This window comes from Ornithorhynchus anatinus, chromosome 11 (assembly GCF_004115215.2).
Source record: "Ornithorhynchus anatinus isolate Pmale09 chromosome 11, mOrnAna1.pri.v4, whole genome shotgun sequence".
Taxonomy (NCBI): Eukaryota; Metazoa; Chordata; class Mammalia; order Monotremata; family Ornithorhynchidae; genus Ornithorhynchus; species Ornithorhynchus anatinus.
In genome coordinates, this window is record NC_041738.1 from 19,779,966 (window position 1) to 19,921,002 (window position 141,037).

The 141,037-nt window shown below is 52.8% G+C and overlaps 2 protein-coding genes across 5 annotated transcripts in view; both read left to right on the forward strand.

Annotated features, from left to right (window-relative positions):
- Positions 1-42,139: 42,139 nt before the first annotated feature.
- On the forward strand, positions 42,140-112,153 carry IGSF9B (immunoglobulin superfamily member 9B). Its single transcript, XM_029075414.2, has 21 exons — positions 42,140-42,356; positions 60,801-60,998; positions 64,285-64,431; positions 68,794-68,945; positions 69,406-69,523; positions 71,403-71,544; positions 71,977-72,122; positions 75,357-75,499; positions 76,047-76,187; positions 77,218-77,334; positions 79,491-79,641; positions 81,074-81,185; positions 84,588-84,763; positions 85,657-85,883; positions 86,551-86,635; positions 90,952-91,113; positions 92,196-92,241; positions 96,062-97,480; positions 97,547-97,849; positions 107,667-107,788; positions 111,889-112,153. The coding sequence occupies exons 1-21, from the start codon at positions 42,293-42,295 to the stop codon at positions 112,095-112,097; spliced, it is 4,380 nt and encodes a 1,459-aa protein (XP_028931247.1). The 5' UTR covers positions 42,140-42,292; the 3' UTR covers positions 112,098-112,153.
- Positions 112,154-132,257: 20,104 nt separating this feature from the next.
- The window catches only part of SPATA19 (spermatogenesis associated 19), a 10,241-nt gene continuing 1,461 nt past the window's right edge, over positions 132,258-141,037 (forward strand). Inside the window, exons 1-7 of one of the 4 annotated variants that reach the window (XR_003762785.2) lie at positions 132,258-132,409; positions 132,533-132,589; positions 135,217-135,339; positions 135,778-135,869; positions 136,492-136,545; positions 139,196-139,262; positions 140,163-140,247. Coding sequence is in view for 2 of the 4 variants with exons in the window: in XM_029074658.2 (XP_028930491.1) it covers positions 132,332-132,409; positions 132,533-132,589; positions 135,217-135,339; positions 135,778-135,869; positions 136,492-136,545; positions 139,196-139,273; positions 140,163-140,238 (558 nt within the window). In the remaining 2 variants the exon portion in view is untranslated. Of the gene's footprint in view, positions 132,410-132,532; positions 132,590-135,216; positions 135,340-135,777; positions 135,870-136,491; positions 136,546-139,195; positions 139,274-140,162; positions 140,248-141,037 lie in introns of all 4 variants that reach the window. The other 3 variants (XM_029074658.2, XR_003762786.2, XM_029074659.2) reach the window with 3 other exon arrangements.

The following is a 141,037-nucleotide window of genomic DNA, read 5'->3' on the forward strand; positions in this document are numbered from 1 at the left end:
GCAGGATGTGGGAGAGAGGTAGGGAGTGAGATAGATGAGATCAAGGTACAGTGAGAAGGTTAGCATTAGAGGTGGACTCAAAGTGTATGGACTGGGTTATAGTAGAAGAGTAGCGAGGTGAGGTAAGAGGGGTTGAGGTGATTAAGTGCTTTGAAGCCAATGGTGAAGAGTTTTAGTTTGATGTGGAGGTGCATAAGCAACTATTGGAAGTTCTTAAGGAGTGGGGAAACATGGCCTGAACATATTTACAGAAAAATGATCCAGGCGGCAGAGTAAAGTATGGACTTCAGTGGCAGGAAACAGGAGCCTGGGAGGTCAGCAAGTAATCAAGGAGGGATAGGATAAATGCTTGAATTAATTTGTAGCAGTTTGGATGGAGAGGAAAAGGTGGATTTTAGTGATGTTGTGAAGGTGGAATCAACAGGATTTAGTGATGAACTGAATATGTTGGTTGAATGGGAGAGAGGAGTCAAGGATAATGCTGAGATCATGGGCTTGTGAGACAGGAAGGATGGTGGTGCCATCTACAATGATGGGAAAGTTGGGAGAGGACAGGGTTTGGGTGGGAAGACAAGAAATTCTGTTTTAGACATGTTACGTTTGAGGTGACAGCCGGACATCCAAGTAGAGATGTCTTGAAGGCAGGAGGAAATGCGAGACTGCAAAGAAATGCGAGACTGCAGAGTGGGAGAGAGATCAGGGCTGGAGTTGTACATTTGGGAATCATCCACATAAAAGTGGTAGTTGAAGTCATTTGAGCGAATGAGTTCTCCAAGGGAGTGGGTGTAGATAGAGGATAGAAGGGAACCCAGAACTGAACCTTGAGGAACACCCACAGTTAGGTGGTGGGAGGCAGAGGAGGAGCCCATGAAGGAGACTGAGAATGAATGGCCAGAGAGATAGGAGGAGAACCAGCAGAGGACAGTGTCAGTGAAGCCAGTGTTATCTAATGTTTCCAGGAGAACAGGGTGGTTGACAGTATTGAAGGCAGCTGAGCGATCGAGGAAAATTAGGATGGAGTAGAGGCCGTTGAATTTTACAAGAAGGGGATCATTGGTGACCTTTGAGAGGACAGTTTCTTTGGCATAAAGGGGATGGAAGCTAGATTAGAGGGGGTCAGTGAGAGAATTGGAGGAGAGAAACTTGAGGCAGCTGGTGTAGACAACTCACTCAAGGAGTTTGGAGAGGAACGGTAGAAGGGAAAAGGGGAGATAACTGGAAGAAGCTGCAAGGTCAAGGAAGAATTTTTTCAGGATAGGGGAGATGTGGGCATGTTTGAAAGCAATGGGGAGGAAGCCATTGGAGAGAGAACAGTTGAAGATGGCCATTAGGGAGGGAAAAAGGGAGGGGGCAAATATTTTGATAAGGGCAAAGGAATAGGTCAGACATCTAGCTCACAGTTGACACGGCTTGAAAAAGACACTTTAGGTAAATCCTACACGCAAGAGTAGTTGTCAGATGATGCTTCTATGAACAAGGAATTTGAAAACCACACAAAAGAGTCAGAATATCTAAATGCAGAGTCGAGGTAAAGAATAATTGGGGGATTCCAGAATGGGCCTGATAAATTAAGAGGGCTGGCCACTGAATCTACCCACAGCTTCTGGACAAATGTAATCACTGCCCCATATTTGAAATACTTAACACCAAGGGGCTGGATAAATGAGGTCAGGGGACACTGCCACTGCCACTGACAGCCAGTCCACAGTGAGTTTAACTCCAGGCCCTCTGGGCTGGCTATTGGAGGAGAATGTCTGGCAACAGAACACCAGAGCAATTGCTTGATGATGAACTGGAGGCAGACAGGAGACACATTTCAAGGACACAGCAGAGCCCAGCCTGAAGTGATGAAATGGGGGTGTCACTTGCTGGGAAGTGACAGCAGCAGACATACTACACTGGCATGTAGCAATCAGGGGCAGGGTGACTCAGTCTGGTGCTGCCCAGGAAACAGAGGCATTCTGTCATTAAGCAAAGGGCAAGTAGGCAATCCAGTGTCTCCAGAGGAGCAATTGCATGGTAAAGGCACTGGTTGTTCCCAGCCACTTCCCAGAGATGTCATCATCTTTAAGTAAGGATAGTAAAATTAGCAGCCAGCCCCTGGCTGGCCTAAGCCTGGAAGAGTCACCAAATTATCAGACTGAAGGACTCTCATTGAATAATAGGAAGTTTTTGTTCTGGAATCTGCTGCAAGCTGGAAACAAGAAGTCAAGACAAGTCAAAATGACCATATGCTCACTGCTTGGATTCCAGCAGAACTGAGGTGGTCTCAGTTCATCTGGAGACCCTAGGACTGGTACTCAAATTTCTTGTCTATAGGTGCATCTATCCCGGATCTCTCTGTATACCTTCTTCTCTTTCAACCCCAGTATTTGGTCTTTCACCAAATCCTGTCCAAAATCTACCCCCATCCATTCCTGTCCATTCAAATTGTGATTCTGGTGGGCTAGGCACTGGTCATTTCTTGACTTGTCTTGTTTCAATCAGCCTTCTGTCTGATCTTTCTGCCATCGGCTTCCCTATCCTCCAACCTGCACTTCATTCTGCCACTTAATCAATCAGTGGTATTTATTGAGCACTTGCTGAGTGCAGAGCAATGTACTAAACTTTTGGGAGAGTGCAGAACAATGTGTTGGTAGACATGTATCCTGCCCACTAGGAGTTTACAGTCTAGAGATGAGATCATTTTTTCTAAAATGTTGTTCTGTGCACAACTCCTCACTTCTCAAAGACCTCCAGTGGTTCCTTATTCCTCTCCGTGACAACCAGAAACTCCTCATCATTGCTTTTAAGGCAAACAATCAGATCTTTTCCTCCTACTTATCCTCTCTCTTTTCCCACTACACCCCAGCTTGCACTTTCATTCTTCTAAAGTCAACCTGATCACTGTGACCAAGCAAGCACTCAGTAAATATAAATACTATTACTGTGTCTTGTTCTTTTCTCTTCCTGCACTGATATCTTGCCCACAAACTCCCTCCTGCCTGGAACTCCTTTCCTCTTAATATTTGGCAGTCGCATGCTTTCCCCATCTTCAAATCCCTCTTGAAAGCATATCTCTTCCAGGAAGCCTTCCCTAATTAATCTCTCCTCTCTCTACCCTGTATCCCTCTCAACTGACACTTCAGCACTTCTGTGTCACTTAAATAGTTGGATTGTTGCTCTCACACCTTCCCTGAAACATGTATATGCATATCTCTATATTCTATTATTCCTTCCTACTTGTTTTTTTAAATATTTGTCTCGTGGATACTGATTCTACTGGTAACTGATTCTACTGTACTATCCCAAGTGCTTATTACAGTGTTTGGAACACAACAGATGCTCAATAAATGCAGCTGATGGGTTGCCGGGTTGCTAGATGTGTTTCTGCTGAGACACTTTAGTAAATGGGAATAAAAGTAACTGAGCGCTGACAGGTCTTGGGGAAAGGCTTGCTGTGCTAGTCAGGGGTCCACAGATTACTGTTTGTCTATTTTCCTTCTCAGGGGAAAAATCTGCAGCTTCTTCTTTTTAGAAACACCCCCTCCAAGGGACTCCTAGGGAGGATGATGCAGCTACCCTTCCTGGAAGGGCTGAAGATCCTGTGCTGTTTCATAACTCTTCACTCCATTACTCCCTGCACTCTGACCCCACAGGACTCTCCCCTCCAGGAGGTACTGCAACACTGAGGGAATCTGCTGAAGCCCCCTTCCTTCCAGCTTGCCCTCGGATTTCCTTGTTACATTGTAATTTTGGAAATAAAATTGCTAATTGCTTCCCTACCGAGAATTTGAGAGCTTCCTCAGCCAATTCCTTTTACATCTCTTTTTAGAAAAAATCTGACTGTAAGGTCAGCCATCAGTGTTACAGACTAGTCCCAGGCCCCATGGCATCTTCCATGGGACAGGAGTCCATGAGAGAAAATAAATACAGTCCGTGACCTCAAGGAGCTCATTCATTCAATTGTATTTATTCAACACTTACTGTGGGCAAAGCACTGTACTAAGCGCTTGGAAGAGTACAATACAATAATCAGAAAGACAGGACGGACTAGTAGCAGGCAATGAAATAATGTTTCAGCAAAATACAGACTCCACATCACCCATTTCACACTAGAATAAATTATTTTCTCACACCAAAGATGCAGATACTGAGGAAGGATCACTTGCATGCCGTTTAGGGGGAAACATTCATTGGTAGAATGGAAAGAAAAGTAGAAAATCATGAAGAATGGAGGTATTGTGATCATGCTGGTCACTACAAAGCGAGAGACTGTGAGACATGTCAATGCCTCAAGAAGCGTGTGAGTGAATGTTTTTGAGTAAATTGTTTCAGCATTTCAGTATTTCAGCAACAAGCACCCCTAAAAACAGCACCATGGCACCCAAATGCCTGCATTCACTCCACCAACAGATGGCTCTGGAGGACTGAGAGAAAGCAGTGTTGCCTAGTGGATAGATCATAGGACTGGGAATCAGGAGACCTGTGTTCTAATCCCAACTTTGCCACTTGCCTGCTGTGTGACCTCGGGCAAGTCACCTAACTTCTCTGAGCCTCAGTTTCTTCATCTGTAAAATGGGTATTCAACATCTGCTGTCCCTCCTCCTTGGCTTGTGTTCTGTCTGATATCCTGGACCCACCCCAGCTCTTGGCACATAGTAAGTGCTTAGCAAATACAATTATTATTATTTTATGTAAGGAGAGATTAAAAAATGAAAACTAAGAGGGGCCATGATTGAAACCTACAGTGAAGGGCATGGACTGGGCAAACATATTAGGGAAGCAGCGTGGCTCAGTGGAAAGAGCACGGGCTTGGGAGTCAGAGGTCATGGGTTCGAATCCCGACTCTGCCACTTGTCAGCTCTGTGACTGTGGGCAAGTCACTTAACTTCTCTGGGCCTCAGTTACCTCATCTGTAAGAAGGGGATGAAGACTGTGAGCCTCATGTGGGACAACCTGATTACTCTGTATCGACCCCAGCACTTAGAACAGGGCTCTGCACATAGTAAGTGCTTAACGAATACCAACATTATTATTATTATTATATTATTCACTAAATCCCACAACCCCAGGACAAAGGGGCATCCAGGAAATCCTGAGGGAGGTAGATTCACCCAAACCACTGAGATAGTTTCTTCAACCAGTATGAGTACCAAAAGAATCGGAATCCATTCCCACAAGAAGATGTGCAGTCAAAAATATCAGTAGATTCATGAGGAGTTTGGCTTGATACATAGACCAGAGATTCATATGTGTCTCACAAAGGAAAGCTGGGGATGCTAGATGGTCCTTCTCTAAATTTTTGGATGATTTTCCAGAAGCCACCATCACACCGATATTCCAAGCATCCTGTTGACACTGTCAAAGCTAGAGAACTGGGCTGGGTGGATCATTGGTCATACCCAGGAATGGTATTTCTTGTGCTATGCTGTTCTTATCCCCTTATTTCCCATTGAAACAGCAGTTTCACAAATGCCATTTCAGGAATAATGAATTATTTTATAAGCCTCCTACCCCTACCCTATCAGCACTTATGGCCATATCCTTACACTCTTGTTGCTACCTGACCTGTAATTTAATTTACTTTTTGTCTCCCTGACTAGATTATAAACTCTTTGAGGACCATGTCTACTAACTAGTATGTTCTCCCAAGTTCTTCTTACAGTTAATACCAGTAAGTGCTCAGTTAATACGACTGATCAATACCACTGTGGGAAGCACAGCCCTGGGAGTTAGAAAAGCTGGGTTCTAATCTTGGGTCCACTACTGATCTGCTGCTTGACCTACCTGTGATTAGTCACTTAATTTCTCTGTGTCTCGGTTTCCTCATCTGTAAAATGGGGATTAAATCTTACTCTCTCCTCTTAAGCTGTGAGCCTCATGTGGGACCAGGGACTGTGTCCAGCCTGATTATCTTGAATCCACCCCAGTGCTTAGAATGGTACTTCACATCTAGCGAGCCAGTTGTCTAGACTGAGAGCCAGTTGTTGGGTAGGGATTGTCTCTATCTGTTGCCAAACTGTACTTTCCAAGTGCTTAGTAGAGTGCTCTGCACACAGTAAGCGCTCAATAAATACAAATGAATGAATGAACAAGTGCCATAATTTTACTATTAAGGATTGATTAATTGATAAGACCCCGGATATTGATATTAGAATGGATCATTAGACATTAGAGTGGCATTAGAGATGGAGGCTTGGGTAAAGGCTTGAAAATGAGAAAGGGAGGAGAAATGAAGGGAGGGGAAAAATGAAGAGAGGGGATCTTTATGTTTTTGGGTCGGGGGCTGTGTTCCTTGGGACAGACTAGGTCTCCCTGCCAGCCCAGGTTGGTGAGTAGATTGGGATGGTTGTGGGGGAAGGACAAGTAATGACAGGTGCCTGGGACACACTCTTGATTTAGAGAAGCGGCATGACCTAATGGATAGAGCTTGGTCCTGAGAGTCAGAAGGACCAGGGTTCTAATCCCAGCTCTGCTGCATGTCTGCTGTGAGACCTTGGCAAGTCACTTAACTTTTCTGTGCCTCAGTTACCTTAACTGTAAAATGGGGATTAAGACTGTGAGTCGCATGTGGGATAGGGACTGTGTCCAACCCAGCTTGCTAGTATCCACCCCAATGCTTACTTCAGTTGTTGGCACAGAGTAAAGTGCTTAACAAATACCACAGTTATTATTATTATTATTATTGTTATCATCATCACCATCATCATCATCATCTCCGAGACCTGGACATTGGCTCCAGGACTCAGAAATGGCTCTCCACTCCAGCCCATTAGTTCTACAAGGCAGGAATCCAGCCCTGAAGACATCCTGCTGTTTCTTAGGAAGGACCGGTCTGCTTTACCCCCCAGGCAGCCTCCCATCTCCTGGACTGGTATTAATCAAATGAGGCTCCCTTCCCCCACTCATCATGCATTAATGGCTGCCCCTTCTGCCGGCAATGGCAGCCTTTATTCTCTGGCAGACTTGGGATGAAGGCCAATCCCCTTCCGGATTCCAGAAATAGAAAGGGGCAATTCTATGCTCAGCGGGGGCTCTGATGAGGACCCTCTCAGATCAGGAAGACACATGAGGGAAGGAGTTGGCTGGCTTTAGTTGCGGGACAGGAAATCAGGGTCATTTGGTCTTGACTTGGGCAGCACTTCATGGCCAGGTGACAGGCAGGGCAGGCATCCTTCCTAGCCTCCTCCAGGAGAGTAGTTGGCAGAGGTTTTCCAGGATCTGTCCCTGAGGCCACATTTCCTGTACATGTGTTGTGCCTTCCTCTGGCTGGCCAACGGTCATTCTGCAGGTTTGCAACAATCCAAGTCCTGAACTAGCTACTGAGAGTCTATGTGAAAGAATAGACCCCATCCCTGCCATCAAGAGGCTAACCATCTAGTTGACAAGCAGAACATTTCCATAACTATTCCCCTTTGGAGACTGAACCCTGTCTTTTTTTATTTCTCTAAAGTCCCCTCTCATTAATTATCTAATTCTGTCCCCATAACACCCCTGTGAATTTTGGAGAGGCAGGTATTATTATTGCCGTTTTATATCTGAGGAAACTGAGCCTCAAGGTTATATAAGGCTACACCCAGGTCTCCTGATATCTAGCCCTTTGCTCTTTCCACTAGTTCCTGCTGCCTAAAATGCTTTGATGGGGTCCCAGATACTGCTAACAGTTTGTAGGATGGGTGGGATACATCTTAGGAAGACACTTCCTGAAGAAAGTGCCTGGACCTGTGATTTATGCCATCCCATCCCCCGTGAAAGAGAAGAACAATGTGGCCCAACCAGCTGGGGTGAGGGGAGCACAGAGCCTGAAAGAGGAAAAGAGGGGCAGAGGGAGTTATTCCATGACTGATGAAAGGCACTGCTCTTCCATCAGGTGTCACAAACAGGTGCCTCAGACTCAATTCATTATTCTTACCCACAGGGTCAGAGGAGTTACTAGTCCCAAATCTACCACTGTGTGAACTAGGGCTAGCTACTTGGCATCTCTGGTTGCAAGTTCTTCCACCTGTAAAAATGTGGTAGGGGTCTTGGATTTTTTTCTGCCTCCCCCAGAATATCTTCCTCTGCCTGGAACTCTTCACTTGGCTGGTAATTGGCACACAACATCCTTCCACCCTTTTATGATCTGGTCACAGATCCAATGCCTCCATGATTTCTTCTCATGATTCCTTGAGCAGCATGGCATAGTGGATAAAGCACAGGCCTGGGAGTCAGAAGGTCATGGGTTCTAATCGCGGCTTCACCTCTTATCTGCTGTGTGACCTTGGGCATGTCACTTCACTTCTCTGTGCCTCAGTTACCTCATGTGTTAAATGGGGATTGAGATTGTGAGTCCCACGTGGGACAGGGACTGTGCCCAACCTGACTTGCTTGTATCCACCCCAGCACTTAGTACAGTGCCTGGCACATAGTAAGGGCTTAACAATACCGTTATTATTATTATTATTATTCCCAGACTCCTCCTTGCTGACCAGCTTTCCTCATCTTTGCTGACCTATGTAAATTATGTCTCTGGTCCTCACACTTTACTATTTCTTGCCCTTTGCCATTAGGGGCACTTTGTATCTATATAATAATAATAATAATCGTGGTATTTGTTAAGCACTTACTCTGTGTCAAGCACTGTTCCAAGGACTGGGGTAGATTAAAGGTAATCAGGTTGGACACAGCCCCCATCCCACATGGGTCTCACAGTCTTAATCCCCATTTTACAAAACAGGGAACTCAGGTCGAGAAAAGTGAAGTGAGTTGCCCAAGGTCACATAGCAGACAAGTGGCAAGGGTAGTATTAGAACCCAGGTCCTTCTGACTTCCAGGCCCATGCTCTATCCACTAAGCCATGCTGCTTCTCACACTTCCTAAACTCCCTAACACTCTCCCTAACACTCATGTCTATTCAATTTATTTATTTTGCCTACTTTAGTGATACATATTTGTATGTTTATCTTACCCCTTATTGCTGCTATTACTATTACATGGTGTAGTGAATAGAGCACAGGCCTGGAAGTCAGCAGGTCATGAGTTCTAATCTCAGCTCTGCCAGTTGTCTGCTGTGTGATCTTGGGCAAGCCACTTCACTTCTCTGGACCTCAGTTACCTCATCTGTAAAATGGGGATTGAGACTGTGAACCCCATGTGGACAGGGACTGGATCCAACCTGATTTGCTTATATCCACCCCAGCAGTTAGTAATGCTAATAATGATGATGGTGTTTGTTAAGCGCTTACATTGTGCCAGGGACTGTTCTAAGCCCCGGGGTGGATCCAAGCAAATCAGGTTGGAGACAGTCTCTTGTCCAATGTGGGGCTCACAGTCTCGATCTCCATTTTCCAGATGAGGTCACTGAGGCCCAGAGAAGTGAAGTCACTTACCCAAGGTCACACAGCAGACAAGTGGCAGAGCTGGGATGAGAACCTATGAGCAGTGCCAGGCACCTAGAAAGCACTTAAGAGATACCACTCCAATTACTACAACTACCACTTCTGCTAGTACTTTGCCTGCTACATGGTAGCCTGATGGAAAGAGCATAATATCATTGTGTCTATTAAAGCACTTACTGTATATCAAACATGATTCTAAGCACTGGATAAGATAATTATAAAGATAACTAATTGGGTTGGACACAGTCCCTGTCCCACATGGGGCTCAAGGTCTACGTAGGAGGAAGAACAGGGATTGAATCCCCATTTGACCGATGAGGAAACTGTGGGACAGAGAAGCAAAGTGACTTGCTCAAGGTCGCATGGCAGGGAACTGGCAGAGCCAGGATTAGAACCCAGTTCCTCTGACTTCAAGGCCGGGGTTCTTTCCATTAGGCCATGAGGCTACTCACTGGACTGGGCAAAGGACTGGGAATCAGGACTGGGAATCAGGGAACCCCATTTCTAATCTTTGTACTGCCACTTGCCTGCATGTGTGACCTTGGGAAGGTCACTTAACTTGTCTGTGCCTCAGTTTCCTCATCTATAAAAAGGAGATGTTGTCTGTCCTCCTTCCTTACACTGTGAAACCCATGTGGGACAGGAATTTTGTCCAATTTGGTTATCTTGTCTACCCCCCCAACCCAGTGTTTAATACATACTAAGTGCTTAAAAATGCTACAGTTATTACTATTATTACTACTTTATTATACTGTACTGCCCAATTACCTAGTACAGTGCACTGCACAACATGGGCACTTAATAAAGGCTACTAAAACTCCTACTCCTACTACTATTTGAAATTTCCACTTCCGTGCTAATTCTGTTTCCCCCATTGGATTGTGAACTCTTGAACTCAGGAATGTATCTTGTTCCTCCCTGGAGTTTTCTCTAGGCACACATCGTCGGTGTGCTGTCCACAGAGAATGCTCAATCAGTGTTCGGAATGCCTGGATGAACAGGGATCTCCAGAGGATGAAAGAGCTAACAGATGTGACATGTTCTGAGCTCTTTGGAAGACCATCGTATTACAAAGTTAAGATACACTATTGATCATCTCCTTCCTCCCCCATGCACAGGAGATGTATTGTTCCATTATGGAATAATAAAGTGCTTGAGTGTGTTAAAGCTGGATGGAGCATCTGGGAAACCACAGCTCTGTCCTCAAACAGTTACCCCCTCAGAAGATGCAGGGAGATGGACACCAGTCTATAATGGTGAGCTCTCAAACATCTGACTGATTTTCCGACTGATTTTCCTTTCCCCAGTTTGATCCTCCATTCCTGAGGAGTCACACACATTTTCAAGGATGAATTTCGCCATCAGTGGTGTCTTCTTTGAAGGACAAGTGTGTGTGTGTGTGTGTGTGTTTGTGTGTGTGTGTGTAGTAGGAAGTTCTTCCTTGGTAAGTGTTTCCTCTCCCAGGATCCTGGGGCAGGCAGGAATGGGAGTCCCCGTGTTCCCACCCTGGCTCTCATTGGGTTCTTCCTGGCCTCATGCGATAGCTCCCTCTCACCCAAACCAGGGCCGGCTAGCACTTGCCCATTAGCTAACCTGGGAGAGCAAACCTGGCTCTGGAAAGTGCCCAAAGCATCTGTTACATTATTTTTCTGATGTCAATGTGGGCACGGCGCAACTCTACAAATCTGAGGTCTTAATAAAATCCAACATTTTCTAATTAGCCGTGGCTTAATTAGCTTCATGAATATTCAGAGCCCTAGCACCCTCTCAGCCCTCTCCCACTCCTTGAAATCTTGACACTTGACTCCTACGGTCTTGCTCCATCAGATTTCATTAGTAACACCCAGCTAGATGGGGATGAGAGGGCCCAGGCATTCCCACCCCCTTTCCCTCTTCCATATCCCCCCTTCTCCACTTCCTTGTCCCGTGGGTGTCCAAACGATTCTCTTCCCCTTCTGATCTCCTGAGTTCCCCTCCTATTTTCTAGCATAGCAGGGGTGGTAGGGGGAGATCACCCAGATGGGAAACAGCTTTCTGGAATACACCATTCTGGCCCAAAGGAATGAGGCGGGCATACCTCTGGTAGGGGTGGCAATATTGGACTAGCCACAGGCCCTGCCCTGGGAAGAGGATGGGGCAGGCACAGCACCTTGCTCCTCACCCCTATTTGGCCACTGGCCCTGGAAAGGCAGCCTAAGCTGGGAAGGTTTTGCCACAGATACAGGTGGGGTCCCACTCTTTGGTAATCAGGGAGATCTCTAGGCAGGATGATGTAAACTCCTAGCCCAAGATCCCCTCCTGCTGACCCCTCCCCCCTGGCTCCAGTCCTCCCCCCCCCTCCCCCCCGGACAGCCTGGCTCTGGGAGCCATCCCACCTCATGCTGGGAACACACTGAATTGATTGCAATTTCGGTTTAACTTGGAGGTAATTTCCCCAAGGTGCCTCCGGCTCCTTAATGTGAGCTGTCAAAATGATGTAAAATTGCGCCCTACAAGCCGCACCGCTTACTTTATTCAGATACATCTAATGTGACAATTTTGTCAAAGCTCGATTTAAAAAGCTGTTTTGACTGGTGTTAATGCCTCTTTCCTAATCAACCAATTGCTCCAACTGATCTCCTCCCATCCAGACACCCAGAAAGTCATCCTGCTGGGAATAAATATTCTCTCGGTCAAGAGGTCAGACAACTCCAAACTGGGGCGAGGGAGAGCATTGAGCAATGTGAGACCAAATGCCCTCTGGTTGCTTGTGGCCTGGATTAGAAGGCTAGAGGGAGAGGGAGCAGGGAGCACTGGGAGGACTGGGTCTTGGAACAAGAGGGAGTTTGGGCTAAGGAAGGGAAAATGGTGGGGCCATAATAGAACCTGAAAGGTGGCAAAAAACTCTTCTGGGAAGGGCTTGGCAGCAAGGGGTATGGCATACATTGATTTCATTCTGCCAGGAGTCATCTGGTCCATACCCCTGCCTCACCCTTGATGTCACTCTTCACTTTCCCCAGGCTGCCCTCCAGTCCTCCAGGACTAGGGTGCTGGATCTGGGGGATCTGAGAGCTGGAGAGACAAGGAGAAAAGTAGAAGATGCACAGAGAAGTGCCTCTGTGGAAAGGCTATGGGACCTGGAGAGTTCTGTATGGAGAGGAGAAGGATTAGGGGAGGCTTGTTAAATTGTCAATGAGTAAATGAAGAGATGGTCTATAAGCAATGGGAAACACCTGTTCTCTCTGCCCTCTAGTTAGAGAGTAAGATGGAATGAGCTTACAGTGCAGCAGGAGGGATTTAGGATAGTTTTGGAAGAACTCTGTGTCTAGGTAGGTTGCAATGCCAGGCCTGCCATCAAAGATTGTGGAATCTCCTTTTCTGGAGATTCTTAATAGGAGGTGCTCAGCTAATAATAATAACTGTAGTACTTTCTAAGGACATATTAGGTGCCAAGTACTGTGCCAAGAACTGGGATAGGTACAGGATAATCAGGTCAAAAACAGCCACTGTCCCACCTGGGGCTCACAGCCTAAGGGGGAAGAACAGGCACTGAAACCCTATTTTACAGATGAGGAAACTGAGACACAGAGAAATTTAGTGATGTCCCAGGTCACACCAGCAGGCAAGTAGCAGAATCAGGATTCCCAATCCTCTGAACCCCAGGCCCGTGCTCCACTCAACCACTGGGTCTCAACTGCTTCTCTGGGGTAGTTTGCTCCCCCTTCCATGAGTCAGGCACCATACTGGAATGAATGCCCTTGTATTTCTCCCCTGCACTCAGTACAAAGTTTTGCACCATGAAAGTGCTCAATCAGTGGTACTCTCGTACTATTACTCCTGAAGAATGTTGTCCTGTTGGAGGCAGGGGGATGGACTAGAGAACTTAAAGATGGTCCTTCCATCCTGAGTCAAGGATTTGCTTCATCAATTTGGGCACAGCTTCCATTATTCTCCCTATCTTATGGTTTTCCCATGCACTTGCATGCACACCCCTAAGCACTTGGATATCCTCCCCTCACCCACCCCTACAATACTTATGGCCATATCCTTGTACTCTGTTGCTTTACCTATCTATAATTTATTTTACTGTTGTCTTCCCTGCTAAAATGTAAGCTTCTTGTGGGCAGGGATTGTGTCTCCCAACTCTATTATATTGAACTCTCCCAAGTGTTCAATACAGTTCTCTGTACCCAAGAAGTGTTCAATAAGATTGATTAATTGATTGAGAATGCACTGAGTCACTTTAGGGGAAACAGAATGAAGGAACAGGGGGTACCTACAAGTAGGGGTCAGTGGCTGTTAGCCAGCATGACTCTCAAAGATGGGAGGGAGTGCCATGAACAGAATCCCCTGAGGGAGAGAAGGGAGGGAAAAGATGGCTGAGCCTATGCCAATAGTTGTGGCCACAGGATAACTGGCACCAGAGGTTTCTGGGACAGTGAGGAACCGCATGATAGGGCAGACAAGGAGTCTGCCTTGGGAAAGTTCCAGCAAGGGAACTGCAACCTTAGCACATCCCCCATAGGATACATGGCAACAATGGGCTACCTGTTCTCTTGGGATTCACTTACTCCAGAGTCCTCCCTACAGGAAACCTGATGGCTGCATGTCATGAGTCACTGTGAATGGCTCAGGAAGAAGTCCTGGGGGGCTACTGATTTCCTGGGGATTGCTGCTGCCCTCCACTAATAATTAGGGTACTTGTTAAGCACTTACTATGTGCCAAGCTCCTTCTAAACTTTGGGGCAGATATGAGATTATCAGGTCGGGCACAGTCCCCACCCCTCATGGAGCCCATGGTCTAAGTAGGAGGGACATTATTGAGCTCCCTGCAGCCAGCCAGCCAGCCATATGTCTCCACTGAGTTCCCACTGAGAAAACAGTGCCATCATAGAGGCTTGAATGTTGGCCCCATAGAGCTTGCAGTCTGGTAGGGGAGGCAAAAAGGCACATGCACTCCTTTTCCATGTGCTCTCAAGGAGGCCATACTGACAGGATGAGCTGAGTGGGGAGTTCTGAGAACTGCTGAGGAGGAGGTGAGGAAAGTTAGGGAAAGCATAAGCAAAAGGGGTGGGAGGCAGGATGGCAGACAGTTAGGGCCATCCTGCACACAAGGTCGTCCTGGGCAGGGTGAAAAGGAGACAAGTGGGGAGTCGGAGCACTCTCATGGAGGCCACACTGGCAGGATGAGCTGAGTGGGAGCTCTGAGGATTGCTGAGGAGGAGGTGAGGAAAGTTAGGGAAAGCATAGGCAAAAGGGGTGGGAGGCAGGATGGCAGACAGTTAGGGCCATCCCACACACAAGGTGGTCCCGGGCAGGGTGAAAAGGAGACGAGTGGGGAGTCGGAGCCAAGCCCGCAAGATGGAGATGAGTGGGAGAAGAGAAGAATCAGGGAGTGGGAGGAGGCGCAGCAGGCCCTGAATTCAGACCTACCTCGGAAGTCTCAGCTCCTGCCTCCTCCTCCTCCTCCTCCTCCTCCTCCTCCTCCTCCTCCCCAGTCTTTGTGGTTCCCTATCTCCATAACCTGTAAGTGCTTGTTTTTCCCCATTTCTCTGTGATCCACTCTGGTTATTGTTGTTCACTTTTAGCTTGAATAAGATCAAGTGGACTCAGACCTGTCTCTCTGCTTCAGGGGATTCTGGGAGGCAGGGGAAATCAGCCACGGGTGGAGGGTCTCCATCTCAATAGTTTGAGGGTTCCCTCTGCCTGGCCCCTGTTTGATCTCCCACCAAATTCCTCTTATAGACCCTCTTCCTGCAGACTCAGCTCAGGACCCTCCCAGAGTCCTCTCTGCCACGCCCAACCCCTGGGAGTCCCTGGGTGACTCTTCAGTCTCTGTTTATCTTAACAAAAGCCAAAGTTAAAAATAAAAATCAATAACTGTCAGATTATCAAGAGAGGATTAATTCAACCTTTGTCCGTAATAATGAGATTGGGAGGCCCAGCCACCAAGGAGGCGGATTAGAGTTCTTGGCATAATCCGGACACAGGAGCCTCACCCAGGGCCTCCCCAGAGATGAATTGCCTTGCCTCTGCTGCTTCAGTTCAGTGACCCGGGGTGTCCCTTGCCTCCACCCTGAGTGCCCTGGGAAAAGAGGGGAGGGGAAAAGGTAGGCGGTCAAGCGTCTGCCCTGCCGGTGGTTCTGGCCCCATGGTCAGTGGGACAGCTGGGAGCCATGTGATCGGCCGGTTAAGAAGTCTGCCCTGAGTTCATCTGGCTGGCCCTCAGGGGATGGGAGGCAGAGACTGTAAGGGCATGGGGCTTCTCCTAGCAGAAAAATATGTACCTATGTACACTGAGGCAAATGTTTAAATTTATGTATATGGCTGTACACTCAGCTATAGTATTTTTCAGCAGTTGCATCTTAATTTGTTAGTGCTGCTTCCTATTTTATACTTCTTCTTCCTCTGGTTTTCTCTAGCTATAAATATGTCGTCTGCCTCCACCATTAGGCAGGGTGTGTGTGTCTGGTTTCTATTTTACCTACCAATAATAACTACAGAGGTATTTCTTAAGTGCTTACTATGTGCTAGGCACTGTACTAGACAAAATGTTAAATGAGCAGACAGACTCTTTGTCTTCCACTGGGCTCACAGCAACCCCATCCCTTCGTAACATATCAAAACACTAAGGCCCCTCCCTTTTTCCCTTTCTGACCACACTCTTCAACCACTCACTCTCCAGTAGCTTCTTCCCCTCTGCTTTCAAACATACCCATACATCCCCTATCATTAAGAAAACATCTCTTGATCCCCCACTTCCTCCAGCTATCACCCTATCTCCCTGTTACCATTCTCCTTCACACTTATGTAAGTTGTCTACACCTGGGCCTCTACTTCCTCTCCTCCAATTCTCTTCTTGACCTCCTGCGATCTGGCTTCCTCCCCCCTCACTCCACAGGAGGGGTCCTCTCTAAGGTGACCAAAGATGTTTTTCTTGCCAAATTCAAAGGGTTCTACTTCATTCCAATCCTCCTTGACCTCTCAGCTGCCTCCAACAATATGGACCACCCCTTTCTCCTAGAAACATTATCTAACCTTTGTTTTCCTCTCCTGGTTCTCCTCTTATCTCTCTGGCAGCTCCTTTTCAGTCTCTTTCACAGACCTCTCCTCTGCCTCCCACCCTCTAACTGTGGGAGACCCTCAAGGCTCAGTTCTGGATCTCTGCCTACTCTCCATCTATACTCACTCCCTTGGAGAACTCATTCAATCCCATGGCTTTAACTATCACCTCTATGTAGATGATTTCCAAATCTATCTCTCCAGCCTTTACCTCTCTCCTTTTCTGCAGTCTCACATTTCCTCTTGCCTTCAGTACATCTCTTTTCACCAACTCCTCAAGCTTAACACATCCAAAACATCTCCCCAACCAAAACCAGTCCTCCTCATGGCTTTCCCTTTAGTATGGACTACACCACCTTCCCCCTGTATGAAAGCCCTGTAACCATGACATTATCCTTGAATCATCTCTCTCATTGAACTTGTATACTCAGACTGTCACCAAATCCTATCGGTTCTACCTTCACATCATCTCTAATTTTTGCCCCTTCCTCTCCAACAAAACAGCCACCATGTTGGCCCAAGAACTTATTCTATCCCATTTTGACTATCCCATCAGCCTCCTAACTGACCTCCCTGCCTCCTCTCTCTCTTCACTCCAGTCCATACTTCACTCTGCTGCCTGGATCATTTTTTTAAATGACCATTCAGTCTCTGTCTCCCACTCCTCAAAAACCTCCAAATATTGCCCATCCACCAGGCATCAAACAGAAACCTCTTACCATTGGCTTTAAGGCACTCAATCAGCTCCACTCCTATCTCACCTGGCTGGTCTGCTACAACAAGCCAACCTGCACACTTTGTTCCTATTGTAACTTGATCTTGTCTATCTCATCTCTAACCCCGTGCCTATGTCCACCCTCTCGCCTGGAATTCCCTCTCCCTTTATAGTTGACAGACCACCACTTTCCCTTGCTTCAAGGCCCGCCTAAAATCACATCTTCAAGAGGTTTTCCCCAATTAAGCTCTCATCTGCCCTTCTTGCCTTTCCTTCTATATCACCTTTGCACTCTGATCTGTACTTCTTAAGTGCTTGCTATTAGACCCACAGCACTTATGTACTTATCCTTATACTATGCCACTTCTCCTATCTAAAGTTTAATACTTATTTCCCCCTCTAGACTGTAAGCTCCTTGTGGTCAGGGATCATGTCTACCAACTCTATTGTATTGCATTCGCCTAAGCACTAAGTACAGGGCTCTGGACACAGTAATATGCATTGATGAATAGACATTTTATAAATGAGGCAACTGAGGCACAGAGAAGCTAAATGACTTTTCAAAGTTCACCCAGCAGGCACGTGATGGATCTGAGGAAGCAGCGTGACCTAGCAGAAAGAGAACAGGCCTTGGACTTAGAAGACCTGGAATCTAATCCTGGATCCACTACATAATAATAATGGTGGTATTGGTTAAACGCTTACTATGTGCAAAGCACTGTTCTAAGCGCTGGGGGGGATACAAAGTGATCAGGTTGTCCCATGTGGGCTCACAGTTTTAATCCCCATTTTACAAATGAGAAGTGAAGTGAAGTGACTTGCCCAAAGTCACACAGGTGGTGAGTGGCAGAGCCGGGATTAGAACCCATGACCTCTGACTCCCAAGCCCGGGCTCTTTCCACTGAGCCACGTACATACCTGCTGTGTGACCTAGGGCAAGTCACTTAACTTCTCTGTGCCTCAGTTACCTCATCTGTAAAATGGGGATTAATACTGTGAGCCTCATATGGGACATGGACTATGTCTAACCTGATTACATTGTACCTACCCCAGCTTTTTGTTCACATGACTGGCACATCAAGGATAGCAAGCACTTACAAATACCTTTTTGAAAAAGCTAAAGTTAGAACCCAGGTCCCTGACTTCCATACTGCTGGTCTTTCCACAAGGCCTTGATGTTTCTGGTTTGTGTTCTACTCACCCTCAGCCCCACAGCACTTATGTATATATCAAAAATATTTATTTATATTAATGGCCGTTTCCCCCTCTACACTATGAGATCGTTGTGGGAAGGGAGCATGCCTACTAACTCTGTTATACTGTACTCTCCCAAGCACTGTGAGCACTCAATAAATACAATTGATTGATCTATAGATTGATACTCTCCCAAGTGAGATCCAGGATTGAGCAGCAGCAGGACAGTGAGCAGGGTTAACCTCCTGTCTGTTCTTTTTGTTTTGAGCTCTAGCTTCCTTCCCTGACTTAACTCAGGAAAGTAGTGCTCCTGGGGGAAGAGGACTGACCTGCCCCGGCCTTCTGGCTGACACAGCAGTACAGGAGCTCCACAAATCTCACATTGAATTTTTGTGTTTCCTGCTTTCACTGTCTGTAACAGGAACCTCCATTATGGAACCACAAGAAGTTTGACCACAAGAGATGGTCAATATTTTTACTCTAAAAGCAAGAGTCTCGCTTGACCATAGTGTGCAACCTGGACAGGCAACAGGAAGGCAGAGGGCCAACCCTCGAATTATGGAAGAGAAACTGTTGGGTCCAGCAGGAAGAGCTCGTGACTGGGAGTTGGGAGATGAAAGTTCTGGTCTCGGTTCCACCACTTGCTTCCTGAGTGATCATGGACAAATCACTTCTCTCTGCATCAGTTTCCTCACCTATAACACAGAGATTATGTATCACCCCTCTTAAATTGTGAGCCCAAAATGGGTTAGGGACTGTGCCAATCTGATCAACTGGCATCTACCCCAGTACTTAGCAAATAGTAAGTACTTAATAAATACTAGAAGAATTATCATTATTATGAGGGTGACGCTTATAGATGATGAAGGGGCAAGGTGGGAAGAGTTCAGACCCCACATTCCTTCTCTTGTTCATACCCTGGCTATCCTCCTTTTTTCCTCTTCCCCTTCTTTCTCTTCCTCCTCCTCCTCCTCCTCCTCCTCCTCCTCCTCCTCCTCCTCCTCTTCCTCCTCCTCCTCCTTCTCCTCCTCGTCCTTCTCCTCCTCCCTATCATCCTCATCCTTGTCTTCCTCCTCCTCCTTCTCCTCCTTCTTTCCTCTTCCTTTTTCCCCCTTTGCCTCTTCCTCCTACTATTCCTTTTCCTCCTCCTCTTCCCTTCCAACTGAGGCAGTCATCCCTTTAACTGGACCAGGCCGGCTTCTCACATGGCTACCCTAATCCCTTCAGGCCTCGGGCCCTGTTTAACAGTGAAATATTTCTTAGCCCCTCCTCCACCCTCAGATACCAAATGTGCCTGGCAGATTACTTTGCTCTAGTCTTTAGGTTAGTCACTCCAACTGCAGTGATCTCTCAACAGGCTGTGGACACTGCTGCTAGCTGTCCCCAAGTGCATCTTGAGGTTGATGGAGTTGGGGTGCCCATCTGCAGATTCCTTCTGGAGTGCTGCCTGGAAGAGCTATGGAGATTTTTGTGAATGGCTGGCAGAAGTTTTATCACTTTCCAGCCCCTCCCTCTCGCTTCCCACAACCCTGCTCCCCATTTCTTCTTTGGGTTTGATCGCTGTAGGGTGAGCACTTAGTCTCCAGATGTGGTGCCTCAGTTTTGCCAAAAGAGGCATGACAATAGGACATGCCACCTGTGGGAGCTCAGGAATAAGTGCATTTGTCCAACACTTACCATGTGTCAAGCACTGTACTGAGCACTGGGGTAGATACAAGGTAATCACATTAGACACTGTCCCTGTTCTACATGAGGCTCATGGTCTAAATAGGAGGGTAAGTAGATAATAATAATGATTATGGTATTTGTTAAGCGCTCGCTCTGTGCCAGGTACCGTACTAAGCACTAGGTTGGATATAAGCAAATCGGGTTGGACACAGTCCCTGTCCCATTCGGGGCTCACAGTCTTCAACCCCATTTTACAGGTGAGAGAACTGAGGCAGAGAGGAAGTGAAATGACTCACCCAAGGTCACACAGTAGACAAGTGGTGGAGCTAGTATTAAAACCTATGACCTTCTGACTCTCAGGCCTATGCTCTATGCACTATGCCATGTTGCTTCACTGAATATTGAATCCCTATTTTTACAGATGAGATAGCTGAGGTCCTCTGACACCCAGGCTTTATCACTATGCCACACTGTACCTCAAGGGAGGAACTTGGGTCTTTCCCTTACTTTGCGTAGATTTCTCCTTGCTAGGGAGAGACGAAGTGGGAAGCAACTTGGGAAAGTTGGAGATGGGGGGATGAAATGACCCCATGGAGGGTCCATCCAGCCTGAGGAGATGGGAAGGACATGGCTTGTGGAAGTGAGCAGCCTAAATCTCAGCATGGCTGCAAACTACAGCTGCCCATCCTGCGTTTTCAAAGGACTGTCATCTCCTTTGGCTCATTTTACTTCCATCAGAGATAGGAGGGGCTGGGAATGATCATCTCCCTTGTCCAGGTGGTGAGGTAGAGACCCAGAGGAGGGGAAATGACTTGCCCAAGGTCACACAGCTAATGACTACAAGACAAATGTATTTGGAAGGGAGCTCAGGATAGAACTGGCTCTGGATCAATTACCAAAGATTTGAGATCTGTGTTGGTCCGGGAGGAGATGTTCCTCAGTTTCCCTTTATGGTGGCCTGCTGTCCTCCACCTATGGGAGCCAATGACCCCATTCCCTGACTTTTCCCCATGGTCACAGACAGGACCTGTCTTGGCCCACACAGGCATTTACACCCGGGATTCTCCCAGAATCCTTGGGGTCGTGACAGGAGTAGTCTGCTCAAATGGGAAAAGTAGTGAGATTAGGGGAAAGAGGGAAGGAAATTATTTCCCATGGGAGGTCTTACTAGCAGTTCCAGGTGTGAGAGGAATTTCTCACCTATTTCTATACCCATATTTATACACTCCATTAGACAGTCAGCTCCTTGTGCGCAGGGGATGGGTCGCTTCTCAGCTTTGAACTTCCCAAGTGCTTAGTACAGTGCACAGTTCCCAGGAGGCTCTCAATAAATGCTATTATTACTACTACCACCGCAGCTGACTTGCTAAAGCTGCATCTCCTTGAGACTGTAAACTCCTTGAGGGAAGGGATTATACCAACTGAATTGTCCTCCTCCAAGTGCTTAGTACAGTGCTCTGTACAAAGTAAGTGTTCAATAAGTTCTCTGATCTCCTCTTTGCAGGCTTCCTGTCCCAGGCCTTTCCCACCAGGTGCAAGTTTCCTGGTCAGAGCTGGAGGCAAGCTCGAGGGGGAGAATTCCCGGGTGAGCATTCCAGCTTTGGTTCATTTCATTTCTGGGGTGGGAGCTGTCTGGTTTACTGGTTCTTGAACCCTCCCACCCCGCCCATACACACATACACACGCACACCCCTGGCCCCTCACCCCCATCACCCAGCTAGAATGAGAGACAAGGCTCAGGGAGCCAAGCCCAGGTAGCAGCGGCTGGGATGGGAGTTGAAGCTCATCCCTGAGAGATGTGGGGAGAAACCGCACATCATTATCCCGTGATTAATATATAATAATAGTGTAATCAGCAGACAGAGCTGTGTTAATACAACATTAAGCTGCAGATAATACCCAAAGGTAACACCAACTCAAATCCTCCCCCAGCATTGGCCTGATTTGGTCTCTTGTGTGTCTCAGTTCTGGGAGAGGAGGAGAATTCCGTGGGCTCTAAATCCCCAGAGTGCAGCAGAGGTTGTGGGGCATGGGAACAGCCCTTTCATGCATCCTAGCTCTTCTGTTTCTCAGCAGTGCTTGTCGATGCATGAAGGAGAGAGATGAACAGGAGAATCCTCTACCACCCTCTCCTTGTGAGGCTACCTGGAGGTAGGGGGATAGATGGAATGATCTCTGGAGGACCAAAGGACCCTGGAGCCTTTATCACCTACTTTGGGTGGAGTTGTGACTTGGGCCTTAATGAGAATCAAAGAAAAAGACATAGAGGTTCAAATCCCCGAGAAGCTGGCAGTCTACAGAGGAGATGGTTGAAGGTGGACAGCTTCATTCTGTTTCTCATAAGGCTGCAAATAAACTCAGTGCCGGGAGCCAGTGTTCCTCTAGCTGTGAGTTCAGAAGCATAGGGATTCTCTTCTGGGCAGAAGGGGGACTTGAGTGAGGGAAGACTGCAGAGGCCTCAGCATTTCCTGGGAGATATCTGGATCAGTGAGAGCAGCGATTCTGGGCAGGAGGTTTCAACAGGGTTTACATAGGAAGACAAGAAAGGGGCTTGGGTAGGCAGCCAGGGGAGACTCTCCCTGCTCTGAAACCTGAGTTAGGGGATGAAGACTTGGCCTCCCTGGGAGAAAATCGAATGGAGCAGCCATAATTCTTAAGGAGCTCCAACTGTGGACAGAGAGAATATTGAACTAGATCTTGGACCAGAAAGATGCACATCCTGGGGGAAAGAGTGTGGGCTGTAGGCCAGGGACACCTGGGTTCAGTCCCTATTGTGCCTATTCCTGCTGAAGTATGACTGGCTGGGTGACCTTTGGTAAGTCAGTTAACCTTTCTGGGACTCAGTCTCCTCATCTATGAAATGGGGAATTTGATCTCTGCTTCTCCCTACCTCAAATAGATGTTAGGTGGATAAATGAAATGACGAATATGAAAATAATTAATTCATTTAGAAAATTATAGTACTATGTGAATTTGAGGTATTTTGATGATCCTAACAAAGCAGGAAAACAGGAAAAACAGGTTCAACCCAGACATCGAAACACAAAGGACGAGGATAAATGAGCATTAGCAGACCTGGAGGTAGACCAAGAGCTAAGTGGATGTTCAGGTGATTCGCTCAGTTGTATTTCTTGAGCTCTTTCTGTGTGCAGAGCACTGTACTAAGTGCTTGGAAAGTACAATACAGCAATAAAGAGAGACAATCCCTGACCACAACAGGCTCGCAGTCTAGAGGCGGGGTGACAGACATCAGTACGAGTGAACAGGCAACAATATAAATAAATAGGATTATATATATATAATATATATATTGGGGAGAAGGGGGGAGAGCAAAGGGAGCAAGTCATGGTGACGTGGAAGGGAGGGGGAGTAGATGAAAAGCGGGGCTTAGTCTGGGAAGACCTCTTGGAGGAGGTGTGTCTTGGTACCGCTGGAGCCCTGTGGGCTTCCCAGAGGAGGTGGGGTTGAGGGCAGCTGGGTAAGTGATTGAGTGGGGAGTCTGGGTGGAGGAGGGGGTTGGAGTTGGTGCGGTGCCCCAGCTCCCTCCCCACTTTCCCCCACTTTACGGGTCAGGGATGATGCAAGCTGGTCAGACAGGCTGGCACTGTTGCGGCCAAAAAGGTTTAGCTCAGTGTTGGGCCCCTTCATCAGGTGAGAATTCATAGGTGTTTCCTCTGTGAGGTTCCCTCCACTACCAAACAAATCTCAGCTCCATGTGCCCTGGCCCAGGTCACCTGGAACTGACCCAGGCCAGCAGGAGGCCATTAGCGGGGTCAATCTGGTTAGGGTTGGCCTTCTTTAAGCAGAGAGGAGAAATCCCTGGGGTAGAAGAAGAGATTCCCTCCTACTCCTCCTCCATCCTTCTCAGTCAGAAAACAGATGATCAGGCTCCCTAGGGCCTGGCATGGTCCATTCAGCCTACCCCCCTTCCCTCCCTTATCCCAGTCTCCCTGCCTTGCCTCATACCTCATGCCCCCACTGCCTGCCGGCTTCCCAGCTGCCTCTCTCACCTACAGCAGTGGGGACCTGGGGGCTACCCAGCCCCTCAGTGCAAACAAAGATGGAAAAGGACCAAAATAACAACTCGGTTTGCAGCATCCCATAAAAAATACCCTGTGGTGTTACTCTCTTAATTAATAAGCTCATTATTAATCCCTAACCACCTGCAAACATAAAAAATTCTGTGAACACCAACCACATTGTTGCATCACCATGGTCTGTTTCAATCCTTTGCTGGCCCCTCTGTGCCTTCCCCATCGGAAAATCCCTTCTTCACAATGCTTCATTTTCTGTCCTCACTGGCCACCCCGGTGTGGCAAAGGAGTGAGCTCATGTCATCTTCTATCCAGCAAGAGGTCAGCTGGGTTATCTTCATCTCACTCCCCTCCCTTGCCGGAGGGGACTGGGAGACTTGGAAGGGGCTGGGGGGAAGGGGTCTGGTGATTTGGCATTGAACATGTCTTTTCCACATGGTGTGGAAGTCAGTGAGAGTCTTCAGAGAACTGCAAGTCCAAACAGAATCTTTGCCAGTCTTATGCCTGGCAAAGAGTTTTATGGACTCCTGATTTGGGAAGTGCCAGTGAGAGGCATCAGAGGGCTGCAGAGGCTCAGGGGGTGGGAGTTTTGGGGACCCCAATCCCCCCACATCCAGTGGCTCCTCTAGTTCCACGTGGCAGCCCTTGACTGTCCAAGCAGACCCAGAATGACCAGGTGATGGGGTTAGGCATCAAGGGCTCTGACCTCAGAGAGCTCAACACACCCACAAATGAGAGTTTGAATTCATTACCTTTTCCCAATGAGCACATTCACCAGACCCAGGGCCAGGCTGACTGCGTGGTCACAGGGAGGGCACTGCCCATTCTTGTGAGAAACTGTACACTCCTTCCCGGGCCTTTAGGATTCTGGGACACTTTCCTTCCTCTGGGGTTTTGGAGTGACTATTTTATTCTCAGAATAGGCAGCGATAGTTGTCCCCATTGTATTAGTGGAGGCCCAGAGAAGCTAAGTGATGAGCCAGTGACATATCCAGCGAGCCAGTGACAGAGGTAGCACTTCAGCCCAGAGCAGTGATTCCTTAGTCAGTACATTTTCCCATGAGGAACCTTGAGGGAGGAATGCACTTAAAGGACCTCTCCTATCCTTTATGAGGGTCATGGTCAGTCAACAGGGTCATATGGGGAAGCCCGATAGTTACAGGAAAATGTCAGAGCCCAGAAGGACTGGAAGCAGGAGAGCAGAAAGCTCCCCAAGTCCCATTACCTGACCTCATTCCCTCTGCCTACCCAGACTCTCAGGTCTCTGTGATTTGTCATTAGGAGAGCTGGCTCTAAACTGGATCCTGCAACTCTGCTCTTTTTCCTCAGAGCTCCCAGCTCTGGCGAGGGGCAGCAGTTTGATTCATTCATTCATTCAATCATATTTATTGAGCGCTTACCATGTGCAGAGCACTGTAGTAAGCACTTGGGAGAGTACAGTTCGGCAACAGAAAGAGACAATCCCTGCCCAACAATGGGCTCAAGGTATAAAAGGGGATGGGTGCTGGCAATCCTAGGAGGAAGGGCTGACCCTGCTGCCCTCCAGCACGTCCCGCTGGCACTTGCGGATAGGGCCTATTATTGCTGAGCATCATCATCATCATCACAATAACAATAATTGTGGTATTTGTTAAGCATTTACTGTGGCCAGGCACTGTACTAAGCTCTGGGGTGGATAGACCATTTCGGGTTGGACACAGTCCCTGTCCCACATTGGGCTCACAGTCTCAATCCTCATTCTACAGATGAGGTAACTGAAGCACAGAGAAGTGAAGTGACTTGCCCAAGGTCACACTGCAGACGAGTGGCAGAGCCCGTGCTCTAGCTGCTATGCCATGCCGCTTCTCATAGAGAGGAGCTGGAACAGAGCCAGGCCAGAGATACAGCCTCAGGCAGACCAGATCCAGAACCAGAACGAGAACCGCCAGCCGAGCTGTAGCCAAAGCCTCAGCCACCATGAGCCAGTATCAGCACCAGCACTCCCATCCAGGAGCCACGTGTCAGAGCCATGTCATAACATGCACATGAGTCACCCACCACTTGTACTGCTGAGTGGGCAGCAGGCGACAATGGAGGCCAGAATCATGCCTGCCAGCCTCCTCGTGCACACCTGCCCTGCTGTGAGTGGGTGTGAGTGTGGGTGTATGCGTGCCTGCGGGAGCATCATTTAGGGTGCAGGCAGGGCTAATTTTGGGCCCTGTGTCTGGGCAGGAAACCAGAACAGGATGCTGGTGCTGACCCAGCTCTGCCCTGGCTGCACTGAGGGCGAGCTTGGCTTTGTCTTCCTGGGCGGCAATCAATGGCATTGATCCAGACTGAGTAAAGAATCGATTGTAATTTGGTTGGAGGGCTGGACACTAGAGTATGAGAGGAGTAATTACAGTGGCAGGAGCTGCTAGGGGCAGGGTGTGCCCGGCACCCTCGGTGGGCGCATATAGGGTGGAGGCTGTGGGGTCAGGGTGCTGCCCGCGGGAGACATTTTCGGGAGAGGAATTAGAAGCTGGATGATGCTCTGTGGCCATCTTCTCCTGTGCCTCTCTCTCTCTGAGCTTCCCTGGAGCAGATGTGGTGGTGGCCCCATGGAGCTTCCCAGATCCAGTGAGTGTTGTCAGGCCAGGGCAGTGGGTAGCCGAAGTATAGTACCCTCTCGTCACTCGGCTGGGCTGAGCTGGTGTGGAAGCAAAGTGGTCTAGGCCTTGCATTTGCCCATTCTCATTCAGATCTTCCTTCCTGAGCTGTTTTGTCTCTAGGCCCACTTGATTTTCACATAATACATCTTATTTAAGTGAACAAGAGTAACTCCGGCGACTGAAGTCCCTTTGAGTGGTAAAGTACCAGTGGATGGAATGTCATGGGCCTTTAGTCCTGAAATCCATTTTGTTTGGCCAAGCCTCCATTTACTCAAAGCCAGCACATCACATATCCTCCCCTCCTTTGTTTGTCCTATCCAGGTGTCTGTCTTACAGGGAATGTTGGTATATCAAGGTCTTGAGACAGGATGAAGCCAGATCAGGATTCATGATCTACTTATCAGTAGTGTTTGCCCACCTGACCTCTATAATGGGGAGAACCAGGCAAGGCCAAGTAACTAGCCTGAGTTGGAATATATTATTGCTGTCTTAAAGTATTTATCCTGTATCATGCTCTTTACTCATGTGCGAAGCTCAGTTTCTGTACCAACTGAATATAAAGAAACTCTGTATTGCATAAAGCTGAGTAGATCTTGACTAATAGAGGAAACTCTGCCTGCCAAACATCACTCCCTACAAGCCCTTGTAGAATAATAATAATAATAATAGTAATGATGGTATTTGTTAAGTGCTTACTATGTGCCAGGTACCGTAATAAGCACTGGGGTGCATACAAGCAAATTGGGTTGGACACAGGCCCTTGTCCCAAGTGGGGCTCATAGTCTCAATCCCCTTTTCACAGATGAGGTAACTGAGGCACAGAGAAGTGAATGACTTGCCCAAGGTCACACAGCAGACAAGTGGTGGGATTAGAATCCATGACCTTCTGATTTCCAGGCCCATACTCTATCCACTGTGCCATGATACTTCTCTAATAAAATAAGCATAGACCACAAAAATAGCAAGAAATTAACTTGCCTCTGCCATACCTGCGTGAAAGCAACACAGAGTCCGTGCAGTTTTCTTCGACACTATGTTGCTTCAGTACGGGCTGTCGGAAAGCATAGCAAGGCTAGACAGTGCAGGGGATCCTGCTCTAGCAACTCAGCCCCTCACCCCTCATCACTCAGTGCATCATCAACTGAAGAAGCTTATGCCTGAACAAGCAAAACCACCAGGCTCCCTGATTTCGGGGAGTTTGGCATGAGTGATCCAGAGACATAGAAAGGCTGGGTACTGGAGAGCCAGAGGTAAGAGATAGCCGGGCACCAAGGATGCAAAGATATGAGAGAAACTGGGGGAAGACTTGCTCCTTTTTCTCTTCCTCCTCCCCAGCCCCACAGCACTCATGTACATATCTGTAATTTTATTTATTTATATTGATGTCTTTCTTGCCCCCACCCCCCACCCCCAGCCCCCAGCCCCCAGTAGACTGAAAATTCATTGTGGGCAGGGAATGTGTCTGTTCACTGTTGTACTGTACTTTCCCAAGCACTTAGTACAGTCTGTGCACACAGTAAGAGCTCAATAAATAAGAATGAATGAATGAATGAATAAATGAATGAATGAAGACCTGGAAATAAGGAAAGCCAGCCAGGGTGGAGCTGGGTGCATGGAGGAAAAGATTGGAGGGATGCAGAAGGTTGACAGAGCCAAGCTGACCTAGAACCTAGCACTCTTGCCGGATTCTGGATGTTGGGGTTTTTAAAGAATGGTATTTGTTAAGCACTCACTATGTTTTAAGCACTGTTCAAAGTACTGAAATAGAGACAAATCAGTCAGGCTGGACACGGTCCCTATCCCACATGGGACTCACAGTTTAAGTAGAAAGGCTTCATTGTAGCCCTGAGTGTGCTTGGTGGAGGGTGTTGGCACCAGGATGGCATGAGTCCTTTTCTCCCGCAGACACAGGGACAGAAGGGGAGACAGTGGATGGACACTGATAATGTAGATCAGACATTTCAAAGGCTGATGCCTGGTGCAGGCTGCAGGTTGCAGGAAAGAGGGGATGGGCCAGAGGGAAGGACACAGAGTTAATAATAATAATAATGTTGGTATTTGTTAAGCGCTTACTATGTGCAGAGCACTGTTCTAAGTGCTGGGGTAGATACAGGGTAATCAGGTTGTCCCACGTGAGGCTCACAGTTAATCCCCATTTTACAGATGAGGTAACTGAAGCACAGAGAAGTTAAGTGACTTGCCCACAGTCACACAGCTAAGTGGCAGAGCCTGGATTCAAACCTGTGACCTCTGACTCCAAAGCCCATACTCTTTCCACTGAGCCACGCTGCTTCTCTAGAGTTGGGAGTCCATGCGATGCCAGCTTGGAGTGGGGAATGGGAAGGAGGAGGAAGAGAGCCAGGAGCTTTTCCCTCTGACCAAGAGAGCCAGCCGAGAGATAATCTGAAACTTGCAGTGCCACAGAGACAATAGGAGGATTCTGGTAAGAAGCTAGAGGGGCTAGGAGAGGAAGGGGAACCCCCCAAAGCAAGCTGACCCATGTCTCCATCAGGAAACTATAGCTCTGGGGTCTTGGTGTTCTCAGATTCCAGCTGCTGAGTCAGTAAGTGTCCTCAGTGCCCCCTTTTACTCAGGCATCTAACTCAACAGTCCTGAAATAGCAAATCCCATGGCTGTCAGCTGGGGAATGGGAGATGGTGCAAAGCCCACTCCTCTTTACCAGGAAATTGGGATCTGGGAAGGCTAGATTACCTGGGCTGTCTCAGGATCTTGAGGAAGCTTTCCAGATCATGGGAGAATGAGAAAAGATAGAGCAAGGAGTGGAGGTGCCAACTGGATGAGAAAAGGTTTGTGAGGGGACAGAAAAAGAACCTGGGCAAGCTGGGCAAGTATTGCTTTTCAGCAGGAGTAATCCAGAAGCGTGCCAGGACAAGATGCGGGGGAGGAGCGGAGCGTGGTGGGAATAAGCCGTGGCTGGACAGTAAATCCTCCAATAGAGGGGGAAATGGGGCCTGGTTCCTTGAAATCCCAGGATTTGTCAGGGCCCTTTCCCCCACCTCTTCCCCTTCCCCTACCCTTTGGGGGACTCACTGCAGAATTTCCTGCACCAGGGACTCAGGAGTCCAGGCTTCCTCTGGTTGTGGCTGAGCAGCGGTCCTGGTCTGGAGTAGCCTGCCTGTCCTAGGGGAAATCTGCGTGATCCCTGGGGAGCAAGAGGGAGGAGGGCAGGCGGGGGAGCAGGGGAGGGTGGCCAGAAGAGGAAGAGAAGGAAGCAGAGAAGCCTGGAGTGGGCAGACTTTGCAGCCTTGCTAATGGAGACAGATTAGCAGCAATTTCTATTAAACGGCCAGATGCATTTAGCAGGCATGTGGGGAAGCGCTGAGAAGAGGCAGTCCTGATGAATCTATCGTGGAATGTGGGCTGGAGATGGGGACTGGACAGAGAGGTGGAGTTAGCGGGCCACAGGGTGAGAATGCAGTCATCCCTGGAGCCTCTCCATCCCATGCTCAGCCCAACCAGAGTCCAGTCCCTCCCCATTCCTGGAGCAGAGAGCTGGGGGCCAGGGCCAGGGTTGGGAGTGGAGAGAGAGACAGGGTATCTGCCAAGTAAGGGTTCCCCATATGTTTTTCTACAGCAAACTGCCCAGGCAATACCCATTCATGTCTGAGGACTTGTTAGAGAAGGAGTATGACATAGGGGATAGAGGATGGGTCTATCTACGAGTCAGAAGGTCATGGATTCTAATCCTGGCTCTACCACTTTTCTGCAATGTGACCTTGGGCAAGTCACTTCACTTCTCTGTGTCTCAGTTCCCTATCCTTAAAATGTGGATTGAGACTGTGAGCCCCATGAGGGACTGGGACTGTGTCCAAGCCGATTTGCTTGTAACCACCCCAGCACTTAGTACAGAGCTTGGCGCATAGTAAGTACTTAACAAATAGCACAGCTATTACTATTGTTATTATAGGACCTGAAGTGGGGATCTGGAGCCAGGAGGAGGTGCCAACTTGTCAGGCATGCCCCCTCTGCTTATGCATCCACCAGGCGGACCAGTCCCTTAGCTCCCTGGCTCAGGCTGATGATGATGTTGGTATTTGTTAAGCGCTTACTATGTGCCGAGCACTGTTCTAAGCGCTGGGAATCAGGTTGTCCCACGTGGGGCTCACAGTCTTAATCCCCATTTTACAGATGAGGTAACTGAGGCACCGAGAAGTTAAGTGACTTGCCCAAAGTCACATAGCTGACAAGTTGCCGAGCCAGGATTCGAACCCATGACCTCTGACTCCAAAGCCCGTGCTCTTTCCACTGAGCCACGCTGCTTCTCTGGCTGCCCAGCTAGAAGCAAGAGGTGGGTAGATCCAGTCTGGCCTACTTAGGGCAGACAAATCCAGTGGGGAGGACAGATGCAGCAGAACCATAGCACCAGTGTTTTGATTCTGTCTTTCACCCTGTCTCCAGGTTCTTGATAACCAGAATTCTCAAGGTGCCCAGGGACCTGCACTATTTCAACGTTGCCTCTTATTTACCTGATTCCCCATTCCCTGAGTGATGCACCAGCAGCAGATGGCAACTCCTCCTAATTCCTTTATGGGTGTTGGTTCCTGGCCCTTCCCTGTGTAGGCCTAGACCCCTACAGGGTTGCTCATAGCACACTCACTCCAAGCTTGGCTTCCTTGTTGTTATTTACTGAAAAGCAAAATACCACAGTTGACTCCTGCTGCCTGTACCCTTCCTCAGCATCTGAGAAGTTAACGCACATCTGGATCAGGGATGAGGTGCTAGGCCTCTGGGGCAAGTAGCCTGAAAGGGGGAACTGTTGTCTGCAGTCTCACCTGGAGCTCGGTACTAGCCTCCTAGCATCCCTCCAACCCCCGGCCTACACTGAAATCCACGGCGGAACCTGCGGGTGTTCACAGCTGGCTGTGGGGAGCAGGGGTCTGGCTGTCTCTGACCCCAAACTAGTGCTACAGTGGAGCTTCCCAGGAGCCAAGGTTAAAGGGGAAAGCAGGCAGAATTTGGGTAAGCTTCCCTCTGGATTGTAAACTCCTTTTGGGCAGGGAATGTGTCTACCAGCTCTGTTATATTCGACTCTCCCAAGCGCTTAGTACAGTACTCAGCACATGGTAAGGACTTAATAAATACGATTAATTGATTGATTGATTTGGGAGTGCTTTTCTCCCAACTCCAAGTGAATTCCTGGGGTATGGGATGGAGGAGGGGAACATCTCTGTTATATTGGACTCTCTCAAGTGTTTAGTATAGAGCTCTGCACCCAGTAAGTGCTCAATCGATACCATTGTTTGATTGATTGATCAAGGTGGATAAACCAAGAGGGTCAAAGAATGGATGACCAAGAACAAGACATCTTCCTTCCCTGTCTGTTGGTCCCTTTCCCTCTCTTCCTCTCCCTCTCTCTCCATTTCTCCCTCCTTCCCCCACACCCCCGCCCGACTCTCTGTTCTCCTCCAGCTGCCCCCAGACCCCCACCTTCTTGTTCTGGTCCCTGCCTCAGGTTTTCTAAATATCTCAGTACAGAATCCCATAGCCCTCTCCACCTATTACTTGCAAGAGTCTGTACCTAGAACCCTAGCCCTGAGGGCACAAGCTGCAGAGAAATTTGTAGAAATCTCAGGTCGAGGTCTGTGATTTATACTCCTAGTGAGCCCATTCATCTATGGTCTCCAGCTTCCTTTTGTTTGGAGGGTCCTAAGTCTCCTTCTGACATGATGGCATTTAGGAATGATTCCTGCCAAGAACAGTGATGATCCACTCTCTTTCCTATTAACCAAAATCTCAGAATTTACAGCTACTGTATGTGTGTGTGTGTGTACATGGGTATGTTCTGTGTGTCTGCAGGGTCTGCGTGTGGGTGTACAGGTCTGTGAGTAGCAGTGGAGCACCTGACTGTGTAGGCGGTATGTGTGTGTTAGTGTGTGTGTGCATGAGTGTGTTTGTGTCCCTGATGTGAGAATGTGGTGTGGTTGGCTGTGTAGGAGGAGGCTAACGGCTGTAGGCAGTGCAGAGCCCACGCTCCAGAAGTTGGAAGTGCTACAGCTCATTCTGCTCCATGCGAGCTCTCCCTCTCTCTCAGCTCTTTGTCTGTGTATATGCACACACATCGTTGCCATGCACCAATGCTTGGATGCATGCATGTAAACACACACACACCATATGCACACACACACACTCCCTCTACATCCCTCCCCACACAAACTTTGAGACTTACGGGCTTGGGAGTCAGAGATCATGGGTTCGAATCCTGGCTCTGCCACTTGTCAGCTGTGTGACGGTGGGCAAGTCTCTTAATTTCTCTTTGCCTCAGTTCCCTCATCTGTAAAATGGGGATGAAGACCATGAGCCTCACGTGGGACAACCTGATTACCCTGTATCTATCCCAGCTCTTAGAACAGTGCTCTGCCAATAGTAAGCGCTTAACAAGTACCAACATTATTATCATTATTATACCTAGTGTGCACAGATGCACACACACACACACACACACACACACACACACATCCCATGAAAGAGCTGCTGAAGCTGATCCCCCTCTTCTCCCAGTCCCTTCCCTGGCTCTTCCTTTTCCTTGCCTCTGGGTTCCTTCCCTTTCCTCTTTGCTATTCTCTCACTGCCCTTCCCGGGGACACCCCGCAACCGCTCGCACCACTGGACGCTTTTGGGCCTTCTCTATAGCTGGTTAAATGGGATGATTTCCTGGCAGTCATTCTCCCTATCATGCCCTGTGGGGGATCTGCTTTCCTTGCTGGGCCCGTGAACGCTAGAAGAGCTGAGATCGACCAGCGTGTCCCGTAGGCTCAGTCCGGGATCCCTTTCCAGGATTATGGAAGCATCATTAATAATACGATTCTGGGTGACAAGGGTCTCCCACTGGCGCCACCTGCTGGTGAGCGGCCCCTTGCTGTTGGAAAGGAATGGAGATCTGAGGGGGGCCTGCTCTCTTTCCTCCTCTAGCAGCCCAGGGGACCCTCAAGGGTTAATCAATTTCTGCCCTCCAAACGCACTGGCCACCAGGGTCTCCTACTGGACCCCCTTTCCCTAGGGAGCAGGAGAGTTTGCTGGTGGAAAACTAGGAGTGGATGGGTGCGTGGGTGCTTGTGTATGTGTGTGAGTCTGAACAAACTTAGCCATGTTTCCATTTTCACCTATATAAGCATTTCGATGCATTTAGACTCTCTGAGGACTTGTGACTCGACCTTCTTCCTCTCAGTGTAGGCATTTGCCATCCGGATTGGTTTGTCTTCCCCACTTCCTCTGTGCCTTTCCTATTTAAGAGGAGATGACCATGCATGAGTGTCTGTGGAGAGTGGACCCTATTGATCCTAGAGAGGTTCCTTAAGGTTCGGAGGTTTGAAGATAGTGGAGATGGGGCGTGTTTGATCCTAAAGGTGCCTTAGGATGGGTGGAGAATGGAGATGGGAGGAACCTGGAGGTGCCTTAGGGCCCTTGGATAGTGGAGGTGGGATGTTATTGATCCTAGAGGTGCCTTAGGGTGAGTGCAGAATGGAAATTGGTCGTCTTTGATCCTAGAAAGGTGCCTTTAGGGCCCGTGGAGAATAGAGACGGGAAGTTATTGATCCTGGAAAGTATCTTTAGGGCCCATGGAAAGTGGAAACGGGACGTTAATGATCCTACAGAGGTGTCTTGGGCGTTTACCTATCAGTTGTACGGACCTTGCCTGGGTACTTGAAGTCGGTCCCGTCCTCCTGAGAAGGATGTGAGTAGGGGGCAGTAAGGCCGAAACGACCTTGGCTCCTTGCCCCAGCCCTGCCCAGAGGAGCTGGCAAAGGGGAGTCTGTGAATCCTTCTTGGGATTAGAGGTTAGGGTGAGAAAGTGGAGGGCCAAAAGAGGGACAGGGCCGCCCCACTGCCCCCTGAGATTTGGCTGTGGAAGGCGTTTCCTGTATCTCCCAGCTCATTCATTCATCCAATCATATTTATTGAGCGCTTACTGTGAGCAGGGCACTGTACTGAGCGCTTGGAGGGTACAATTCAGCAACGAAGAGAGACAATCCGTGCCCACAACGGCCTTACAGTCTTCTCAGAGACGACCCCCTGGGACTCTCCCGATGCGCCTCCTCAGCTCACTCCTGCCTTCCCCAGGACGGCCGGGGAGCAGAGCTCCCTGCAGCCTCATTCCCTGCAGACAGCAGAGACATCCCTCCCCCAACTTCTCACCCCCAACCCCGGAGTCCCGGGGAGCAAAGCAGTGGGTCGGTGGTCCGTCCAGCCCCCCTAGCCGGCCCTGGGCTCATACCTCGAAAAGTCTTAACAGAGCAGCCGCAGGCGGGAGCAGAGAAAGGCCTCTTCTCCCCTCGGCAAATGCTCCTTTCAGATCGGGCCAGAGGGGCCCAACCTCGGCCGGCGCCCGGCGCGGTGGAGTCTGAATGCCCCTCGAATAACCTTGGGAAACTGCCAGGCAGAGGAGCCGCCGCCGCCGCAGCCCGGGCACCTCCTCCCCTTCCCCCCTTCCCCGCCCCCTGCCTTCTATCGCCTCATTGTCCTCCTCTCACACCACGGGCACTCCTTCCTCAATTTCTCCTTTCAAGGGTGGGCTCTGATCCCCCCCCCCCATCTCCATGTCCCCCTCATCCTCCCTCGGCCTGCGGAGGACAGGCAGAGACCCTGGAGGAGCAGACCCTGGAGACAGAGAGAGAGACAGAGACACAGAGAGATACAGAGGGGGGACAGAAACACAGAGACAGAGGCACAGAGAAAGATATAGCGACACAGAGACACAGAGAGATATAGAGAGAGGTAGAGACACAGAGAGTCTAAATCACAGAGAAAGATATAGCAACACAAAAATACACAGAGTCACAGAAAGACAGACTCAGAGAGACATTGAGAGGGACACAGAGATATAGAAAGATATACAGAGAGAAACATGGAGAGGCAGAGGAAGATAAAGAGATATGTAGAGAAAGACAGAGAGACATGAAGAGACAGGGATAGATAAAGGCAGTGAGACAAAGGGAGAGACGGGGCGAGAGAGACAGAGGGAGAGAGAGAGAAAGAAGAGGTCCATGGATTCCTGCCGTCTTTCCTGGGGCACAGCTGCTGGTGCTGGTACTGGTGTTGGTGCTTAAGGATCTTTTGACAAGCAACTACGGACCCCTGACATAATTTCCAGACCCAGGCCAGACTCCCGGGGAATGTCTCCCCACCCTCTCGCTATCGTCTCTGAGCAACAGGGCCAACGAAGCAGGATGGGGGCGGGGAAGGATGGCTGGCATCTCGGTCCGACCTCCAACTCTGGCCACATCTCCCTTCATCCTCCCTCTGCCGTCGCATTTCCTGCACCTGGTGGGCTCTGCTCCTGCCAAGGCCGGGGGCTTGGCTCCCAGTTCATCTTTCTACAAGGCCCTTCTGTGTCATGGCAGCAAGCTGGGGCTGGAAGGGGCCAACGAGAATGAGAGGCCACATGTGTGCCTGAAATAGACCCCTTCCAGTCTGCCCAGCTGGGACCCTGCTCCTCGACTCCTCCCCCTCGACATCCTCCCTCAGCCTCTCCCCGGAATCCTGACTCTCCCGACCCTTTGTCTTCCTGATCCTTTCTCTGGGCTCTGCTGTCATGACTCCCACCTGCCTCTCCATTTCCGGCCACTCCTATGACCTTGCTGCCTCTCCTGGGCCCTTTGCCATTTCTTTTCCCACTGGGCCTTGGTGGAATCCTTCCCGTGCCCCACTTTCTCTCCCCCAGTTCTCTTGCTCCAACCCTCTCCTTCCCCCATTTTCCTCTTGAAAAGAGCAGTCCTCCCGCTTGGCTATGGTCAGTTGTTTTCTCCTCCCCATTTGCCACTTGCATCAGCCCCCACATGTCCAGCTCCCCTCTCAGAAGCCATTGGCGGCAGGCTGCCAGCAGGGTTGAGTGGTACTTTGGAGATCTCCAAGGACGACGCCCTCCCAAGTGCCAGCCAGCTCAGCATTGCATTCTTATTGGGCAGGAGCCATAACAATAGATGTTGAGCATGGCTCCACTGGGTCAGGCCAGTGGTCCATCCAACTCACTAGCCAGGCTCCGCCTGGCATCAAAGGTGCTTGGAAGAACCACGTGATGATTGGACCTCCTGAACATCCAGCCCTATGGTGAAGGATGGACCATCTGGCACCTCCAGTTTTCCCTCCAGCCACCAGTGTAGACCCCCATCCATCAATCAACCACAACTGCACTGAACCTGCTGAGAGTTCTGGCTGCAGAGCCTCCTGGGGAAACAGATTACCCACATTTTTTCCCCATCTCCGAGTGCGTTTTCATCCTTATAACATGGGCAATGTTTCCATATTATACATGGAGAAACCGAGGCCCAGGCCCAGTGCTCAGCACTGTGCTCATTTGTATATATTATTACCCTATTTATTTTGTTAATGAGTTGTATATCTCGATTCTATTTATCTTGATGATGCTGTCTTGTTTTGTTTTGTTCTGTTCGATTGGCTTTCTGTCTGTCTCCCCCATTTAGACGGTGAGCCCATCACTGGGCAGGGATTGTCTATATTTGTTGCCCAATTGTACATTCCAAATGCTTAGTACAGTCCTCTGCACATAGTAAGTGCTCAATAAATACTATTGAATCACTGGGCTTCAATTGCCTCAACTGTAAAATGGGGATTAAGACTGTGAGCCCCATATGGGACAGGGACTGTGACCAACCCGATTTGCTTGTATCCTCCCAGAGCTTAGTGGTGTGCCTGGCACATAGTAAACACTGAACAAATATCACAGTTATTGTAATTATGATTATTGTTAATTATCATAATAATAATAAGCCTGCAGTATGGTGGATTACTCTCTTTAGGTGCCTGGGAAGGTTCAATGGGACACCAGTTCTTCCCCTGTAGACCTCTTCTTTCCCTTTCACTCCAGCCAATCTCTAGGTTGCCTCATGTCTCTGTGGCCACATACAGTGAACCCACAGTCACTCAGCACCATGTAGCTGGCTCATTCAGCTTGGCAGGCAGCCAAGAGGCACACTGGGGCAGGAATGGAGTCCAGGGGTGGGGATGCTGTAGGTGGCATTGTCGGGGAGTGAGTGGGCTCTGTGGAGAGGTGAGCACTGCCAGTGCCTGGTCCCCCTGCCCCGCCTCCCACCCCAGGGGTGGAAGAGAAGTTGCTGAGAGGTTTTCTGAGTTGTCCGCAGCTCCCACCTCCGCTTTGCTCCGGCCCCTGAATAAAACATGAAAACAGAAAATCCATCTGCTCAATGCCTGCCCTGTACTGGGCTCTCTTAAAGGTTAAAAACGACAGAGAGAAGAAGGGGCAGTTATCCAGGCCCAGATTCTGGTGGATGTCTTCCTGAGAATTTTATTGACTTTCCTCCCGGGCCAGGGCTTGGGCCAGTCCATTTCGCTTTCCGTTTACAATCCGTTTCGCTCTGCGGTGCGAGGCCTGGTCCTGGCAGAGATGCGGCCACCACACTGGGGGCAGTTTAGGTCAAAACAAATGTTTCCGTTGAGTCATTTCTTTTTTAAATGTCACAAAAGCATCTCTATTGGTGCTGCCTTCGGAAAACCTTTAAAAGGAAAATCCTCTTTGGGAACAATGTGGAGGATTTCCCTTCACCCCAGTCTTGCTGTATATTTGCAGCTTTAAGGAAGCTGAAAATATCTTGACTCCTGGCTCCAGCCTGAGACCGAGCCTCAGCCTCAAACGCAGACTCCCAGCCCAGCCTCAGCCCCAGCAGCCCAAAACCCAGATTCAGCCCTGTCCCAGCTCTGCCCCTGTCCCCGCCCAAGCCTAGTCCCGACCCTGCCCCAGCCCCACCCCCAGCCCCAGCCCCAACACAGCTTGGACCCAACCCAGTCCCTGTGTCTTCTCTATCTCAGCTCCAACGAGGCATAGCCTATCCCTAGCCCCTGTTAGCTCCCAGGGTAATAGCTTCTCAAGAGTTTGAGGTTCCCTTTCCTAGAAAGGCAGCTGTGTTCAGGATGCCGACGTTCAGTCCCGGTTGGAGTCAGCAGACTGGATGAAATGATCTCCACAGATCCCTCCCAGTTTTGGAGGCTGTGATTTCCATGACCACCAGGGAAACCCTGTGCTCGGGGCTGGCTGGATCCAGTCTTTGGGATGGTAGCCGTGGAGGGGAGATGTGCCCAGAGGCAGACATAGAATCTACCCTCCGGGTCTGATTAGTCCTGGGCCTCTGGGGGCAGGGAATTCTGGAGGTAGCCAACCTAGATCCTGAGCAGGTTCAGACTGGAGGGTCCTTTCCATTGGGAGAATCAGCCATTGGGGGCTGGCCAACCCAAGAGACTCTTTTCCCAGCCCAGGCTGATCAGACAACTCCTTTGAGTCTTCACCCTTATTTATTGCACGTTCACCATGGGAGAGATGCTTTACGGCTGGTGGAGAAGGTCCAAGGCTAATGACAATCAGACAGATACATTCAGTTCCTTCTCTGGTGAAGAGAAATCATTTTTATTATCATGACTATAAATGTGAAGTAGCGGGCAGGTAGGTTACCGAATGCCAGGTCAGTTGAGGCCCACCACCTCTTTGGCAAAATCCAGGACAACTCCCTGCAGGAAGTGGTCCTTTGTGGAAGGGAGGGATGGGGCCCAGCCCCGAGGGAAAGAGACTGCTTCCTAACAGAGGGAGGGAGCTTGGAATTGGGAATGGAAGCTGGGGGAGAGTGGGAGTGGATGAGAGACACTAGGCCTCCTGATCACAGTGCTCCAGAGTGTTGTGGTGGGATGTGAATTTACACTTTTTGGTGCCTCCCCAGATGTGGCTGCATCTCAGATTATGAATTTCACTTTGTCTTGGAGCGGAGAAAAAAGGCTGAGAAGATGAAAGGTGAGAGGAGCTCGGGGCTTAGTGTTGCATTTCCCCTTGGTCCCCCTGCCCCTCAGGAGTGACTCAGGCAGAAGCCAGGCCCATCATCATTGCCTTCCTGGGAGCTCCCCTCTCCTCCCATGGCTGGCCTGGGAGCGTTATTTTGACCAGAAGGCAGTGGGAAGGAGGCAACGAGCTGGGCCCCAGGAGCAGTAAATTGCCACTAAGGCTGCAGACCTAGGTGATCTAGGGACTTCTCTCCAGGAGTAGAGGAGCCTCAGCTTAGGCGTGGGAACTGCCCGAGGCCTCTGCCAGAGCTTTTGCCTCAGAGCAGGATGGCCCACCCAGTGGTCTGCCTACAGTCCAGAGAAAACATCACTGCCCCGGCCATTGACTTTGCTCCTTTCAGGTCTTCTCCTGCTCTGTTGGCCCTTGCAGAGGGGTTGGCTGCTGCCAGCCAAGCCCCTGGAGATGCCATTTCCCTGAACCAGTTCTTACAGGCCCCCTCCATCCTACCCTTTCCCACGGCTCTGACCCCCACCTCTTCACGACTCTGTCCTCTTTAGCCATCAGCCCGCTGGACTCCCATTTCATTCATTCAATAGTATTTATTGAGCGCTTACTATGTGCAGAGCACTGTACTAAGCGCTTGGAATGTACAATTCGGCAACAGATAGAGTTGATCTCTCTGTCTGTCTGTGCCTGCCATACCGACAGCATCGTTTCACAGCAGTGATGACCAACCAAGTGGGATAAAGTGATGGACTAAGCGGTCATAGTTGGGATGGATGGAGCTCTTGGAGCTAAACTTCCATCACCCACGGGTGACCCAGCTCTCCGCTCCTCACCATGCACGGTGGCCTCCTGGGATGGTCCGATCTTTGACCACCTTGGGAGATGAGGAGTGGCAGTCCAGTTCTGCATTCCTCCCAAGCTGCCGCCAGATCCCCAGGGCACTGGTGGGGGGGGGCATGAGGGGAGGCTGCCATGTCTCTGCCAAGCCTCCCTTCCTCAGGGCTCAGATGTCCATAGGTCAGCTTTGCCACCTCGAGCAGTGGTCATAAGAGATGACTTTCTGACGAGACAAGGGGCTGCAGATCCTGCCGCCTTCCCCCCAACCCCACCCCACAGCACACATCAACTGTGATGTGGATGCAACTCAGCCAAGTGTCAGCTCTTTAAGGAGGTGCACAGAGAACATCTACGCTCCCCAAGCCAAGTCCTGATTCTTGGTCCAACTCTGACCCCTGCCATCCAAGATCCTTCTGGCAAGCGGGGCATGCCTCGCCCCAACTTTTGGATTGCAGCAGGCCGGGACGACTGCCATCTTGCCTCCCAGAATTGCCAGTGGCTATTCCAATCTGGATGGGGATGTAGGGGGCTGGAGGGTGTAGACCCGAAGGTAGCACAGTCTCCCACCTGGCCCTATTCTCGGAGACAAAGTAGGCCCCACTCCTGCACTGTCTCCCTGAATAAATGTGAATCGCGTATGGTACGGGTATTGGGTCCGACTTGATTCTCTTAAAACCACCATGCTTAGTACAGTGATTGGCACTTAGTGAGCACTTAAGAAATACCACAGAGATTGTTATCACTATTTTCTGCAGTCTCCAGGCGCAGGGTGAGGTGGTCGCTTTCGATCTATGTTTCCATGACACTCGCTAGCTGCTACAGATACCAGGAGAAGAAGGGGCTAAGGGGAAACCCTCCCATTCTCGTTCTAGGGATCTGCATTGCTCCGCCAGGATGGGCCGGGGTCTCCCTGCAGCTTCACTCCTCCTCACCCCCTCCCGCCCCTTTGCCGCGTAGGGGGCAGGACGGGCGGAGGGCTCGTGTCCTGTGCGGGTGACGATGGCCGGAGAGAGGGAGAGGAGGTCACTATGGCAGGGAAAGTTTTCTCGGGCAAAGTTATGATTTGAGAATAATGAAGGAGATGGGGAGGGGCGTTTTCTCTGCGGAGGGGGAAGGGAGAAGAGGGTTGGGGACTTGCACAGGTGACCCCAGAGATTCCCGGTGACTTCATCCGAGCAATGTCCCGCGTCACGGAATCTCAGGATCTTGGCCGGCGGGGCCCCGAAGAGGTCATCCCTTCCAGGCCCCTGCCGGCCAACCCGCCGGCCCCTCATCCCTCCCGTCCCTCTGGGACGAGGACTCAAGTGAGGAGATTCCCCAGCCACCCCATTCTGGGGTCCCTCCGTCCTCGGAGAAGCCGCTGGCTGCAGATGGAGGAGGGGAGGGGTCCCGGCTGCTCTGCGGGCCAGCCCGGCCCCCCTCGACTGAGGGTCCCCCTCTGCCTCCCGGGCCCGGCCCCGGCCCCGGCCCCGGCCCCGGAGAGCGGCTGTTCCTCCAGAAACTTGCCATGCAGTGTGAGCAGGGAGCAGAGCAGAGACGCTAAAACGTCTCCTCCCTGGCAATGCGCATGATTCTGCGGCTCTGTGCACTCCACACTCCAACGCACCTTGAAACGGGGCTCGCCTCCTGCGCCCGGCTACTGGCAGCGGCGCCAGCCAATCACCGGCCTCCTCGCCGGCCCCCGGCCAATGGGCAGCGGGCGGGGGCGGTCCTAGCGGCCGAAGATTCCCCGCTAGGCTTCACCCCCGCTCTGGCTCGGCTCGGCTGTCGCTAGTAGCGCAGGTGCCGCCGCCGCCGCCGCCGCCGCCGCCGCCGCCGCCGCCGCCGCCGCCGCCGCCGCCGGCTGCCCGGCAGGGTCCGTGATCGGAGCGGAGGGATGGGGAGAGGAGCCGAGGGCGGGCAGCGGGAGGAGAGGACCGGGGCATGAAGAAGAGCGACGGTGGGGGACCCCCTCGCCCGGCCCCGGCGCTGGAGCATGAGAAGACATCCGCCAGAAGAAGAGCCCCTTTGAGATAGAATGAAGGTCCTGACTGGCGGGCGGTAGTACTATGATTTGGTATGTGGCCACTTTGATAGCAAGTGTGATCAGCACCCGAGGTCTCGCAGCTCAAGGTGAGTTGAAGTTCAGCCTCTTGGCTTTCCTCCCCCTCCTCCTCCTCGTCGTCGCCGCCGTTCTCCTCCGTCCCCTCCCCTCTCCTCCCCCCACCCCGCCTCGCCGGGCTCCCCCAGGGCTCCTCTCTTTCCGCGGGAGCGCTGCCCCGGCTCCGGCTCCGCCAAGTCTCCCCGGAAGGGATGGGGAGAAAGTTTGCAGTCCCGGCCGGGGTCGGGGGCCCGGGAGTCCCCGGGGCCCGGCGGGCTGAGCGGGCAGGGGCCAGGGGTCCCCGGGGCGGAGAGGGTGCGAGCCTCGGCCGCCCCGTCGGGCTCTCCGACTACCCTCGGGGCTCCCCGGGGCGCAGGAGGGAGGAGCCTCCCCTCCGCCCGGCAGGGGCCACAGCCGGACCCTCGGGGCCCCCCGACGGGCGGGATGCGGCCGCCGCTCTGGGACAGCCCGGGGAGCCCCAGCCACCCTCGGTGGCCGCTCCGGGACAGACTTCCAGGGGGGAATGGCCAGTCCTGGGGGGACGGACGGACGGACGGACGGACGGACGGGGAGGGGGACGAGGGACGGAGGGTCTACGGCGGAGGCAGAAAGACAGAGGCAGGAAGAGGAAGGGAAAGGCCAGTCCTTGGCGGGGACGGACGGATGGACGGGGAGGGGAACGAGGGACGGAGGGTCTCCGGCAGAGGCAGAAGGAGAGAGGCAGGTAGAGGAAGGGGCAGAGACACAGAGAGAGACAGCGGGATGGAGAAGGAGGACGAGAGACAGAGAGGACGGAGAGAGACGGGGCGAGGAGAGAGCCAGCTAGCGCTTCCCGGCGATCCGGAGTCCACGGGGGCTGGGAGGTGGGCAGCCCAGGGGAGGGGAGGGGAGGCATCTCCGCCCGGGGCCCGGAGACATCGGGACCGGCCTTGTCCTTCCCGGACAAGGGCAGGGAGGGCTCGGGGGACCCGGGCAGCCGCCTGGGGCTTCCCGGGTAGGTCCGCTGCCGGGCCCGGCCCTGGCCAGGAAGCCGAAGGCGGGGAGGAGGAGGTCCCGGGTACTCGGGCACCGGGGCAGTCGGGCACGCGGGCCGGAGCCCCCGCCCCGCCCCCGGTCCTGCGGCGCTAGACGGCCCGGCCGAAGGCAGGCTCATCGCCGCTGACGAGTTTCTGCCCCTCGGCCGGACAGTCGGGCGACCGCGTTCCCCGATCGGGGGGCTCGGACGGGGCCGGGGGAGGGTGTCCCCACGGGAGCGGGGGAACGGTGCCCGAGGCGGCAGCAGCAGCCCTGAAGGGGTGGGAGGAGGCGGCCGGGGTCTCCTCGCTTGGTGCGCCCGTGGAGGTGACCCCGGTTCCGGAGCTGACTGCCCGGAGTGCTGCGGGAGGTTCGGGCGAGGGGTAGTGGGAGGGGAGATCCGGGAACCAAGTAGTTACAGTTCTGGACGTCGGTCAGCCTCAGGAGTCCCGCCTACCCGTATCTCCGTTGGGGAAACTGAGGCGGCGAGCGGAGCAGGAGGGCAGAGTCCTCTGGGGATGCGGGAGTCCCTGCGTGTGTCTGCCCAGCTCCAGTGCGCCTCCTGGTACCCAGGGGGCAGGGCTTGATCCTCCCTGAGGATGCGAGAGCCTTTGCGTGTGTCTGCCCAGCTCCAGTGCGTCTCCTGGTACCCAGGGCGCAGCATCTGATCCTCCCTGGGGATGCGAGAGCCCCTGCGTGTGTCTGCCCAGCTCCAGTGCGCCTCCTGGTACCCAGGGGGCAGGGCCGGGTCCCCCCCGGCGCCGCCTCGGGCACCGGCAGGACCAGCCCACGTTCCCGTCTCGGTTGCGCCCTCTTCTGGGAGCGGTGATCACAGCAAGAGGCCAGGAACCGGCGTGGTGGCCGTTTGGAGAAGCGAAGGCAGAGAACAGCCTCGGCGCTGCTCATTTGGGGCTGGTGGCGACCAGTTTGTAGGACTATCTTCCCCCTTCTAGACCGTTGTTGGGTAGGGATTGTCTCTATCTGTTGCCGTATTGCACTTTCCAAGCGCTTAGTGCAGTGCTCTGCACACTGTAAGCGCTCAATAAATACGATTGAACGAACGACTGAAGGGAAATGGAAGATTGCCAGCAAGAGAGATTGAGTTTAGATGTAAAGAAGGGCTTCCTGCCCCAGCGGCTCTTTTGACCTGGGCTACCACGAGGGGCTTTAGAATCTCCTCCTTTAGGGGGAAGGGAGGGAAGGTGTAGATGGCTGGAGACATCTGGAGATGTAGACGAAGACATCTCTAGGTGTAGATGGCTGGAGGATGCTATAAGCTAGGTGACCTCTGTAGGTCCCCATTCAACCTGAAGAGGTCATGCCGGGCCCTTGGGTGGCCTGCCTACCCTGCCCACGGGCACAGCCTCTGGTCTCCAGCCTCCAGTCCAGTGGCATCTGCTGGACTCTTCCCTAGGGGAGCCGGCCGACTGGAACATTCCCCGGGCGCTGCCAGGACCGGACCCCTGGCCTTCAGCCTCCACTGCCCGAGAGGCTCCTGGAGGGCCGGCGGGCGGCAGCGGCGGTGATGCTGACTTGGAAACGCTGGTCATCGCATGCAACCTGCCAGCGACTCCCGAGGGGCCGAGTTCCTTACCCGCTTGGAGTCTCGGTGTGAGGGAATGAGGGGGCTCGGACTTCCCTCTCCCTCCTCACCCCCTCCCTGGCAGAGAGCAGCTGCCGGTGTCCTGGCCTGGGACACGTGCTCCTGCTCCTCGTGTGACAGAAGATGGCTTAATGGGTCTGAACAGTGTGCCAGGGGGCGCGCTGCACCCTGTGTGTATATAATTAGGGTGTTTTGGGTGGGAGCGCATGGAGATTCAGCATGTGTCATGGCAGAGGGCAGACTGGGTGTGTGGGTGTGTGCATGTGTACACATTAGGACATTATATGTTCTCTGGCTCAGAACTCACAGAACTCCCAAGTGCCTGGAAGCTGGCACTGGGCCACTTAGAGACATCTTGGACTAGTGGCCCAGTGTAAAAGCAAAGGTCTGGGAGTCTGTGCTTTTACACTAGTCTCCTGTGTGACCTTAGGCAGGTCACTTCATCCCTCTGTGCCTCAGTTCCTTTGTCTTTAAAATGGGGATGTCCGCCTTTCCCTACCTCATGGGGATACTCTGAGGATAATCATAATAATCAAAATCATAACAGTATTTGTTAAGCATTTACTATGTGCCGACCCCTGTTATAAGTGCTAGGCTAGATATCAGACCATCAGTGCCCACATGGGGCTCACATTGTAAGTAATAATAATAATGATGGCATTTGTTAAGTGCTTACTATGTGCAAATCACTGTACTGAGCACTGGGAGGGATACAAGGTGATCAGGCTGTCCAATGTGGGACTCACAGTCTTAATCCCCATTTTACAAATGAGGTAACTGAGGCACAGAGAAGTTAAGTGACTTGCCCAAAGTCACACAGCTGACAAGCGGCGGAGCCGGGTTTAGAATCCATGATCTCTGACTTCCAAGCCCATGGTCTTTCCCCTGAGCCACGCTGCTTCCCTGTGAGTAGGAGGGAGAACAGGTATTGAATCTCCATTTTACAAATAAGGGAACTGAAGCCCAGATAAGTTAAGTGACTTGTCCAAGGTCACACAGCAGGCAAGTGGCAGAGGCTGTATTAGAGCTCAGATCCTCTGACTCCCAGGTCCGTGCTTTTCCCATTAGGCCAAAGCCACTGATGTGAAAGTGCTTAAGAAAGATAAAAACATATAAATTCAAGAATTCTCTTCAAAGAGTTTTCTCTGGAAAGGGAGTGATGGTTGTCTTCTGTTGAAGGAAGGAGAATTAGGCTTTGGGGAGCTGGGCCCCGGTGGCTGTGGGGGCAGGTGGTGGTGACAGGTCGTGGGTTTGGGGCTGGGTCCACAAAGTGGGTTCCGAAGTCCGTTGGCGGCTGTCCCGCCCCCTCCCCCACTCTCACCCTCACGCTGCAGTGGGGTGGTAGGAACAGGTGTGATCTGCCTCTTGCTGCAGTGATTTTTGGCTATCTCCTCTCTGCTTCATTCATTCATTCATTCATTCATTCATTCATTCAATAGTATTTATTGAGCGCTTACTATGTGCAGAGCACTGTACTAAGCACTTGGGATGAACAAGTCGGCAACAGATAGAGACAGTCCCTGCCGTTTGACGGGCTTACAGTCTAATCGGGGGAGACGGACAGACAAGAACAATGGCACTAAACAGCATCAAGGGGAAGAACATCTCGTAAAAACAATGGCAACTAAATAGAATCGAGGCGATGTACAATTCATTAACAAAATAAATAGGGTAATGGAAATATATACAGTTGAGCGGACGAGTACAGTGCTGTGGGGATGGGAAGGGAGAGGTGGAGGAGCAGAGGGAAAAGGGGAAAAAGAGGGTTTAGCTGCGAAGAGGCCCTCCCCCAGCACTCACCTTCCACATTGCTTGGCCTGCAAGGCTGCAGGTTGGCATGGGGAAGGAGGGGGCTTAGAGGGCCGGTGGGTGGGGGGAAGTAGTGCTTAGTAGAACACATAGTAAGTGCTTAACAAATACCATTAAAAAATAATGTCGGATAAGGACCCATTTGCACCTGGGGGCCTGAGTGACTGGGAGATGTTCCCAGAGTGGACCTTGGTCCGGGGTGGCCACAGTGGTGGTGGGAGGGACAGGAAACTTCATGAGGCTCCTAGTTGCTCATGTCAGGGTGACTGTGCCGATCGAAGGGGAGGCTGAGGTGATGCCAGAGCAATCTGTGCCATCCCTAGTGCTTCCCGCTCCCTCAGTCATGGCCACCGCAGCCTCTAATGCCTTCCCGCACCCTGCTCTCCGCTTCTCCCCCGGCAGCTTGCAGGGGCTCCCGTGGTACCTCTTGTTAGGGAGGGAGGGATTTTGGCTTCAGAGGAGCAAATGCAGACTTATCTGTTTCATGCTGCCACATGTGGGGGCCTTGGCTTGGGTTGGGGGATTGTGGGTTTACATGCAGGAAGTGGATGGTGAGAGTGGGCACCCAGTCACCTGAGACTGTGGTCCCCTGTGGGGGTGGGCAAAGGCTAAGTACCAGCCTTCTGACCCCTGGGGAAGGAAAATCTGGGCCTGCTGGGTGGAGGTGGGGTGGGGGTAGGGGGCAGGCACCAGGTCACCAGCTCTCATGCTGGGGCACTGTTCCTGTTGAGACAGAATTGGAACAGGTGTTCTTTTGGCCAAGTCCCATCTCTCCCCTTTTTGCTCCCCTAGCTGATTCATCCTGGGACTTGGTGGGGGGGAGAGGCTGTAGTGCCCCTACTTCCCTTGCCAGGATCTCTAGCCATAGAGACTTCCCCTCAGGGAATGTGGCAGGGCTGGGGGAGGAGTCCGGCTCGCTTGCGGCAGGGTGGGACCACTGCTGGGGTTCCATGTTGGGGGGCACTTTCAGTTACGACCTTGGTTCCTGTGGAAGGCGATTCAGACCTCTGGGGAAGCAGCGGGGCCTGCTGAGAAGAGCAGCGGCTGGGGACTCAGAGCCCTGGGTTCTGATCCTGCCTCTGACACTTGTCTGCTGTTTGATCTGGGGCACTTCTCTGTGCCTCAGTTTCTCATCTATAAAATGGGGATTCAGTATCTGTTTGCTCTCTCACTTATACTGTGCACCCCATGTATGTCTGATCTGATTGCATTGCATTTACCATATTACTTGGTCCACAGTAAGAATTTAACAAATGCCACTAATTATCAAGGTCAGGGGGATTGTTTTTTACATGGCCCCTGGAGTGGGCCAGTATCGCCATGAGATTTTGAGAGCCCTGGGTCCCTACCCATCTTCCCCATCCTCTCCCCTGCCCCCCACTCATCCTCCCCATCCTCTCCCCTGCCCCCACCCATCCTCCCCAGCCTCTCCCATGCCCCCATCCATCCTTCTCAGCCTCTCCCTTGTCCCACCCATTCACCCCAGCCTCTCCCTACCCACACTCACTCTCATGAGCTGGAAAAGAACATCACACATTCCAGGGTCAATCATTGGCCATCCAGCCCTGACTCTTGTGGCAGCACCAGGACTCTGGGAGGACCCAGGAGTGCTGCCTCTATGGCCACCCATCCTCATCCTTAGGGGTGGAGCAGCTGAACCCCTGAAGATTTTGGTTCAGGGACCGGAAACCTCTGAGGTTTTCGGTTCAGGGGCCCACCTGGAGCCCTCTGTCTGCTAGTACTCCTGCTTCTCTGGGAGGGATTTCTGGGTTCCTCCCTACAGAGGGTACAGGGTCTCTCCTGCCTCAAGCCCAGGCTGGGGGAGGCAGGGACAGGCTGCTCTCAGGTCACAGCGGGATACCAGGGCCCAATCGACTGGGTAGAGCTGAGATTGGAGAGAATGCTTGTGTGACTCAGGTGGCGAGGGGCCTGGGCTGGGTGCCACCTATCCAGCTGGGGCTGAGCAGGGGCTGCTGAGCGGCCACTTCTAAGCAGTCTCCTCCCCCTTTGGCTTCTTATGACCTCGAGGCCCTCTGCGTGAGCAGCCACACTTCTGCTGTAGGGGGTTAGAGTGGCAGGGGGAAGGGAGGTGGGGTTGCCGGGAGTCCACAAGGTTTTGGACGCTGGTCACCTGCCACTTTTGTAGCAGCCCTAGCGGTGGATGAGGGGCTTACAACTTCCTCGACGAGGCCAGCAGGAGATGAGAGTCAGTGAACCTCCATTCCAGGCCCACAAGGGGCCAGGTGCCATGGACAGGGTTCAGAAGTCAGGAAAGTGAATAGGCTCCTGCCAACTATCTTTTCCCATTCCAGTTATATTTCACTCTGCTGCGTGGATCTTTTTTTTACAAAATCATTCAGTTCATATTTCCCCACTCCTCAAGAACCTCCAGTGGTTTTCCATCCACTGCTGCATCAAACAGAAACTCCTTACCATCGGCTTTAAGGCACTCTCCCGCCCACCTCACCTCACCACAACCTAATTTGAATACTCCACTCCTCTATCACTAGCCTACACTCCTTACCTTGATCTCCTCTATCCTGCCACCAGCACTTGCTAATGTTCTCCCTCAGGCCTGGAACTCCCTCCTCCTTCATTTGTGACAATCCACCACTCTCTTCATCTTCAAAACCCTCCTAAAATCACATCTCCTCCAACATTCCTTCCCAGACTAAGCCCTCATCTTCCCTACCCACCCTCCTGTCTGTGCCGACTGTGCACTTGCTGCTTATCCCCTAAGCGCTTCGTTACCACTCCAGACCCACAGCACTTACACACCTATCCTTATACTTTACTATTTCCCTTATCTGTAATTTATTTTAATGTTTGTCTCCCCTGTAAACTATAAACTCCTTGTGGGCAAGGATCTCTTCTACCAACATTATTGTATTATACAGGATCCTGCTAGAATCCTGATGGGAGCTGATGCCCTGGAATGAGACAGTAGGGGAGGGGGCTAGGGGCAGATGGATTTGCACCTCGCTGGGGCTCACCCTTCCTCCCTCCCTCCCCTCCTCCTTCCTCCTCTTCCTTCCTCTCTTCCTTTGATTCTTCCTTTCTCATTGTCCTCCTTCATTCCTTTCTTCCTCCCTCCCTCCCTCCATCCCTTCCTCCCTCTGTTCCTTCCTTAATTCCCTCCCTCTCTCCCACCCTCCCTTCCTCTCTCCCTCTCATCCTCCCTCCTGCTCATTGCCTCTCTCTCCTTCCTTCCTATCAGGCCCAGGCCCCATCAGCTAGCGGCTACTGACCTATTTTTCCTTTGAAGTCTTCCTGCACTGCCCTGCTCGCTGTTTGACCAAACCGAGGCTGAGAGGAAGCTAGGAACATCGGGAGCCCATTCATTCAATAGTATTTATTGTGCACTTACTATGTGCAGAGCACTGTACTAAGCACTTGGAATGTACAATTTGGCAACAGATAGAGACAATCCCTGCCCAATGATGGGCTCACAGTCTAAACGGTGGGTTGGGTGGGGTGGGGGCAGAGGTCTGGGTGGGACAAGCTCCCCTTCCTCCTCCTCCTATCATTCGTCCTCCTCCTCTTCTGCCTCCCCCCACTCCTTCCTCCTCTTCCCTTGCCCCTCACTCCTCCTCCTCCTCCATTTCCTCCTCCTCTTCGATTCCTTCCTCTTTCTCCTTGCTTTTACTTCCTCCTCCCCCCACTTTCTCCTTCTCCATTCCTTCCTCCTCCTCTTCCTCCTCTTTCTCCTCCATTCCTTTCTTCTCCTATTTCATCTTCTTCTCTTCCACTTCCCCCTCATTATCCCTGTCAGCATTTACTGAGCACCTGCAGCATGCAGAGAAGACTGAACCAGAAATGGAAGGCAATACCCCTGCCCATGAGGAACTGACATTCTCATGACACCAGTCCAGATCTTGCCAGCAGGATGGGCAGAGGCAGGAAGAAGCCTGAAGAGGTGCCCTATGGCCTTCCAAACTGCATGGGCTGTGCAGGTTGGAAGGTTACTTCCTGGCCTTCCCTGCCTGCATCTCTAAAGGGAACAGACTTCGATTGCAGGAAGGGGAATCGCGGTCATATTTTTAGGAAGAACTTCCTGGCCATGAAGTTTGCAAGACACCAAGGGTGTTTGTGGAGGCTCCTGTGGAAATGGGTGAGAAGAGGAGAGGTGCCGCTTTTCCTAGGATGGCTTAAGTGCTGTACTGTCCAGAAGCAGAGGGATGAACCAGAGGATCCCTTGAGATGCAAGAAACTGAATCCATCTGTCCAGGCCATGGAAACATCTTGACATTGGAGTGGGATGGTGGGGATGGAGGAACTAGGTCTGGCTGAAGGAAACGGGCTCTGGCTGCCAGGTGGCTTTGGGGACCCCAGGCCAGGACCTTGCTGGAATAGTGGAAGCTGGGGTCTGAGTTAGGGAGGAGGGACGACTCACCAGGGATTTCAGGATTCCCAGAGGGCTCCATTGTCCCGCCCTTCCTCTGGAGGAGGGGCCGGGGCAGGCCTAGCAGGGATGCGGCGATTGGATGTGTGGGGTTGGGGCCGGGTGTGTGGTGTGGGTACTTCTGGCTTTTCTGCTGAGGAGCCATTAGAGGAGAGGAGCCAAGATTGAATTACCGACTTCCTTCCTGTCAGCGGGTCTGTGGGGAAGGGTTCGTGGAAATCCAATCCATTCGAGAGCAAATTAAAGTTGCTAATAGCATCCAAAGCCCTGTGGCTGGCTACAGAAAGCAGCAAGGAGAGCCATGCAGCTAGGAGCTGGCAGTAAAGGTCCCCACAGAAAGCCCCTCCTCCCTTTGCGTCCTTTCCCCAGCCTATCTCCCACAACCATCAACCCATCCCCACAACCTCTTTTCAGGTGAATCCCGGGGCTGAATTCTCAACACTGAGCCCAAGGGCTGTTGGGCCCCAGGAATCGGGCATCCGAGAGGGGCCTGGGAGCCAGGAGGGAGACAAGTACCTCTTGGTCTGAACCATGAGATTTTCCCTTGGGGGTGTTCTTGAGCATGCGTCCTAGGCCATGCTAGCCAGCCTGAAGCCTTTAGAAGGGGAGACAACCCCCTAACCCATCCCCTGCAGCAGGGGGTGGAAAACATTCTGTGGACAGAAGAGGCAAGGAAAATGAAAGCTTTGAACAGTTGGCATGCACAGAGCCAATCATACAATTTAATCAATCAGTCAAGCAATCATGGTATTTATTGAGCACTTACTGTGTGCAGAGCATCAGTAAACTCAGAGCTGTGGGAAATATAGTACAACGGAGTTGGTAGACACAAGGAATTTAGAAGGAGCTTGAGAACATGCCATAGCATAGCTCATTAAGCAGTGAATCTAGTGGTTTTTAGTGTCTTGTCCCCACCCGTGCACTATGCCCACTCGGTGGGAGCTGGGCCAGATTAATCATCCTACCCTCGATGGCCCCAGGGCTATCGGTTTTATAGGGCCCCCATGTAACATAAGATGTCATCATGATGAGCTGCACATGGGGCAGTGTGATGATGCTGTTGGTGCAGAAGGGGAAGAAAAGGGAGGGGAACAGAAGGGAGAGAATGGGAGGGGAGAGGAGGAGAAGGAAGCATAGAGGAGTCAAAGGGAGGGGAGGGAAAGGCAGGGATGGAGGGAGAGGAGAGCTGGGAAAAAGAAAGGAGGGAAGGGGCAAGCAAGGTCCTGTTCCCCTCAGCCCCAAGCAGGACACTGTTCCCCTCTCCAGTGGCCACCAAGAGATTTTGGCTGGGCTGCTTGGGAGTGGGGATGGGGTGAGGACTGCCTGGGGCTGTGTGGGGTGTGTCTAAACCCCAGCTCTGCCCCTGCCCTTCCTCCCACTTGTGCCATCAGCCCTCACCATCTCCCTCTTGTCCTCTCGACTGCAAAGAGCTGTTGTGCCCTGTGCAGTCTCCAGGGAGGGCAGGGCTTTCCCTCTATGATAGGGGTGGCAAGCCCCTCCCTGGGCAGCCAAGGGTGGGGTTTCCCCAGTACCGGTGGTGCAGAGTGGACAACCTAAAACACTTGGGGCTGGCCCATCCGGGACTGCCTGCTGGGCCCCAGAGGTGCCCGACATATCTCCCTCCCCAACCTGGATGGAGCCGCGTTGGTTTCCAAGAAGAGCAGGCATAGTGCCCAACCACAGGTTGCAGGCCCCTGCCCTGCATACAGTGTGGGTCGGGCCTGGGGGCAGGTGCTGATCAGTGTGACCTTTGGGGGACTCCACCTCGCCTGCCTTCTAGAAGGGGGAGAGGCAGGTTTCCCAGGCCTGGACCAGATGTTCTCTGCAGATTGGAATGTAACTTATGGGATGCTCACTTCTCCCCATCTTCTGTCCCTGCCCCACCCCCAAGAGGGACAAAGACTATGTCTGACCTGCTTTTCTTGTATCTACTCCAGTGCTTAGTACAGTGTCTGGTAAATAATAAGCACTTAATATAATTTTAAAAACCACAGTTTAAAAATTATTGTTATTATTATTATTATTCCACTGGCCCACTCCTGCTCCCCTTCCCATCCCCAGCCATCAGGAGAGGCTTTCCCTCTGCTGTTCCTGGGATCTCCTCCCGCGGGGTGGGAGACAGTGCAGTCTCCAGAGTCAGCAGGGATTATTTTTAGAGCGGCAGATGGAGGTGGTGGTGGTGGTGGCTGGCGTTGGTATTATTAGACCACAGGGCTCCAGTTTGGGGAGTCTGTGATGACAGTGGGGCTACCCCGGTGAGGAGGGGTTGGGGGGCTGTGTGCCAGACGGGGGGCTCAGCAGCCTCACCCAGCTGCAGGAGGGGGACTTCAAGTCTCTGCCATGAGTGGGGCCTGGCCTCCCCTCCCCTGGGTGATGAACTGTGAGTTGAGTGGAGGCAGGGTCCATGCTGAAAGCTTGTCTATCTCCCTCCCTGCAGGGTGACAGGGGGCAGGGTGGGCCGGCGACGGCCCTGGGCATGTCCACTGGGGCAGCAGGGTCACTGATGGAAGCTGAGGATTCTGGGCATCTCTTGACTGAGCCCTCTGGCCAGAAACAGACAGTGGGCCAGCAGAACACTGGACTGTTTGCCCTAAAACCAGATGAATGGTCACCCTGCTGATGTGGCACTGTCTGGCCCTGAGAGGCTGGCCCCTGGCCCCTGCCAGGACCAACCAGGCCAGGCAGATCTTGTCAGAGTACCTGCCCCCACCCATGCCCAGGTCACCTGCCCCTCTCCCTCCTGTTCCCTTTACCCCAGTCCATGTTAGGGGCAACCAGGCCAGGGAGAACCTGTCAGAATCCTTGCCTCCACCCATCCCCAGATCACCCACCCCTCTACCTACCATACCCCCTCACCCCTGCCCCTGCCAGGAGCAACCAGGCCAGGCAGACCCTGTCCGAGTCCTTGCCCCAACCCGTGCCCAGATCACCTCTCCCTCTCCCTGCTATCCCCCCTCATCCTGGCCCTTGTCAGGAGCAACCAGGCAGGTAGGCCCTATCAGAATCCCTGCTCCCATCCATGCCCAAATAAAAATAATGGTATGTGTTAAGCACTTACTATGTGCCAAGGACTGTTTTAAGCGCTGATCTAAGTGCTAATCTGCCCCTGTCCTCCTAACCCCTGGCCTGTGCCAGGAGCAACCAGGTCAGGTAGGCCCTGTCAGAATCCCTGCCCCCGCCCATGCCCAGATCACCTGCCCCTCTCCCTCCTGTTCCCCTTACCCCAGCCTGGGCCAGGGGCAATCAGGCCAGGCAGACTCTGTCAGAATCCTTGCCCCAAACCATGCCCAGTTCATCTGCCCTTCTCCCTCCCATCCCCCTCGCTTTTGGCCACCTGGCATCATCCAGGCCCTCACAGAGTCCCATCCCCACCTCCGTCCACATCACCTGCTCCTTTTCCTCCCATCCCCCCGCACCTCAGTCTCCTCCTCACCTCTCCTACAACTCCCATTTCCTGCTGCCCCTTGCTGCCCTGCTCAGTCAATGAGGAATTCCATCTCTTCCCCTCTCTGCAGATGTGATGGCTCAGTGCCCTGCCCCCCACCTTAACTCTTTTCCTGCTCCCGTCTCCTGTCACCAGGAGCTCTCGGGCTGGTGCTCCCAGGCCATCTGCCTAAAGATCTCTGCGTTTGTCTTTCTCCTCCCTCTCCATATCTGCATCTCTCTGCCTCTCCCTCATCCTGCCCGTCTTGTAGACTCGGGGCCCTGTGGTCTCTCTGCATCTCTGTGCTTGTCTCTGTGACTCTGAATCTCTCCATCTGTATCCCTAGGCCTGTTGGTCCTTGAGTTTTGCTGTGATTTCCCCTCTCTCTTCAGGACCTGGACTCTCCCAACTCCATCTTTCTCCCTCTTTAGACTGTAAGCTCATTATGGGCAAGGGAGCGTTGTATTGAACTCTCCCAAGCTCTTAATTTGGTGCTCTGCACACAGTAAGCAGAAGCAGTGTGGCCTAGTAGATAGAGCATGGGCCTGGGGGTTAGAGGGATTTGAGTTCTAATTCTGTCTCTGCCTCTTGTCTGCTGTGTGGTGACCTTGGGCAAGTCACTTCATTTCTTTGTGCCTCAGTTACCTCATCTGTAAAATGGGCATTGACTGTGAGCCCCGTGTGGGACATGGACTGTGTCTAAACTGATTAGCTTCAGCTGTGTGACTGTGGGCAAGTCACTTAACTTCTCTGTGCCTCAGTTCCCTCATCTGTAAAATGGGGATTAAGACTGTGAGCCCCACGTGGGACAACCTGATTCCCCTATGTCTACCCCAGCGCTTAGAACAGTGCTCGGCACATAGTAAGCGCTTAACAAATACCAACATTATTATTATTATTATTACCCCAGTGCTTAGTACAGTGCCTGACACACCATAAAAAATAAGCGTTTAATAAATAGGATTGATTGATTGATTGCAGGCCCAGCACTGCTTGAACACAACTTCTTAGTGATCCTCCTCTGTCCTCTCTTCTTCTTTGCTGCACTTCTGAGACTAGGATCCTCTCAGCTCATTTAGCCATTTAGCTGGACCAGGGAGAGGACATGCTGACCTTCTCATCCCAACTGGCAGCCCAAGGCCTCCCCAGAGGAGCGAGATGCTCTCGTTTATTTATTTATTATTTATTACATTTTCTGGAAGGAAGGTGTTTCACTAGAACAAATGGAGTTTAGAATCCAGAGGCGGGAGAGTTGCCGGCTTGGAGAGAGGGATCTGCTGAGGGTGGAGGGAGCAGAGGATGTATCTTGTGCATGTGTGCGTACATGCATGTGTGTGTGTGGTTGGAGGGAAAAAAGGATAAATATTTCAGGAGCCAGAATTGGTGGGCAGCGCCATGAAGTTGGCAGAGCAGGGATTGTGCCTGCTAGCCTTTTTTTTCTGGCTCAGACAGCCCCAAGCTGGCTACACCAGAGCAGGGGCCCTGCACTCTCTGGGCCTCACCAACTTCCAGAGGAGAGAGACCAAGCTGAGGCCTAGGAGTGTGGCTCATCCTAAGGCCCTGGGCCCTTGTCATGTCTCTGGCTTCCCCAGTAGGGCTGGGGGAGCTGTCCTACGGGGATGATCTGAGGCTGTTCAGTGGCTGTGGCAGGAGGAGAGAGAGGGAAAGAGGGGGAGAGAGAGAGAGAGGGAGAGAGAGAGAGAGATATGCTGCTCTGGAAGCAGGCTCCAGCTGGAGTTGGGTTGGGACAGGTGGGTCCAGGGATCACTGCCCTCAGGGAGGGTGTCTTGATGCCCAGTGTCCAGGCTGCTCATAGCTGTGGGCTGCTGAGGACTAGGACTGCGAGGCCTAGAACTGGAAGGGGAGGGGAGGCGAGGGGAGGAGACATATTTGATCTGTCACCAAATCCTGTCGGTTCTATCTTCACAACATCGCTAAAATCCGCCCTTTCCTCTCTCTCCAAACTGCTACTATGCTGATGCAAGCACTTATCCTATCCCACTTTGATTACTGCACCAGCCTCCTCGCTGATCTCCCTGCCTCCTGTCTCTCCCCACTCCAGTCCATATTTTACTCTGATGACTGGATCATTTTTCTTCAAAACCATGTAGTCCATGTTTCTCCTAAGAGAAGCAGCGTGGCTCAGTGGAAAGAGCATGGGCTTTGGAGTCAGAGGTCATGAGTTTGAATCCCAGCTCTGCCACTTGTCAGCTGTGTGACTGTGGGCAAGTCACTTCACTTCTCTGGGCCTCAGTTACCTCATCTGTAAAATGGGGATTAAGACTGTGAGCCCCACCTGGGACAACCTGATTCCCCTGTGTCTACCCCAGCGCTTAGAACAGTGCTCTGCACATAGTAAACGCTTAACAAATACCAACATTTTAGAGAAGCAGCGTGGCTCAGTGGAAAGAGCACGGGCTTGGGAGTCAGAGGTCATGAGTTCGAATCCCAGCTCTGCCACTTGTCAGCTGTGTGACTGTGGGCAAGTCACTTAACTTCTCTGTGCCTCAGTTACCTCATCTATAAAATGGGGATTAACGGTGAGCCTCACGTGGGACAACGTGATTACCCTGTATCTACCCCAGCGCTTAGTACAGTGCTCGGCACATAGTAAGCGCTTAACAAATATCAACATTATTATTATTATTATCATTATTATTATTATGTTTCCCCACTCATCAAGAACCTCAGGTTATTGCCTATCCACCTTCACATCAAAGAAAAACTCCTCACATTGGCTTTAAAGCACTCAATCAGCTTGTCCCTTCCTACCTTGTCTCACTGACATCCTACTACATCCCAGCTCTCACACTTTGCTTCTCTAGCGCCAGCATGCTCACTGTGCCCCGACCTCATCTATCTTTCCACTGACCCTTTTCCCACATCCTCCCTCCCCCTCCATACATCCAGACCACCACTCTCCCCACCTTCAAAGCATTATTAAGGTCACATCTTTTTTTGTTGTTGCATTTGTTAAGTGTTTACAATCTGTCAAATACTGTTCTAAATTCTGGGGTAAGTACAGGTTAAATTAGGTCGGACACAGACCTATCCGGCATGGGGCTCACAGTCTAAGTAGAAGGGAGAACAAGTATTTAATAATAATAATAATGTTGGTATTTGTTAAGCGCTTACTATGTGCAGAGCACTGTTCTAAGCGCTGGGGGAGACACAGGGGAATCAGGTTGTCCCACATGGGGCTCACAGTCTTAATCCCCATTTTACAGATGAGGTAACTGAGGCCCAGAGAAGTTAAGTGACTTGCCCACAGTCACACAGTTGACAAGTGGCAGAGCTGGGATTCGAACTCATGACCTCTGACTCCAAAGCCCATACTCTTTCCACTGAGCCACGCTGCTTCTCAATCCTCATTTAATCCCATTTGAGGAAACAGAGAAGTTAGTGATTTTCCCAAGGTCACACAGCAAGGAGTTGGCAGAGTCGGAATTAGAACCCAGGTCCTCAGACTCTCAGGCCTATGCTCTTTCCACTGTCCTATTAAGACCTCTTTTCCTTGACTCCCTCTCCCTTTTGCACCTTCTGTGCACTTAGATCTGTACCCTTCGAGGCAGTAAGCACTCAATAAATACTCTTGATTGATTGAAAGATGGAGGGAGCAGCTCTTGGTGGGGTTGGGTGATTTTCTTTTGCACCCATGCCCCAGTGCCCTGGGAGGGGGAGGAAGTGGGCGACTGTCCCCGGCGGGGGAAGGCGAGGTGGTGGGCAGCTTCCATGGTCCCTGGGCCCCACTATGTGAAGAATGGCACAGAGGAGGCCTCCTGGCTTGGCTGCTGGCAGAAGCTGGGGCTCGGACAGTGCCCTCAGAGGAGGAGGGGGCGGGTGGGAGGAGGCCTCGGCGGGCTTCTGGGCTGGCGGGTTGGGGCCCAGAGGCCTGCAGGGCCTGGCAGGGTTGCTGGGGTGGGAGGGAACTCGGGAGTGTGAGTGTCTTGGGCTCTTTGGCGATGCAGCGAAAATGAGGCAGAGGAAGGTGCAAATGAGAGCTCTGGGGGTGCGAACAGCCCGGCCTTCCAGGAGGGAGTGTCCCCCCTTTCCCCTCCAATCTCCACCTCCCATCTACCGTTCCCAGGACTGCCCAGAACCTTCCCCCTCCCACCTGGGGATTAAGGGTCAAAAGAGGGTAGTTCACCCTCATTCCATGCCAGCAGGTTTCCCCACCCCCCGAATATGCCCACCATCCTGGGGATACCCAGGGGGACAACGGGCACCGCGCAGATTTATCCCCATGCCCCTGCCCCGTGGGGGTCCCCGAGCTGATGCCCGCCCCCCCCCCCCCCCCCCCCCCCCCGCCGTCTGACGCAGAGCTTTCTTCCCCGGCAAGTCTCTTCCTTAACTTTGCATTTCTTAGCGGCTCTGCAATGTAGACGCGCACGCACGCACGCACACACACACACACACACAAACACACACACATATATTTGTGTTTGCACACCTAAGCATACATTACACATACACGCACTGACATTCACATGTACACACACGCGCTTGGGCTGCGCACACCCTTCCTCTCTCGCTGAGATATATATATATATATATATATATATATGTCCATATATATATATGGATGCCAGTATATATATTTGACAGGCATCCATCGATGCACCTGCAGACCCTCTGGCTCTATGCGCCCCCATGGCCCACCTCCCGGCTTCTTCGGGCCCCGGGGATCCGGGCAGAGGGGGCGGTGGGACAGCCCGGCCCCCACTCTCTCCCCGCGGAGGGGCGCCGGTTGGTCCCCTGCCAGCGGCCCCGGATTTGGGGGGAGGGTACGAGGGAGCTCGCCGAGGCTGCTGGCAGGTGAGTCCACCGCTTAGCTCCAAAAATATCCAGTGCTCTTAGCCTCCTTGGGTGGAAAACAGTGATGTCACCTGCAGCCAATCGGAGCCCGGCCGGCCTCCCTCCGCCTCCCTCCGCTCTTCGCTCTCCGCTAGGCCGGCCGCTGCGCTCTCTCTCCCCAGGGGACCAGGCTGCAGGAGGCCTCGGCCTCCCTTCCTTTCTGCCCCCTCCCCGGTGGCCCAGTCGGGCCGTGCTACCCCGTGGGGGTCTGCTGGACAGTGTCCCGGCCGACAACCCCCGGCCAGGCCCCACCAGGCCCGACCTCCTCGCTCGGTGCCCACACAACTGGAGGGGAGTGATGAAGGCCCGGGTAGAGCAGCCCTCGGGGAAGCCGGCGGGGGGAGGATTGGAGCTGCAGAGGGGGTTGCCCACACTTCCCCCGACCAGGCCCCACCAGGCCCGACCTCCTTGCTCGGTGCCCACACAACTAGTGGGGAGTGATGAAGGCCCGGGCAGAGCAGCCCTCGGGGGGAGGGATTGGAGCTGCAGAGGGGGTTGCCCACCCTTCCCCCGGCCAGGCCCCACCTGACCCGACCTTCTCGCTCGGTGCCCACACAACTAGGGGGGAGTAATGAAGGCCCAGGCAGAGCAGCTCTCGGGGAGGCCGGCGGGGGAGGGATTGGAGCTGCAGAGGGGATTACGCCCCCCCGGCCAGGCCTGCAGCTGCCGGGGGGGGCGGGGGAGCCGGGCTAGGCAGGTCCTCTCCGGACCCTTGCCACCACCCTTTGATGCCGTTAATGAAGTCGCCCGAGGCGGAGACCGAACGTGGCCTGGGGCGGGACGGCTGGGATGGGAGGGACTGCGGCCCACGGGACTCCCCGGGCCTGGTGTCCAGGGCCGATGTCCCAGGGCAGACTGGGGTGGGCCGGGGTGCAGGGGAAGGTCATGGGAAAGGACGTTTGTGCCCTTCTCCCGTTCTTCCCCTTGATTCTATTTATTGCCATTGTTCTTGTCTGTCTGTCTCCCCCGATTAGACTGTAAACCCGTCAAAGAGCAGGAACTGTCTCTGTTACCGATTTGTACATTCCAAGCGCTTAGTACAGTGCTCTGCACAGAGTAAGCGCTCAATAAATACTATTGAATGAATGTCCCTCCACGAGTGTCCCTCCCCGACTCCTGGGGGAAGGGAGGAAGGGCTGCCGGAAGGAGGGGACCTTTTTCTTCTCCCCAGATCCCCCCCGTGTCGGGCCTCGCTCGGTCAGGAGGTCAGGGCCGTGACCCTTGGCAGCAGTGGAGCTGGCTGGGAGCGCAGTGGCTGCCCTCGTCCGGGGTTGCGCCCCCGTGGCAAGTGACTGCTCAGGGGCCTGTTGCCCCCAAGGCCAGCCCATCCTCAGTCCCCTCCTCTCCCTTCCCCCCCTTGGCTCTTGCAGGTGCTCTTGGTTTGCGGGAGGAGCCGGAGTTTGTGACCGGGCGGGCCGGCGAGAGCGTCATCCTGCGATGTGACGTGATCCATCCGGTCACGGGCCAGCCGCCCCCCTATGTGGTCGAGTGGTTCAAGTTCGGGGTGCCCATCCCCATCTTCATCAAGTTTGGCTACTATCCCCCCCACGTGGATCCCGAGTATGCAGGTGAGGCCGGGTCCGTGACGTTCCATGGGGTGCGCAGGGGGTGGGGCGTCCGCTTTCCCTCCGAGAACCCCAAACGCAGAGGCCCCCCACCTCTGCCTGGGTCGGATCTGAGTCCCACTCTCAGGGTGGCCAACCTGGGCAACCGGGCTAATGGCCCCGGGACTTTTGCCTGCAGGAGCCCAAAGTGACCCCCTTCTCCCTCCCACCCCGCTTCCCTTCTCCCACTCCTTCAAAGGATTAGAGAAGCTTCCTGGCGTCTCTGCACCCCCAACCCCCCAGTCACCCCCAGCTCTCGTGAGGTTGAGAACCCTCTTGTTTGTTTGGTTTCTCCCTGTCTCTGCTCCTTTCTTTCTCGCTCTGAGCCCCTCTCTGGCTCTCTGCTTGCCTCTCCCTCTCTCTGTCGCTCCCTGTCTCTGACTCGGTCCCTCGCTCCATCTCTCTGTACTTCCGTGTTTGTTGCAATAGCTTTGTCCCTCTCTATCTAGGTCTGCCTCTCTGTCACCCTCGCTTTGTTCCCTTTCCGCTCTGCTTGGTTTTAATTAAGTGGCCAGGAGGAGCCAGGCGGGAGAGGGTTAGGGGAGCTGGGTTGCTGGCTCTGAGGGCGGGCTGTGTCCTCGGCTCTCTCTCTAGGCCAGAATGGAGCCCGGCCCTCAGCAGGGAACAGGGACAAAATGACAGGCGGAGAAGGGACAGAGGAGAGAGGAGGATTAGGTGGATCATGGAGAGAGTGATGCAAGGAGAAGGGGATCGAGATGGAGATAAGCTTGTGGGGAGATGGGGGCAAGGAGAGAGGGATGGAGATGGGGGAGAGGGGAAAAGGAGAGTGAGTCAGATGGGGAGAGAAGGAGATGATGAGGGAGGAGAGAGAGGGAGGGAGATGGGGCGAAGGGCAAAAGAGGGAGATGGGGAGGGATGGCGAGGAGGGAGAGGGAGATGGGGGAGAGAGGAGGTGGGGGAGATGGAGGGAGATGGGGAAGAGAGGGGATGTGGGAGGTGGGGAGAGGGGAAAGGGATGGAGAACGGGGGAAGGGATGGAGGTTGAGGAGAGGGGAGAGGGCTGGAGTTGGGAGGCAGAGGGAGATGAGGAAGAGGGATGGAGATGGGGGCAAGAGGAGGGGGCAGAGAGATGAAGGACAGAAGCCAGTAAGACTGGGTAGAGGGTAAGAGGTTGGGAATGGATTTAGAAGACAGGGAAAGGGAGGGGGAAAACGGGCCATAGGTCCGGGGGAGCAGGATGCAATAGGGGGCCTGTAAAGTGGGGAAGAGGATTAGGAGGACAGAGGTTTCCGTGATTCGATGGACAGAGAGCCCCATTAGTTCAGCTTGGCAGCAGTCGTTGCTGCCGCCGCCGCAGCAATAGCAGCAATAACAGAGCCGAAGGAGCAATCTCCCTGGCAGCTGCCTAAATCCCCTCTGTTCCTGGCCGCCCGTCTGCTGGCTGCACTCTGAAGTTGGAGCCCGGAGCCGGGAAGTCAGGTTCCAGGGCAGGTCTGTATGTGAGTCCCCGTCCCTTCCCCCTCTGTCCGCGTCGTGGCTGTGGGCCGTTTAGGTGCCGTCCGTCCTCGGCCCCCTGCCCCCCGCCTGCGGTATGCCCTGTTGGCATTTTAGTCTGCAATCATTCTTGCCGGCAGCCGGAGCCTCCTGCCTGTGACTCACCACCGGAAGCTGGGAAGAGGGGGAATGTATGTGTTGTGGGGTTGGGGGTGAGGGGAGCTGGGGGGTGAGGGTTAGGGGCCCGGGAGGGGGCACAGAGAGGACCACTCCACTGGACTATTTGTCCAGCCCCCGTTTCCATACCCTTTCCACCCAGGGCAGAAGTTCTGACTTGGATCAAGAGCGAGCAGGTGCCACTTCTGGTGTGGGTGGGATCCTGGAAAAGCCAAGGGGTGGGAGTGGCTATGGGGGTATGAGGGAATGGGGTGGGAGGAGGCCCAAGCTCTGGAGGGGGTGTGGGGTCGGGCAGCCGGAAGGCAACCCCATCTCCTCAGCATGGGAAGATGTGGTGGGCAGATGCGCTGACCCTGACTTTCCCCCACACTGGCTGCACCCACACTGGCTGACTCAAGCCTGAGTTATCAACCCTTCCTTGTGAGCAGCAGCGTCCCCAGGAAAGGGATACGAAGGCGGCTGCAGACAGGTGAATGCTGAGGAAATGCACAACAGCCAGAGAGAGACCTCTGCCTGAGCTTCGAGCAATCCCACCCCTCCCCATCCTGCCCCAGTGTTCACATGGATGCTGCTTGTCTCTCTCTCTGTCTCTGGGTTTTCTGTCTCTGAGTCTTTGCTTCCCTTTCAGTCTCTCTGCCTCAGCCACTGGCCTTCTCCCTTTCCCTCTTGCCTCGGCTTCTGCCTAAATCTTTTCCCCCTTCTCCCCACTCTGGATCTCTCTCTGTCTTTCTCTTGCCCTCTACCTGAGTCTGCGTCTCTCTTTCTGATTTTCTCTGTTCCCATTTCTCTCGCTGTCTCTGTTCTGCTACACCACCTCCCCCTGCCCGCCCCCCCCCCCCGCCCAATCAACTGACTGCCTGCCTTCTCTGTGTGCCAAAATGAGGTGAGTCTCTAGCCTCACTCTGGATCTCTCCTTCCAGAAGAGAGAAGAAATTCCAGGGCCCAGAGGCCGCCCTTAGGGAGGGCTGGTTAAAGGCAAGTAGCCCTCTTGAAAAGCCCACCCACTGTCCAGGGCTTGCTTCCCAACCCCCAGCCATGGGCAAGTGGGTGAGAAAGGACAGGGATCAGGGCACTGGGGGACACTTCGGCAGAGTGGTGGGGACCTGTCCCCTTCCCCTTGTCAAAGACAAGCAATGTCGATCTCAGTTTTCTATCTCAGATGGAGATCCGGCAGGGGGTGGGGCTGGAGTGGAGGGAAGGCAGGGCCTGAACTTTAACTCTTTATGGCCATGGGGAGGGCAGTCCCCCACCTTCCTGAAGAGGGGTCTCTGGAGAGGGCCCAGGGCATTTGGGTCAGGCCTGTGGTCACTTCCCCAGGCAGGGATCTGCCAGAATGGGCCAGTCCAGCTCCCAGCCTGATCTGCCCAAGGGGTTCAGGTGCCTCTGACCACACCTCATCATTCCACCAGGTGGGTGGGATGAAGAATGGGGGTGGTGGAGATGGAGAAGGAAGCCAGAAACTTCCAGCAGTGGGGAGGGGCTGCCGGCATTGACCTCCACCCCGGGACTTGGGGGAGGGATTGTCGGAAATGGCCCTACCCATGGGACTGGGGAGAGAGACTGTCCTGCACTGACCCCACCCCGATACACTCTCGCTATCCCTGCCCCTCTCTAACAGGCCGAGCCAGTCTGCATGACAAGGCGTCCCTGCGCCTGGATCAGGTGCGCTCCGAGGACCAGGGCTGGTACGAGTGCAAAGTCCTCATGCTGGACCAGCAGTATGACACCTTCCACAATGGCAGCTGGGTGCACCTCACCATCAATGGTGAGTCTTGGGTCTGGCGGCGCCGTCAGGGCGCATTACTCTCCCACTTTCTTCAGCAAACCCTCTCCCACTAGCTCTGAAGCTTCCTTTCCTCCTCGGGTCCTGCCTCCCTCCCACCCTTCCTCCACCCGGCTCTCCTTCCTTCCCCTTACTCCTTCCCTTCTTCCCTCCCTCCCTCTCTTTCTTCTTCCCTCCTTCCCTCCCTACCTCTTTTCCTCCCTCCCTTTCTCTTCCTCCCTCCTTTCCTCTGTTCCTCATCACTGTCCTCCACCGACCGTCTTTCTTCCTCTTCTGTAATCCCCCACTCAGCTCTCTCCATCGCCCTGCCATTCCTTTCCACTCCCGCCACCCCCCCTGCCCCGTCTCTTGCCCTTGTTGTTGGAGGGTGAGGAGGGCTGGGTCTCCCATATGAGGTTCTCAAGGCTGGAGGCCCAGTGCTGATAAGTGAAGAAGGGAGCAGCAGCCTGGGGAAAGGTGCTGGTTGTGGGCCGGAGGGACTTCTTTGCTGGGACCTCTGGACTCTGGACTTTGGACTCTGGTTAGGTCTGAAGACCAGCCCAGTCAGTAGCTCTGTCCAGGTCTGTCAGAGAGTGCTTGAGGGGATAACTGTCAGTATGAATGTCAACTCATTTTTGGGCATCAGTCTCCTCTCTGGGCCTCTCACCCAACTAGTCTGGGTGTTCTGCTCGTGGGGAGAGCTGGGAAGGAAGTGGGGAGTGTGGGAGCACAGGGAGCCTGTGGGGTGGGTGTGGTTCCTTCCCTCGAGCAGGATAAGGGCCAGGCCGCCTTCCTGGCTTCCTGTCTGCGAGCGCCATCTCTGTGCCTCTGGATCCCTTCACTGCTTAAGGGCATGCACCAGCTCTCTAATTTGTCTGGGCTCTGCTTTAATGCTGCCTAGGCTGTGGGAGTGTCTACAGGGTGGTGTCAAAGTCTATAGCTTCGCCTTTAGTGGAGGGCCCCAGGCCCACCATCTTTCTCAGTGGAGGGCTCTAGCCCCATGGCTTCCCCCTCTCCAGTCAGGGCCCAGTGCTGCAGGGAGGACCCCCTGGGTGGAAGCAGTCATTCTGTGGCCAACAGCCTGGTGGGGATGGAGCCTCTTCCACTAACTACTACATCTACAAGTGGTCTTTACACCCACGCAGGAAATTACTCCCTGGCTGTTTCTTGGCCCACCCAAGGGACTACAGGAAATTACCTGAAATTGCAGTAGGTGACATGGAAGGCCGACATTCCTGGTGACCAAGGACTAGACACAAGACTGGGGGCGGGGTCATTCACTTCATGACCTAGAAGTCTTTAAGAACAGAATGGATGCCCAACTGGCTGAGGATGAGTAGGTATAGGTTTTTGTGGACGCAGGGGGATGGATAAATTGTCCCTTCTAGGCAGCTCTCTAAGTGTGATTGGAAAGTGCTGATGTTCCATTACTTCCCTAGAAAGACCCAGATCATTTAATAATAGGTGTTGGTTGATAGAAATAATGTTTCTAAAATGAAAGGCCAGTAGAAAAAAAGATTTCAATTCCAAATTGTCATTCTCTCCTTAGATAACTTCTTTTGAAAAACACCTGGTAGGAACCAAATCCATTTATTTCTCTCATAAAATTCCCCAGAAAAACTCCAGTCTTATTTTAACTACCAAAGAGGCCAGCTTATTACCAACCTGGACTATTAATTATGGGACAATTGTAAAAAAGAATTAAGTCCTGAAATACATCAGGCTAAGAAGGACCTAATTCAGTAAATAACAGAGTCAAACCATTATTTTCTGAAAACTCGAAATTGCTCAAAGGACTTTGCTGATTAGCACCTAAATAATAAAGTAATTGTGTAATTAGTAATTAATTAGTCAATTAGAACCTAATTTAATGTATTCTTTTTTTAAGCATGCCACCGGAATAACAGATGGTGTGGTTTGTTGACAATGGGAGGGGTGGAGAGGGCTTATTGTCCTGACCCTACAGGGGTCAGGAGGTTGCTGGAAGTGACTTGGGGCTCTTTTGAAAGATGGGCTGATAGGATTTTTCTATGTGTGTGTGTTTGTGTGCACACGTGTGCACACACAACACACATCTGTGGTTGGGGCAGGGAGATTGAGAGTGGAGCAAATAGCTCCACGGTTCCAAGGATCCCAGAGAACCCAGAGAGACCAGAGAGGAGAAGACCTTGGATGCAGCTTTTGAGATTTCAGTCCCAAGTCATAGGGCCTTATGGATCTGTCTCCAAGGAAAGCCATTTAGGCTCTGTCAGTGTGGTTGGCCGGCGGCTAAGGGACAAACTCCACACTGTTCTCTCCAACATAGTGTTGAGGATGGAGAATAAAGAAGGGAAAGGGAAGGGGATGATGAAGAGCTCAACCTGCCAACGGCCTCAGCTGCTGAAGACCCTCAGCAAGATTAATGTTAGGGTTTGGGTTGTAGATGTAGTTATAATGTTGGTATTTGTTAAGCGCTTACTTGTGCCGAGCACTGTTCTAAGCGCTGGGGTAGACACAGGGGAATCAGGTTGTCCCACGTGGGGCTCACAGTCTTAATCCCCATTTTACAGATAAGGTAACTGAGGCCCAGAGAAGTGAAGTGACTTGCCCACAGTCACACAGCTGACAAGTGGCAGATCTGGGATTTGAACCCATGACCTCTGACTCCAAAGCCCGGATTCTTTCCACTGAGCCATGCTGCTTCTCCTAGAAGCTGCTTCAGACTAGACTGAGGGCTGGGGTCCTTGTTTGGGTTAGGACATAGGGTTAGGGTCAGCGTTGGTTAGAGTTAGGGTTAAAGTTTAGGTTAGGATTAGAGTTAGGGTTATAGTTAGGATTAGGACAAGGGTTAAGGTTATAGTTAGGTTTAGAATAAGAGTTAGGGTTAGGGTTACAGTTAGAGAACAGGGATGGGTGACCACCAGAGTCAATCTTTTTTCCAATGGACAATCAAATGATGGTCTTTAGGGACCCTTAGGTAGGACTGATTTGGTGAGCATTACTGTGGAGTTCTGACTGATTACCCTGGGGGCACTGGGTCTGTTCCCATGATTCCAGGTAGCCCTCAGTCCAGAGAGCTCCCTGAGGCCCTGGGTTTCCAAGGGATTCCCCTCCCAGGGGATCCACTCTCAACTACCCCAGTTTTTGCTATTGACTGGATTATCTTCTCAGGCTGCTCCATTAAATGAGAATGAGCCACCCTAAAGATGAATAGAAGCGTTTAGTACAGTGCTCTGCACCCAGTAAGCACTCAATAAATACGATCGAATGAATGAATGAATATCAAAGCAGGATAGCACTTTAATCACAACTCAGAGGCCAACAACACATATAATGAAGGGGAGTTTAGAAGGAGCCAGGGGAGGGGGCCGGGGAGGACTGGGTCATGGATTTGGGGCAGAGTTGGGTTTGGTGGTGCCAACTGAAGTGGGAGGTGGACTGCTGACCAGATGGGCATTGGGCACCTTTGCCCAGCAGCTGTGGTGGGTGAGAGGCTTGTTGGCACCCCTAGGAGTTGGGGGCTATCTCTGGGAAAGATTTGGCTAGGAGCAGAGTGAGTGTGTGGGTTTGGGTGAGTGTATGCTCCAATGTATACACTGGAGGATAGGTTGGACATGTGATATGTGTACTGTACATCATGTCTATATGCTGTGTGCTATGTTTTTTTTGTGTGTGTGTGTTGGGTGTGCTATGTGTTGTGTTTTGTGGGTGCTGTATACCATGCTTTGTGTCCTGTGTGCCATATCTGTGTGCTGTGCTTTGGGTTTGCTATATACTATGTTTTGTGTGTGCTGGGTGCCATGGTTGGGTGTGCCATGTGCCATGTTTTGGTGGCCTATGTGCCATGTTTGGGTGTGCTGTGTGCCATGTTTTGGATGTGTTAGGTGCAGTGTGCTGGGTTTTGCATGTGCTGTGTTTTGTGTTTTCTAGGTGCCATATCTATATGTTGGGTGCCCCGTCTATGTTCTGGGTGGAGCGTAAATGGGTTTCGTATGGATAATTCTTGTGAGCACGCTGCACTGCGCTGTACCTCTGCTCATCTTCTTGCTTGTTGCATCTTGCCTCAGCGGGCACATGACTGGCAGGAATGAGAGAATATGAGGGGCACTGTACAAACTACCAGTGTGCTGATGGCTTCCCTCAGCCAAGTTATCAGTTTCAAAGTCTTGGTGGCCAGACTGAGGCTTATGGGTCCATCCCGGTGGGGGACTCCACCGTTGTCTTGGGCCCTGAGGGATAGACGACTGACCCCGGGATGATGTGCTGTGTCCTAGAGGGTGTGTGCTTTGTAGGATGTGTCCCATAAGCCTTTGCTCCAGATGCGTCAAAGGCCCTAGGGCACCACCAACTTGGCTAGATCAACTGCTCCTTTGCTTCTCCCTGCAGCGCCCCCCACCTTCACAGAAACACCCCCCCAATACGTCGAGGCCAAGGAGGGCAGCAGCATCACCCTGACCTGTACAGCCTTCGGGAACCCCAAGCCAATTGTCACGTGGCTCAAGGAAGGAGCACTCCTTGGGGCCAGTGGGAAATACCAGGTGAGCAGGTGACCCCACCCCCAGCTGGAACCCCTCCCCAGTCCCCGTGTCTCAGTCCTACTCCTGGATGTGGGAGGGGGCTCTGGGAGGGCAGGGGCAGGGGATGTTGGAAGGGGATGGACACAGCCTTAGGTTGCAAGGAGCCAGACAGAAAAATGCTTTAGGGAAATGTGGAGTTTGAAAACTAGTTCACAGTCCAGTCCTCTGTGGAAGGAGGATGAGGAGCATGGGGATGCCTTTCTGGGCCTCCCTCCCTGCTTCGCTTTCTCCCGCCTTCCCTCCCCTTCCTCTGGAGGGACCACTCCTCTGGGGGTTGGCCCAGGACTCCTCATCTGCCAGGTGGACCAAGGCCCATCTCAGGGCCGAGGTCATGGTGGTGCCTGGGGGAGCCCCAGCCCCTTCTTTCCAGCTCCCCTCGCTGGGCACTCGGCACTCAGGGCAGTCTGTTCTCCATTCCCAGGTGAGCGACGGGAGCCTGACGGTAACATCTGTAAGCCGGGATGACAGGGGCGCCTACACCTGCCGGGCCTACAGCATCCAGGGAGAGGCAGTCCACACCACCCACCTGCTTGTCCAAGGTGACGCCTGGGTGCTCAGCTTCCTCCTTCCACTGGCAGGGATGTGGAGGTGGGCAGGCTGGCCTGGGCTGCTCCCATCAACAAGGACCCCTCCATCCCTGCCCCAGTTGGGTTTCTGTAGACCAGCAGGGACGACAGCTTCCTGGGCTGGGCAGCCTAGGAGGCTCCTGGAGTCAGGTCAGGGCGGGTCTGGGCTGCCTGGTGTTGGATCAACCGGGCACTGAGTTGGGCTGGCCATCCCAGACCGGCCCCCGATTGGCCTCCGCTGAGACACTCTGTTGTCGTGCTCTCAGTCCCTGGGCAGAGAGGGAGGAAGGGTGTCTGGACCTGGGTAGTGTGGCTGGACGAGGGCTTGAGTGTTTCCGGGAGGAGCTGAAGAGTCTGCACCCAGCCCCTCCTTATGTCTTTCTGCCTGTCTGCCAGCCTGCCTGCCTGCCTGCCTGTCTGTCTGTCTGTCTTTCTGTCAGAGGCTGCCTTCCCCAAGAGAGGAGTGCACTCCCTCTGCCCGTCCATTAGTGCTGGCATCAATAAGTAAAGCCGGAAATTAGATCCAAACCCCAGACGTTTAAATAACATTAAGGCAGAACAGCTGGCAGGATTCAGGGCTGCAGAATCAGGGTGGAGATCCAGGGCTTTCTCTGGTCTGGCTGGGGCCTGCGGGCATTGGGCAGATTGGGCCCAGCCAGAGGCACTGGGCCTCTCTGGGGGTCACCTGGGTCAGAGAAGGGCAGAGGAATGGATGGGGTCTCCCTCAGACCCTCAGTGTTTCAGGAGCAGATCCAAGGTTGGGACTTGGAATTTAGAACAGTTTCTTTAGATAATTGTGCATTTAAAAAGTGTTGACTATGTGTCATGCGACTGTGCTAAGAAATTGGTTTAGATGCAAGATAATCATTTAATCAGACTAGACACAGTTCCCTTCCCAAATGGGGCTCAGTCTAAGAGGGAGGAAGAGCAGATAGATGGCTTATCCCCAATTTATAGATGAGGAAACTGAGGCACAGAGGAGCTAAGTGACTTGGCCATGGTCATCAGCAGGCAAGTGGCAAAGCTGGGAGTAGAACTCAGGTCTCCTGATTCCCAGTTCTGGGGCCAGAGAGAGAGTGCAGTGTGCTGGAACTCTGCTCCTCACAGTCCTTTTAGCCTGGGAAGGGGAAGAAGAGTTGGTGGGGAGGAGGGACCTGGTCAGTGGAGGAAGGTCAGGGACTGGCATAGTCCTCCCCGTGCTCATCTCTCTACTCCTTGTGCTTCTCACCCTTCCACCTTTGCTGCCCGCTAGGTGGGGATCAGGGTTCCTCTGCCAGCCTGGCAGCCAAACTCCGGCCTTAAAGGGACAAGGCCCTAGACTGTGGGGAAGGGAGTAGATGGGACGGAACGAAAGCAGGGGCCAGAGGGAGTACTCTGGGGGCAGAGTCAGAGAGGGCGTACAGTGGGGACGGGGTCTCTTCTGGACAGATTCGGAGCCGGCGTAGATCGTCGGAGAGCCAACGATGAGAATCACAATCATCGTTTCTCAGGTCTCCAAAGCATCTTTTCCCTTGGCAATCACAGTGCTCCTGTGAGACTGGTGGGCAACAATGGGGAGGTGGTCCTGCTGGTCAGCTTGCCATCTGGATGGCTGTTGCTGCCAAGGCCCCTTGAACAACGAGGGAAAATGCATTGGGCCGGAACTGGCTGTGACCGTGAAGGGGGCCCAGGGCCCCCCAGCCCACCCCTCTCCTCTCCTCTGCCCAGGGTGTTCAGGTGGTCCCAGTGCAGGAGGGCTGGCTGGGGTCTGAGCCCGAGGAACCACTATTGGCTCCCTGCCCTGGTTCCAGACCACGGTCTCCTCCTCCCATTCCATGGCTGAGGTAACTGTTTGTGTCCTCGACTCCCCCAGGGCCCCCCTTCATTGTTTCCCCTCCTGAGAACATCACCGTCAACATATCCCAGGATGCCCTGCTCACCTGCCGAGCCGAGGCGTATCCGGGCAACCTGACCTACACCTGGTACTGGCAGGATGAGAATGTCTACTTCCAGAAGTAAGCGGCTTAGGCCTCTCCTGGCCTCCGGGCCCCTGGCCCCGGGCCCTGGGGGTCAACAGAGGGTCTCAATTCTGCCCTGGTTAGAAAATGCCCAGTCCCTCGTCCTCCTCCCCACCCCCCCTCCAGGGCTCGGGCACGAACTCCTAGCGGTTCCGTGTGGGCTCCATTCAGAAGATGGGCAGTGTCTGCCGCTGGGCCATGTGGGAGGGCAGGGATGTCGAGGTTACAGGGTGCAGGGCTGGGGTGTCAGAGAAGCCTTTGCAATAGGTCCGGGCATGGCTTCACCCGCTAATACGTGAACCTGGCCCTAGGGAGGATTCTTCACGGATCTGAAGCCCTGCTCTGGGCCCCATGGAGGCCCCACACTTTGTCCTCTGTCCCTTACTCTTCCCTCTTTCCATCCCACTCTCACCCTTCCCTCCATCTCAGTGACCTGAAGCTGCGGGTGCGGATCCTGATCGATGGGACCTTGATCATCTTCCGAGTCAAACCAGAGGATGCTGGGAAATATACCTGTGTCCCGAGTAATAGCCTGGGCCGCTCCCCATCAGCCTCCGCATACCTGACTGTGCAATGTGAGTTGGGGAAAGGGCCAGAGGGAGAGTTGAGTGGCCTGGACCCTTTGAGGTGAGGAGGTCAAAGCTGGGACCATGCAGGTCTCAGGCCAAATGGCATGGTGGGTCTTGAAAAGGGATATCAGAGGGTACAGCTATGACAGGTTGCTGAGGGTAACATTGGGAGTGGGGTGAGGTCTGAGGGGGGAGAAAAGGGCATCTCTCTGATACCCTCCCTGGCCAGCGACTGAGTCTGAGCCTGCAGGGACAGCCCAATTGTCGGGTTCTGGGAGAGTGCCCGGAGTACCAGCTCCACAAGCCCTGGCAGGTACCTCCGCTTCATGGGGCCTTTGGGGAAACTGAACCAAGAGGCTTTGGGAGGGAAGGGCCGGGACCTAAAGCTGCTGCAATCCTGCCTTCTGTGGATCTGTTGATTGAACTGAGGATTAATACCCCTACCACAATTCTCCTTCCCTTCCCACCCCTCTCTTTTCTCTCCTCCTCCTGCGGCAGCCCACCTGGCTCCAGTGGTAGCTCTGCCTGGGGGCTCGGGCAAGAGGGGAAGGTAGCAACCTCTGGGCTGATCAATCAATCAATCAGTGGTATTTACTGAGCGCTTACTGTGTGCCAACATAACAGAATTGGTGGTTGCCATCCTTGCCCGTGAGGAGTTTACATTGTACAGGGCAGACAGAAATTAAAATTGATTACAGATAGGTGAAATAGTAGAGTATAATAATATTTACATGATTATTGCGGGCCTGGGGTGAGTATCAGAGTGCTCAAGGGGTCCACAGCCACGTGCATAGTCGACCCAGGCAGGGGGCGGGTAGATAGGGGAAATAAAAGGTTTAGTCTGGGAAGGCCTCTTGGGGGAAATGTGATTTTAGGAGTATTTGGAAGGTAAGGAGGGTGAAGGGGGTAGGGAGTTCCAGATCCGAGGGAGAACGTGGGCAAGGGGTCACTGGCAGCGTAGATAAGATCCAGGTAGGTTGGTGTAAGAGGAATGAAGTGCACAGGATGGGTTGTAATAGGAAATCAGCGAGGTTAGGTAGGAGGGAGAGAGTTGATTGAGTGCCTTAAAGCTGATGACGGAAGCCCCTAGGTCCTCTAGCTCTTGGCGTTTTTAAAATCCAAGCTTCCCCATCTTCCCCTCCCCAACTAAGAATGATCCAGGATTCCAGTCTGATTACAATAATTCAATTTGATCATCTCAAGACTTGAGCGCCTTCCTGCCTCTTCTTCCCTCTGGCAGCCAAGGCAATGCTGAAAGCAAGGAGAAAGATGACTAACATGGATTAATTCTTTCCTTTAGACTCGAGGATGTTCCCATCACTCAGGCAACAAAAGGCTTCCTGTGTTGCCACCAGTGGCAGGCTTGCTCTGTCATTCTCGTTTTGGTGCAGAGAATGGCTCTGGTCTTGGAAAGCTGGGCTCTCTCAGAGACTCAGGGGGACCATGGAGTTAGAAATGAAACCTGGAAGTTGTTAGGAGAAAAGCGGTACCTCAGATGGAGAGTGCAGTCTTTTATTTCCCCAAAGCATTTTTTCTATCTGCCATCTCGGCTGGCCTCATGCGCCATCCCCATGAGGCAGGGAGAGGCTGAGGCTATTATCCCCATTCACCCCAGAGAGGTTGAGGGACTCGCCCAAGGACATGCAGTGGGTTTCTTGGGAAGCAGGGGAAAGCAAGGTGGGGCCTGGAAGCTGAGAGAAGCAATGTGTCCTAGTGGAAAGAGCCTGGGCCTGAGATTCAGAGTGAGAGAAGCCAGGTTCTGATGCCGGCTCGACCACTTGCCTACTGTGTGACCTTGGGGAAGTCATTTAACTTCTCAGAACCTCCATTTCCTCTTCTTTAAAATGGGTGTTCAGCACCCGTTCTCCCTACACCTTAGACCGCGAGCCCTGTGTGGGACTGGACCTGATTAGCTTGAATTTATCCCTGCATTCAGTACAGTGCTTGGCACATAATAAAGGCTCAATGAATATCACAATTATCATCATTGAGGCAGGGAGGACTGGGGTGTGGTCCAGAAACCCATTGGCCCCTGGAACCGCAGATCCTCTCCAGGAAGTTTTCAAGAGGAAAAGCAACGTTACCTTGTGGGAGTTGGTGGAAAGTGTGACATGTCACTGGTTGGCAGCTCTGCGTTCAGCTGCTTCTGATGGAGGAGACCCACCCCCTCCTTTCAGGGGGTGATATGGAAGTTAGGGGTAGCATCATTTTAGAGACAATTTTCCCTAGTCACTGCTGGCATCCCTAGCAGAGCTTGGTCACTCCAGAACCCCCAGGCCAGCCAGCGGTGGGGAGACTGGGAGGACTGGATGGAATTGAACAGCAAAGATGGAGTCAGCCTGTTCCTATCCTTGCATTGCTCAACATGGAGCAACATCTCGGATCTCTCTCCCCGCCCCCCCCCGCGTTGCCCCCCTTCCCCTCTTTTCCCCTTCCTGTCTTCAAAGAGAACCCGGGGTGTGTGGTTTATACCAAGGAGATACAAAGACTTTTATATTCTCTAAAAAACAGAATTGAGAGTATTTCCCATTTATAACCCCTTTGAGGACCTTGGAGAAAAAACACTATAAATGTAAAAAGAGAGAGCTTAGCTCTCTGTAGCTCATTACCCTGGTATTTATAGAGTGAAGCTGCCTATGGAGCTCAAAGCATTTCAAAAAGCTTTCATTCATCCTGCCCATTTTATATTTTAGAAGGTCCAGAGAGGGGATGTGAGTCATCTGACATCACACAGCACCTGAGGATTAAACTGTGCCCAGCAGACAGGATTCTATCCTGTAGACCCTGCTCTCTCCTCCTGCTTGCCTTTGGCTGACAGGCTTAGAAATGTCTCTATTGTCTTATGGCAGAAGAAGATAAACTGAGGCATAGAGCGATTGGGGATAAGGACAGCTCCTCATTTGGCAGCTCCCCATTTGGCACCCTTGCTGGACTTGTGTGGACATCGGGACTGAGGGTTGGAGCTGGTCAAGTGCTTAAGAGGGGGTTGGCTGAGGCAATGGAGAAAGGAGAAGAGAAGTGGGTTGCGGGGAGGGTGTGGGCAAGTGGGTGTTGCAGGACGGGGGATAGAAATCCATGGGGTGGCGGGGCGGTGGTGTGAGCAGACTGCAGCTTCCTCTGCTCATCCCTGCCGAATCCCTGAGGATGGAGTATAGCACTGGCTGGTGCTGAGGGTGGGGTGCAGGGGTGCCCAGGACCCGCTCAGGGCTTTAGGTGTCCCAGCTCTCCTCTCTCTGGCAGACCCGGCCCGCGTCCTCAACATGCCACCCATCATCTACGTGCCGGTGGGCATCCACGGCTACATCCGCTGCCCAGTGGACGCAGAGCCGCCTGCTACCCTGGTCAAGTGGAACAAAGATGGCCGCCCCCTGCAGATTGAAAAGGTGAGACATGGCACCCCGGGAAGGGTGGAGGGTGGCAGGAAGGGAAGAGGCAAGGTTGCGAGTGGAGATGGGCCTGCTGGCCGAGCGCTTGGGCCGTTGGGACGCGGAGACCTGGTTCACATCTCACCAGGGAAGTTTCCAAATCTTGGCTTCCCTCACTAGGGGGCCTGGGATGCCCCACCTCTGACCCTCTAGGGAGATCTCTCTCCCTCTTCATTGGTTTTACTCCCTCCTTCCTGAGGGCCAGGCCTTCTGAAGGGGTCGCTAGGGTGAGGTAGGCAGTGTCTGGGGCAGACCAGACTGTGGGACTCATCTGGAAGCTCAGAGCTAGTCTGGACCCAGTCTGGGCAGGGAGTGGAGGCACCAGATGATACGACAGGAGCCTGAAGAGGTGGGGAGAAGATCTGGTGTGGGGTCCCAGTCTGGGGATGACTTTGTGTCTGAAGGGTTTTGTGCCCTGACTGGGTGAGACAAGGGGACGGTAACAAAGACGGCCTGCCGCATCATGGATTATCTCCTCAACCCTCCACCCCCACTGCTTCCCCAGTACTTGGGTTGGACCCTGATGGAGGATGGCTCCATCCGCATCGAGGAGGCCACGGAGGAAGCTCTCGGCACTTATACCTGTGTGCCTTACAACACCTTGGGGACCATGGGCCAGTCCGCCCCCGCCCGGCTGGTCCTGAAGGTAAAGGGCCATGGGGGACTTGTGTGTTGGTCTGTGCACACTTCTGAGTGTCTTTATGTCATTGTAACCCTATGCCTGTGTGTTTCTCTGTGTTTGTGTGGGTGTGTGTCTGTATGCGTATGTCTTTAATAAGAGCATAAGACCATAACCAGTGGTCCACCCAGCCCACGATTCCATCTCCAATATGGGCACCAGTTCGCTTGGAGGAACCATGTGATGGTTGCTCTCCTGGACAGCCATCCTCATGGTTAGGGATGGACCATCCAATACTGCAACTCTCTTCTCTACCCCTCAACCAACATTCCAACCCTTCCTCTAGTAACCCGTCAAGGAACTCCTGTCTGTAAATGGACCCAAACCCCTCTTGAACTTCCTTGTGTTCTCAACTGAACAGCTTCTTGTGAGAGTGAATGAATTCCATTTGTTTGCCATTTCTCTGTGTTCGTTTTGGGATCAATCTCTGTGTCCTTCTGTGCATGAATCTCTGTGCCTCTGTCTTTGTCTCTTTTCCAATTTGTAGTTAATAGTAGTAATAGCAGTAATATTCATAATAGCAGCATTTAATAAATGCCCATTTGGTGCAGTATACTGCATTAGGAAGTTGGGAAGTTCACAATAACAAAATAATATGTTCCCTGACCATGGGAAGTTTACACTGTAGTGGGGGAGGCAAACATAAAGTTATTTGTAAGACTGTCTCAGTCAGTGATGTTTATATATGTATTCCGCAGTTCCACCAGCTTGCAAACATTTTGCCTTCTCTCTCCTCTCTTACTAAAGTCAGTTTGAAATTTTTATTGAACTCTTTTCTTTCCCATGGCTGGCCTTTTGCAGGCCCCGGGTCAGTGGGCTGGGGCTAATTTGCAAGACTGCCATCTAGGACAGCCAGGGTGCTCGTGGGGAGATTGGGTTTGGGGTCTGAAAGGGTAGGCAGAGGGCAGCTGGTCCCGGGCATCGGAAAGGATGTGGGACCCTCTGGGAAAAGGAACCCCAGACCAAAACAGGCCTGGACTCCTCTTTCTTCCTGCAGGACCCACCCTATTTCACGGTGCTACCAGGCTGGGAGTACAGGCAGGAAGCTGGCAGGGAGATTCTTATCCCCTGTGCCGCTGCAGGAGACCCCTTCCCCGTCATCACCTGGAGAAAGGTACCCACAGGCTCAGACCAGCAGGAGGCCGGGCAGTTTCGGGGAATGCCTCTCAGAGGGAGGGCCTGGATGGAAGGGTCCACCGGCTTACAAGTGATTCCAGCCCAGGGTCGAAATGGGAGGTCAAGGGCATGCAGCCTGGGAGACGGGGAATGGTGGTCGGATTGGCACAGCTGGGGATGGTGGAGGGAAGGGGTGGTGGGGTGGGCTGGGGAGCAGAATTTCCTGGCTTGTAGCTCTGGGTATCTTCTGCTTGGGATAGGATTCTTCCAGAGTGGCCGCTAATCACTTAGACAGGAGTCATTATCAAGCATCCACTGTGTGCAGCACCCAGTGTTGGGTGTGGTGGGGAGTTTTTGAGAAAGATCAGTAGTAGTTTTGTTAGTATTTATTGAGTGCCCACTAAGTGCTGTGGGCTGTACTAAGCCCTTGGGAAAACCAAAGCCCAGAAGTGTCGCTTTCTCTGCCCACAAAGAGTTTACATTCTAACAGGCGAGATAAGCACAAAAATATTGACTAATAAGAGTTCATGATAAACAGTGGAATGTACTTTTAAATAAACATATGTACATGAGTGCTGAGGATGGTTGCAACAAGTTCATAAGTGATAGGGTTGGATTATGGCTTTATATGCCAGGGAACTAGTTGGGAACAACTTGTGGAAGGAGGTGGGTTTTCAGGAGGGCTGTATGATGGATTTGGGGAAGGAGGGAATTCCAAGCTGGAGAAACAGCATAAGCGAGGGGTTGGTGGAGGGAGAGTCGAAAATGGGTCGGTGGAGGGAAGGAGAGATGTGGGCCGAGTGATGCTTCATGAAGATGAGTTGGGCAACAGCTTGTAGTTCAGAGTGGAGCAGACAGAGGCTGGAGTCAGGAAGGCCATTGAGAAGGCTGGTACAATAGCACACGTTATGACCAGAACTTGTACAAGGGTGGTAATCACTGGGGCCGAGAGGAAAGGGCTGATCAAGGAGATGTTGGGTTGGAAAGCACCCAGAAGATTTAGCCATAGATTGAATATGTGATGGGCAGGAGCTGAGGATGACACCAAGGTTGTGGGCTTCTGGGTCAGGGAGAATGGTGCTGTATTTTTGACTGAAATGTGGGAAGTTAAGAGGAGATGGAGTGTGTTTAAGCAGAAACATGAGGAATTCCTTTTGGATATGTGGAGTTAGAGGAGTTGGCAGTCCTTCTATGTGGTGATGTCCAGGAGGCAAGTGGAGATGCCGGAATGCAGTTCAGAAGAGGGATATGGGCTAGAGAGTTGGAGTTGGAAGTCATCCCCATAGAGTTGGTAGCTGAGGCCAAGTTGGTGGAGGAGCTCCCTGAGAGAGTGGGTGTGGAGGGAGAGGGGAGGGAGATCCGGGAACAGACCCTTAGGGGCTGACCACAGTACGAGGGTGAGAGGCAGAGGGGGAGCCAGTGAGCGGAACTGAGATGGAGATTCAGGTGTGAGACTCGCCCTCAAGGGCTTCAGTCAATTGTATTTATTGAGTGCTTACTCTTCTAGACTGTCAGCTCAATGTGGACAGGAAATATACTGTACTCTCCCGGACACTTAAATGCTCTGCACACAGTAAGTGCTCAATGAATGCCATTGGTTGATATACCCAGACACAGCTAGGGGAGGGGAGGAATGGAGTGGATCGCAGAAATCAGAGGCTGCCGTGTGGAGCCACTCCAAGGTGTGGAGAGGAGGGGATGGAGGAGGGGCGGCTCAAGGTCCTGACAGAGGGGTGGGAAACAAAAGCCCTGGGCAGTTGTTCCAAGAATGAGTCGCTAAAAGGTCTGTGAAGGCTGGTGGCTGGGAAAAGGTCAGAGGGAAGGCGGGCTCACCAGAGGTGAGAGTTTAAAAAAAATGCAGATAATCCACATGGTGCATGATCCATTTACAGGTAATTAAGAGTTGGCATAACTATACTTACAAAATAAAGATATCAAGGGCAGCACATATTGTACAGAGACAGGCATGAGTACTTGAGATGTTGGTGGCTTCTCCTTCCTTCCCTGCCCTATCCTGCTCCCCCCTGGACCTGTTCTCCTCCTGCCCCTCGTCCTCCCTGTCCTCTCCTCTTCTTCCTTGTCTTCCCCTTCCTTCCCCTCCTTGCCCTACTTCTCCTCCTCTCCTCCTCCTCCTCGCCCCCTTGTTTGCCTAAGGTAGGGAAGCCTAGCAGAAGCAAGCACAATACCCTGCCCAGCGGCAGCCTCCAGTTCCGTGCGCTCAGCAAGGACGATCATGGCGAATGGGAGTGCGTGGCCACAAACGTGGTTACCAGCATCACTGCCGGCACCCACCTCACTGTCATCGGTAGGGCACCATGGCCGGGGATTTGGGGATGACACCATGATGGGGTCTTGGTAGGGGGCTGGGGATTTGGGAGTGGCACCGTGGTGGGATCTTGGCAGGGGGCTGGGGCTTGTAGGGAGGCACCATGATGGGGCCCTGCAGATTGTCGGGGGACACCATGGTGGAACCCTGGCAGGGAGCTGGGGATTGTTGGGGGACACTACGGGAGTTCCTGAAGATTTTGGGGGGCACCATGGTGGGACCCTGGCGGGGAGCTGGGGTTTGTGTAGAGGGGTACTAAGGGGGCACCTGGGTAGGGGTCCAGGGATTGTTGGGGAGGGGTATTCTCATGGGGTCCGAGCAGGGGGCTGGGGATTATTGGGAGGCATCAAAGGTGGGACCCATGCAGAGGCCTGGGGATTGTAGGAGGGAGCACTGTAGTAGGGCCCAGGCAGAGAAAAATCGTTTGTGGCGGTGGTCACAATCAGTGGGAGACAGTGGCAGGTAGAAGCCTGGAGGGATGGAGAAAAGATTGAGAAAAATTGGGTGGAGGAAACACAGGCAGTGGGAGAGAGAAATGTGGCAGGGTGAGCTCAGTCTGGTGCGTTTTCAAGGTGGAGGGGCAGGAGAGAGGGGTGGGAGCATGAGCCCTAGAGGGTCTGACTTGCCCAGCAAGAACACAAAGGCCTGTATTTACTGTGGGGCAAGCATGAGTACCTGGCCCAGGCCACCAAATCCAAGAAAGACATTCCCCAGTCAGCAGCACTGCCTCAGACTCTTCGACCACAGACCAAGGTCCTTGATCAGTGTTGTGCCTGGTGGTCCATCTGTCTGTCCCAGGCTTCTGTCCTGGACAGTATCCCTGAACGGTTGGTGGATCTGGGGAGGAGGCCACGGCCTGGACATACAGACTCATGGGTAGGAATGAGTCTCCCACCACTCTGTCTTTCCCCTTTTCACCCCTAGCTTTCTCTCTAGTAGCATGTTAGGGACTCATCCAAACCACTCTTGAGCCTCCTGAGTTTTCCAACTGCCAGATTTTTGCAGGGAAAGAACTGGGACACTGACCCCTCATTGGGTGAAGAAAGAAGCTTTTCCTTCCATGGAGAACCATTATGGGCCATGAACCCAGCCCGAGCTGAGGGCTCCTCTTGGGGTTTTTGGGCTAGTGCTGAAGCCTTTCCATTTGGAAACCACGTGCTGAGGCCTTGGGCTTCTCTCTCCCCATTCCAGTTTCCAACGACATTCCAAACCATCAAGGCATCTCCTGCTAGGAAGAGCTGCCATTGGCAGCTGCCTGTCGTAGCTCCCACCCCTCCTTCCATGGTGTGAGCTGCCTGGGCTCATGCATTGGTGGGAGACATAGCCAGGGAGTGGGAAGTGTGGGGGCAGAGGCGAGGACTTCCGCCTGCCCAGCCCTGTCCGACAGCTGGAGATCTCTTGTGACCCTTAGGCACAAGTCCCCACGCGCCCGGCAGTGTCCGGGTCCTGGTCTCCATGACAACGGCCAACGTGTCCTGGGAGCCTGGCTATGACGGCGGATATGAGCAGACATTCTCAGTTTGGTACGGCCCTCTGTGAGTCCTCCCAGCATGCTTTGCTCTGCTTCTTTTCCCTTCTTACCTCAGGCAGTGCTCTGGGTGGGAGGATGGGATCGGGGTTGGGCCGGTCTGGAGTGGGAAGGGCTGGGCTGGGGAGTGCCCCAGGGGAAGTGTCCATCCGGATCATACCGGCCAGGGTGGGAGTGAAGGTGACTGTGGGTCTGGGGCTCTGCAGGCAGTGAGCCTGGGCTTGGTGGCCCTTAGGCAATCTGGGGAGCTCGGGACTGATTTCCCATGATGGTCCACAGACTTCTTTGGAACCGCCTCTTCTGATTGACCTGCGCTTCCCTTTCATTTCCCTGTTCTCTGGCCCCTCTCTCTTCCCTGCCCACTTTGTGCCTCATCCTCTCTCTTTCGGCCCCGCACTGCCAGCAGACCAGTATCTTGGCCCTCCAGAAAGGTCTGGAGAAGGCGGGGGAGGGAGTGGGAAGGGAGGGGGAGGAAGAATGGGGGGCAGCAGGGAGGGAGAGGGGTGCTGGCACCAAAGTGGGGTGAGGTAAGGATGCTTGACGACGGAGCTGTCCACCAGCTCTGGTCCTGGAGAGCCCCGCATGGTCTTTACTCCCCGACCCTCCCCTCCCCACTTCTCTGCCTGGCCCCCGGACCACTCTCTGGGCCTCCCCCTCCCACCGCCCTCAGGCCAGATGATGCGGTCCAAGACCAAGACCTGGTCATCTGTCCTGGGCCGCAGGAAAACCTGGCCCGGTCTGCGGTCCTGCCGGGCTCCTGGATCGGAGACCACCTGGCCCATTTCAAGCCCAGGAACCCTATTGGCCCAGGCCAGGCCTGCCTCCAGCCCTCCCTCTGCCCCACACTGGCCAGAGTCCAGCATCGTGCCTGGGACTGCCCGGCCCATGCCTGTGCCCAAGGGGAGAGGCCAACCTGGGGCAGGAAGAAGGCTGGTCCCAATCCTACTTCTCTTGGATATCTCCCCTATCTCTCACCCTGGGCACCTTAAGTCCTGAGGACCTTCTCCAAATTGCTCCAGGAAGTCGTGGGCCCAGGTGATCATGGGGAAAGAGGCTACAGCATCCCAGTGGCTAACTGAGAAGGAAAGGGAGGATTCAGCTCCCCTCTTCCTCTGACCCCAGTCTCCTAACAGGATCTCCCAGAAGAGTCCCCAGGCCTGCCTTTCCCCTTTCCTTCTCCGCAAGTTGCCAGGCTCTCCACAAACCCCCAGAAAACCTGGAGAGGTGTTCTGACTCCCTCTCCTGTTGGTTGTCTACCCTATTCCTGGCAACCCCCTGCCCCAGGAAAGGGGGACCTCCTCTACCTTGGCCGCGGCCTTTGTCTTCCTGCCCAGGTTTCTGAGTCTTGGGTTCCCTATTTCCCCAAAATTAGGTCCCTGGAAGGTGGCTGTTAGCCTTGGTGGCCCAACTGTGTAAGGTCTGGAGGCTGGGCTCTCAGCCACCGGGGAAGCGGGCTGTCAGGGAAGTGAGGAAATGGGAAGGGGAGGAGAATAGGAGCAGAGGCCCCCCCCCCCCCCCTTCCCCAGCCCCTCTCCCTGCTTCCCCCTCCCCCGCCGCCCCCACTCTGAGCATGGAGCCTGCTGCCACCGCCGCGTGATGGAACGTGTCCTTGAGCCTGAGGACACGGCCCCCCTCCTCCCTCCCCTCCCTGCTCCCTCCTCCCTCCTCCTCAGGCACGCCTTACCTTTAGCAGGGGCTCCCGGCCGCTTCCTCCTCGCCTGTGCCGCCATCTCTCCGGGAGCCCAGGCAGGGCCGGGAAGGGGGGTTGGGGAGGAGGAGGGGAGCTGGGGTCGGGGGGCCCGGCCGGTCCAGCGGAGGCCAGGGGCCGGGCCTGTGGGCGCCCCGGAGGCCCAGCCGCGGCTGCTCTGGGGCCTCCTGCTTGGCCGGGCACTGCCAGCCGCCGCCTCCCTTCCCCTTCCCCCTTCCCGGAGCCGCTAGTCTGCCCGAAGAGCCCAGAGGGCCAGCGGGGGCATCAGGGACGTGGTGGAGGAATCGGGATTCGGGGAGTATTGAAGGGAGCGTTGGTTGAGCCTCCCTCTCTGCAGGAGGCCGGTGCTGGCCAGCTCCCCGCGCCCTCGGGGTGACCCCATCGCTTTGCACTCTGCTCGAAGGCTGGGATGCTTCCCTTCACCCCAGCCTTTCCTCCGGGCCTGCTCGGCTTTGGCCAGGGCCCCATTGCCCAGCTCAGAGAGGTGGGCAGGAGCTTTTCCCTCCCCGATCCCCCCGCCCCCGCTTCCCCCCTCCGTGCTGGCCCGGGGATCCTGCAGCCCCGAGCTCGGGACCACCCAGCGCGGGCCCCGGGGGTGGGGGCGGGGGTGTGTGCAGCCCATTGTTTCCATTCGGCGGCCCAACGGCGTCCCCCTGCGGCCACACTGCCCCCCTGCACCTCAGCGCCAGGCAGGCCGCGGAGGCTCCAGAACATTGCAATACCATCCTCTCCTCACCGGCCCGCAGTGGTGGAAAGGTCCTGGGCGGACCCACCGGTGCTGTGGCTGCCCCCCTGGACCACCTCCAGCTTTTCCCTTAGGTAGCCCGTTGTGGACCCTTCATCCGCGAATGGATCCAAATCCTTCTGAATCTCCCCATACATTTAGCCGGATGGGGCCCCCGCAACGTCCCCCGCCGCACAGTGTCTAGGGAAGGCTAAAGGGGGCCGGGAGGACCCAGATCGCCCTCTTCCCTGTTCTTGTCTGCATCCTACCTGTCGTTCCTAAGCTCGAATAACTTAGGCAACATCCTGCAGGGTGGGCAGGGGAGGTAGGGGGAAAGCTCGATCCAGCCACAGAACAGGGAGAGTGATGGGCAGAGTGGCCGCTTTTGATTCCGTCCGTGGATTCTGCAAGCTGTCCATTCTCATCCGTGGTTGGCACCCTGTTTGGCTCTATGCCTTCCTCTGCCACTCCCTACTTGGGCTTCAGTTCTGTTCCTGGCAAGGGGTGGCCAGGTGGACAGAGCAGGAGCCAGGATGCTTGGGTTCTGGCCCCTGCCCTAAACTCTGCTTCTTTCTCAGCCAGGTAAGGAGGGCTGGAGTGTCTTCTTCTTGTGAGATGGGGGGAACTGCTCCCTCCCCATGGACAGAGGGTTAGGAGAAGGGGGGAAACAGTTCCTGGCTCTCTCTTCTGATGGGCCATTGGTCTTCCCCGGAGGATTGTTCACTACTCCTCTGTTCCCCCTTGTCTCTAGCCCCTATCCTCTGGCCCCCTGGTCCTCTGACCCCTTGTCCCCCAGTCCCCTGCTTCCTGGCCTCCTTGTCGCAGGCCTTTGGGGGATTCGGGGCCCTGCCTCCTCAAGGAGACCTTGATGGAAAACTCTTCCCATGAGAGTAGCATTGTAACAACCTGGGGCCAGGGCCCCATCCTGGGATGTGATGCCATCCTACCCACTCCTCTCTGGCCAGGCTGAAGAGGGCACAGTTTGGACCCCATGATTGGCTGTCACTGCCCGTGCCCTCCGGACCCAGCTGGCTGCTGGTGGACACACTGGAACCAGAGACGGCGTATCAGTTCAGCGTCCTGGCCCAGAACAAGCTGGGCACCAGCTCTTTCAGTGAAGTGGTCACTGTGAATACACTAGGTAAGGGAGGGGAAGGGGTGGGCCTGGTCAGAGCCCCCACCAGCCCAGTAGCTCCCAGAGAACTGACCTTTTGTGGATCAGGGGTGACTGAGACCCAGAGGTCAGTGAGTCCTGGCACCAACTCTCCTCTAGCCTGGGCTTGCAGGGAAGTTGGCTCAAGCTCCCGGGGCTCATTCCCTGTATCCAGCCCTCTGTCCTCCCTTCTGGCCACCATCTCCTGTCCAACTCGGTGTAAAGTCTGGGTGGTAAGGTTTCCAGGGACCTTCGGGGAGAATAATGGCCCATCTCACCTCACTGGAGTCCCCTGCAGCCGCCTCCCTGTCTGGAGGGGGATGCCAGAAGGGTTCATCTCCACTAACTGACTGATGAACCCCTGCAGATGTGGGGTGGAGGGAGACCTTCCCACCACTTCTGGAGATTTTTCCTCATCAGTAGGCACCCTCCCTACCCCGCCAACCCCACTGTCCTGGCCGGGGTGCCCCACCCTCCGGTGGCAGGAGGGGATGGACAGATGTGACTCCCCAACTCCCTGCAGTGAGTGGATGGGCAAGGAGGTTTACAAGTTTCCTCCCAGAATCATCCTTTCCCATGAACAACTCCAGCTCACAAGGTCAACAGTGTCAGAAGACAATCAAATCTTCCTGGTGTCACCATGTCCTAGGAGAGACTCTGCAGCCAAAGGCTGATCCTTGTGGCCTTTCTCTGGAGTTCCTCCTCCTCCCACCCCCCACTGGCCCCTGGCTCCCCAAGGGTGGGTTCTGGGGAAGTGGCAGACTGACAGCCATAGGGATAAGGGGACAGTGCTTTGGGGGGTGGGCACCATTCTCTGAGATGAGGGCATCCCCTCTCCAGGATCCCAGCTGACCACCTTTTCTCTCCTCACCTCCTCACAGCATTCCCGATCACAACTCCAGAACCCCTGGTGCTGGTTACCCCACCGAGGTGCCTCACAGCCAACCGCACCCAGCAGGGTGTCCTGTTGGCGTGGCTTCCGCCGGCCAATCACAGTTTTCCTATCGACCGTTACATCATGGAGTTCCGGATCGGGGAACACTGGGAGATCCTGGACGATGCCATCTTGGGGACTGACAGCGACTTCTTTGCTAAGGACCTGTCTCAGGTCAGGGGTTGTGAGGTCAAGGTAGACTCTGCTGGTTTCAGATGACCTCTCCTCTCCCCCAGTGACAGTGGCCTGGCTGTGCCTAACACAGAGCGATAGATCTCTCTATTGTTTGCTGGTCAGAAAATGGTCCCTCTTCCTCATATTCAGAGAAAGGGGGTGGGTTCAGCCCAGGATGTCAGGGATTGAGGAATGCCAAGGGAGTAGAAGTGGTCAGATTGGACCAACCCAACTGAGGGTGAAAGGCAAAGGCCTTTCAACTCCACTGCATTCAGCTATTTCCTGCTCCTGCCCACATGCTCACCTGAGGCCTGATGATTCATTCAAGTCTAGCCAGATCACCTTGCCATCTATCTCCATAGGGCCTGCCCTCTGAAGGGGCTCAATCACAGTCCCTTTGATTCTTGGGGTGGGAGACATAGGGTGACACATCTGGCTCATTAATGGGGACTGTTTGGAAGGTAAAAAAGCCCTTCAGGTCCCCAGCTCCACTCCCACCTTATTGGAGTCGCCCTCTCCCTGAGGTAGGCACGTGAGTCGCTCTGGTCAGCCCTAGACTTCCATCTGTAGTCTCTCTGACTCCTCCATCTCAGCTCTGGCGCCATGTGGTCAGCCTTAGGCTCAGGCGGATGGCTGACCAGGGCTGTTGCGGTCTCCCCGGCTGCAGGATACCTGGTACGAGTTCCGTGTTCTGGCGGTCATGCAGGACCTGGTCAGCGAACCCAGCAACATCGCCGGGGTGTCCAGCACAGGTGGGTGTGGCTCTCCCCAAAGCAGGCGCCCGGGGGCCGGGGGACCAGGATTCAACCGGAGACTCCGCTGGCTGGAGCTTCCTATACAGAAATGGTGGGGCCTACTGAAAAGAGCACAGGAGGGAGAGTTAGGGGTCCTGGGTTCTAGTGCCAGCTCTGCCTCTGGCCTGCTGGGTGACCTTGGGCAAACTCTTTAACCTCTCTGGGCCTCAGTTCCCTATCCGTAAAATGGAGCTAGGCAGTTCATCAGCCCAGGTGTGACAGAGACTGTGTCCCAACTGATCCCCCAGCATCTACCACCTAGTAAGCCCTCGGTAAATGCGCGTACCAATTATTATTTTAAGGAAGGATCTGGGAGCTGAATTGAAATCAGAATCAGATCACAGGATCCTTAGAATGTCAATTCTTTGGTAGAAGGAAACTGTAGCCTAGGCCAGATCACTGTGGGGCTCCATGATTACTTTAAAGAGGCCCAGAAAGAAGAGCCCATAGCCTCCCTGGTAGTCCACTATCTGTTGTGATGTGGGAAGTCCCTCATGCCGGGGTGGGCGCGGTGCGGTGGGGGAGAACCTAAATCTTATCTGCTGCGATTGACATATATCTCAGTTCTTTCTTTGGTGAAGATGGAGAACAGCTTTTCCAAGAGAATGTTTTCTTTAGAATAATCCTCCCTTGAAAGTTAAGGCCTGGCCTTAGCCATCTACTTCCTTCAGGTCCATTGGTCTCAGCTCCCCAGCCCATTTACCATTGCCCAGGTTCTCCTCCAGCCGATGCAGTTTCTCCCCATGCCTCTTTGGCCATAGACCTGAAAAACTGGCGAGAAAAAGCCCAGAGACTCTGGAGGAGAGACCCTAGTGCATTTTTATGGCTGAGTGAGGTCTCAGAGATTAATGCAGTATAAGCAGATCAGGCACAGTCCTTGTCCCCCATGGGGTTCACAGTACTAGAGGGAGGGAGAAACTCTTTAGGGAGATACCAGCTCCTCTTTACCCTGAAGTTGTGAATCAGAAATCCATCACTAAATAGGAGGGTAGAGCTGTATGTGACGCTGACCTTGGGGGCAGGAAGGGAAGGGACACATAGCTAACAGAGAGTCAGATCTCTAATCAAGGCCAAACACGTTGATACCGCACAGCCTATGGAAATCACAATTGCAAGGATGTGATAATCACCTCCATGTTAAACTCAGGCTGACACTGATGTTACTTGCAAATCCCAATTTCACCTTTTATTCGACCCAGGCTTCATGGCCAGAGTTGGGCACATTCTGGGGATCAGTGAAGTCTTCCCTGGAGAGATTTGGGTCTTTTTTCTAGGTACAGAGGCAATCCAGGAGGTGGTTCCCCGCTTCTCCCCCCACAACACCTGCCCCCCCCGCCAATCCCTGTACAGTCCTGCCGGGGCGTGAAACCCAGCTCTGGAACTGATGAGTTGGGGAGGATATGGGAGGGTCCCCCATCCAAGGAAGGCAACAACCCTGGGCTCCTTGAGAAGTTGGCTTATTGCTGGGCTCCTGAGGCAAGAGGATGGATGGTTTCCTGGGAAAGAAAGGAAGGTGGAGGATTGTCACTGGGATCCCGAGGCAGGCAGGGTTAGATGATAGGGAAGAACGACGGCTGGTTGTGGGGGGCTGAAAGAAGCAGTAGGAGTCTAGTGACCGGGCTCCAACAGATGCTGACTCCTGTCCCTCGGTCTCTGAGACAGGCAGAGTCCTATTACTGGGGCCAATTAGCAGTAATTAGTCCATTAGGTTATTTCTGGGGTCGGGGTTGGATTTATAAAGGGGGAACTTGTTTCCATATCCTGGATTGTTTTTTCTGCGGTTGTTAAGCAACAGCATGGCCCAGTGGATAGAGCACAAGTTTGGGAATCAGAGAACCTGGGTTGTAATCCTGGCTCCTCCACTTGCCTGCTGTGTGACCTGGGGCAAGTCACTTTGCTTCTCAGTGCCTCATTTACCTCAACTATAAAATGGGGATAAAATACCCATCTTCCCTCTCCCATAGGCTGTGAGCCCTATGTGGGGCAGGAACTGTATCCAGTCTGCTTATATTGTATCTACCCCAGGACTTTGATAGTGCTTTGCACATAGTAAGCACTTAAATGCCACAATTATTGTTATTACTACAAGGGTGAGAATCCTGCGACTGCTTTGGCTATAGCCATGCAGGAACCTCCATAACATCTTCCCTCTGTCTTTCAGTGTTACCCCCAAGCAGGCCCTCTGTCAGTGGGATTGGCAGAAACATCAGGGTCAGGCCTGGATTAACTTCCCCTGAGGGCTTGGGGCTGTTAGATTTCATTGGGTCCCTGAAAACCAGTCTTTTTCCTCATTTGAAACCAAATGACGCAATTCTGGCATCGAGCCTATTAATGCGGTACTAAACTCGCCTTTTAATGACCATAAAGCCATTCTGTGGTTACATTTCAGTCTTAAAATGTGGAGAACAATTTTAATTTAAAATAATCTACTTCTTACTTTAGCTGTTATACTAGTTCCTCTTGCATCTCCTGGACATTGCTTTAACAAGACATGCTAGTAAAAAAGATTTGTTCTTTCCTCAAATGAAATCATACCCTCTAGATGTGTACGTTCATTTTTCTGAGTCTGTACAGTTTTTCAGGGCCCCCTTTGCCTCGAGGCTCTGAGTTGCAGCTCCCAAAGCCCCTCCATCAGGCTAGCCCTGGTCAGGAAGCCGAGGCTTCCCAAGTTGGTCCTGCTTTCCAATTTGAGTGCTTCTGACAATTGTGTGGCACTCACCTTAATTCCCATCAGGAACGATAATGACAAGTTGTGCTGCTTATCAACTCTGAGAACCATGCTGGGCATTTGCAGAGCCCTGAGTCAGACACCACAGACAGTGGGTGGGTGGCTTCCCAGTGTAGTTTCCAGCCCGATTTCCTGATTTCTGATATACTGCAGCAACCCAGAATATGAGGGGAGGAGACATAGGCTCTGCTAGGCATCCAGGAAATGATGTCAGAGCCCTAGTTGGTTGTCATGAACCTCAACCAGGTCATTGGCTCATCCACTGCCTCCACCAGTAAAAGTGGGTTGCCTGGAGGAACAGGGTTACTTTCCCCTCTAGTAACATCTCCTACTGTTTCATGAATATACCTTATCCTTCTTGAGTCTTCTAGCAATAGTGGACTATCCCTCAAGTAACCCAGGATCACTCCTGACCTTAAATTATGCAAACTCTTCTTGAACCCACTGATCTTTCCAGCATCCCAGCTCCCTGCAGTTATGAATACAATGTATTTACCACCTGCTGGGTGGAGAAACAGTCCTTTTTTAAAAAAAAAATCTATCGATGGGCTCCATCTAACTCCTCACCTCTCTTCCTCCGTATTTGAGGCTCAGGGTCTCCCACTTGGAATTCTGCTCTGCCTTCTTCCCTCTCTTCATGACCCCTTTGGTTCAAGACTCGGTGTGCCTGCTGGAATGTGAAGACTGGAACTCATAATTATTGGGGAGGATGGCCTGCTGGAGGTCCCTGTGGGATTCACCAGCTTGGGGGCTCCGTTTCACACCTGTAGCCACCCCTGTCCCATGGACAACCCACCTGAACTCAATATGAGCTCTCAAAAAAAGCCTTCTTAGCCCGCCTGACCCCCCCCAGCCCTGCGGCTGGGCCCAGGAGAGGGAGACTTGACTGGGGTCAGGTTTAGGGTAGAGCTGGCAGCTAAATACAGTCCTCATGCAGGTGGCTTGTTGCTGTAGCCAGGTGGCCCCCTGCTTCTGGCAGAAGTGTATGTGGGCATCCCCCTACTGCTTCCTGAAGGGTTCACGGACAGCCCCCCTCTTTGCTCTGCCTGCCCTGCTGCCTTCCCCTCGGGCTACGGTGCTGCAGCCGGAGCCGAGGTAGGAGGCAGAAATGTAGGGAAGAAGGAGAGATCATGGAAGAGGCAGGGTGGCCTCAAAATAGACCCTGGGGATCCAGGTGATGGCAGTAGTGGTGATAGCAGTGGCACTTTTGTTCCTTTAATCCAGCACCAACTTTCCCTACCTTCCCACATCCCAAACTCGGGCCCTGACAGGAATGGTTAGAGCCAAAATGGCAAGTCTGGGAGGTCCGGCAGGTCCCGACAAGTCGGGACAGTGTGCTGCTCTCTGGGGCCTATGGCCTGGTCCTCCCTTCCCTCTTCTTGCAGTCATTTCTTCAATCTCAGCTCTCTGTACCCTGCAGGGGAAGGGTCACAGACCTCCCCCACCCTACCCCATCTCACAGAAGAGGAACCCAAGGCATGCAGGTTCCAAGACAGCCCACAACTTCCCCAAGGCTCACCAGCCTCCCTGCCCTCTCTCTGGCCAGACATCTTCCCGCAACCCGACCTGACGGAAGACGGACTAGCCCGCCCTGTGTTGGCCGGAATTGTGGCCACCATCTGCTTCCTGGCGGCTGCCATCCTCTTCAGCACCCTGGCCGCCTGCTTCGTCAATAAGCAGCGCAAGCGCAAGCTGAAACGCAAAAAAGGTGAGAAGCCCCTCCCCCGGAGGATCACTTTTCCTGCCCCACTGCCCGACCCCTGACCCATTCCCAAATCCACCATTAGCCCATTCCCCAGGCCCCAAACTATGACCCTGACCCCTACCCTGCCCCTCTGCCCAAACCCTGCCCCATTGCCAGGACCCTTGCCCACTGTCCAGACCTTGACCCTTTGCCTGGACCCCTGCCAGCCCAGATCAAAGGCTTAACCACACAGCGACCCATCCAAGAATCCACTTTCACTGCCTCAGCTAGACCTCTGATCTTTGTCCTGTCCTGTAACTAAGGATAACCCTTCCATTGTTTCCATGCCCATCCTGCCTCGCCCCATCGCCCCCTCCTAATGCCTTTCTGTATTTTCTAAACCCTACTTCCTCCCCACCCCCTCTTTTTTCTCGGGCTCTCTGTGCCACCCTGCATTCCAAATTCACCTTATTTCCCCCTCCACAACTCCAGCAAAGCGCTTTGGAGCCACACAGAAAGAAGTTACAAAAGTAGTTCTGGGCTGGGGGCAGGGGCGGGGAGTGGGGGCACCGAGGGAGGAGCCGGGAGTGTGGAGAGCAGGACAGGGCAGCCAGGGTGGAAAAGGATAGAACAGAGTCACCTCCCAGATTAAATGGCTGTTTGAATTGGAACTGAAGTGATTTCCACGCTACTGACCAGAACCGGGCCTGAAATGAGGGGACTACTGATCCTCTTTTGGGTGGGAAGCAGGTGTACAGTGGGCAGGGGAGAAGGAATGAAGGCGAGACGCTGAGGAATACAGGCAAGACCTGGAGAAGTTGAGGCATGGCCTGGCGAAAGGTTGGGGCTCATCTTCTCAGGCCATAGAGGGGACTAATTCTCGTCCTTGGAGAAAGCTGGCCAGAGGTCTGGTTGGAGGTGCAGACATGGCTCCAGCAGGAGCCAGGCTGCAGGAGTGGGGAGTAGTGACCTCTGGCCTGGCTCCGACACCTGGCCAGGCCTGGCTCCGTGGAGCCTGTCTTGGGGTTAGTGGTTTCCAGGTTTGTGATGGATCACTGCCCAGATGGCTCTCACTTCTCCAAGCATTTCTCTCCATTCCCTTCCAGACCCTCCGCTGTCCATCACCCACTGCCGGAAGAGCCTGGAGTCCCCGTGAGTACCCACTCAGTCCCCTGCCTACTTGGACGCTGCCCTGAGAGCCAAAGGAAGCATCTGGGTCCCCTCCCAGAGAAGACCCCTCCTGCCCCAGTTCTCTTAGCCTTGCCCCAGCCCCTGCTCCCCATGGGTTGGCACATTTCGGGGGGTCCAGAGGTACCTCATGGACTCCTGAAGAGCTGGGGCAGTTCAGTCTCCCCAAGATGAGCTGCCTTTTGGCAGGGCTGCTTCTCCAAGCATCTGCTGTTGGGTGTGGTGGTGCCTCCTGCTCCCTGGGCTGGTTGGGCGGTGAGGGAGGGGTGAAGACCTCTTACCAGACATTGTGCTCCAGAAAGCCTCCAAGCATCCTTTTATCGATCAATGCCATCAGTCAATGATATTTACTGAGTGCTTACATAAATACCATTAATAAATGGTATATATTGAACACTTACTTAAGAGAAGCAGTGTGGCATAATGGAAAGAGCATGTGCCTAGGTGTCAGATGATCTGGGTTCTCCCTCAGGCTCTGCCACGTCTGCTGTGTGATCTTGGGCACTGTGCCTCAGTTACCTCATCTGTAAAATGGAGATTGAAACTGTGAGCCCCACGTCCAACCCGATTTACCCCAGCGTTTAGTACAGTGTCTTGCACATAGTAAGTGCTTAACAAATGCCATAATAATAATTATTCTCTGTGCCTCAGTTTCCTCATCTGCAAAATGGGGATTCAGTATTTTCAAATCCCGGCCCGGCCACTTGTCAGCTGTGTGACTTTGGGCAAGTCACTTCACTTCTTGGTGCCTCAGTTACCTCATCTGTAAAATGGGGATTAAGACTGTGAGCCCCACGTGGGACAACCTGATTCCCCTCTGTCTCCCCCAGCGCTTAGAACAGTGCTTGGCACATAGTAAGCGCTTAACAAATACCCACATTATTATTATTGTTACCTGTTATCCCACCTTCTTAGACTGTACACTCCATGTGGGACCTTATGATCTTATACCTACCCCAGCACATAGTACAGTACTTGGCACATAGTAAGCACTTAAATACCAAAACAAAACACAAAAGAACTTACTGGATGCAGAACACTGTACTGAGCACTTGGGAGAGTACCATACAATAGAGTTGGTAGATACGATCCCTGCCCTGAGGGAACTTACAGTCTAATGCGGGAGATGGACATTAAAATTACTACAGATGGGGGAAATGGTGGAGTATAAGGATATATACCTAAGTGCTGTTGTGGGGTGGCGATCAGTGTGCTTAAGGGGGTGTAGACCCAAGAGCGTAGATGACCATGCAGAGGGGAGGCAGAGTTGGGTGGATAACTGAGAGGTAAACTGTCAGGATGGCTTCCTGGAGGAGATACAATTTTAGGAGGTCTTTGAAGATGGGGAGAGAAGTGGTCTGTCAGATATAAAGGAGGAGGAGATTCCAGGCAAGAAGAAGGATGTGAGCAAAGGATTGATGGGGAGAGGCAAGACTGAGGCACAGTAAGGAAAACTGGTGTTAGAGGAATGGAATGTGAGGGCTGGGTTGTCGTTGGGTGGAGGGTAAAGATAGTAGGGGAAGAGTAGATTTAATCGATCAATCATTTATTGAACACTGACTCTGTGTAGAGCATTCATTCATTCACTCATTCAATCAACCATTTATTTATTTATAATTAATTTATTGAGCGCTTATTGTGTACAGAACCTTCTACTAAGTGCTCGGGAAAGTACAATACAGCAATAAACAGTGACGTTCCCTGCCCACAATGAGCTGGTGGTGTAGAGGCAGGGGAAGAGAGACCTCAATACAAATAAATAAAATTACAGATATGTACGTAAATGCTGTGGGGCTGGGAGGGGGAAAGAGCAAAGGGAGCAAGTCAGAGTGATGCAGAAGGGAGTGGGAGATGAGGAAAAGTGGAGCTTAGTCTGGGAAGGCCTCTTGGAGGAATTGAAGTGGGGGAGAGTAATTGTCCATCAGATTTGAGGAGGGAGAGCCTTCCAGGCCAGAGGCAGGATGTGGGCTAGGGGTCAGCGGTGAGACAGGCAAGATCGACACAAATTGAGAAGGTTAGCACTAGAGGAGCCAAGTGTGTGGGCTGGGTTGTAGAAGGAGAGAAGTGAGGCGAGGTCAGAGGGGACAAGGTGATGGAGTGCTTTAAAGCCAATGGTGAGTTTTTGCTTGATGCGGTAGGGCAACCACTGGAGTTTTTTGAGAAAACTCAATGGGGGTGACATGTCCTGAACATTTCTGTAGAAGAATGATCTGGGCAGCAGAGTGAAGTATGGACTGGAGTGGAGAGACAGGAGGCTGGGAGGTCAGCAAGGAGGCTGATGCAGTAATCCAGGCGGGACAGGATGAGTAATGGTATTAACACAGCAGCAGTTGAATGGAGAGGAAAGGGCAGATTTTAGCGATGCTGTGAAGGTGGGACTGACAGATTGAATATGTGGGTGGAATGAGAAAGGGGAGTTGAAGGTAATGTCTAAGGTTAGGGGCTTTGGGGCAAGGATGGTGGTGCTATCTTCAGTTATGGGAAAATCAGGGGGAGGTCAGGATTTGGGTGGGAAGATAAGGACCTCTGGTTAGGACATGTTAAGTTTGAGGTGATGGGAGGACATCCAAGTAGCGGTGTCTCAAAGGCAGGAGGACATGCGAGACTAGAGAGAGGGAGAGACATCAGGGCTGGAGATGTGGATTTGGGTATCATCTGCATAGAGGTGGTAGTTGAGGCCACGGGAGCGAATGAGTTCTCCAAGGGAGTGGGTGTAGATGGAGAACAGATGGGGACCCAGAGCTGAACCTTGAGGGACCCCCACAGTTAGGGGGTGGGAGGCAGAGGAGGAACCCACAAAGGAGACTGGGAATGAACGGCCAGAGAGATAAGAGGAGAACCAGGAGAAGACAGAGTCAGTGTGGCCAAGGTTGGGTAATGTTTCCAGGAGAAGGGGGTGGTCCACAGTGTCCACAGTGTCGAAGGCAGCTGAGAAGTTGAGGAGGATTAGAATGGAGTAGAGGCCTTTGGATATGGCAAGAAGGAGATCATTGGTGACTGCGGTAAGAGCACTGTACTAAGCACTGTACTAAGCACTTGGGAGGGTAAAATATAACAGAGTTGGTAGACACCTACCCTACCCACAGTGAGTTTACATGCTAGGGGATTGAATGCCTGAAAGCTGATGACGAGGAGTTTCTGCCCGATAGAGCGATGGATGGGCAGCCATTGGAGGGATGAGAGGAGTGGGGTGATGTGTGCAGAGTGATTTTTTTTTTAGAAAAATGATCTGGACAGCAGAGAGTAGTATGGCCAGGAGAGGGGAGAGGCTGAAGGCAGGGAGGTCGGTGAGGAGGCTGAGGCAGCAGCGGTTGAGATGTGACATGGCAAGTGCCTGGATGGGCACTTCTCCATTTGGAGAAGGGATCTTCCCCATTAGCTTCTTTCCGTCCGTTCCCCCAGCTCCACAGCAGCCACCATCGAGGGACACAGGGACCTCGGTCCCTTTCACCCGCAGCTCAAGTTCACATCCCATATGGGCATCCAATTAAAACCCTCACTGCCCCCTACCCCCTGAATCCCAGAGGCCCGAGAGGCCCCAATCTGTGGATGCAAGATTAGGAAGTTGATCGGCGGGCCCACGTTCGTTATCAGCCCCTCCTGCCCTAGAGTTCAGAGGTCGCCACTCGGCCGGCACTTCTGGGGTTGGCGGGCCGAACCTGGCCTAGAGCAGTCAGGGGTGGGTAAGGCCCTGAAACCCCCAGGGCAGGGCCCGGCCTGGCCCGGCCCGGCCTAGTCTCCCGGGGTCCGGCCCGGCTGTCACTGTTGCTCGGTCCGTCCCCAGGTTGTCCTCCGGGAAGGCGAGCCCCGAGAGCGTCCGCACCCTACGCGCACCCTCCGAGTCCTCCGACGACCAGAGCTGCCCCCCAGGCAAGCCCGTGCTGAGCCCCGGCAAGGAGAAGGAGCTGTCGCTGTACAAGAAGACGAAGCGCGCCATCAGCAGCAAGAAGTATAGCGTGGCCAGGGCCGAGGCGGAGGCCGAAGCCACCACCCCCATCGAGCTCATCAGCCGCGGGCCTGACGGTCGCTTCGTCATGGAGGCCGCAGGCATGGAGCCGGCCCTGAAACCGAGGCGCATCGAGGGCTTCCCCTTCGCCCAGGAGACGGACCGCTACCCCGACTTCCGCCAGTCAGACGAGGAGCCCGACGACCCGCTGGTGCCCGCCTCAGTGGCGGGACTGAGGGGCCAGTTGACCCCGCTGTCCTCCAGCCGGGAGTCTTCCTACCTGCAGCCTCCGGCCTACAGCCCGCGTTTCCAGCCCCGGGCAGCGGAGGGTCGGCTGCCGGCAGCCGCCCCGGGCCCGGGCCCGGGCCCGGCCTCGGCCTCGACCCGGGCCTTCCACACCGCCCACTTCTACCCTGGCTACCTGCTGAGCAGCAGCAGCAGCCCTGGGGAGATCGAGCTGGACCCGCCGCCACCGCCACCGTCGCTGCCACCGCCCTTCTACCTGCCTGAGGCGGGGAGCCCCCTGAGCTCGGCCCTGTCCTCGCCGGCCCTGCCCACTGAGGGCCCCTTCGGCCATGCCACCATCCCCGAGGAAGATGGCGAGAGCGCGTCCAGCAGCCCCCTGCCCCTGACGCAGACGCCCACCGGCGGCCGCTCGCCGGAGCCCTGGGCCCGGGCCGGTTTCGCACTCGGAGGCCTGGAGGCCCCCGCCCTCATGTTACGGCACCAGCTGACCCCCGGGGGCGGGCCCGGGGACCCTGCCGCCGACGGCCAGCCCTGCCTTGCCCGCGGAGGCCCGCCGCCGCCGCCGCCGCCCTCCTCCCTCCACGTGCCCACCGCCTACCCGGGCATCCTGGCCCTGGAGGCCCCCAAGAGCTGGGCGGGCCGGTCCCCCGGCCGGGGTTCGGTGACCACCGCCGCAGCCGCGGCCCGGTGGCCGGACAGATCCCCGGGCGGCCACGGGCAGCTGAGACATACCAGCCAGGGTATGGGCATTCCGGTGTTGCCTTATTCTGAGCGGGCCGAGCCCGGCGGGCACGGCGGCGCGGGCGGCGCGCTGGGCCTGGACACCCGGTGGTTCGAGCCGCGGCCCCGGCCCAGCCCCCGCCCGGCCCGCCGGGCCGAGCCCAGCTTCCACCAGGTGGTCCTCCAGCCCGCACGCCTCTCGCCACTGACCCAGAGCCCGCTGGGCTCCCGCGGCGGCTCGCCCGAGCTGGCCGTCCGGGCCCGGCCGCGCCCGGGCCTCCTGCAGCAGCAGCAGATGCAGCAGCAGCAGCAGCAGCAGCAGCAGCAGCAGATGCAGCAGCAGCAGCAGCAGCAGAGCGACGGGGCCGAGATCGCCCTGCAGCCGCCGGCCGCCGGCAGCTTCTCCCGCAAGTCCAGCCCGTCCACCGGCTCCCCGGCCCCCAGCAGCCGAGGCGGCAGCCCCGGCTACCGGCCCACCATGGCCTTCACCACCCTGGCCACGGGCTACCCCTCCCCGCCGCCCGGGCCGCCGGGAGCGCCGGGGCCCTCGGGGCCCGCCGACCGGCTGGACGTCTTCGGGCCGGCCCCCGCCGCCCCGCGGAGGATGGCCGAGGAGCTCTTCCGTCCGGACCCGCCCCCCACGCCGCCATCTGCTTCAGGGTGAGTGAGCCCCCGCCTCACCCAACCGCCCCGCGCCCCCTCGCCTCACCCTCCCGCCCATCTCCTCTCTCCCTACCCGTCACCCGTCCCCTCACGCCCCCGTCCACCCCGGAGACAGGGCTCCTTCGGAAGTTGCTGCAGGACCTGCTGTCGGGAGAGGAGGGTCCGCCGGGGTCCGGCGGGGGCCTGCGTCCCGGCCAGGAGCGGAGGGGCCCGCCACCCTCTCCCAGGAAGGAGCATTAGCGGGCCCGGCCAGGCACGCCGTCGGCAGAGAACCCTGGGCCGGGACGGGGCCCACTATCCGTGCTGGAGAAGTTTGGCCGGAGGCGGGGGCCGCGGAGCTCCGGGACCTGCCCCTGGCCGGAGGGACGGACGCCCCCTGCGCTCTCCCGGCCCGGGAGCGAGCGGGCCGGCGCGGGAGACGGGGGGTGGATGGACAGGGACGTCCAGGGTCAGATCAGGGCCGCCGTCCGTCCGTCCGTCCGTCTTCCGCCCTCCCCTGGCCCCCGGCTCACTCTTCCCTTGTACTCACGAAGCAGGAGCCTGGAGCGGGACGTCCCTGGAGCGGCGAAGGGGCGGCGGCGGGGGCCGGCGGCACGCCCTCTCCTGCCCCCGGGCCGAGCGAGCGCCGGCCCCCCGGCTCCCGACCCTCGGCCCGTCCGGACGGGCGGCCCGGGCCCCGGGGCCTGGGGCCGGGGAGGCGGTGGCGGGCCCTGAGGCCGGCGGTCCGGCGGGACCCGGCCGCGGGGTCCCCGGCAGCGCAGGACGCCGCGGACAGACAGACAGACAGACAGACAAGTCCCTGCGATCGTCCCGGCCGAAAGAGCGCGCCCTAAACTGTAGCGGCGGCTGGTGGTCCAGGTACCGGCCACTCCCTGGGACCAGCGTCTGCCTCTCTTCCTCCGCTCAGGACCCTTCCTTTCTTCCCTTCCTCCTTCCTTCCTTCCTTTCCTCCTCCTGCCCTCCCCACGCTTTGTCCCCTTCTTCCCCCTCCCTCTCTCCCTCCCTCCCCCCTCTCCCCCTCTCTCCGAATCCTGGTCACTCTCTCTGCCTCTCTCTCTCTCTCTCTCTCTCTCTGTCTCTCACTCACTCCCTGTCTCTTTCTACCTCCTTTTTCCGTCTCCTCCTTCTGATGGGTCTGACGTCCTGGAACAGCCTGCTAGGTCCCCCTAGTCTCTCTCTGTCTCTGTCTCCCTCCCTCTCCCCCCGCCCCCTCTCTCTCTCTGTCCCTCTCTGGTTCCATGCTTTGACCTCTATCCCTGAAGTAGTAGGGCTTTGCAGGGTGCTGGAGAGTTTGTCATCCCTGAAGGCTGGGCTGAACGTAGGTAGGAGAGGGTGGGGGCTGAAGCCCCGCCTCCCCGGGGAGGGAACCTGCGCTGCCCGAACCAACTCCTGGAAAACGCAAGTTTGCCCCACCCCCAACACCCCCCCTCCCCAGGCATCCCTGCTGGTTACTGTCAGCAACAGGAGGAGGGAGCTTGAGGGGCCGAGTGGGCATCCCCCAAGAAGCCAAACCTACAGCAGATCTTAGCGTGGAGCCCCGTGGCCCCGGCCCCGGCCCCAGGCCCAGCCCCCCGGCCCCAAGCCGCCGGCGCCGGTGGACAGCGGACCCTGACTGAGTGTGGCAGCCCTGTCGTCTGTGCGGTCTGCGTGTCCTCATCCGCCGTGTTCCATCTCCTCCCTTTTGTTGGCTTTCTGTCTCTTCCCCCGTCCCCTTGCTCCATCTCCCAGCCCCGTCTGTTGGTTTTCTAGTTCCCCGGGCATCCCGGCCCCCGACAGCTTCCCTCCGCGGGAGGGGGGCGCCCTGTCTGTCCAAGCGCGCGGGGCGGGGGCTCCAGCGGGTGTTGATAACTGCTTTGTTTCTGATTGATCTCAGCTATCTGGGCAGTGTTGTCGAGACAAGCCTCTCCTCAGCTCAATAGGTAAGGGGGCCTCCGGGCCGGGGGCCGGGGGGGGGCCGGTCGAACAGACGGACGGACGGATGGAAGGGCAGACGGACGGGGCTCAGCCCGGGCCATTGCTACTGCCTTCCTTTTTTGGGGGGGTATGGGGGGTGGGGATGAGGGGAAACGCCTGCTGCTCCCCGCTGGCAGGGAGTGGGAAGTGGCGGGGGAGGGTCGGACGGCCTCGCTTCTTTGGCTCTCGCTGGCTTCAGGTCCCTGCTCTGTGCTGGCCTTTCCACCTCCGTGCCCGATGCGGGCTGCGCGGGGGCCGCCAGTTGGCTGCAGCCCTCCCCCCTCCCCCCACCCCCTCCCCGGGACCAGCTCTCCCTCCGCTCCCGATCAGAGCCCTCCCTGGGCCATCCTGGTCTCCACTGGCCAGTCGGTGGGTGCAAAGTGTACCCAGGACCCGGGGCTAAGGCCTACCCTACCTCTGCCTGGAACGTGCCCTCCTGGGAGCCCCCCGCTGCCCCACCACCTCTCAGCTTCCCCAATGATACCCATACCAGCCTACCCTCCCCCTCTTCCAGCTCCTTCCCCTGGGACTCTCGTCCCTCGGCCTTTGCTTTGGCAAGGAGGTGCCCCCCCCCCCCCCCCGCCGATCCCATCCACATCCGGGGAGCCCCAGAGATCTCTGGGTTCTCCCCCTTCCTGCTGCCGAAGCCTCCCTGCCCACGGGCATTCCCGCCTGGGGAAAGCTGTTCCTCATTGGAATGAGAAGACCTCTGAGGTTGCCCCCCCACCCCCTTCAAAGGAGCTCCCAACCTTCTCACTGTCCCCCCAGCAGCCCAGCCTCAGCCTCTTCTCTAGGTGTCCCCACTTTCCCAGCATGGACCTGGACTTTAGGTTCTTCTGCAAGCTTGTCTGCCTCTGCCTGGAGAGCCCCCTTATCTATCCTCTGCCATTCTGGGCCGCTCCCGGGGAGTTGGGGGTGCAGACAGACCCAGAAAGGAGAACTAGAGCACTTGGAACAACATTAAGGTCCCTCTTATATAAAAGAGATTTAAGAATTTTCTGTAGCAAATGAGTAACAAATTGGGTTGGCACATCACCTCAGCACAAGTGAGGTTTCACAGTGGAGCTGAGGGCCTCCTCTGACACCTGCCCCAGCCGGACACACCCCCCAGCCCTGGTTGGAGACCCCTGCTCCAGACCAGGAGAGTGGGCTTCTCCTGGGAGCTGATGGGGCCCAAATGCCCTTAGTGACCATTCTGAACTTTTTGGCCACCTTCTTGGGGAAGAGCTCCAGGGTGTGGAGCTATTTGGGGGCAGCCAGGTGGGCATAAGGCTGAGGGCCTAGCTGAGTCCTTGCTCCTCTCCCAGCTGCCATCAGTGGGTCCAGTGGAGAAGGCCTACTGCCTCCTGGGGACTGGTCCCTGGCCCTCCCAGGCTCTCTGCCAACCCTCACTGTTTCCAGTGGGTGCCCAAGAGTGTCCTTCCCCTTCCTTGGGCAGGGTAGCTGCAGGGGGAGCAGTTCTCTGGGCTGTTCTGAGTGTTAGTCCGGCCAGGGTGGCGGGACAGGGGTGGGGGCTCATCGGCAGGGCTTATGCCAGAGCAAGAGGCCCACTGCCTCTGCCCCCCATCCCCATCATCACACTGTCCCCAGTTCCTAGCATCAAGGTGCCCGCTGCCCCCAGCATCACACTGCCTGTTGCCCCTGGTCTCCGGCATCACACTGCCCTCTGCCCCTGGTCTCTGGCATCATATCACCCGCTGCCCCCAGTCTCCAGCATCCCACTGCCCACTGCTCCCCGGTCCATGGCATTATAATAATGTTAATAATGTTGGTATTTGTTAAGCGCTTACTATGTGCCGAGCACTGTTCTAAGCGCTGGGGTAGACACAGGGGAATCAGGTTGTCCCACGTGGGGCTCACAGTCTTAATCCCCATTTTACAGATGAGGGAACTGAGGCACAGAGAAGTTAAGTGACTTGCCCACAGTCACACAGCTGACAAGTGGCAGAGCTGGGATTCGAACTCACGAGCCCTGACTCCAAAGCCCGTGCTCTTTCCACTGCGCCACGCTGCTTCTCTATGCTACCTGCTTATGCTACTGCTTACTCTCTTATGCTACCTGCTGCCCCTGGTCTCTGGCATCATGTTGCTCCCTGCTCCTGGGCTCTGGCATCACACTTCCCACTGCTCCCGGTCCCCAGCATCACACTGCTTGCTGCCCCGGTCTCTGGCGTCACACAACCCACTGCTCCCAATCGCTAGCGTCACACTGCCCCCTGCTACCGGTCTCTGGCATCACATTGCCTGCTGCCTCCGCTCCCCCGTATCATGCTGCCTGCTGCACTCAGTCTTGCTTCCTGGCATTGTTCTCAGGGGTGCTGCCCAGGTTAGGAGGCCTTGGGGCAGTAGGTGGAGGCTACCAGCCCTTTCTTTCTGAGTTGCAGTGGCTGAGGGGCACTGGACTGCTCCGTCCGGCTGGGTGGCTGGCTGGCTGGGCCTGGCACTGCAGTTTTTAGGGTGGTAGAGAGCAGTTCCGCAGTTAGGACTCTCACTCCGGGTCATGTCTCAGCCATGTGGGTGGGAGAGCCAGCCGCCGCACACCCGGTGATGGATGGTCGAGTGGATGGATGGATGGGTGGATGGATGGATGGGTGGATGGATGGATGGACCTGGGCTCTCACTGCAGATCCGGACTACCGGGAGGCTGAGCTCCATCACTGCCCATGGGCACCGGTGCTGCTGAATGCATCCTCCTTCTTCCCGCTCCCTCTTGTTGATCCCCAGTCACTGCTGTCCTCACCCTCCGGCCCCACCCCACCCACCCGATGAAGAGAATACTGCCATCTCCCTGTGATGATGACCAAATCAGATCCCACAGGGACTGGGGAGTCCCTCCTGGTTCTTGGGCCCAGAGAGTCCCAACAGCAAGCAAGGCCAGGCCTTCCTGCCCCAGAATCAGATCCTGGGGGAAGTAGGAACATCGAGACAGGCAACTGAGCCAACTTTCACCCTCCCTGCTTCTTTCTAGAGACTCATTTTGGGTGCTGGAGCTCCTGGGGACAGTGAAGAGATTCTCTGTTCTGCTGTTTCCACTCTCCTCTGTCTTGCTTAGAAAAGTGTGACGCCTCTAGTGTCTACATGCTCCCTTTCTTTCTTTCTTTCTGTCTGTCTCCGTCTCTCTTCTCTTGCTCTCCCTTCCTCTTTGTCTCTCTCTTTTCCTTTCTTTCTCCCCACTCTTCTTCTCCCGTCTTCTCCCTCCTTTCCCCTCCCCTCTCTCCTTTGTCCTAGGGTGAGGTATGGGGCAAGAGCCAGGTAGCCTTGGAAGAGGGGGCTGGTCCAATGTGCTTCTGGCTTCCCCAACTTCCCCTCCCCAAACCCCACCTCCCCCTCAGCAGTCTGGAGATGGCCTGGTCCCCGGAGAAGGAAAGGAATCAGCTGGCGCTATTGATATTTCTTTACTGGGCTGGGAAGTCCCTTGCCTAGGTCAGGGAGCCAGAGAGTGGTTGGAGAATGGGAGGCTGTTGTGAGAACCCAGGAGACGCCCAGCTTTCCTGGGGCTGGGAGGGGCTAGTGGGCCAGCCAAGGTTCACAGAGGATTGACGTCACAGTCAGAAGAAGCCAGGTGCCACCCGGAAGCCCAGGCCAAGCCCATGGATTGGGCACAGATGGTCCTGTTCCCTGCTCTGACCGCGATGCAGAGATTGGCAAGAACTGACTTAGCCATTAGAATGGGGGATGGGCCGGGACTTCCTGGTTCCTCTGGTTGGGCCTTTCCTTTGAGCAGGAGACATCTCTCAGCCTCAGTGAAGTCAGGATAGCGAGGGTGGCTCGGAAGCTGGTCAGAGAGTTAACAGCTTGTTACCTACTGATGCCTGTGCCCCGGCTGCTGCTCTTTCTGCTGCTGCTGTTGGGGAGATACAAGGGATGGAGACAAGGTGGCATTTGACCTTCCTCTTCTAGTTGGCATCATTGCTTTCTGCACCTTGCAGTCTCTTGGTTGGGGTACTTGGCTACTCTGGTTTGGCCTGGAGATGGGGCATCTGGGCCTGGCCAGAGATTCTGGCTTCTTTACAAGCGCTTATTACAGTGCTCTGCGTATAGTAAGTTCTTGATAACTACCATCGATCAAGAGGGGTCATTGAAAACTTAGGCTTCTTAAGACCCCAGGGCCATCAATCAATCAGTCAATCAATGGTATTTATTAAGCACCTACTGTGTGCAGAGCACTGTACTAGACACTTAAGAGAGTACATTGGAGTTGGCAGACACAATCCCTGCCCACAAAGCACTAATAGTCTACTGGGGCGGGGGGGCGGACACATTAAAATAAATGTGTAAGAAACTTTGTGGACACAGCTGGGTGGAGGTTTGTGTGACCATGTTTTCGTATAATCTGGGAAAGCCCACCTGCCAGGTTCAGTGGTTCCCTGCGGTACCCTAAGCCCACCTCACTGCTGTGCCCCTCGTGGGGACAGAGCTGGTCTTCCTGGAGGGCCCAGGTGTTGAGAGGTTCACAGGAGCCTGGGATAAGGCACATGACCTGAGGCGGAGTGGCCCCTGCCACAACTAGTCACCAAGCTCTAAGTGCTCTTCGGCTTATTCCTCCTCAAAATGGCCAGCATTTGGCCTCTGGAAGTGCCGTTAGCATCTGTTTCTGGACCCAAGGTCCTCTTGTGGTTCTCCTCTGGCCGGGTTGCAGTGCAGGGAGTTGACTGCATCATGTGAGGGCAGAGTGATATTGGCCTCCCAGAAACAGGCAGGTTGGGGAAGGGAGGTGGCACGGCAGGTCCGAAAGAGTCCCTGGGGATCATCTTCTACTGGGATGAGAAGTGTATTCCTGGTGTTGCCAGCTGTCTGCCTTTAAAACTTGTGGATTTGGCAAGCTCTTTCCCTTTGGTGAGGCCATAGGCAAGTACACGCTTGATTCTCCGTGTATAGGAAGGGAGTTTTGTACTCCCCCAAAACTTCCTCTCTGGCTGGTTCCATCATAAAACCCAGAATGACCAAAGGAAAGAGGCAGGCACCAGGTGCTCTGGCATGACTGTGATCAGTAAAGATGAATTAAGCCCACTCAGCCATCAGCACAAGCTCAGAAACTTAAGGGAGGGTGTCTGTCAGTTTAGTGACCTGACTGGGGCAGCCTTCTCTGTCCATCTGGCCTTCCCTTGAGACTGTGCCCATGATAAGTAATCTGGCTCAGATCAGCTGCTTCCCCTGGGGTCACCTTGGGGACAGCAGCCGTCTCCTGGAAGCAGCTGAGCACCCATGGCCATTGAGGAAGGAGTTTGGGGAAGGACATGGATTCTCCATCCGTTCTGTGGGAGGGCCACCTGGTTTAAGGGGCTGTGACCTGTTGTTCCTCTGATGGTGAAGGCTAGATGACTCTCTAACCATTTCCCATGATAGGTCACCTCCGAGAGTACTGACCTCTAATCTGGCTCCCCTGGCTCCTGTACCTCTTTATCTCCTACCCAGTCAGGGACTCCCTAAGATGCGAGTGGGACCCAGTCTGGGTCAGTGAATACCTGTGTCTACTTTTCCTGCCAGTGCACTACGGGCAAGGAGGGCCCTGGTTGAGGCAGGACTCCCTCAGGGAATCCTGGAGGGTCTTTCTTTGAGTACCAAAAGGATCTATTTCAGGATTTTTGGGGCAGCAGTCTCCTGCACCCTTTCTTCAAGCCCCCAACTCTTCCCGAATCCCGTCTCCTCATTCCTCAGCCTACCCTATGGATGGAGGTCCAGCCTAGACCCTGAAGAGAACCCTGAAAAGAGAACCTGGCTCCCATCCCCCAATTTCCAACTGTCTAATGGGTGAGGCAGCCAGATGTATGCAAACATACTATAAGACCTAAAAGTGTCAAATCTACAAAGATACAAAGCAGAGGCATAGGATGTAAAAAAAATGCATATGCACAAGCAGCAGAGATGTGCAGAAGTGCTAAGAAGAAAGGGGACACTGAACCAGTCTAGATCAATCCAATCACTCCATCAGTAGTGCTCACTGACGGCCTACTTTGTGATCAGCACTGTGCTTGAAACAGACGTGATTAATCTGATAAGGCTTTATGGAAGAGGGAGCTTTTGGGTGGAGTTCTGAAGGAGGGGAGGATGGAGGAAGGCATTCCAGGTAAGGGGAATGTCATTAGTTTTGGGTTGATGGCTGGCGAGTCAAGGGAGTCTTTTTGCTCTTGTTGCTGCTGCTGCTTTTACTGCTGCTACTACTGGGGTAAAAGCCAGGATGGGGATGGTTGGGTTTGCTCCGGGAAAGGCACAGGAGCCTCTGATGTACGGTTTCCTGGGGGCGGGGGAGGGAGTGGTGCTTGGAGTTAAATAACGATAATGGTAACAATAATGGCATTTATTAATGACTACATGTCAAGCATTGTTCTAAGTGCTGGGGTAGATACAAGCCAATCAGGTTGGACACAGTCCCTGTCCCTGGGGCTCACACTCTTAATCCCAATTTTACAGGTGAGGTAACTGAGGCACAGAGAAATTAAGTAACTTGCCCATGGTTGCACAGCAGACAGGTGGCCGAGCCGGAATTAGGACCCAGTTCCTTCTATCCACTAGGCAATATTGTTTCTCCAAAAGCTGGAAGGAAGAGAGGATGGCAGACTTTAAGTCCAGACTGACTCCTAACAGTCTAGTTAAGCTAGTTCCATGGATGCATATGTGTTTCAGTGGAGAGAGGGTGGTTTAAAAAGCTGAGGGGAAACCTCTTTTTTGTCCCTTCCTAAGCTGTTGACCTATGACAAACTGCTTCTTGCCCTTCTTCCTTGAGTCCTCTTGGCCCCACTCCTAAGCACATGCCCCAAGGCCTGCCAGCTCTCCACTGCTCTGCCCTCAGTGGAGGGAACGGAGAATTGCTCATCATAACCCTGGGGCATTCAGCTTGCCCAAGGCAATCTCTCCTCACAACCCCATCTTTGCCCCCATCCTGCCACAAGAACCCCAAGTGGAACAGGCACCAAGCGGCTCACATAGCTCAGGCTAGGAGGAGAAAGATACAGGAATAGAGCTTCACATCTAACACTGCCAGGGGGTTCCATCTTCGTCAGCAGCAGCAGCAGAAGAGTCATCGTTGTCATCATCACTGTCATCTGGCATTTTCTGAGTGGGCCCACTGTCCCCAGCCCCAGGATCTGGGCCGAGAGCTTGGCCAGGCTCCTTTGGTTTGGTTAATGAAGGTGTGGATTCAACAGGCTCAAAGGAAAAATTAGTTCTCTTCCCCCTTGAGCCTCGGGATGGGTGGTTGGGAGTTGAGAACTTCCTGATCATTTCATCCCTGCCCTTCTTCTGGAGTCTGACTTCATCTCCCCTCGAGGCCCAGATGACCCCAGAGGAGGGGTCACTCCAGAGCCGCCTCATCTGGCGCAAGGTAGATGGTGAAGGGAGGGGTGGGGTCTTGACGTGGGGTCAGTTTTTGGGGGCTGGGGAAGGGAGTTCTGTAGGCCCATCACCGGATGCTTGGGGGCACCTGACATCTGCTTCAACCTGCCTTTGGCTCTTTCTTTTCAAGGATGTTGTGGAGGGGCTTCCCAGAGCCTCCTGCCTCTCTGACCCTCCCCTCTAACTGCTTCAGAATTGCAGTGGTGAAGGGTTGGTTGGTGCGTAAAAGCTGCTGTTTCCCCTTTCCAGGCCTCCCAGTTCTTCCACAGATTGGTGTCCTGCAAGAGCCCCGTCAGGGATGGAGCTGGAAGAGAGTCAAGGCCACAACTGAATTCCCAGCAACCCCCGGACCTGAAGGACCTGGAATCGGGGAGGAAGAGAGCTGTGTTGTCGACCAGGAGCTGATGAGCACGTCTCACCCTCCCCGGCCAGCTGGGAGCCCAGCTCTGGGGCCTCGCTGCGGGCTGGCTCGTCCAGGGGGAGAGAGGGCATGGGGGTTGACCGGCTCCTGCCTCTCTGTCCTTTACAGAACATGTCCATCTGCATCCGGGAATGCTGCTGCACCTGAGAGGCTCGAAGCTCTGAAATACCAACGGATAAAGAAGCCCAAAAAGTCAACCAAGGGCTCTTCGAAATCTAAAAGACGATCCGGTGAGCTGGAGTTGGGGGCCCCCTGTTCCACAGCGGGTAGCCCTTGGTTGGGGTATGAGGGACCCCGCCTTGCTGGGCTTCTGGCAGGCAGTACCTCTGGGAGAGGCAGGTCCCTTCCCTGTCCCTTCCAAGTCAGCTCCCTGCCTCCTGGGTCTGAGCTTCACTTTGGCCTCTCCTTCTGGGATGGGACCAATCAAACAACAGTCTATATTGAGCACCTACTGTGGGCAAAGCAGTGTCCTCAGCTCTTGGGAGAGGGCAGTAGAGTTGGAAGGCACGGTCCCTATCCTCCAAGAACTTACAATCTAGATGTAGAGAGGAGAAGAGAAGCAGGCACCAAAATAAACTAGTTAGTGAGGCAATCAGTAGGTTTTAAAGATGCCTTGGGGGAGCATAGCGGTGAGTATCCAAGGGCTTAAAAGATGTAAAAGTGCTGAAGTGACAGTTCAGAGAGGAACTAAAGTGGGGAAATGACAGGTTAGTCAGGGAAAGCCTCCTGGAGCAGGTGGGATTTCAGAAGGGACAAAGTCATTTACAGTTTTGAGGAAGAAGAGACTGGTAAAATGGCTATGTGGGAAAGTCAGGGCTTAAATGGTCGGGTATGAAAACTGATAGGTACGAAAGAGTGTCTAGGCAGCTTCTGGGCCTCATCCTCTGCTTCTAAGATGATGCTTGACCTTCCTTTTCCTTGTGGCAACTTCTGATAGAAGTTTTCTGTTTCCCTTGAGGAATGGAACATCTCCTACTGTTCCTCCATTTGAGGAAAAAGTGGAGTTGAGCCTGGACCCCACCATATCCTAAAGGGCCCCCAACCCTTCTCCTGGCCAATCCTCCTGGCTGCCACACTTTTCCTCAATGCCAAAATGGTGGCAGGGATGGACACGGTGGAGCATGTTCTCTGAAGATGATTGTCCTTGCTTTTTTCTCCTTCCTAGACACTGTTAGGGTCCAGCTGAGCTGCAACAGGATGGGAGGGTGGTGCTTCCCCGCCTAATAATGATGATGGTAATAATAATGATAATTATAGTGGCACACTGTTCTGACCACTGGGTGGGGTAGTTCAGTGCAGTTCACCTCGTGCTCATCCTTTCCCTGCTGCAAACATGTTGGGGGCCGTGGGAACATACCCTTCGGTGTGTGTATGCCGACGGCCATTGCCAGGCCTCTGCTTCCTCCTTCCCCCACCACCTGGCCTCTGGACTTTGGCTGGTGAGGACGGGAGAGCCTTAGAGAGCCTAGCAGTGTGGAAGGCAAGCAGAAGCACAACCCCTTCCAAGAGCCTCTTGAAGGACTAGAACATCCTCCCTTTGCAGGTACTGTTGGCAAAAAGCACTTGAGAGGCTGAAGTGGGCCTCCAAAAAACCTTGTGGGGATCTCCAGGAACCTCTTGTCCAGGAGAGCTCTAAGAACAGGTAGGCCAGTGTGGAGTGCTGCCCTACAGGCAGGAGCGGCTCTTTATAAGCCAAAGCTTTGAAAGGACTGAGAGAAACAAAACAAAAGAGAAAACAGTGCCAGACATAGCACATAGCATCACAACACAATAAGGGACGACCATTTTTTGTGCCTATTGTGTGGGTCCCCCCCGCCACCCCGGGCCTTTTCAGCCACATGCTCACTCTGGGTGAGTTTCACTGTCAGTGGTTGTCCCCTTTGAATTAGCGGGACAGGGGAGACCCTTTGGAGTCTGGTGGCTTAAGGGCAGCCTGGTCTAGAAGCAAGGACAGAGCCAGGGGGACCTCTAGCTAAGTCTTCTCTGGTTTTACGCTGAGGCCAATGTCTTTCATCACAGTGTAGGGAGTGGCATGTTGCGGCCATTTTGCTGATAAGGAAACTGAAACCGAGAGAAGTAATGGGATTTGACAAAGCTCTTTCTGCAAGTCGAGTGGGGAGTCTGGCTGAGAAATCAGATCCAAGCCCTCCCCTTAGCCCACTCTGGTGACCTGGCCTATTCCAGTTCGGGCCTGGTTATAAAATTTATCTCACAGTAATTGCCCATACACCTTTTTCTGATTCTGAGTCCGGTTGTACCATGCATCTCACTTCCTGGGCACATAGAAATGGGCTCAATCAATCAATCAATCAGTAATATTTATAGGGTGTTTACTCTGTGCAGAACACTGTGCTAAGTGCTTGGGAAAGTTTGATAGAGTTTGTAGACATGAATCCTGCCTTCAAGGAACTTACACTCTCTCAGGGAAGACAGTCACTAAAGTAAATTACTGGTAGGGAAAAGCAACAGTGTAAAAATATTTACAAAATGGAATGGGGTGTGTGAATATCTAAGTGTTTAGGTGACAGGGAAGTGCTGGGGGTGGGGGGCGGTGGGGAAGAGGGAATAGGGGAAATAGGGTGAGGAAATGAGAGACGATTCAGGGAAGGCCCACTGGAGGAGATGCATTTCAGAAGGGCTTCAAAGATGGAGAGAGCAGTGGTCTATCAGATTTGAAGGGGAGGAAATTCCAAGCAGAAGGGAGGGCGAGAACAAGAGGTGAATGGCAAGAGAGTCCAGAACGAGGACAGAAGAACAAGGAATGGAAAGAGCACAAGGCTGATAGGTGACTTGAATTCTAATCCTGGCTCTTGATTTGGGTCCTAATCCTGACTCTGTCACTTGCCTGCAGGATGACCTTGGGCAAATCATTTAACTTCTCTAGGCCTCAGTTTCCTCATCTGTAAAATGGGATTCAGTACCTGTTCGCCTCTCCCTTAGACTCTGTGCCCTTTGTGGAACAGGAATTATGTCCCACCTGTTTATTTTGTATCTTTCTCTGCACTTAGAACAGTTCTTGGCACAGAGCAGACACTTAGCAAATACTATTATTGTTAGTATTACTATTATTATCATTATTATTATTCTTGTTTACAAGACACAGGGAGCAGGATGGCTTGAGAAGAGCAAAGTGCAGGCTGGTGTAGTTGGAAAGGAATGAGGATAAGTAAGGTGGATAGAGCTGACTGAGGGAATATATCTGTCACCTCTGTAAGAGTGTACTCTCCCAAGCTTAGTACAGTGCTCTGCACACAATAAGTGCTCAATAAATAAGATTAATTGATTGATTGAGGGTCTTGAAGTCAACTGTGAAGAGTTTCTGCTTAATGCAGAGAGGAAGGGGCAACCATCAGAGGTTTTTGAGGAGTGGGAAGATAATAATAATAATGATGGTATTTGTTAAGCACTTACTATGTGCCAGGCACTGTACTAAGCACTGGGGTAGATACAAGCAAATCGATTGGGACACAATCCCTGTACCATGTGGGGCTCACAGCCTCAATCCCCATTTTACAGATGAGATAACTGAGGCACAAAGAACTGAAGTGACTTGACCAAGGTCACATGGCAGACAAGTGGAGGAATCGGGATTAGAACCCATGACCTTCTGATTCCCAGGCCCATGTTCTATCTACTATGCCATGCTGCTTCTCCAGCAGCATGTGCAAATGTGTGCAGAATGATGGTTTAGAATGACATGTCTGTCACCTTCTCCAGATTTGGGCTAGAAGGAGGAAGTAGGAGGAAGAGGCTGGGGAGTTGCCTGAGTTGGAGAGACGAAGGTTTTTCTGGACATGTTCTTGATTCCCAGTTTTCCTCTGCAACTCACCCCCTCATTCCGTCACTCAGCTGTTACTTGCCTAGGGCCAGGAGTGTGGCCTAGTAGAAGGAGCATGAACCTGGGAGTCAGAAGACCTGAGTTCTAATTCTGACTGCCAGTTGTCTGCAGTGTGACCTTGGACAAGACATTTAACTTCTCTGTGCCTCAGTTTCCTCATCCGTAAAATGGGAATTCAGTGTTTGATCTTCCTCTTACTTATACTGTGAGGCCCATGTGGTACAGGGACTATGTGTGACCTGATTAACTTGCATCTACCCAGAGCTTAGAACAGTGATTGATACATAGTAAGCACTTGACAAATATCTTAATAATCATAGTAATGCCAACTGCCAGATCCTGGCAATGGCTCTGTCTGCATCCAGCCTGGTTTATCAGAGTCTTGGGCAGCCTGTGTTTTCGGGTGGAATAAACCAGCGGGGTGGGGAAGGAGGCAGAAAGGTGCGGCCACCTTCGGCCTTCCCAGACGCCACCCTTTCTTCCTCTCCCTAGACGGTTCTGCCTCCCAAGTTCAGCAACTTCCCAACTCTCAGGTCCTGTGGCCCGACGAAGCTGTCTGCCTCCGCAAGAAGAAGCGACAGCCTCGTCCAGACCCCTTCGCCCGCTTCTCGGATCTGTGCCACCGCCAGGTCCCTGAGGACCAGACGGCCATCCTCAACAGCGTAGACCATGATGACTCAGGCCATGCCACCTTGCTGTAACTTAGTGACGACGGGAAAGGTTCTGTCCAGGAGAAAGGAGTGGAGAGAAGGAGAGAGAGGATGTTTGTAAGTGTGTGTGTGTGTATGTTTGTGTGTGTGTGTGCGCGCGCACACATGCGTACAGGGAGGCATGGGATAGGGAGTATAAGACACAGTGTGGGGGTGGGTTTGGAATGGGGAATGGGGACTCAGATGGTGGGGAACCTTCCTCCCCAGGGAAGAGGATTACTTTGGTTCCTCAGCACCAAGGTGGCTGAAATATCCACCTTTGCCCCAGAGATCCTTCCGGTGATCTTTCCTTTGGATTGGGCTCTGGCCTTTTCTTGGCTTTTGGTTTTGCCAGGATCATTGGCTGGAGGGCAGGAAGAAGGGTGACCTGACTAGGTGGTAGGTAGGATGGGGAAGTAGCCCCGTGTGCCCCACCTGGATTTTCCTGCTTGTTGAGATGTGAGTGGATAGAGGAGAGGAAGCCATGAGGCTTCCTCGGACACCTTTCTCTCCAATTTGGTTTCTGTTTTCCAAGTCCTAGAAGAGAGATGGTCTGCCCCTCTTGGCTTCTACGCTTCCATATATATATAGATATAGATACAGATACATATGTGTGTAACGTGTGTGTGTGTTTCTGTATGTATATATGCCATGTACCAACCCAGATGTGAAGACAAAATGCTATGTGTATTTCTCTGGTGTAGGGAGAGTAGAAGAAGGGGTGTTTGTCAGGCATCTGGAAGACCACCTAATTCAGGTTGAGGACATGGTCTGGCCAAGCTCTGATTCAATGTCACAGACCCATTCCCGGTCTTCCACGCCATTCTGTGTGCGATGGAATCATGTGCTCTGCACCTGAAGCTTCCCCTGCCTCTTCTCCTCTTCGAGGAGGTAGGGGTGACTGAGTTTACCAGCAGTCTCCGCCCGCTGAGGAGGGGGGTCAGTGCTGCCTTGTCATAGAACCTGCCGGAAACCATTGTTGAGTGCCAATGGAGCATCCCTGGTCCCCTGAGGGAAGGGTTGCCAGGTGGGGACCAGTTTCCCAAGCTGGCTAGGCTGAAATGATTGGCCCCTACAGCTATGGTCCATTCAAGAAGTTACAGGAAAAGATGTGGAGTCAGCTGTGGGAGACCTCCTGGGAGCCTCTCCTTGTCACTGTCTCTGCCCTGGGATGCTGTTGTCCCAAGTACTGTTTCAGGCCACTGATGGAGTTCTCTCTCTCCTTCTGTGGGAGCTAATTCCTTTGACACATCAACTGCCACGGGAACAGGGCCGGATCCAGGATTCCTGTCACGGGCTCCATGGGTGTGGCTGCCTCTGTTCCTGTCCTGTGGTCCCCCTCTCTCCTTCCCCAGCCCCACCTCCAATGGAATCCAGCGAAGCCAGGGGCCCCCAAGTCCTGCCTGCTGGAGAGGGGTCTCTTGGGCTTCCCCACCTCCAGAGAGGGCAGTGTCCCCTGCTTTGAGCTCTCTTCTCTGTCCTGTTCCAATGGCTACCTTCTGAGGCTCTGCCATTTCATCACTGGGGCTCCAACCACGTGTCTCTCTCTCTCTCTCTATTTCTCTCTCTCTCTTCTCTCTCTTCCAAAATACTGCCCTCCTTGGGCTTTATGGACTTTGGCCCTGCTCCTGGGCTTTATGTTCTCCTCCCAAGTCTGGGGAGACTCTGCCCCACCTCAGTTGAGAACAGCAAGCTCAACTTCTTGAAACATTTCCTTCAAGAATCTGCTGTCTCCCCAGGTGTACACAGGGAAGGGGCCTTCCCTCTGTCTGGGCCTGGCTTTGCCGAAGCAGCTTTTACTAAGTTCTCAAGTAGCAAAGAGCCAGGTGAGTCCTTCTAGGGTCAAAGCAGCTACCAACACTTGGCCCTCTGGGCCCGGGCTGGTGTGTTCTGAATGTTGCCATGCTGTTAGCAGTTCCCCTTGGTCTGGGCCTCCCTGGGCTTCCGAATCAGAAGGGCTGGTTCTGCTAGCCAAGCCCCTGGTGCTTCCTTCTTCCAGCCAAGCTGGGACCCCCTCGGGGCTGGCTCTTCCCCTCAGGAGCCAGACCACTTCCTGGTTCCACCAAATCACAGAAGTAAGATAGCGGGTTCCAGAGTGCATGATTTCCCGGCTTTTCTTCGGCCTTTCTAAAGGGAACAGGGATCCCAGATCAGTATGCCTTGGCGCCGGTGGCTTAGGTCCTGCTGTCATGGTGAGGCATTCTGGGTATTACCCACCTTAAGATTCAGCCAATGCTGGGCTCCATTCACCCCACCCCTTTGGAGAGGGCACTGAAGAAACAGAGACAAGTCTGGGGCCTGTAAGTCTTTCTCCATCTATGGGCAGAGGGCAGGGGTTGGACAGAGCCCTAGGGAGGCAAAGCCTTGTCCCTGGCCATGCCAAACTGTCTCACTGTTGTTCGACTAAGCTCTGGGTAGCTTTGGTGCTATGGGACTGAGGAGCGGGCAGTAGGGCCTGGGTTCACTGTCAGTGGTGTCTCCTTGGAATACAAAGTTAGATAGCGCAGACTCTTTCTGGGAGTTGGGAGCCTGTCACCCAGAGAGTCCTGGAGCAGCGGGCAGAAGGGAAAGGAGGATTCTGCTAGGAACCAGACATGATTTTGCCCCGAGGGTCTAATTTCTCTTGGGAGTCTTTGAAAAGAATTGAACTCTCTTTGACCTGGAATGGGACCATCTAAAACTGAAACTTGCTTTTTTGGTGACGGTAGATCCCTCACCCACAGCCTCATATCCGACTCTTTCTCTCCCCCACCAACACACACAAAATTCGGCAGGGAAAGACCCACCAGCAAGACAACCTTCCACCCCTCCCCAGCCAAGGTGCTGATTGTCTCATCTTTCTCCTGGCTGCTCTGCAGACTCAGCTTGGCAGGCTAAGTGGGGGTCACGTCTCCCTAAACTCTGGCTCTCAAGACCGCAGCCTGGAGTTATGGTAGGGGATCTCCATCGGTGGGAACATTTCAGATCTCTGGATGAGCTTGCCTCATGCCAACTTCTGTTCGGGCAAGCGGTCTCTTTTGGCCATCGATTCTGTTGTATCGTATTCTCCCAAGCGCTTAGTACCGTGCTCTGCACACATTAAGCACTCAATAAATACCATTGATTGATCGATTGATCTGGCAGCTACTTCAGGTCTTCCTGAGAGGCAGTGGTGCTCAGTTCTGGTATGGGGGCAGTGGGTTAGGGAGGGGGGTAAAGGAGCAGAAGGAGACTCCTACCAGATGGAGCAGCACGCAATGACTTCTTTGTTTCAAGTGAAACAGGTGGCAATTGTGCAGTCAGATAAAGTGGAGTGTGTGCATGTGTGTGTTTGTCCACGTGCGCGTGCACGCCTGACTAAGCACCAAACCTTGAATGTCACAACTAATACCTTTTGGGTTGTCCCTGAATGACTGCAGTCAGTTTTAATTCCTGGGTCTTTGTTACCCCCAGGTGAGATCTGAGAATTCCCCAAATCTTTCTTTCCCGTGTTCTTTAGCATCACAGGAAAGATGTTACCTCTATGAAGCTATCTTTTTCTTTCCGAAGCAATTTGCTCTTCTCTCATGTCGTGTTTGACCCCTCAACTCAAACACCATTTTTCTCTTGGGTGAAACCCACTTCAGTATTGTGGAGAAAGTGGCCGGGAGAGAAAGAGAAGAGTTAGGGTTATGGGGCAGACAGCACCCTGGGAGCTAGAAATCACCTGGGGGCAAATGGGAACCTTAATACTGACCCTGAAGGGAGAGCAAATGGCCACTGGGTAAGAGTTGCACCTCAAAATGGCCGACAACATCAAATCAAGTTGGGTTATGTAATTCTAGACTGTACTATGGTACTGTAATCCTGCGTTTCCTCTTCTCTCTCAGGCCAGTGCTTAGGGATGAGGCCATGGGGGTTGTTAGGGAATGCCAAAATAACCGGAGCAGGATTTTCCCCAGGCCCCTTTCCCTCCTTGTGGCTTAGGAAAGCTTCGGTCTCCAGGGGCCGGAGAGCTTGGCCTGCCCAAAGGCCCAAGCTCTTCCCTCACACTCTGGTGTCATGGCCGAGGCATCCGGACGAGGCTCAGAGGTTGGGGGAAGAGGGTTGATATTTCTTGGGCTTTTTCATCCTCGTTATTTTCTTTTTCTATCAAGTCCATTCCAGGGCTTGATGTCGGACCTTTCTGGCCCCAGGTCTGGTAAAGGTGTCCCTGCTGTAGCAGGGGCAATGGGCCAGGTCCTCTATTTCTGCGATGGGGAGAGGGTGGGGGGAACAGAGCCTCTCCCTTGCCCCCTTGTGGGCAGGATGCTTGCCGAACCAGGGTGAACTTAGCCTGAGACCGGTAGTAAGGACTTGCTGGGGCCCGGTGGGGTTTGGGGTGGGCTGGGAGAGTATTTGTATATAAGAGACATTTTATAAATATGTAGAGAAATGTAGGCCAAGAAAAGGTAGGATTTTATGTGAGATTTGATTCACTTGCATGTAAAGGAATTTGGGGGGAGTTCTGAGGAGGCACTGGAGAGGCAGGAGACCGTGATTAGAAAGAGCCAGGCCTGTGTAGCCCCACTCAGTTTTTCCTGAAGCCCCAGCATTAAAATCCATCCCAGTCATCTCAGTCTAGAGTTCCCGGAGGGAGGAATGGAGACTCTCGGCCACGAGTGTTTGCTGTCTTTGAGAAGAATCCCGGGACCCAGGTCAGGAACAGTCCTTAGAGAGCTGAGTGCCAAATGGAAAGGGCACTTTTAGAACCCGATGAGGACAGAGGGGATGGGAGGGCAAGAGGAGACCACGGGCAGAGAGGGTCACCTGGAGTGGGCTGAGGCCAGATACCAGGGAGGGAGGGTCCCTGCCTGGGGGATTGTTGCCCGGCTGAGGTCCGAGCGATCTCATATTCCTGACCTGAGACCAACCATCCTGCTGGGCTTTTGAGGTTCAGCGGGGTGGAGGAGGAACCTGAGGAGACTGAGAGAGCTTTGGTTCTCATTCGGCCCAGGACTTGCCCCATCCAGTGTCCAGTTTGGACAGTCCCCCTCTCCCCACTGTTCAGGTGGTCCCTGAGATGCTGAAGGTCTACCTATTCTGAGAGTTCCTCAGGCTCAGTGACAGGAGGTCCTTTCCCTTGTCCACTCTTTCATCTTATTAGAGGTTCAGAGGGTCAGTTCACTGCCAATCCCACCTCCCTCCTAAACTCCTTCCCTCATCCTCTCACCCTCCCTTCTTCCTTCCTTCCCTGTCTCCCTTCCCTGCCAGGATGCCCATGGGCAGTTCAGACCTGAGGAGGGCTTCTCCTGCCAGCTGGGATTTTGATTCTAGCTGAGGTCTTTCCTTTGAGAGGAAGGGCCCAGGAATCCTGCCTTAACAACTCCTTCCTTTAGATTATAAGATGCTTGTGAGCAGGGAGTCCAAAAGTCTACCAAATATGTTGTATTGTACTCTCCCAAGCACTTAGTACACTGCTTTGCACACAGTAAGTGCTCAACAAATAAGATGAATGGATCAGCGCTCTCTAGGCAAGCAGTAGCTCAGGAACAGAAAGCATTGGAGAAGGGGTCTCCAGCCCACCAGTGAGGGCCTTGCTGATGGATTCTGGTGGAGGAGACATTTCCTGTTTCCCACAGGGCTGCATGTAAACCACCATGACAATGCTCTGCTCATTGGGCTGAATGAATGTTACCATAATTAAGCTTTGGAGTGTGCCCAGGCTGGATTGGGATTAATTGAAGCAGCCGCTTCCCCTGGTTCCCTCCAGAATTCAGGATGGGATGAATATGGCAAGTCCCACCAAATGGCCTGTTAAGAACCAAGCTTGCTGCAGACCACTAAATAACCCCCTCATGAGCACTATATGAGCCATGGTGGGTGGTCTGCAGTTACTTTAAGTCTCATGCAGAGTTTGACTAATGGGAGCCCATTTTCAGTGGGGGCTTGTCTCTCTGAGCCTGGCTCTTCCCGGCCTCCACTCCCTGCCTTGAACTGCAGGGAAGTGCCAAAAAGGAGCAGGAGGTTCAAGCTGCGCGCTGTCAGCAAGACAGGAGAAGAGTTTGGGGGCGGGGCCTGCCCTGCCAGGCAGGCCTGGGAAGTAAGTAGAGAGCCTGTTCCCACATCTCCATTTCCAAGGCTGAGATCAGGAAATAAATATCTCACCTCTTCCCAGGGCAAGAATCTAAACTTCAGAAATAACCCAGCTCTACCTGCCCCCTGCCTTCTCTCCTAGCCTGGTTGGCAGTGAGTCTGCATGAGACCAATAACTCACCTCTGCTCTCCTGAACTCACAAAAGGGCTCTCTCTGCCCAGCAAAGAGGGGTTTTCATTAGCAGGTGACCATAGCCCTCCAGGTTCTGGAGGTCTGGGCTTCTGGGAGACACATCCCCCTTCCCCCCAACCCCACCACCACCATCCCCATTTGGAGGGACAATGGACCTTCCAGTTTAGATTGGAGACTGGTTTGGGAAGACCTATCCCCAACCCTTACAGGCTCCTTCTGGAGGTGGGAGGTGAACCACTGAAGAGAATGACCTAAACCTGCCTAGAAAGCAGTAGGGTCAGCCTTACCATCTTTACAAAGCTATGGGCAAGACAGTCTGAGTGAAATGAGTTCTAACCATTTGGGTTCACATTGGTGGTGTAAACCTTTTATCATAGACCTACCCCTAGTGTTGGGATTGGGATGTGGAGATCATACTGAGTCCAGGGAAGGAATTGCAGGAGTGGCGGCCCCTTCCCACTGATCCTGAAGGCCCCGATTATCAATCTGCTTCCCTGCCCTCTCTGCCAGGCCCACCAGTTGGCCCTCAGGCCCTGGCCCCGAGAAGAGGCCCTCCATGTCTCTCCAGCTCCAGGGGTTTAGAACTGTGCATGGGGGTGGGGAAGTGAGACAGGGAAAAAGGGTGGGTGGGTTGGGTGGGCGGGGTGGGGTTAGAAAAGTTTTCCATTAGGGATTTTGCAAGCATGCTGTACAGTGATGTGTAAGGTTTTCACACCATGGACTGGAGGGGTCTAGCAATTCCTTCTCCTCATATTAGTAAGGAGAGTTGGGTGGGGGCGCGCAGCCTCTTTCATTTTAGCCCTGAGAATATTCTCTCAGCCCTGGGACCCCATGACCTGGAGCTGTCCCTTCCCTTGGGAAAGTTGTGCTCAAGAGAGGAGCCTGGCATCAGGTGGATTGGACCCAGTGGCAATCCCTTGCTCTTTCCTTCCTGGGCCTCATCTCTGTCTCCCTGCTGTCCTCACCCCCAGCTGACTGAACTGCTTTAGTGTTTGGGGCCTGGAATCCATGGCTCACACTCCTCTATGGGCCTTCCCTCCCTCCCTCTCCCGGGTTCTCAAAGTTGTGGAGGGTGTGGAAGGACAGGCAATTCCTGCTGGAGGGAATCTCATAGTGGAATACTAGCCCTGGCCCATTTTTATGGAGATTGTACATAGAAGAGTATAAACATGAACTTCCTTTCTATTTTAAAGAGTAAGAGGAAGCTCTATAAAGAGAAGAGGAGGGAGTGAGAGGTGCAAGTGCAACTGGAGTTGGGGACCTGGGTGGGGCTGCCAGGGGCTTCAGGATGGGATGGGGAGAGGGGAACTGGGAGAGTTTTCTTTATGTGAGGAATTCAGAGCCCTTTGCCTCTGCATACCTAGAGAAATATAAAGAAACCTATATAAAGTCTATCTATCTTATCTAAATATCTATATATCTATATGACATCATAGTTTGCTTTATTTTTGTAACTGTGCTTAGAGGTGTTTTGAGCAATAGCACCTTCCCGGGGGGATTATGGGATTTGTGTTTCCTGCTCCGTTGAGTTTCTTCCCCCTCCTTCCCCTGATTGCTGGTATCTTTCAGTTGAAAAACCTTGTGGTGGAGGGACTGATGGGAGCCACTGGTGGGAGTCTGCCCCATTCCCACCCCAAGGGGCTGGGGACCCTGGTCGCTAGGTGAAAAGGCACTGCAATTTCCCCTGCTCCCCCACCCTCCAGCCCTCTCCATTTCCCATTTCCAGAGGATGTGTCTCTGAATGTGATTTTGGGGTGCCCTGAGGAGGTAGAGTTTGGGGTCAGCGAGACCGGGCTGTGGGCAGGACTCCCTGGTGCCCCACATATTGCCCTAGAGTGCCCCTCTCTCTGCTCCCAGTCCAGGGAGCTGGCGGAGATGGGAGAAGTTGGCAGATTGGTAAGTGATTCTGACTGCCAGGGATGGATGACATACACCCCCACCCTGACATGCACCCCCACCTCACCCCCTACAGCTCCAGGGGGAAAGGAGGAGTGAGGGAGAAATCCACATTTCTGCCACTTGAGCAGCTCCAGGGTTTTGAGCCAGAGACCATCTTGTGTCTAATATATACACAGCTATAGATCTATTTTTTTCTGGGTTTTACAGGAAAGCAAAGATGGCTTGGAGTGGGGAATCACAGCCCACAGGTCACCAGTAAGGGAAGGAAGCAGGGGGTCAGAAATGTCCCTCTATGGGGGACCATGAAAATATCCTTAAACATCTCCCCTGCAGAGCCCACCGAGCAGACGGATCCAGCCCCGATAGGCCAGGCACACCCTGGGGCTGGAGAGTGGGGACCGCGTTTGCCTGGGTAGCGGAAGGTCCTCTGTCCCTAGTAGAAAACCAGCAGCTGGAGGCTGTCTCTGGGAACACTGCAACACCTCCAGTGCAAGGATCTTTCACCTTGCTGCCTTTGCAAATGTCTCCTGGAGATGACCTCCTTCCATCCCCCCTTCCAGGTGGCCATCCCTGGGCCTCACAGGGCACGCTGGTGCCGGTGGCAGGCTGAGGTCACCTTTGTGGCTGCACCCACTGCCCATCTCCCAGAAAAAGCAATACTCCCTCGAAAACCAAAATTCCTTCCTCCTCCAGGGGTCTGGAGGAGAGAGAGCATTGGGCAGAGGAGATGGATCGCCCCAGCCCAACTAAGAGCTCCTTCCACATACAGCTGGGTATTACTGGGGGAACTAGTGAGTTTGGAATGTCTGAGTATGCTCCAGGTTCAGTAAGTGACACAACCCTCTCTTGCCCACCCCCTACCCTACAGGGCTCCTGACTTCTGCTCCCATTGTTAATGTGAGATCTGGGGTTCAGGTGGAAGCCAGACCTAGGGCCCACTCCTAGTGGTAGGAGTTGCCATCAAGTGACCAGAGATGACCTCAAAGGGGGTGGTACGTGGAGTTGATTAGGACCTTAGCTATGGATTCAGTTGCCAAGGGATCTCTCCTAGGGCTACTCTCTCCAGTCAATGTCCACAGAGCCAAATGAGCATTGAAAACTAGCCCTCAGCAGGCCTTAGCAAAGCAGAAAGGGAGGGAGAGACTAGGCCCCATGCCAAGGGATTTGGGCTTGTAATCTGACCTGGGAGTCAGACCCTGTAGCTGCCAATCAGAGCTCAGGAGAGACAAGCATTTTCTTGTAAGATGCATTCAGTCCTCACCAGCTCTGGTTCTACTCTGGGACCAACCAACCAACCCTCCTCTCTTGCAACACAAACACAACCAGTGGAGCCAAGTCCTGTGGGTGCAGCCTCCAGGTTATGAGTGGTCTGGAGTGGGGAGAGCAAGAGGAGGTGAAGGAAAAGGGCTCTCCCATTCCAACCTATGGTTGAGTCTGCTCCCACGAGGCATTCAGGAGCCTGTTGAGTTCCTTGGGGCACAAGCCACTGGGGCAGAAGAATTCTTTGGTCTGACTCCCCGCCACCCTCCCTGATCTCTGCTGCTGTTCTCATTTAGGGAAATGAAGGGCAGACTCTGGTTAGTGGCACTCACATGCCTCTGAACGTCAACAGCTCAATGGAGAAGCCCCTGACAGATGGTTTAGACCAATCTCCCCTCCCCCCCACCTGACCCCCTTGCTCTCCATTTGTCCACTGATTCTGAGAGGGGCCTGTGGCAAGGAAATAGAGCCAGCTTCCTGAGCAGAGTGCTGTCCAGACCCTTTATTCTCTTGTCTTCTCTTTGGGAAGATCTTCCCCAATCCCAGATATAGGGAGTTGGGATTGGGAGGAGGGATCTTGGCTGTGTCTAGGGCCAACCTGCTGGCTTTGCTTGCATGTATGGGCACCCGGCCCCTCGGAGCCTGAACTGGGGAGCCTGCCTTCTGGAGGATGTCTCCTTTTGGCATAGAGGGATTTTTTATTTGGGGGCTTTTCTTTGACTGGGGTTGTGGGGAAGAGGTGGGGAAGGAGAGGGAGGGGGTCAGAGGAAGGGCTTAGAAGTCAGTGGGCAGGCATCGTTGTTGCTGATTTTCACTTTTGATCTTGTCGTGAGCCTCATACCCAGCTCCAAGAGCAGGGGCTGGGAGCACCATTTTCTAATATTGGCTGTATGGAGCTGGAGTAGGCCAGCTGGGTCTGGTTCCCTCTCCCTCTTACCTCCCCCACCCCCCAGGCCCTCTGCCCTGAGCCTCCTGTCTCTGCAGCTTCTCGGGGCATGTCTCTGAGAGGAGAGGACAATTGGGGCAGGAGGAGAGAAGGACTACCCTTTTACAAAGCACACTTTCCAATGGATAGAGTTAATCCTCTTGATGCCAAACAATACCCAGACTCGGGTTGGGGGGATTTCTTCCATCTTCTGGCTTCCCCCTTTGGAGGTCTGTCTGTCCCCTGGAACAGCACTTCTGTCTTCCCACACCCTTGGGTTTGGATCAGATGGAGTTGGGATAGAATCTACTGGGGAGACAAGGCGGGAAGGTGCCAGTGACTCTGATCCTGGGAACCCTAGTCTAGGGGTCATGGAGAGAGGGAGAAAGAGGACTTTCTAGATGTGGGAAATTGTAGGCCATTATCACCCCTGGATGGGGCCAAAAATAGGGGAGGTGGCGAGGGAGTACCTGCCCCTCCCTTCCTGCTCTTGCCCTTCCATGGTCAGGAATCTTGATGGACATTCTCCCCTTCTCCTCCCGATCCATTTGGACTCTTCCATTGCCATCTCTCTCTCTGTCATAGGGCTAGCAGGAGGGTGGTGAGCTCGGCCGTATTAACCTTTTCTCCCCACCCTCTGTGGTGGTGAGGGGAACTCCTGGATCCAGACTCATTTGTGTCCCCTTCCTGTCTGTCCGCTTGCAGGCTAATTTGAGAACAACCCTGAGACAGGGAGGCAGTGGGGGTGACCAGCACCCCAACCTTTTCCCGACGGCCCTCCTGACCCTCCAGATCCCACCTGCCCTGTAGCTTCCCCCTCCAGCCCTGCTCTTTTCATGAGCCACGTCTCATCTCGGGATTTCTAGTTTTGTTCTTTGCGTTTTTCTGATGATTTCTTTTGGGAATCCTCGCCTAATGAAGACCTCAAACCTCGTTTCCATTTCTCGAATGTCAAGTATTAAGACGTCACTGCGCTAGGTGCTTTATGGTGCTGTTTCCGAAGAGACCAGCCGGTTTTGTCCTGCTGGTCCTTCAACTCGAATTTTGTCAAATTTAGACTTTTCTTTTTCTTGGGGATGGGTGGGGTGGGGGTAGGGCGGGGAGGGGGGGCAGGGAGTTGAGTGGGGGAGGGAGGGGAGTGATCTTTCAGTTGAATTTTCTCTGTGTTTTTTTTTAATTGCTGTTGCTAAGGCCGGTCGTCATTGGCGGCTGCCTCTCCATGGTATCGGTTGCTGATTAGTGCACTTTGATTGAAAATGAAAGACAAGCAAATTGCACAGCTGCACACAGCAAAACACCATTCGATGTGAGTCTGAATGGCAACTAGAGGGTTAATTTTTGAACTTCAGGTATGGAACTCAAAAATAAATAAACACTCTATTTTCAGTAAGTTTTTCTTTTTTCTTCTGTAAAACAACGTAGAGATACAAACTACAAGATCACAAATCGGTGCTGTACCAAAGCCTTATATGAACTTAATCTGCGCTTTGTATAACCTGTCTTTATCGAGACCTGTGCTCACAGCCGCCCTTTCTCAAAAGCCTGGGAATTCCAGCCGGCCGGGCTAGCCTGGGCTAGGTTTGGTCAGCTCGGTGGCATGAGGGAGAGCTGGAGAGGCAGACCGGGGAAGGGAGCCCGGGGGGGCCTAGGGGCCGTAGGTCTCCATGCTCCAGTTGGGTGTGTGTAAGGGAATGTGGACCGTGTGTGGGGACTTGGGGGTGTGTGCATGTTCAGAGGGGGCAGGGGGTGCATGTGTTGTTCCCCCAGGTGCTATTTCATGCTGGGCTCAGATGTAGCCTCAGTTATGGACACAGGTGTCCTGTCTGCCGTCCTCTCCCCCCTTGGTCAGGAGTAGAGGTGTGTGGGGAATGGTCAGTGACTGCTCCTTATAAATCTACCCCATGGGCTTGGTGGATTGTCTGTCCCAGCTCTCCTTCATGCCCAAATCCTAGGCTTCCAGGACTCACCAGGCTGGCCCCCCTTCCTCTATCCCTACCCAGCTCCCCCATATGGCACAGAGGTGGGGGCCCAATTCTCCAAAGCCTCCAACGAGTACAGTCTGCTTTCTCTGGCTGGCCCACTCCAGCATCTCCCCGCAACCCCTCAACCCCCAACCTCCCCAGCCCCCAAGCAAAATCCAATTGGCCATCCCCTGGTACTCCATTCCCGCCCCTCCAGTGATGAGTTAACCCAATTGGCTAATGCAGGAGGCAACTCCTAAGCCACTCCCAGTTCTGTGGTTCTAAGCAATAAGCCCACTTTGTTCACCAAGGTGATGCATTGAACCTTAGACTTGCCAATAAAAAAGAAAACACCTATATTCCAACCAACCAATCCACCAACCAACCAACCAACAAACAAAAGTCCCCATAATTTCAGGAGGAAGAGAATTTATTGTCCTGCCTTAACTCAGGCCTCTTGTCCCAGACGCCACCGGCTGGCATTTTCAGGCTTTTTGAGTACTAAACAACTCATCACCAGTTACACTGCATGTTCATAGAATTTAAAAAAAGGCAAAAAGCAAAAAAAATAAAAAAAAGTAATGTCCCCAGGGAAGGATCTTTGGGGGAGGGGGATTGCTATGTTTTGTTCCACGCGGGGGGATGAATGACTAATTAGGGAATTGATCAGAAAAAAGTTTAGCATTTATTGCTTCTCATGTAACATTACTCTGCTTCAGAAATGTTTTGTATTTTGATATAAATAAAAATTTGGTAAAAAAATGAAGTGCATTTCACTGTTCTCATCTCTGGTGGGATTGGTCGAAATAACTCTGAGGCCAGAAGGGAGTCGAAGTCATTTGGGTGGTCTCATCTCTAGACTCCATGCCTCCATGCTTCCTCTTTCTCTCACCCAGAGGGGATAGTCTGATTTCTGGGGATGGGGACTCCTCAGCCTTTCCCATTAGCCTGTTCTGGCATCTCAACCTTGGAACCATGCCTAGAAGCCCTTGCAGCTCCTTGATTTGCTTCTCCCCCTCCTCTGCTGGACTTTTGTTCACTAACTCCTCAGTGAGTGAGGTGAGGCCCTTGGCTGAATTTTAACTATGAGGAGACGGATTCAGGGCTGGCTTTAGTTAAAGACACTTGGCCATCCTGGGGCAGCGAAAGGTTTGTCTCGTTTTATCACTTGGGATGACATCATCATATGATGCCACGTGTATGAATGATGTTGGCCAGAAGCCCCCTCTACCCCCCCAAAAAGCCCAAGCCTAGAGCTTTTCCCCAGAGTGTCCCTGCTCTACCCTTCCCCCAGCCCCAGAGCCATGGGGTTTGGACCTGAGGCCAGTTGCTTTCATATTTTCATCCACTGCTGCCCTACGACCGCCACTCTGAATGGACTGCCTCACCTGCTTCCCATGTGAAGCTGGCCCTGGACAGGCTCACTGTGGAAATCCACAGTTGGATAGGTAACACCTCTCAGTGTAGAATTGAAATAGCCAGTGACTTCTGGGTAGGTTGGAAATAAAGTTGGTGCTGGGCAGGTGTATAGCATGAGCAGGATGCCAGAAAATCACTGGCTAAATCCCTAATTCATTTGCTTCCTCCTTTGAGTGACTCCTTGCCTGAGTCATCAGGCCAGACGACAGGGCTCTGGGTAAGAATTGTTCTCCAGTTAACTTCCTTGGTGACCTTAGAACAAGAAGCCCTGATTTTGCTCTCTTCCCAGTTGTAGCTGTTATGCCATTTTAGGAGACAGCTGGGGAAACCTAATCCCCACTTCCTCTTCCACCCCTTTCCTTTTGACCTCAATGCAGCTAGCCTCCTGACTTCTACCTGCATATCTCCCTTTTGGAGTCTGGATTCAAATTGGAGTTAATTCCTTGGAATAAATGAATGCATTTTACGTGCTCAGAGTCAGGACAGCCAGTGTCAACATGCGAAACTGTGGAAATAATATGCAATTCGGGCCCTTCAGATTGACTTAAAAAATTCTAATACCTTTCCCTCAACCTATGCCATGTCACATCACAGGCTCATCTGAACAACTATGTAGTCTAGCACTTTTTTTTTTTTGCCTTCCATATTTTACTACTCCAGTTGGCGAATATCAGCCAGATAAGGCAATCAAATGACATGTACTGATATCACCAAGGCATTTTCAAGAGAAATCCTTCACTCTATCACCCATGGTGTTATGGTTTTCAATTCAAGAGCCTAAAATAAAGTTAAAATGACCAGGTCAATCAATCATATTTATTCAGTGCTTACTGTGCACAGAGTGCTGTGCTAAGCACTTGGGAGAGTATTAAAGAATAGAGTTGATCCCTCCACACAAGGACCTAATAGTTTCAAGTGACCAAATGCCCAGCACCCAAAATAAATCAGACTGGTGGCCAGAAGAGACATTGGCCAGAGGGCTTAAGAAGCATTGTGGCCTAGTGGCAAGAGCATGGGCTTGGGAATCAGAGGTTGTGGGTTCTAATCCCGGCTCCACCACTTGTCTGCTGTGTGACCTTGGGCAAGTCACTTAACTTCCCTGTGCCTCAGTTACCTCATCTGTAAAATGGGGATGAAGACTGTGAACCCCAAGTGGGACAACCTGTTTACCTTGTATCTATCCCAGTGCTTAGAACAGTGCTTGGTACATACTAAGCACTTAGCAAATACCACAATTATGATGATGATGATGATGATGATGATGATTATTGAGAAATCCTGGCAGTTGACCTATTGAAAACATAATAGTGGAGTGAAAATAAATTAGATATATTCTGTCTCGCCTATTTCCTTTTTGGTTAATTTTCATGGGATGCCATGAATGAGTCTCTATTTCTGTTGCAGTCAGATATTTGCAATGCACCTCTGAACTTGCTGAGCTGGGCAAGAGTAGTCACAGTTGGGGAGAGTCAGGAGGGGACTATGTAGCTATTGGCAGTAGCATTAACACTGAGAGCTCCTCTGTGGGGCTGTGAGATTCCATTCCTTTGAGGACTTTAATCTCACTTTATTTATTAATTTGCTGTGTGATCCCTAGGAAAGTTACTTTACCTCTCTGTGCTTCCTTATCTCATCTGTGAAATGGCAACAGGTAAATGGAGTAATGGAGGAGAGAGATGATGGAAGTTCCTAAGTCTTCTCGAATTCCCACTGAATGAGGAGAAACTCAATTCCCATAAATATGCTCAGAATTTGAAATATTAAATCGAGTCCCCCCTGTGTTCAACCACTCAGTTTCACTCACTGGAAAGGAAACCTTCCTGGCAACTGCACTCAGGGAGTGGAATGGGTGTGTGAGATCAGAAAATCATCTGGAATTGACTGTAATAATCCCTCTAGACTGTAAACTCATTGCAGGCAGGGAATGTAGCTACCAACTCTATTGTATTGCGCTGTCCCAAGCCCTTTGGTATAATGCTCTTCTCAAGATAAATGCTCTTTAAATGCCATTGATTGAGACAGATAGTATTAATGGGTCTCAGGCCACCATTGCCTATTTGGGTTTTTAATCAAAGCCTTCATTTTGCTGGAGCAGAAACCTAAGTGACTGAAAGCATCAATGGGAAAATAAGTCTCTGGGAGAGAAAAGATGGGGAAAAAGAAGGTTTTAGCTGAATGGGCTTAGAGGGTAGGTTTGGGAGAGAGACCAGCTTCAGGAAACTTAGTGTTCTGACTGTTGTGGTTTGGCAGACTCCCATTCCCTCCAAGGATCTGGAGAGAGAAGAACCCACTATTCAGAGGTTTATTTCCCTATTTAAACCTGCCCCTGAGTCCCAAGAAGTCTTCTGGAACAACCTATCATCTGGACCAGGCTATACTCACACCTGGTTCCAAATGGGATTGGCCTATTCCAGGAGGCTTTGGATGTTTACATGGAGGAGTAATGCCATGTGGATAGAGCATGGGCCTGGGAGTCAGAAGGACCTGGTTCTAGTCCCAGCTCTGCCACTTGTCTGCAGTGTGACCTTGGGCATGTCACTTAACTTCTCTGTGCCTCAGTTACCACATCTGTAAAAGGGAGATTACAACTCTGAACCCCATGTGGGACATAGACTGTGTCCCACCTGATTCCCTTGTATCTACCCCAGTGCTTAGAAGAGTACCTGGCCCATAGTAAGTGCTTAAGAAATACCATAAAAAAATTACATGTCCCTGTTGGATAAGCACCACTTTCTTTAGGGAAGGAGCATCACTTGGCCCTTATCGCATCCCCTAGTGCCATGCAGCCCCCAGAAGCCATGCCCCCAGAAGGACTCCCTAGGGGCCTGGATCCCAAGAATTTACCACATAGTCTAATTAGCGAAGTCATTAGGAGTAAGAGAGGGGGAAAGCGGGGACACTGGGAGCATCAAGTGTGAATAAAGGGCTAAAATGATTGGTGGGACCTTGGGCATAGGCATCGATAAGGTAGTAGTAGTGGGGCTGAGCAGAAGACAGGGTTATAGCAGGTAAAGATGGATTTGAAGTGATCCAAGTTGCCCTGGTGCCTGTTTTCCACCAATAACAAGCTGCAACACTGGGACAGGTTGGGAGAAAGCATACAGAGGAGATGATCCAGGGCTGGGAGTTGTGGGGAGTGATTGACCAAGGGACAGTGGAGCGAATGATTTAACTTTGGAGGACAGGGTGGTGTTAAGGGTGTAGATTTGAGCATCAAGAGAGAGGAGTTTGGGTAGGGAGTCCATGTGAGGCATGATGGCCATGTGGTGTCAGTTGGTCAGTCAGTCAGACAATCATAATTATTGAGAGCTTACTGTGTGCAGAGCACTGTACTAAGTTCTTGGGAGAGTACAACATAACAATAAACAGACATTCCCTGCCCACAGTGACCTTATAGTCTATAAGGGGAGCTAGATATTAATATGAATAAATAATTACAGATATGTACATAAGTGCTGTGTGGCTGGGATAGGGGCATGAATAAAGAGAGCAAGTCAGGGCAACACAGAAGGGAGTAAGAGAATGGATGCAGGGGTGTAAAAAGATCAGAAGTCTCTTTTAGGAAAGAGAACCATTTAGTGGCAGGGTGTGTAGGTGAGATGGCAGGTCAGGAAGGAGGTCATGGTCTGTTAGTGGAATTTCAGGGTTAGTGAAGGTAGAAATGAAATGGTGACTAGGGATGATGGGATCCATTGTGGGTCCAAGTTGAGGTGGGATAGAGGTCCATGGTGTTGAACGATGACTACTATCAATCAATCAATCAGTAGTATTGATTTAGAGACTATTATGTGTAAAGCAGTGTACTAAGTACTTGGAAGGTTCCAATAGAATAGATAGACATGATACTTCCCCTCAGGGGAGGTAGGGGAGACAGATATCAAAATAAATTACAGTTAAGGGAAGTAGCAGAGTATAAGGATATGGATGTATGCGCTGTTGGGGTGGGGGTCATGTGAATATCAAAGTGCTTTAAAGGTTCTGGATCCAAGTTAATAGAGGAGGAGGCAGGGTATCAAAATGCTTAAGGGTCTATAGAGCCAAATGCATAGATGATGTAGTGGGAATGGAGAAAAGGGTGTGGAGCTGAGAGGGAAGGATTCCTGGAAGAGATATGATTTCAGTAAGGCTTTGAAGATATGGGGGAAGTGGTAGACTGTCAGATACGAAGGGGAAGGGAGTTCCGGGCAGGAGGGAGGACATGAGCAAAGGGTCAGTGGTGAGACTGAGAAGATGGAGGCCCAGTGAGGAGGTTGGTGCTCTGCAGGTCTCTTTCTACTACTTTAGGAGTGAGAAATAGTGGGTGACTGAGGGTTCTCGGAAAAATCCTCGATTGAGTGATTAATTGATTTATCAGGACCCAGGGGGACCTAGGGTGAGGAAACCACCTGGGATTCTGTAGTCTTCCTGCCACTTAACGCTGCTCCTGGGCTGAGATCTCTGTGTCTTAGACTCTGGAGGCAGTTCAGGTTTGTTAGTGAGGAGCCTCTAGAAAACCTTTCTAGCCTAAAAGAAATCCTCTTCTTTCTCCTCCTCCTCCTCCTCCTCCTCATGTTCCTGGAGCATCTTCAAGGAGCTAGAAGGTCTTTGGAGGCAGGCGATTCATTAATTTTTCTTAAAGATATTCAAGAGGCATCCCACAACTCTGGGAAAGATTTCTACTCTTCTCCCTGCCACTGATTTGCAGCAAATTAACTTCTCCCTCAGTTTTGTCAATTGAATAATACTTGTGTGGGCAACAGGGCTCAAATTTTTGTCACCAGTGTCATCACTGCCCAAGAAATATTCCGATCAGGTCCAGGAGGTTTTGCTTTCTCCTTACTTTTCTTTGGTGCCCTCTCCTGGTCATCGGATGGCCAAAGGTGGCCAACCATCTCTCCTTCAACCAGAAGGCAGCATCTCCGGAGGTAACGGACACTAATTACAGTCTACACTTTAGATTAATTAATTCAGTGCTTACTATGTGCAAAGCACTGTTCTAAGTGCTTGAGAGAGTACAATATAACCCTAAACAGATGTTCTTGCTTCTAAACTGCATAAAATTGCACAACTCCTCTCCCCCTTAACCATTTTCTTTAGTGATCAGAGTGGTTTAATAGGTAGAGCACAGGCTTGGGAGTTAGGGGAGCTGGATTCTAATCCCGGCTCTGCCCTTTGCCTGCTGTGTGACCTTGGGCAGGTTACTTTCTCTGTGCCTTGATTTGCTTATCTGTAAACTCATTGAAGGAAGGGAATGTGTCTACCAACTGTGTTGAATCATCCTCTCCCAAGCATTTAGCACAGGGACCTCACATTTCTATGCAAATATTATTGATTAATTAATTAATGGCCATCCTTGAGGCAGCTGGGAGCGGGTGGAATTGTCAGGTCCCCCGATCTGAAGGGAGGTCAAGGCCTCTTCTCTGCTCCTTGTTTTGGGACTGCTCCCTGGGGGGCAGGACAGTCCTCCTGGTTGTGAGTGAGGGAGCCACCCAGGGAACTGAGTGGAGAAACAGCATGGCTTAGGAGGTAGAGCGCACATCTGAGAGTCAGAGGCCCTGGGTTCTAATCCTGACCCCACCACTTGTCTGCTGTGTGATCTTGGGTTTGTAACTTAACTTCTCTATGCCTCAGTTATCTCATCTGTGAAGTGGGGATTAATAATAATAATGTTGGTATTTGTTAAGCGCTTACTATGTGCAGAACACTGTTCTAAGCGCTGGGGTAAACACAGGGGAATCAGGTTGTCCCACGTGGGGCTCACAGTCTTAATCCCCATTTTACAGATGAGGGAACTGAGGCACAGAGAAGTTAAGTGACTTGCCCACAGTCACACAGCTGACAAGTGGCAGAGCTGGGATTCGAACTCATGAGCCCTGCCTCCAAAGCCCAAGGCTGTGAGCCCTATATGGGACAGGGACTGTGACCAAGCTGGTTATCTTGTATCTGTTCCAGCACTTAGTACAGTGCCTGCCACCTAACAAGTGTGGCTTAACATAACCCAGTAAAAAAAAAAAAGTAAAAAGAAACTAGTCTACATTTCACCGTTCAGAAAGCTGAGGTTCAAAAAGGTCAGTCCAAGGTCATCCAGCCAGCCAATGCAGGACTGGGCCTAGTTGTGGGAGCCTCTAATCACACTTTGCTCTCACCCAGTTGCTCAGAGGGCAGCCAAAAAGACTGTGGATGGGTCCAGGGAAAAAGACTGAACTCTGAGAGCTGGATTCCCCCCAGAGCTCCTTTGTGTGTATGCTTCCCTGAAACTATTTATTTCTTCATATCTTTGAACATGGATTTCAGCAGAACAAGGATGATGTTCAGCCCCATGCAACCTGGTAGTGCCTCCTCCTAAACCTAGGACTATTGGTTTTCCACTACCCTGGCCCTCCCCTCTGCTCCCCTCCCACCTCTCCTGCTGCATCCCAGGAGAACCATGGGGCACAAGACGATGGTGGCCACTGTGACATCACCAGGCACTGACCAATTGATCTGCGCCCCGCCTCAGTGCTGGGAGAGTTCCGAGGGGACTGCCTTCAGAAGGAGGGAGCGGGGGAGCAAGTAGCTCTGCCCACTCAAGCCAAGGATGATTATTACAACATGGATCATATACATTCTCATCAGGAAGCGCTTGGGTTACCCCTTCCCCCCACAAATCAGTCCAGTAAGTGGGCGTGGTCTGCCATGTTGTGACACTGTAACCAAGAAGCCGAGATTTTGAGCTGGGGCTACGGGAAGGGGATGAGCAGGTTGTAGGCTGGCGCTGACCTTGTCTGATCTGTTCCAGGATATTGAAGTCGTTGAGTCTGAGGCCGTGACAGTGGTGCAACATTGGCTGAGAAAGGTGAGGAAGGGAACTGGGGGACTTGGTTGAGGACTCTGGGCTTCAGGGAAAGGAATGAGTACCTGCCAATGCAGTCCTCAGGGGCATGATTATCTAAGCCTGATTTGACCCAATCAATCAATCAATCAATCAATCAATGACACTTATTGAGAACATGTGTGAAGAACACTGAACTAAGTACTTGGGAGTGTACAGTGGGGTTGGTAGACATGATTCCTACACCGAAGAAGCTTCCAATCTAGTGGGGAAGACAAACAATAAAATAAATTACAGGTTGGGAAATAGAGTATAAGGATATGTAAATAAGTGCCATGGGGCTGGGGTGAATATCAAAGTGCTTAAGAGGTAAACAGCCAGGTTCAGAGTCATCACAGAGGGGTGGGCAGATGGAGGAAATGTGGGCTTTTCAGGGAAGGCCTCCTGGAGGTAATATGATTTTAGGGGGGGAGTTTGTAGGTGGGAAGAATGGTGGACTGTCAGATATAAAGGGGGAGGTAGGAGATAGTTCCAAGCCCAAGGAAAGCCTTAGGTAAGGGGTTGGCAATGAGATAGACAAGATTGAGGTAGGTTGGAATTAGAGGCACGAAGTGTGCAGCTTAGGTTGTAGTAGATCAACGAGGTCAGGTAGGAGGGAGAGAGCTGATTGAAGGCCTTAAAGCCAAAGGCAAGGCGTTTCTGTATGACGCAGAGATGAATGAACATCTTTGAAAGTTTTGAGAAATGAAGAGATAGGGACTGAATGTTTTTCAGGAAAATGAACCAGTCCGTGAATGCCTTGGGATTTGGAATCCTATTAGATTAGACTGAGGACTCAAGGGATCTCATATAATTAAAATTAATTATGGCATTTGTTAAGTACTTACCACATGTCAAGCACTGTTCTAAGCACTGGGGTAGATACAGGTTTATCAGGTTGGACAAAGTCCCTGTTCCAAGTAGGGTCCATAATCTAAGTAGGAGAAAGAACAGATACTGAACCTCTGTCTTACATCTGAAGAAACTGGGGCACAGAGAAGTTAAGTGACTTTCCCAAGGTCACACAGCAGGCAAGCAAGGTGTTAGAATACAGGTCCTCTGACTCCCAAGATCATATTCTTTCCACTGGGCCACACTGCTTCACCTAGTTCTAGCCTCAAGATTTTTCAGAATCAGAGGATTTAGTAAAGGTTCCATAGTCTGTTATTTCCTACATATACCACAGAGAAGTATTTGGGTGGTCTGCTGGAAAGAGCTTGGGCCTGGGTGTCAGAAGATCTGAATTCAAGTCTAGGCTCTTGACCTTGGGCAAGTTACTAATCTCTGTGCCTCATCTTGGGAGAAAAAGGGGACAATATGCCAGTTCTGCCTCCCTTTTGGACTTTGAGTCCTGTGTGGGATAGAGACTGTATCTTGTATGTACCACAGGGCTTGGCCAAGTGCTGAAGAAATACCATAATTATTATTATAGAATCTAGAAATTGCTGTTGGGGTCATATTCAGTTGCTATTTCCCCTATAAGCAGTAAAAGCAATTTATCTGGTGCCTGGTCCTCAATCCCTGGGAGCCATGAGAGGAACAGAAAGTGCTAAAATCCTCAGGGCTGTTGGGATGAAGTCTCAGGGCTTAGGGTTGGGGAATTAGTTGTTACAGAAGTTGTCAGGATGAACCTGAAGGCCTGTCTTGTTTCTGAACTCCACCAACACACATTATTGAGGTTCTTTGCCAGACATGGGTGCCACCAAAAGGACTACTGGTGGATCATCCACTTTGAAAAATAGGTCCCCACCCAGCCCTGGAGTTGCTGCTCCAATTTCCTCAACAGTAGCTGCACCCCAATCCTTCCTGGAAGGCCAGAAAGAGAATCAGTTTCATCAGCATCCACTGTATTTCTGGAGAGAGACCAGTTCTACCTTGGACTCCTGGATCCAAGGCCCCAGGGCTGGCTGACTTGGCTTCCTGCCTCTGTAGGAACGAGCATCCTCAAAGTCCCTGAGAGCACAGATCACCCACTTTGTCTGCTGGGTGATCTGCTGGTTGATCTTGGACAAGTCACTTAACTTCTCTGTGCCTCAGTAATCCCCATCTATAAAATGGGGGTTATGACTGTGAGCCCCATGTGGGACAGGAACTGTGTCCAACCTGATTAACTTGTATCTACCCCAGTGCTTAGAACAGTGCCTGGCTCCCAGTAAGTGCTTAACAAATACATAAAACAAAAAACAACAAGCTCAAGGGCATGTGAACTGTGGCCTGAACCCTCGGCAGGTGTGTCTCCAGGTCTCAAGCGGTTTTCCGGCTGGTAGGCTTGCCCTGCTGGTCGAAGGCCTTTGTTCTCCAGCACTCAGAAGCTAACCTCCTCAGGAGAACCCCAGATGCAATGGTTAAACTGACATTGGTTCCGGCAGGCCAGAACCACAGTGGACGAAACAGGAAGCTGGCTGCACGTTGGCTTGGCTACATCCGCCTCCCGGTGTTGCACCTGAGAGAGGTGTCAGAGGGCTGACCCTGAGTTCAGAGGTAGCACATCCGTGGCGTATGCCCCCATAGAGAATGATCCTTGCCAAAAGCTTAGGCCAACTTGGGTCGGGTGTGCCAAGAGGGAAGGAGCGGAGGGTTCCGACTCAGGGACCAACTGTTCACCTTTTTAGGCTGAGGAAGAGGCTTCCCAGATCATCAAGAAGAAGCTGTCCAGTGATTCCCCAGACCAGATCCATGATGCCCACGTGTCCAGAGACGGCATGGGAGGACAAATGTCTAAAGATGGACAGGAAGTACTTGTGACCACAAATGTGGTACCTCCCTGGGGCTGGGAAGTTGGGGGCAGCAAGAAACTCAAATGAAGCCACAAGCTCAGGACAGAGTTGAGGAGGGGTGGTGCTGGTTCCGCGGTATTTCCTGGGGAAAAAGAGTTGGAGGGGAAAGAAGAAGACTAGGAAGAGAAAGAGGAGGAGTTGGAGGAGGAGGACAAAATGAGGAGGAAGAGGTGGAGAGGAGGAGGAGGAGAAGCAGAAAGAGAAGGAGGAGGAGATGGGAGGCAGTGTTTAGGGGAGTGACTCTTCCTCTCTCTCTAGGGCCTTTTGAGGCATAGTGCCTCTTGACTCCAGAGAGGGTGCTGGCATGGCAGGCAGTCCTGGCGGTTTGGGGCTTTAAGAGGAAGAGGTGTATGTCTTGGGCTCTGCGAGGTCAATGATTGGCATTGCCTTTCCTAGGTGAAATACCACACCTCCAAAACCAACATGGCCTCTGCCCAGAGTCGAGAGGTCCTTGAGGAGAGAACCAGGATTCAGTTCATCCGATGGAGGTAACACCTGCGGGGATCACTCAGTTGTGGGCCCGGAAAGGCTATTCCAGTCAGTTTCTTTCAGCAGCCATCCTGTTCTGGTTGTTCTGACCTGCCCTTCCCTTTCCTTTCTCTCTCCCTCCCTCACTCTCTCCTGACCATATTTCCAAAGAGATCTCCTTCATGGAGCTTTGCAGTCCTAGGTCCTGGGGCTCCAGGGAACCACTATGGAGGAGGAGATGGAGTGATGAGAGTTGATCCATTTTTCTGCTTTTAAAGCCATTTCAAGTTTTCCCCACTTTAGCCCCCAAATTGCTAAGAAATGGCTGTACTTTCCAAAGAGCCATATGTTCTCAAGAAAGAAAAAGCCAGAGCTATCCCCTGTGAGGTGGCCCAGCATTGTTTCTCTGGGTCTGGGGATGGCCATTTTCCATTTGGTACCTGTACTCTTGTCAGGTCTCGTAGATAAATCTCTCCAGCTGCAGGAGTGGAGCTTCAGTGGGCTGAGACATGGTTTTGCCCTAAGAAAGGAGAAATAGCTCCTGATTCCAAATATCTCTAAGCCCCCTAGCCACCCTAGTAACTTTTTCCCGTTCAGTGCTATTAATCCTGCATGATGAAATGTTTGAACGGTACTTTACAGTCATACCCGTATCTTCCAAGCCCCCGGCGAGGCGAAAGAGCAGGTGAGATCCAGGTGAGAGCACAGAAGCTTCTTTCAATTTGCTGAATGTGGGGAAGCAGGGAGCAGGTATTGGGATGAAGATAAGACCAGACTATGGAGCTGTGTGACTGTGGCCAAGTCACTTAACTTCTCTGTGCCTCAGTTCCCTCATCTGTAAAATGGGGATTAAGACTGTGAGCCCCACGTGGGACAACCTGATTTCCCTGTGTCTACCCCAGCACTTAGAACAGTGCTCTACACATAGTAAGCGCTTAACAAATACCAACATTATTACATTATTATCTCTTGCAAATCCCTCCCTTTGTGGCTCCTCCCCCTTATCCCAACAGCAGCACCCTTCCTCCTGCCTCCCAGTCCCTCCTCTATTTTAAACAAGGAAATGGCAAGTTCTGTTAGCAGCAGAGCTCTTAAAATTCATCCTGCTTATACTCTGGCAGCTATAAGAAATCAAGTTTCCCATCAAAATTAGCTTGGCTCTGTTCCATCTAATAGGAAGCTAAGCCCAGCATTTACCCAAGGAGCTTCCCGTGACTCACAACAATCCATAAATTCTGGGCATTATTTAGAGATGCTTTGCAGGCATCCTGTCCTGGGAATAGAAGAACTCGATCCCCTGCTATTATTTACCTCTGCTAAATCAGTCAATCAAGGATATTTATTGAGCACTTACTGTGTGCAGAGTATTGTACTATATGCTTGAGAGCATACAATACAATAGACTTGGTAGACACCATCTCTGCCCACCACTTGTCTGCTGTGTGACCTCGGGCTAGTCACTTAACTTCTCTGTGCCGCAGTGACCTCGTCTGTTAAATGGGCATTTAGATCGTGAGCCCTGTGTAGGACAGGAACTGTTCGATCCTGATTTTCTTGTATCTACCCCATCACTTAGTACAGTGCCTGGAACATAGTAAATGCATAACACATACCTTCAAAAAGGGAGCTTATGATCTAGAGGGTGAGACAGACGTTAGAATAAATTATAGTTAGGGGAAATGGCAGTGTATAAAGAAATGTTCCTTATTGTAAAGACTCCCAACTCACAGTACTGTCAACAAACCTTCTGGGGCTTGCCAGATTGCAATTCTAGAGCACATCATTTAATTCGGTCAAATCCAGGGAAATTGGCTCGGCCAATCCTGTTAGGGTAAACTGCTTCTAAGTGCCCAGGCCCTGAAGAAATGGTGAAGCCCTGGACAGAGATGATTAAGTCACTATTGCAGTTGAAGGAGACTCATAGATCCCGTCTGGGCTGCTTCCTTCTTGATGTGGCTAGGAAGAGAGATGTGCATGTACTGGGCTATGTGATGTGAGAGCTGGGAAAGAATGAGGCTGAAAGATGTTTGCTTGATCATTCCTTTGCCCCATAGATGTGCTTTGCACAGTGCCGACTGTGATTCTGCCTCTTGGTCTCCTGATCAATCAACCAATCAATCATTTGTATTTATTGAGCACTTATTGAGTGCAGAGCACTGTTCTAAGCGATTGGCAAGGTACAATATAACAGAGTTGGTAGCCATGTTTCCTGCCTACAGTGAGCAGTAGTAGCCTCTCTCTCTGCTCAAGAAGATTTTTGCAGGTGGATAGCAGGGCAGTGTGGCCAAATGGGGAAAGCCTGAGCCTGGGAATTAGGAGACCCCAGGTTCTAGTCCCACTCAATCCATAAGTCTAAAGTATTTACTGAGCACCTGCTCTATGCAAAGCACTGTACTGAGTGTTTGGGAGGATATAATAGCATTAGTAGAAACAATCCCTTGCCTTCAAGGAATTTACAATCTGTTCTCCTACTGACTATGTGATCTTGGGTAAGTCACTTAACCTCTTTGTGCCCATATGGGATCGGGACTGAATTAGATCTGATTATCATGTGTCTACTCCAGTACTTAGCTCAGTGCTCACTCTCCAGTAAGAATTAAATAAACACTAATGAACTGGAGAAGTGGCATGACCTAGTGGAAAGAGCATGGGCCTGGGAGTCAGAAGGAACTGGGTTCTAATCCCAGCTCTGCCACTTGTCTGGTGAGTGACCTTGGGCAATTCACTTCACTTCTCTGTGCCTTAGTCACCTCATCATTAAAATGGGGATTATGACTGTGAGCCCCATATGGGACAGGAACTGTGACCAACCTGAGTAGCTTGTATCTACCCCAGTGCTTAGAACAAACTTGACACATACTAAGTGCTTAACAAATACCATCATTATGATTATTATTACTAACACCATGACCAATCACGTGACCTTTCCGTTGGTTATGGTACCATGAGGGAAAATCCATAAATCTGATCCTCTGAAGAACATTTTTTGAATAAGAGAGGCAGGCAATTTTTAGGGAACCTTTCCTAACCTTATCCCCCCTTGGAGCAAGCAGTGTGGGGAGTTATTTGATATAATGTCACCTATGTGTAACCTTGAGCAAGTCACTTAACTTCTCTGTGCCTCAATTTCCTCAACTGTAAAATGGGGATTAGATAGCTGCTCTCCTTCTCCTGTAAACTGAGAGCCCTGTGTGAGACAGGGATTGTGTCCAATCTGATTATCTGGTATTTATTATCTGCCCGGCCCATGGTAAACCCTTAACACTACCACCATTGTAATCTCTGGAAGTTTCCTTTTTATTGGTGATAAACCTGTATGACTAAGCATCTGAATGGAACTTTTCAGCCACACCCATGTCATCCCAGTTCCAAGTGAGGCGAGAGACCAGGCAATGCGAGAGAGAATAGAGCAGGTGAGACGCAGGTGAGACTCCAGGAGGAATGTTCAGATGTGGGAGGCTGGGGAGAGGGTTTGGGGGATGCACCCTGGAGAGGGGAGAGGGAGAGGTTGAGACATCCAAAAAGGTTAAGCAAATTTGGGTTCGCTGCTGTCTGAGCTCAACTGCTGATGGCCTGTCCCTTGAATGGATGCTCAGTGATGGTTGTAGTTCACCAGGCTACAGATTGGGATTCATGCTGGGGGTGGGAGGTGGCCAGGATAGGGGTGAAGTACCTTTAGCAGCTGGCCAGATGCAAGGGGGGTGAGGCTGTGGGTCATGTCTGCTCAGCTTTCCCAGCTTCCCACCCTGGTTCCTTGGTAATGCTCAAGTTCTCAGCACAGGAGACCCATACACTCTCTCCTCCCTCCTTCTTGTTTACTCTCCACTCTGTAAGAAAAAGCTCTTCTGTGGCCTCTCTCTGAGCTTCATTAGGCAGGGAACAATAACCAGGTGTCCAGACCCTGCTCCAGACTGTGCTTGTACTGACCTTCCATCTCCCCTACCTCCCACATCTCTATTCTGCCAGTAGAGCTCTGCCACCTCACACCAGCTCTTCCCATCACCCCCACTTGACCACTCCTCACCACCTGCTCCCCCTTCCCTCCCCTGCCAGGAGAATTCTGTAACCTCACACCAGCTCGTTCCATCACCTCGGCCTGATCACTGGTTCCTTCCTGCCTACCTGGCCCTGTTGCCCGCCTGCTTCACCCCTCCCGCCACTGCCCCCTCCTCCCCGGCCCCGTGCCTACTATCCTTCCCCTGCCAGGAGAACTAGGCCACCTCACACCCGTTCCTCCTATCACTCTGTGTACCCACCCATCCTTCACCTGCCAGGAGAGCTCTGCCAACTCACATTATCTCTTTCCCATCTAGCGTGTCTCACATGATGGTTGAAGCTGTTGTTCCTGATACCCGGTCCTCCATCAGAGCCCCGTTCTCAGATTGCTAGGAGAAGCAGGTGAGGCGGGGGTGGGCAAAAGGCTGAAAATGATTCTCTTTCTGGCCCTGTTTTCAACGCCACAAACAAATGCAGACCTAGGAACATCTTTGTCAGGCAGGAGGGAAGACTAGCTCTGCACTCATTCTGTGCTTCCTCCTCCCTATTAATCAAATGTTACCTCCTTACCATTGTCTTTAAAGCACTCAATCAGCTCATCCCACCCTACCTCACCTCACTAATTTCCTACTACAGAGCAAGATGGAACTCCACTCCTCTAGCACCCTGATCTCATGTATCTTGCCTCTGACCTCTTTCCCAAGTCATCCCCATTGCCTGGAACTGCCTCTCCCTCCATATACATCAGACCACCACTCTCTCCACCTTCAAAGCATTACAAGGGTCAAATCTCCTCCAAGAGGCCTTCCCCAATTAAGCACTCTTTTCCCCAGCTCTCTCCCTGTTCTGCACCTCAATCTGTGACCTTTGGACACTTAGTATTCTCCCCACCCCAACCCCACAGTACTTATGGACATATTTTTAAATTATGTATTATAATATTAATGTATTAATGTCTGTCTCTACCTTGTTACAGACTGGAAAAGTGCCTGCTAATTTTGTTGTATTATATGCTCCTAAGGGCTTAGTTCAATGCTCTGCACATAGTAAATAAGATCTGAATAAGAACAATTGATTGAATCATATTTATTGAATGCTTACTGTGTGCAGAACACTGTACTCATCACTTTGGAGAGTATAATATAACAGAGTTGATAGACAAGTTCCTTGCCTACAAGGAGCTTACAGTCTA

Coding starts and splice junctions, on each gene's coding strand:
- IGSF9B (XM_029075414.2), top strand. CDS start 42,293: ATGATTTGGTATGTGGCCACTTTGATAGCAAGTGTGATCAGCACCCGA. Junction 75,500..76,046: donor GCCCCCTGCAGATTGAAAAG/GTGAGACATGGC, acceptor CTGCTTCCCCAG/TACTTGGGTTGGACCCTGAT. Junction 76,188..77,217: donor CCGCCCGGCTGGTCCTGAAG/GTAAAGGGCCAT, acceptor TTCTTCCTGCAG/GACCCACCCTATTTCACGGT.